General features: G+C 37.6%; 6 protein-coding genes across 6 annotated transcripts in view; 3 read left to right on the forward strand and 3 right to left on the reverse strand.

The window, feature by feature from the left end:
- Positions 1 to 19,265: 19,265 nt before the first annotated feature.
- Positions 19,266 to 20,987, reverse strand: LOC140155420 (uncharacterized). The gene has a single exon (XM_072178265.1). The coding sequence runs from the start codon at positions 20,920 to 20,922 to the stop codon at positions 19,852 to 19,854; it is 1,071 nt and encodes a 356-aa protein (XP_072034366.1). The 5' UTR covers positions 20,923 to 20,987; the 3' UTR covers positions 19,266 to 19,851.
- LOC140154536 (uncharacterized) lies at positions 20,966 to 24,052 on the reverse strand. Its single transcript, XM_072177105.1, has 2 exons — positions 23,872 to 24,052; positions 20,966 to 21,920 (listed from the first exon to the last, which is right to left on the reverse strand). The coding sequence occupies exon 2, from the start codon at positions 21,899 to 21,901 to the stop codon at positions 20,966 to 20,968; it is 936 nt and encodes a 311-aa protein (XP_072033206.1). The 5' UTR covers positions 21,902 to 21,920; positions 23,872 to 24,052.
- A 949-nt stretch (positions 24,053 to 25,001) lies between these two features.
- LOC140155421 (mitochondrial fission 1 protein-like) lies at positions 25,002 to 42,291 on the forward strand. Its single transcript, XM_072178266.1, has 4 exons — positions 25,002 to 25,141; positions 30,636 to 30,845; positions 35,054 to 35,159; positions 37,293 to 42,291. The coding sequence occupies exons 1-4, from the start codon at positions 25,097 to 25,099 to the stop codon at positions 37,379 to 37,381; spliced, it is 450 nt and encodes a 149-aa protein (XP_072034367.1). The 5' UTR covers positions 25,002 to 25,096; the 3' UTR covers positions 37,382 to 42,291.
- A 2,326-nt stretch (positions 42,292 to 44,617) lies between these two features.
- On the forward strand, positions 44,618 to 73,030 carry LOC140154537 (integrator complex subunit 6-like). The gene is given in 17 exon segments (XM_072177106.1): positions 44,618 to 44,873; positions 45,062 to 45,139; positions 50,081 to 50,230; positions 52,909 to 52,998; positions 54,653 to 54,845; positions 56,729 to 56,860; positions 57,529 to 57,666; positions 59,309 to 59,493; positions 60,396 to 60,548; positions 61,129 to 61,356; positions 61,950 to 62,143; positions 63,074 to 63,339; positions 67,736 to 67,884; positions 68,254 to 68,361; positions 68,364 to 68,490; positions 69,295 to 69,561; positions 69,991 to 73,030. Coding segments are annotated over 17 exon segments (2,808 nt in total). The 5' UTR covers positions 44,618 to 44,762; the 3' UTR covers positions 70,230 to 73,030.
- Positions 73,031 to 84,381: 11,351 nt separating this feature from the next.
- On the reverse strand, positions 84,382 to 120,638 carry LOC140155422 (elongation factor G, mitochondrial-like). Its single transcript, XM_072178267.1, has 22 exons — positions 120,518 to 120,638; positions 108,231 to 108,336; positions 107,710 to 107,775; positions 105,059 to 105,172; positions 104,170 to 104,302; positions 102,883 to 103,048; positions 101,831 to 101,986; positions 101,247 to 101,320; positions 100,736 to 100,812; positions 100,205 to 100,285; positions 98,006 to 98,073; positions 96,429 to 96,504; positions 95,543 to 95,818; positions 94,919 to 95,020; positions 94,479 to 94,535; positions 93,489 to 93,578; positions 92,286 to 92,416; positions 91,183 to 91,252; positions 90,260 to 90,352; positions 88,909 to 89,053; positions 88,307 to 88,467; positions 84,382 to 87,347 (listed from the first exon to the last, which is right to left on the reverse strand). Exons 2-22 carry the CDS (start codon positions 108,321 to 108,323, stop codon positions 87,165 to 87,167), a joined length of 2,412 nt encoding a protein of 803 aa, XP_072034368.1. The 5' UTR covers positions 108,324 to 108,336; positions 120,518 to 120,638; the 3' UTR covers positions 84,382 to 87,164.
- A 10,052-nt stretch (positions 120,639 to 130,690) lies between these two features.
- Positions 130,691 to 144,066, forward strand: part of LOC140154539 (uncharacterized) — a 24,749-nt gene continuing 11,373 nt past the window's right edge. Inside the window, exons 1-2 of the mRNA XM_072177107.1 lie at positions 130,691 to 130,722; positions 138,676 to 138,751. Of these exons, the coding sequence (XP_072033208.1) occupies positions 130,691 to 130,722; positions 138,676 to 138,751 (108 nt within the window). The remainder of the gene's footprint in view (positions 130,723 to 138,675; positions 138,752 to 144,066) is intronic.

The following is a 144,066-nucleotide window of genomic DNA, read 5'->3' on the forward strand; positions in this document are numbered from 1 at the left end:
TAAAATTTATGTGGGGGACATTTTGCCCCTCCCCCTCCCCCTGGCTACGCCCCTGCATTTGTTGTCCCGTATATAGTACCATAAGCAATGCCAAGGTTCTAGAAAGCAGGTGAAAAGCAGTGTGGACCGCTTTAGGTTTTACAAAACCCTTTTCTTGGCTACAGAATCATGTTCTTTTATATTCTACAAAGAACCATTAAAGGGTTCTTTATTTAGGGTTTCTTAACCTTATAGTGTTACAAAGAAGCATTTGTTTGTCTAAAGAACTTTTTTGGCTCTCCATGGAGTTCTTTGTACATAGAACCAAAAAGGTTCTATAGCCAAGAAAATGGCTCTTTGTAGAACAAAGCTTGAAGAACCTTTAAGGAACAGAAAAAAGATTCTTTAGCCAAGAAAATTATTTTTTAGAACCAAAAAGGGTTGGTTACACTCTTTTTCACTTTTCTTAACTTTGCGATGAGTCTCTGAATTATGATGAATTCGAATGTTCTTAGGTCTATCGAAATCATTAGGTTCTTTATAGAACAACCTAGAACTTTTTAAAGTTCTATAAAGAACCTTAGCATTAATAGACGTCTCCCGGGCCACTACCCCGGGGGTCACTACTTAAGGTGCTATATACAGGACGGAAAGGTTATTGCACCCTTTTTTCCTATGAGTATAGTAAGAGTGTTGTGCTCGTGATTAGTGATAGTACAACCACAAGTTGCATCAGTCACGAAAAAAACATGTCTATAGGCCATACATTTATTTGTCATTATTTCATTGTATTTACTCTGTCAAAATCAGCTGATCAATACAAATATAAATAGGAAGTATAGTACAAATTATACAATTAATCGCGCATCAAGTTAATCATAAATAAACATGATAAACAACTTTTAATCTTTTATTTTAAATATGCTGTCATAGCTTTAAAAAGCTGTGACTCGGTTTGAATCTGACGTTTCGTCGACCGTAAAAGGGACTTTCAGCTCGATAGTGGGTACCAGGTACTGCTCAAATCAAATCCGGCTTTCTTATAATTATTGTCAATCAATTGGGATATAAAGAAATGATTTTGAAATAGGAAGTTGTATTATCATAATTAAACAAAGAATTGTTTGCACAACTGGTATATTATGATGTATGTTATTGTGAAATTTAGTCATTCAGTGTTTGCCGAATTTGAAAAAAGTCAAAGCCTTGACGTATTTTGTGATGTTACACAGGTAACAATACACATGAGATATGGCAAACTATTCTTTGTTTAAACGAATTTGAGACCACTTTGATCAAAATCGGAGCATCTTGGATTTTACCCCTTTGGAGACCAAAAATATCCAAAATTTGACATTAGTGATTTTTATGCCTAAAACTCAAGAACTGTACCTTTGAGATAGGTCAAACTATATACTTTTTCTGAATCATAGTAATGAGAGGATTACATTGGAATGGGTTTTACACAAAATCGAACAATATTTTAATTTGAGCCGCCATTTTCGTTTTATAGTTTTTCCCCTATTTCCCCTTTTCCCCTTTTTTGATATGTTACATTGATGTTCCAATGTTGTCTTTACAGCCTCAAACGCAAATTGACTTGTCTGTAAGGGATCACTCCAGGAGAAGGAGTACCAGGATCCAACAAACACAAAATGTTTTCGACAATAGACAAAAGGTTAGAAAAGGTTGTCAGAAAACGTTTAAAGGGTATAATTATAAAGGTTATAAAACATTTTTATAACATTCAAAAACATTAATTTGTTGAAAACTTACTGCAAATATTCTAACAATAACATAATGTTGATGAAACATTTAGCAAAAATTGTTTGCAAAATATTATTGTAGTTTGTTTTAATATAAAACGTTTTAAAATGTGTGTCTGATTCGTGAGTCTGATGTGCTCTCATGGTGTGCAAAGGTGGGTGACCGACCCTTAAGGTGAGTAGCCAGCGTTTTTACTGCCTTGCTTTTTACAGAACCTTTTGTCAGACTGTTTCTGGGTTGTTGTTTTTTCGCTTCTTACAAAACTTTTGTGTTTTTTCACAGAATTTTCTTTCTGTTTAAAACGGATATAACGGGTTTTTAAATATTTTTTAACGTAAAGGGACCGTCGTTTTTAACAGTAGGCCTACCCTTAATTTATGCATAATTACCCGATTACTCCTTTTGTAAATAGCAGAATTGGAAACCAATTATTTTGAGAAAAACCTTACCAGGGGATCCGTTCATCATCAGGTTAAAGTTTGGGAAATTTCCCAGAGAAATTAATGAATGTCTGGTATGCACGGTAAATTGCACGTAAAGAATGACTGACCCAAATTTGTACCCTGCAAAAGAGGAATTTGTCGCATGAAAAATGGACCATTTTGGTCATGGGTGTGATTGTTGTCGCTATTGGTCATGGGCGTGATTTTGTCGCTATGCATGGGTAGGCCTACACATGGACAGATGATGAGCGAATAACTTTTCTTTGATCACGAGATAGACGTATAAAGGATATGTAAACCATTATGCCAAAGACCTTTTGCTTTCTTTAAAAAGGCTTTATTGAGCGTGTACAGCGGGCAAAAAAGATGGTTTTCACACTATTTATCTAAGTTCTAAATAGAATCCCTACTCATGTATTTTTGATCCCATAACTTTTCGTTTTGATCTGAGACGTTCGTCTCAGGTTTTGATGAGCTCATTTTGATTAGGTATATTATAACTTATTATCACTTTGGACCGAAAATCTTTTCAAATGATGAATAGGCCTAGCTTCCGTTATTTTAACAAGTAACTATTTAAATTTGAAAAGACCCCCAACTCATTACTTGACACGAGTATCCATTTCAATTTGAATAATAGGTTCTAGCCCCGCTTGATTAAATGCAAAATAAGTTTTCTTTCTGAAACCATGTTTTACTGGAAAAAAAACTTGAAAATGAAAAGTCAACTTAAGGGCTGTGGTATGAACGTTTGGACAGTATTTATTTTGGGACATTAGAGCACATCAGACATATCGAATTGCATTCTGAATACGAAGAATGTCATTCTGATATCAAATAATTTTGATTTTTGAAATTCGCAATTTAATACACATTTTATGGCAAATCATTAAAAATTGATATTTTTGATATTTAACAGTACTTGAAGTAAACTTTATAAATCTGATGATTTATACTTAAAGTGTATGTAGGTGGGATGAAAAGCCGACGATCAATTGAAAATTTTGACCTTTCGTATTGTAGATATGGATTTTTTTCCCAAAACACCCAAAAAAATTAGGTCTTTTTGGGAAAAAATCCATATCTTCAATATGAGAGGTCAAAATTTTCAATTGACCGTCGGCTTTTCCTCCCTGCTACATACACTTTAAGAATGTATCATTAGATTTATATAATTTACTTCGAGGACTGTTATATCAAAAATTTGAAAAATATCAAATTTTTATAATTTGTCATAAAATTTGTATTATATTGTGATTTTTAAAAATGAAAATTATTTGACTACAGGAAGACATGCTTCGTATTCAGAATGCAATTCGATAGGTCTGAGATGCTCTCATGTCCCACAAAAAATACTGTCGAAACGCAATAAACGCTCATTTTGGATCCCTTAATGAGCCTCCTAAATTGAGGATTTATGATTTTGAACTATTTTGGCTGGATTTTTTTCGCCTTAGGACACTTCAAAACAAAGGTTCTGCAAATCAGGCTCCTCTATAGTGGATATGCATCTATCATGTCTATTTTCTGGACTAGCCTAATGGCAAATTTAATTCTACCCTTACTGGATGGACCGGGGGATGGACGAGTTGGGGTTGCTTTTGGTCGTATCACTTGCTCAGTATATGTATTTTATGATATTTAGCTTTTCTGATTTGGCGAATCACTGACAGAGCCTTGAATAATAAACTTTGCACCAGCTCCATATAGTTGTCAAATAATCAAAGTTTAAAAAGAGCTGTTGCAAACTGCTTCACCACAAGAAAGGCCTGTTTAGTAGTTAAAATAAGTGCATTACTCATACAGTAGCCTGAGCTTTTTTTTCCAAAAGCAAAATCTCAGCCATTGATTAAAATTCTGTTGGGATCAAAAATCAAAATCTCAGGTCACTAAATAAAATAAAACTAAAATTACTGAGCAACAACGTGAGCATTTTCCATCCCTCCGCCCTGACAAATTGTTAATGAAATAATTACATATAACTACAGCTAGCCAACATCTGGGCTCCACCTTTATGGCATAGCACAGGGCCAGCTTTGTCAAAATTCAGCAGGGTTTCAAGTCAGGTTATAGAACTTCCCTATCTTAACATGTGATGTGGCATCATAATATCACTCTTAGTAATAAACATGATAAAGGATCGACTTAAAGCCCCTTTGTCATCTAGAAAAACGGTTTCTTCAACTTGATGCCAAAAAAAGGTTATTTCAGCCACACAGACCCTTGTAAGTATGAGAGTCTTGGATAAAAAAGTTTTCCAACTATTCTGAGGGGGTTCTAGGTTTATGTAAGTATTTAGGGGCTATCATTTTCTTCGGAAGGGGGGGGTCCCAAATATACTGGGGGTCATTAAAGTTTTGATGACACCAAAATATAGGGAGTCACAAGATGGGCACAGATAGTCATGATAGTGTGTTTATTTTATTTAAAAAGGCTGATTTCACTATAATTTTAGCCTTTTTAAGTGGTAAGGTGTATCGGTTGTGGGGGGGGGGGGTCATAAAATTTTATTGACGCTAACTTTTTGTAAATTTGGGACCCCCTTCCAAAGAAAATGCCAGTCCCCTTAAAATAACCCAAATGTTCTGTAGACATGAAATGGTTCTTAAGAAGGCCAAAAGGTTCTCAACTATTCTGAGTGGGTTCAGGGTTAATAGGGCCTATGAGTACTTAACATGCTTAAAAGAACCCATAGATTTTGTAAACATGAAATGGTTCTTCAGAGAGCCAAAAAGGTTTTAAACTATTCTAAGAGGGGCCTAGGTTAATATAAGTACTTAAAAGAACCCAAAATGTTTTGTAAACATGAACTTATGGTTCAGAGGACCAAAAGGTTCTAAACTATTCTGAGAAGGTTCTACATCAATCTAAGTACTTAAAAGAACCCTAAGTTTCTGTCAACATGAAATGGTTCTTAAGAGAACTAAAAAAGTTCTAAACTATTCGGAGAGGTTCTATGTTAATCTAAGTACTTAAAAGAATCTAAAGGTAAACATGAAATGGATCGCGAGAGGACCCAAAAGGTTCTCAACTATTCTGAGAGGGTTCTGAGTACCATAGACTCAAACATCTAATGGTTCTAAAATGGATCAAAAAGGTTCTTTGGAGCTGTTTTGGTTCTTAAATCATTGTTGACAGAACCACTTTGAATGAAGATTCCACATCTAGAGGACAAAAGTGTTCTTTCATGACTAGGCATGGTGGGGCATCAAAAGTTATGCACACAAATTACAACAAGCAGTTACTTCATAATCAGAGGTGTAACCAGGGGGTGGGGATGGCGGCACACCACCCCTCCCCCAAATTTCAAAGTGCAAAAGTGTACCAAAAAGTCCCAAAATTTAAGAATGTGCGAGCGTAGCGAGCCAAAAAATCAGATTTGTAAAGCTTTTTTTGGTCAAAAAAGGTCCAAATTTGGGGAAGAGAGTCTACTTTTCAAAAAATTACCACCCCTGGTCAAAATCAGCACCCCCCACACAAAAACTTACAGAACTGAGTCCTCTACTAATGAGGCTATGTTGATTGAACACATCCACCCTACATCTACACCCTACATCTACCAACCATCCTGCCTGCTACAAAAATAGTTGTAATAATATCAACGTATTTATCAATCTGGGTAATTACTACATATAATCAATCGCTCTTGAGTCATCAATTTCCTAATTGACAAAAACCTAATGCATCTATTCTTAATTGGCAAGATTCTATCATTCTTAATAGCTGCCTTGCACGTAAATTGATGTAATGTCCGCCTTCTTCAGATGGGTGTGGGCCTTGTATCACAAAGATTTCCGACATTTTCACAATTTGACACTTGCCACTTAAACTGATTTGCATGTATCTTATTTGAAACCCAGGTTTGAAACCCTGGATCTATGATTAAAAAAACCCAGAAACACGTATAAAAGAGTGAAAACCTCACTCTCCAAATGAGTAAGAAGAGTGAAAACCATCCCAAAAGAGTGAAAATCACTCCCAAAAGTGTGGAAACTATAATGTTCTCGTTTAAGGTATGATATATGGGACAATTATCAAACCTTGAAAGACATTTCCATTTTTTAGGAGTGATTTTCACCCTTCTCTCTCTTTTGGAGAGTCATTTTGTCACTCTTTTACATTGAGAGAGTATGCAATATGTTTTATTTTCATAAAGCTACACCAATCATCAGAACATTTCAATCCAAAGTTCCAAACCTGAAGCCTTTTTTTTTCATTTTTACACCACTTTGCCTAAATCACAGTAGGACTACATGAACATCAGGGTCTGATGAACATAAGCTATAGAATAGCATATGACATGATAATGAAATAACAATAAAAACCTGAAAATTGTCAGCATTTTTTGTAATTTGGGTTTATTTGTTGTCCTGTTTAATTGTAACACTTTGGCAGGTATGTAACCAGGGGGGCAGATGCCCCCTACCCCAAAAAGTCCCCTTTTTTGACCCAAAAGTCCCATTTGTGAGCACAGTGAGCAAATAAATTGGGGGTTTTTTTTATGCCTTTTTGGTCAAAAAGATCCAAATTTTGGGAAAAAAGTCCACTTTTTCAAAATCTGCCCCCTCCAAAAAGGTCCAAATTTTGGGGGAAACAATCCACTTTTTCAAAATCAGCCCCCCCCCCCAAATAAATCAATCCTGGTTACGGGCCTGCACTTTGTTCTGGTAAACTGTTCTTTCTTATGAAAAAATATAAAAATATAATAATCACCTATATGCAGCTATTGCTCAAGTAGTTGTTAAATTGATGCCTGTAGCTATTATTGTACACCACTGCAAGTACTGCAGGAAGATCAAGTAATGAATTGGGTGTTATTAGTTGTTCATTGGGTGGGTGTGGACCAAGTCTCCTCTCCGAGTCATGGTTTAATCCCTTCGGAAAAAAAAAAAGTGATTGAGGCTGGGAATAATTTCCAACTAATGAAACACTTCCCATTACGCACTTGTGTCATGAAATATTACCAGAAACACTCAAGTGATTTTTTAACAAGTGTGTCGCTGGGTGGTGGGTGGTTATTACTTAAATCGATTGTTGGAATTGGAATATTTTAAGTAATTAATTAAACCTATTAGGTTGTGTGATATTTCCTGTTTAAAGCAATTCAATTATAATAATGTCCGCTACTTTGGCACGGAAGTGTGCACCAAAATAGGACCTGGACTCATATGTACATAATGACCTACATGTATATTATACTTGAAAGTATGTACGTTTGTGTTGGTCATCATTTTCAAGAAAAGAAAAAAAAATTAAGAAGCAAAACCTTCTCAAACTTGTAATCCTACAACAAGAATGACAGAGATTGTCTAACTGCTCATAGGACAACTGAGCTGATGAAGGAAGTGGTACTGCAAAAGGCTTTTTAATTTGAATTCAGGTAATTCAGACTATATGAAAAAAGTTTGCTGATCCTGCATGGAGAAAGCCATGGCAAGACTAAACACAACAATTGTTTACACAAAACGACACATTTCCCATTGATTTTCTCAGCACATTGACCAATGACCATAAATCAGAAAAGTACATGGCAAAAAAATGCATAAAAAATAAAACACAAGTTTTTTTTAGAAGTTTGATTTTGAAATTGCATATCATAAGTTTCTGTAGCTTTGTTAAAGAAATTTAAACATTAATGTTGTATTTTGTAAAGTTACCAGTATTAGTGTTCAAGTTTAAGCACATTTTTTCTTCTTGAGTTTTTTACTCATGTGATTAGTCCATCAAACTGACTTTTAGTGCATTACCTACATGGACATTAAGAAATAGAGAGTTGTAGATTTTAAGAATTAAGGGCTCGGTAATTTGCTCAGGATACCTGGGAAATGAAACTAAATTAATTACTTTACACTGGGATACCCAACACTCAGTATGTGCATTCATTGCAAACATCCAGCCCTAGCCTGAGTCACTGATTATGGGTTGATTCAACCTAACTATAGCACACCTCCCTAATTACTAGTAATTAGCATCCCTTTGGACCTTTTATACCACTTTCCCTTTTGACCCTTTAGAAGACTTTTGTGTGGGAAGAACTTGCAAAGGGTCCCTTTGCAAGTTCTTCCCACACAAAAGTCTTCTGGCACGTTGCTAGAAAAGTGCAAGAAATAAAAATTTTTGTGCAGGCGTTGCCAGGGAGGACCTAATTTTGGAAGCAAGATGGGAGATCTGGACAAAGGGCGAATAGGTGGTGGAAGCAGGAAGGGGCAGTGGGGGTGGCAGGGGGAGACCTATGGGGGAAATCCAGGGCATCCCCTCTCAAATTTCTAATAGAAGAAAAAACAAGGCAATAACTACAGTGCATCTTCCTTTTTAGCCCCCAAAACACCATATTTTGAGCCACATTGTACCTGGGCAAAATACGTTAAAATTGCAACAAATTTTTGCACCTTGTGTGCATAAATACCAAAATTCACTTTAATTTTGGGCTAAAATAATCGGTTTCGGTTTAAGAAAAAGTGGGTAATGGTGAATCCAACGCCCGAGGACACAAAACACATCAAGTTTGTTTAAACTGTAGTTGTGTTACCCACATGATGAATACAAAAAAATGTATTACGGATGTCAAAATGCAAAACAATGCCATTATTCACCACAGATCCTGGAGTCTCTCCAGGATCTGTGCTTTCACAATAACAGAAATAACACCTTTAACAATGCTAGAAATTAGTTGAGCTTTCAGACCACAAGCCAGTGGATTTCACTTTGTGTCTCACTGATAAGCTATCATGTGGGCCTGTAGGCATGGTAGGATCAAGTGAAATTATTGTTCAAAGCAAAGACAACAAGATGGACTGCCAACATCAATCCTTCCTTGCCATTTAGCATTAGGGCTACCTGTTGTTAATTTACCAGTCTCATCAAGTCCGTGTAGAAAGTGTCACATAGATGTGGGACTGATCTAACATTAGAATATATTAAAATATGTTAAATATGTTAAACACCATGTCATGTCAATTAGGTTCAGGACTGTCATAATTGACAAAGGCCAGTGGTGGCACCAGGAATTTTTTTCAGGGGGCAACAGTGAATTTCAGGGGGGGGGGCAAAATCAAATTTGCTGTAAAGAGTGGACATTTTTGGGGGTTTAAGGGGGAAACTGAGGGAAAGAGTTCTGACAAGTGGGGCATTTCCCCTATGCCCCTCACTAACTGAAAACAACAGTCGCTGGGGCAATTTTGCAGCTATACATACCAAGTGGCACCAGAATTTTTTCAGGGGGATAATTCAAAGGGGAGTCAATTATTTTGTTCTGATGGTAGGGGAAAAGGGGAGGTAAGCCAGATATGGGGGGCTAATGTCCCATGTGGTACTGCCACTGTGGATACCAAATTAGCTTAGCATAGTGGATTCCCGAGTGGATTATTCCATTTAAAATCCATACACCCCCTGGAAGTCGGGACTTAATCTTCCACACGGAGAGTGTGAATTTTAAATGGAGCTAGTGGGTGACTCCATTTGAAATCTACACCCCCTGTGTGGAAGATAAAGGTCATGTCTTCCATACAGGGTGTATGGATTTTAACTGGATTTTAAATAGCCCATTTCAGATTAATGTTGCTTGTTTTCGACATTTAAAAGTATCAATTACAACTTTCTGAAACTTCGTAAAAAATCCCAACCCACACATTATTTTGATCATAACACAATTGTTGTTTGTTTTTTCAGCATAATGACTAATTTCTGTCCAACTATATGATTATGCGATCTTTTTATATACAAAGGGGAATTGTTCTGACCTTGTTGCATACACACCTTTAAAATACAATAGGAATGAAAGGTTACCCACAAAACCAGTCCAACTACTATAGGACCTATTGTTTTTTCTTAAATCAGTGTACAATGCACCACCAAACACCACAAAATGGCAAATACAAAATTCCTATACCCTGTACTCCAACCAGTGTTGGCTGTCCAGCAGGAAATGGGTGGGGGAGATTTTTTAATTAATTGTAAAAATTGGGCTAAAGGGATTTTTTGTGCATCCAAAGTGATAGCTTTTACTGATTTCTCATTTTGACTTGGTGGGATGGCAAGAGTGGCAACAAGATTGGAGGGACAAATACCCCTCATTTTGCCACCATTGAACCCTTTCTCATACACAGGCCTCCCCCCTTACATACTTTGCTAAACTGACTATAATGTGTGACCCATCAAATCAAAATATGCAGGGTTTGATTTACTTTTATTCCCCGCGGTTGTGCTCTTTATAGACAAGGCTCTTCACCCCATTGATATACAAGCTGAAATTTTGTGTAGTCCAAAATGGGAGCATTTTGCTCCGCGACACAAGTTAAATCGAACCCTGAAAATACGTCAGTTTTCAAAAATGTTCAATGTATGGTGGGACTATACAAAACAAAAAACTTGTAAACAGTATCTTTTTGGTGGTTATGGAGCTCCATCATATGATCATGATGATAATAAACCTAACAGTCACATGATGATCTTTTTAAAAATAACAACATTGTTTTGTTTCATTCAAGATTTAGGTAATATTGAAGTTTTCATGGGAGAATCAAATCGGTGTGAATTGGTTTTTGCTATGACAAGTTATGACTACGAGATGAAACATCAATAATACATATCAAAACATACTTGGGCTATCGTAACTTTATAAAAGACACATGACTGACATGAAACCATTTTGAGCTGTTGGTACATTGTATAGATAGACTACACATGATGGAAGCAAAATTTGGGCAATCATTTGTAATTGTCAGAACTTATGATAGCAAATGTCATTTATACAAGGTTCTCCCAAATAATAATAATAACAAAATGTTTCATTAAACAAAAGATTTTGCGATCTTTACCTTGCCTGGATTGCTAAAAAGCATCAAAAACATAATTCTTTTTTTCCATTGCATTAGTTTAACATTAACCCTAACACTGACCCAGGTTTTTGGTTATCGGAAGTCACAGAAGATCCGAAAAAGTCAAGAAGAATTTTTTACTTAGCACCCCGGGATTCGAACCTTTGACCCCTCGCATGCCAAGGGAACGATCGCGGACCGGTAGCTGCTCGGGTTATTGCTGCCCCGCCCGCAATTCCGTGAGCATTTGACACTTAGGGTGATTGCGTCGCATCGCAGACCCTGGGATGCATGCATGCGCAGAATTTTTCATTGTGGTATTCTGTGGTTTTTCTGGTGTAAGGGTTAACATAGGCTCTAATCTGGAAAAATACATCTTAACTAACCCTAACACTGACCCAGGTTTTTTGCTATCGGAAGTCACAGAAGATCCGAAAAAGTCAAGAAGAAGAAGAATTTTTGATTTGGCACCCCTGGGATTCGAACCTTTGACCCCCCGCATGCCAACCACACGATCGCGGACCGGGAGCTACATGTACACGGCTAATTGCTGCCCGACCCGCAATTCCGTGAGCATTTGACACTTAGGGTGATTGCGTCATTGCAGACCCTGGGATGCATGCATGCGCAGAATTTTTCATCGTGGTATTCTGTGGTTTTTTCTGGTGTAAGGGTTAATAAAACAATACAACACACACAGCCAATGTTCAATTACCAGCATTGAATTCAACTTTAATTCCAACTTGATTATAATAATATTGCTATAGTACTACACTGTTAATTAATAATTATATAAATTATGATAAAATCTCAGCTGGAAATTATAATATCTAATTATCAAATATATTAAAATAGATCTTTTCTTGTATCTAGATTATAAAATGACTGTAATTCCTGCTTACTCTGATTCTGTTATAAATAATTTGTACAAATTGATTTCGTAATCATGAGACCAGCATGATTGAGTCGTCTTGGCATAGGTTTAAGTGAATGGCTTGCATTTACACAGTGGCAACAGTAGAATTTTTTCCAGTTGAAAATCAAAGGCTGGGAGCCACAGTTTTTTTTTGGGGGGGTTGCCAAATTTGTCATATTTGGTTCCACAAAATTGACACATCTTCTAATTTCTTGTTTTGACTGGCAGGGGCAAAAGCCCATGATGGAATGTGTTTAATCTTTAACACACGAAATGTGGATTATTACCTGAATGGGTGACGTCATTTGAAATTCACACTCCCTCTGCGGGAGAATAAGGGGGGGGGGGGGTTAAGATTTCAACTGGAATATTCCCCTGCCACCACTTCTGAATTTACACAGTATAGTGCAGTTTATTGTGTTTGTGAATCCATTTGAAAAGAGAATTTGTGATAAAATAATTTGGAAAGGTGAAACACAATCTTAGTGAATTTTTATGAAAGCTTACTGTTATTTTAAAATAATCAAAATGTCGCTTTCTTGTCATTGGATCAAATGGGTTCACAATAACATTAATTAAATATATAATTTGTACAAGGCACAAGATGGTAATTTGGTGTAATTCAGTTATGATTTAGATTTAAATCATATCAAATTACTATTTGACCCACATCGAGATACAATAATATTCAATTACTACATATCGTTGTCTACATCACATAATGTTGTATCAAGGCTGCCTTTTGTGATTTTTATTTTATTATGGTCATCTAATTGCAATAAGATACACTGTAAAATTAACTTTATATATTATTATTAATTTTCAGATATACTATTATCACAACATTACAATCTCATGTCCATTCAAAAAGAAAGAAGCATGCTGAAATATAAAACAATATGCAATACAACAATGATAATACATGGAAAAATCACACAAGGCAGCCTTTTAAGACACAACAGAACGTGATGCAGACAACGACATGTTGTGTACAATTCTTAGACAAGTTTTCTTTGGTAAATGGAATGGAATAGTGCAACTCTCTATTAACAAAGAATGGCAATTTGTTACTGATATAATTATTTTACATATTTGGTGATCTTGTAATATGATCTCGGCAAGATGGATACATGTACGTTGGAAGCCAATTGAAAACAGGGCTGAATTTGGGTAAATTACAATAAAAAAACCCAGATGTATAACATTAAAAGTTTTAGTGGTGTAGCAATATATGGGCATGGGGGATGGGGGGCATGTGCCCCCTATCAATTTGAAAATTGAGCCAATCCCATAGGAAAATTGCTGATATATGGCTTGTGCCCCCCCCCCCTCCCATCAGACCTGTGCCCCTGCTCCCCCTATCATGGTCCGTGCCCTCCAATAGGATGACACACACTACACCACTGAAAAGTTTCAATGAAAAAAGGGCTTTTCAGTTCTGTAAATATATACGATTTGAATCTCTAGATATAAGTATGGAAATGTGTTATTGTTCTATTAGAATCATTTGTTTGTTTCTTGACATAATATTAATAATAAGAATTGGAGTAAAAACACCGGAATACTCTGGTTTACAAATTTAACTATTACTTTTTCATCCTGTGACATAAAAATAGATGATAAAAAAGATAAATTTTGCATAGTTGGACTCAATGTCATTTCATAAATTATATGTTTGTTTTTTGTTATGTGTTTTAAAAATATGCCAAAGCAAACTTAACAAATGTCAAAATTGGTTGGACTTGGATGGTTTCTCAGAATTGGTTGGACTTGGATGGTTTCTCAGAATTGGTTGGACTTGGATGGTTTCTCAGCCAGTGAGGCAGCTTACATACAGCATGTTTCTGGAAATGAATTGTTTACATATTACATTTTCAGTTGAATTTCACACATTTAATTCCCACCCAAACATTGAATGCTGAGATCATTATTGACAAAACTTGAATGTCACATTTTACTAATCTCTCCACACTGTTCATAGTAAACTTATATGATAGGCCGCATAAAATTAATGTTTTGGTTCTCATTTTCATGAATTGATGAGGGAGGGAGGTTTTTTGTTTTGTTTTTTAATGTAAAATTAGCATTTGTTAGTACTTAATAGTTTTCGGTCTTTTCCAACAGTGCTTGAGGAAAGGAAAGGAGGAGGCCCTTTTTGCTTTTCTTTTTTTCTTCTTCAAATATCTTTTTTTCCCTCCAAATACATGTACATTGTATGAGATTCTGAGAGATAAACCCCCTAAAGTACCACAAAAAGACTTCAAAGTGATCCTTGTTCTCTAATAAATTTATTATAAATTAAGTTTTCCTAAAGCATTCCAAAGTCTACTAAAGTCTACCAGAAAAATTGAGAAGGGAAGGGACAAGAACCAAAACATAAATTTTCTTTCGGCCTTTTGTATGTCCCATTTCAAAATACAATGGATTTTCTGGAAGCTCTGGACCATTTTACAGCTTTGCAAATTAATACAACTAGGCGGTTACCCATATTTGGCGGTTCTCGGCTGTCGCGATTACCTAGCTGATGGTGACTGTACTCACCAAGTGTTATGCCCATAGGACAGTTTTTACTAATTTGACCTCAGATGACCCCTTGTGACCTCGAAAATGACCTTCCAAAAGTTGGCTCTAAATATTGACTGTACCCACCACGTTTCATGCCCATACGACAGTTTTTAGTAAGTTGACCTTAGATGACCCCAAAATGACCGTCCAAAAATTTGATTCTAAAAGTTGACTGTACCCACCAAGTTTCATGCGCATACGACATTTTTTACTAATTTGACCTCAGATGTTCCCTTGTTGACCCCAGATGACCCCAAAATGACCGTCCAAAAATTTGACTCTAAAAGTTTACTGTACCCACCAAGTTTCATGCTCATACGATAGTTTTTACTAATTTGACCTCAGATGACCCCTGGATGACCTCGGGTGATCTTGGCCCACTAACTGAAACAAACCTGTTCTGTCTGAGGTCCAGATGCACCCATCCACCAAGTTTGAGGAACGTGCGAACCCTAGTTTCCGAGAAAATAGGCAGTTTTTACTAATTTGACCTCAGATGACCCCTGAGTGACCTTGACCCACTAATCAATACAAACTTGTTCTGTCCTAGGTCAAGATGCACCTACCCACCAAGTTTCATGCCCATATGACAGTTTTTACTCATTTGACCCCTAGATGACCTCTGGTGACCTTGACCCACTAACCAATATAAACTCGTTCTGTCCCGGGTCAAGACGCACCCACCAGTCAAGTTTGAGGAATGTGCGACCCCAGTCCCCGAGAAAAACAGTTTTACTAATTTGACCTCTGGATGACCTTGGGTGACCTTGACCCACTAACCAATATAAACTCGTTCTTCCTCATACCAAGCTGCACCCACCCACCAAGTTTGAGGAACGCGCGACCCCCAGTCTCCGAGAAAAGAGGCGGACAGACAAACAAACAAACACACAAACAAACAGATTCTGGTGAATTATAGTAGGATACCATACAATATACTGAACTTCACACATAATTACACATTGTGGTCAATAAGAGGGAAGTACAAGTAAATTAAAAAACACATTTGTCCTCTTTTTTTCTAAGTTTAGTTTAGTTTTGAATAACTTTCTATGATCCTTTGGTCTATGACTCAAAAGAAAAAGATTCCCATTGACGTCAAAAGTTTTGAGCAAAAATAAACATAGCAACAGGCGAGATGCGATCAAGCTATTGGGCACCCATGCTCTGGTATGATATTCTACCCTCCGCCTCATGCTGGGTGGGACTGAATTACACCCACTTCTTTTGTCTGGTTTGTTTGGTAAGACTAGACAGCATGTTTCACTTGGTCTAAATTTGACTCAACTAATGGCCTCTGAACTTGCTGCCTACAATTTTACAAAACAAGTTCAATGCAAAAAATATATTATACATTCCTCCCAATCAACCTTCACAAAAAGGGGGAAATGTGGTGGGTTTTTTTCTTCAATAATACATGCATAAACAATGGTGTGTTAAAACAGACCATCAAAACACTAAATGATTGACAAGAAATTGTTTTAAAAAGAAATGGTCACATAATGAATGATCTCAAAATGCCTCTTACAATCAATATACCTTCAACTTTTTTATAGAGTTCTGGTAAATATTGTAACATAATAACTTATAATAATAATAATTATTTGCAACTTGAAAAAAAGAAAAAAGAAAAGCGAAACTCACTATAGCATATAAAAACAGAATGGGAAAAAAAGCAAACATTTGTTGCCTCAAAACTGTTTAACCGTACACTGAATTCTGAGTGGAATTAATTTTCTGTTTCAATGTTTACAGGAGGTACAAATGAAAGTGACAATTGATGATGTCTTCTTAATACACCAACAAATTAATACAACACTGGCCAAATTACAAATGATTTCTTGGAATATAAAATATTATTTCATATCAAAGAAAACACATTGTTTCACTTTTACTATAGATTTGAAAGTGCATAATGCATATTTACAAAGTACACACTGTGATAGCTACATTGTACAGTTCAAAATCAAAATGAAATACATGTACACTGTAGCATCCAACATGCCAAATTATCAACAGACCAAAAATTTCAATAAAAAGGTTTTTCATCTCTGATACAAAATCTATAAATCTCTGAGTAGACATACATACAAGGGAACAACCCACAGTTCGCCGATGTCCTATAAATATAAAGAAAAGTGCTTTCATGAAGTTGATTTTCCCTACCTAGTACCTGAATCCTAAGTGTGAATTGTTGAAAATTCCAACCCGTAGGTCAACTTTGATTGACCAATGTTTTAACTAGTTTTTTTACAAACATATTGAGAACTTTTGACCCATTCATCCTGATAAAAAGGACTTTCATTCACAGCATGTCATCGAACTTTAGGGTTGTTCCCTAAATCAAAGTGGCATAATAATATTAATATTAAACTTCATTTAAGTTTTTTGCAACAAATTTCAACATTTTCGAATACAAACTTGATTTGCGTTATCCTGCACAAATTCAACTATATGGATATGGAATGTAATACATAGTATTTTTAGTATAAATTTGGAATTCAAAATGCACACATCATAGCTTACATTTTTGAGACATTTTAAAATGAAATCTGAAATTTTCACTTTTAGAAACACAACTTATTAAAAGCACTATCACACACTATTAGTGATCTTTGTGAATGTCCCAGGAATGTAAAAATGAAGAATAAATCTTTAATAGTCGGAGCTCTGAGTATGTATTTTTAAATGAAATATTGAAGGGAAGAAAACAAGAGTGCAGTGAAGATGTGAACCTCCACTCAATTGCATAATTAATGAGCATAAATGCTAATTATGCATATTAGAAGGTGGTTAGACTATATATAACATTGGAACATATTAGAAACACTTTGACCAAGTTTCAAGACAAAAGTATGCAAAATAAAAGTACCCTGAACATTTATGCATGGATTTGTGGCACATTATTGGCAAAAAATACATATTAATGAGCCTTTCTATTTATTTAGCTGATTACTTTATGGATTATTGATAAAAACAATAAAATACAAAGAAAATATAAATTGATATATTATGAAAACCGTATGTCCGATTTGCTTCAAAACAAAGGCATATTGATCAGTGTACTTTTGCTCTACTCAATTAATCTGTTTAAAACATGCTCAGAGCATTTCCTAATTTCCAGAAATAGCCTCATAATCCACCTTAAGTGTCTGTATATACATTACATTGTATCTCCAACATTGACTAAAACAAAATGTCAAATTGTAAATATTGCTTTCTGACACTTGCTGAGAATATTTACTGCAAAAATGCACAAATATGAGTTTGAATTTTCTTAGACTTTTGGATTTGGAGAATCACAGATAGCTACATTTTGTACAAGTAGTGTCTTTAATTTGGATTAAGGATATATGTCTGACTTAAAGTGAAAGAATACATGTATATGATGTATGAAAATGAGCTTGCATGAAATATGAACTACTGGTATTAAACAGGTAATAATTTACAAATTTACCGTACTGTGATAAACCATTATTTTCACCAACAGATATTTTTGCAATGTGCAAGGTTTGGAAATTGTTCTTTTTTTGTGTTTTGTTACGAAATGTAATGTAATTCTACATCATATATATAACATATATTTTACTCATCTTTATATAAATGTGTTTCCAACCAGATGTGTGAAATCTGGTTGAAAATAAAGCCACTGTGAAAATTACAGTAAACTGTATTACATGATAAAGCATATCTTGGAAGAACAAAGTATATTGCATAGATTTTATGTTTCAAACTACATACTGACTTTAGCTACAACTAGATGGACCGCGGTTCTCGGATGTCGCGGTTTTCGACGCAAAGCGTCGACCGTGATGCCTCCACCAAAGGGAGTGATGTGGCACGTACTCACAAGTTGATACAAAGCTGGGTGACCCCGGATGACCCCAAAATGACCTTCCAAATATTTGGCTCTAAATGTTGACTGTACCCACTAAGTTTCATGTACGTATGACAGTTTTTACTAATTTGACCTCAGATGACCCCTGGGTGACCCCAAAATGACCTCCCAAAAATGTGGCTCTAAATGTGACTGTACTCACCAAGTTTCATGCCCATATGATAGTTTTACTAATTTGACCTCAGATGACCCCTGGGTGACCCCAAAATGACCTCCAAAAATTCGTCTCTAAATGTGACTGTACTCACCAAGTTTCATGCCTATATGATAGTTCAAACTAATTTGACCTCAGATGACCCCTGGTGACCCCAAAATGACCTTCCAAAAATTTGGCTCTAAATGTTGACTGTACCCACCAAGTTTCATTCCCATACGACAGTTTTTACTAACTTGACCTCAGATGACCCTGGGTGACCCCAAAATGACCTTCTGAAAATTCGGCTCTAAATGTGGACTATACCTACCAAGTTTCATGGCCATATGACAGTTTTTGCTCATTTGACCTCAAATGACCCCTGCATGACCTCAGGTGACCTTGACCCACTAACCAATACAAACTTGTTCTGCCTGGGGTCAAGATGCACCCACCCACCAAGTTTGAGGAACATGCAACCCCTAGTCTCTGAGAAAAGAGGTAAATAAGGAACATGAGCCCCCTGACCTCAAATGACCTTTTACCTCAGTATATGACCTTGAACCTCACCAAAAAAAAAGTAGCCAGAGTTTTTGACCATGACCCACCTATCCTGAAAATCTGAAGTCAATCCGCCCATCCATGCCCGAGATATGGCATCCGGACGGAAGCATCCGGACGGAAGGACGGATGGACGGAAGGACGGACATTGCAAAAACAGTATGCCTCGCGGTGGAGGCATAAAAATATCAAAAAGAATTCCCTGTATATATATTTATATATAATTTACAGAGAAGATCTTTGATATTTACAATGATATAATTATGCTAGCACATACTTTTGATTTAAATATAAAAGAAATTGTGATATTTTTGTTTTAAAACTGAATTGTTTCAAATACCCATGGAACATGGTGGGGAATATTCACATTACAAACATTTTCACTTTTTGCTGTGCAATTTTGTTGATTTTTATCCCCCCCTCCCTTGAGATTCACTTCCCAACCCCCTGAAAAAATTCCTGGTGCCGCCACTGCTAACACCACATGGATTGTGTTTGATCAAGAGAACAATTCTACATGTATTTTCCATATATCTGTTCTTTATTTTATTTGTCCATGTTTTAAATACAATATTTTTGAATAAATCAATGTTACTTAAAAAGATGACTACTCACAAAGAATACCAATAATGAATTCATATTTTTATAAATTATCATAATTGTTTCTGAATATTAATCAATTTTTGGTCTGCTCTTTTTATAATATATATATATATACAAAATATAAATCTATCTTACAAAGACTGATTTTTATAAATACAATGTTATAAAGTTTAGTTTTTACTGGCAGGATCTTTAGCACCAAAACTGTTACTTACTTCAACGTTATTACTACAAGAACTTGGTTCTTCTGATTCACTTTTGCTTGTTTCTCCTATATCCCCTTGAATGTGCTCCTGGAGCTCTTGCTGACGATGTGGCACTTTGTCTTTGAAAGCATCTGCATGCATTTCTGCAGACGCAGAGGATGTTTTTGGAAACAAACTCGGAGACAAAATTGGCAACATGGTGGGCAATCCTTGCATATGATGTAAAGGAAGACCAGCAGGGAATTGTGGGTAATCGAGGGTATCAATTTTGACATGAGTCTTACGATGACGGTTAAGGTGATGCGAGCGTGCAAAAGCGGCCCCACATTGTCCACATCGGTAAGGTTTCTCTCCTGTATGGGTGCGTCTGTGTATCACCAGGTGATGCTTACGACTAAATGTATCGCCGCATTCCGTACAGATAAAAGGTTTCTCTCCAGTATGGGTTCTTTTGTGATTCGTCAAAATACATTTTCGCGCAAAAGTGGCGCCACATTCTTCACATCTGAAAGGTCTCTCTCCGCTGTGAGATCGCATGTGGCGCACTACATGGTGGCGGTGTTTGAAAACGGCACCGCATTCTTGACAGATGAACATTTTATCTGGTTTGCCATTTTTGCCTTTTGCTGAAGGGCTAGATGGTTGAGGGTGACACATGGTTGTGGTAAAACCTCCAAAATTGGCCATGGGCATTGCGTAAATACCGCCCTCTAATTTTGTTGCAAATTGCTGCATGTAATATTCATTTAATTGGGCAGGATCAAAACGTGGTATTATTGGCATCTGTTGAACGTCTCTGTCACCCATACTCAGTGGTGATGGCACCATATTGATGTTATCATGTAAGCTTGATACATGTAGCATTTCAGGGGTTGGTTTTATATCTTGTGTGACTAAGCTTTCTGGATCGGATCTCAGCTGTTCCACTGAACTGATAGCACTGCTTGAACTGTGATCCGAAGAACCACTTGGACTGCATGACGATGCTCTTGGCAGAAGGAAACTTGACATTCTAGGGGGTGTATAATGATCCATGTCTGATTTGAACCCGATGTGACGGGAGTCCGCATACTCCTTCCTAATAAAAAGTCTTGGTTCCGTTTAAGAGGCGGGCCACGCGTTCATATTTGCTTGTTGGATTCTGTAACGGGCATTGGACATCGCTCTCTTTATTTGTACTTTTCTTTGTGAGATCTATGGGAGTTGATTCTTCTTCTTCTTGACGACTGGGTTTATCACTCTGTGATGATGGACTTCGTTTGCATAAATTTAGTGGTGCATTTGAGTTTGATAAGTTTAAGGTCTTTTGATAGTCAAATTTCTTGTGGGTTATTACCGGAGAACCAGCACGCTCCTTGAATTGTGATTGGGATATGGATGATGACGATTGGGTGTTTGGGAATGATGCGCTTGATCGAGCTAAAGGTCCAAAAATGATGTGTTCTTGTCTAGGGAATCCATACCACTGGTTACCTATTACTGTGCTGTTTTTATGTTGATATGAGGTAGACGTGTTAGCAATTACATTCACTTGATTGGAAGACACTGGTGCTTTTACCAAATCTTTTCCCCCATGTTTGTGATCACTTTCATTCAGTAAATCTTTCAACCCTAAATTCATAATCCTGGAACTCACATTAGCCGCCTCTCTATGTTCATCGCCATCGACCATCATATCTTCGGGCATGTTCTGTTGTGATGTTGGGCAACTGGCAACAATCTGTGGTACAATTTGTTCTTCATCATCATTACATTCATTTTCAGACGTATCCATGGGCTGATTTTCACAAAATATATTTTGATTTGGAGGTTGATTCTCTGCTATTTCTGAATGTTTCTTGACTACGTGGCAAGACTTCTCTTCAGTTTGCGTAGCATTTATTGGTAATTCGGTGGACTTCTTTGGGGGAGATTCGGCGGCTGAGTTGTTGAACTGACTGGCAGGACTTGCTGGAAATTCCATGGCTAAAGAGGCCTCTTGCAACATAGTCTCTGATACCCAAGAATCCTTCATTGCTATACCATACTGTGGGCTGTTTAAAAAGAAGAAGAAAATAAGAAAATTGGAAACTAAATCAACTTGGCTGTACAAAATGAAATTGTGTTACTTCCTTTTTATACAATACATTGAACATGTTGAATAAATGCATGATACATACATGTACCCATACATGCACATTATAAACATCTCAAAAAAAAGCAAACCCCCCCCCATAAATAGTGGCCATTATTCAAAAAGCGGGCTATTGTATTACAAATCTGTAAAATGCGTTGGAAGCAGAATTTATTTCTGCACATTTTGACACCTCATTTTATACGATAGCCTAGAAAACAATAAAACACCGGTCAATGTAACGTAGTGAGGTCAAGATTTGAAAGTTGCACTTACATACAATACAAAAACATTCAGATTTCATTACACAGATTTCCTTCCATAACTGAATACAAATTTTCAAATCTTGGGTTACATTGATTTAAATGTACGCTGTGACGTCAATATTTAGACAAATGCTACAAATGAGGTGTCAAAATGCGCAGAAATAAATTCTGCTTCCAACGCATTTTACGGATTTGTAATACAATCACCCGTTTTTGAATAACGCATTTTACGGATTTGTAATACAATCACCCGTTTTTGAATAATGGCCATTATTTAAGGGGGGTTAGCTACTTTTTTTGAGATGTTTACTACCGTGTACTAATTTAGTACCGTAATACTAAATAAACAGACAGATACAGATTAAGAGACCAGTTGAACAGATTGCAGAGGGTAAGGCAGACTGCAATAACTTAGGCCTAAAAAAATAATTGTTTAATTGGCGTAACCCGACTGACCCTAAAAATAAGCCCGACCCTAGACTTTTTTTTCTTATTTTTTTTTGTGTAAAAAAATAAAAAATAAATAAATAAAATTAAAAAAAGAAACCAAAAAGTTCAAAGGTCTTTATCATATACAATTTACCAATAAAATGTGTGTAAAAAATTATATACTGGCTAAGGACATTGTTACACCCGGTCATCATGCATGATACAGAATGACACATATTGAATGCATTGTACTGTACATGTACATGTAGATAAAAAAAATATCAGAATGAGACATTTAGCCATTTTTGTTTCGAAACCAAATTGAGACACAATATCTCAGTCAAATGACAAGTTGTGAAACTGATAAGGATCATTAGGTAATTATTGATATTACAACAATTAATGTCTATATCAAATCTCTGACAGTTCATCAGAGTTCATTTACAATTCCACACGTACAAAGTGTAATCAGCGATATCAGGGCTCTTGAATACAAGTTGGCACTTGACCATTTATGGCAAATGTTAGGATCAACATAAAAAGTCCCAAGTTTTGAGAACCACTGAACTAGGCTTGTTTGTACTCATTTTAATGCATTTTTCATGAAGAAAGAAGAAGAGAAAAAGAGGGGAAAAAAAAGAAAATTTTAAACACTTTTGAAAATTTGGATGTAAGTATCCATAAATGTACATGCCAATAATTGTAATATGAAATGTGTACGATCTGGGGATGATTATGAATGATGAATGAAGCGGGCAAGAGGGGGCAAGACTTCTCATAAGGGGCTTCCTCCTTTTACCCCCAGGATTACTGAATCCTCACATCTTGACACCCAGACAAGGCCTGTTACATCACATAGTTCACATCTTGCGAATGGTAGTGAGCTTTGGCAAAAATTGCTGGCAGTGGCAAATAAATTCAGCACAAGTCACAAGTGGAAAACTCATCATGCAACTAAACAAAAAATGAATGACAAACTTTTTCAAAAGATTTTTTTTCTTAACAATTTTATTTTCAAGTATTTTAATAACAAAAATATTTCTAAAATTGAGGTTTCATATTTAAGCTTTAAAAAGCTTACATGAAACCTTTTTAGAAATATTTTTTTAAACTGAGACCATAAAAAAACATTGCCTTTACATTTATAAAATCATTGAAATTACATTTTGTACTTACATTTACATGTATATTACAGCCGAAAAGTCAGTGCTTTTGATATTTCAATGCTCCAACAACACAAGACTAGTTTGGAGTACACCAACACCACTAAAACTTTAATACTGAGTAGACCACAACAACCTCAGGATAGTTATATAGGTTTACAACTTGAACTTGGTATTAATATATTGGCAATAAACATGATGAACAATGACTTACCAAAAACGGGAATGACACTTGTTGTTGTTGTCGACGGAAATAGAGACAAGTCACAATTGGTTGTCCTTAAAAAAAAGTGGCCCACCAGTACCTTGTTTGCAGTAGGAGTCACTCATCCAATGACGGAACATATGGATCCGAGAAGGAGTGTGGTCACCGTGTACCGCCGCGCCGGTGTATTTTATTGCACAATTTCGTCATACCATCATTATCATCAGATACCAGTTCCAGTAAATCCAGTATTTTTATGGGGCTATTGCCGCGAGATGATGAGCCGATGTCACGCGCAGGACATGCCAGTTTGCGGCAGTAACTCGGGCAGTAAATTCAGCGCAGAAAAAAAGTTAAAAAAATCAGTGCACCACCGAACCGGAAATGGGTGGGGGATTGATGACTCGTTAGGAAATAACCCCACCTTTAGAAACACGACACACCTCCTAATGAACCCAGTCGCCTTCACATATTTTCAGCTTTTCTTAGCTCACAAAGTTGTTAGTCATCACTGTGGCGTGTAGCAGTCACACAGCGTGTCATTGTAAACTTTGGCTGAGTTACCCAATTCATTTCTGCTTGAGGTGAAGCAATGGAATTCAATATTTGGAGCCGGATCCTGAATGGGACCCAAAACAGCTGCTGATTCAAGAAAGTAAACAAATAAAAATGTAAAACAGCAGCTATTTTCATTGCTGCGCAGTTTGTATGGGTTGTAATCACAAATCAATAATAGCTCCTCTATGTAACTTGTTTCCAGTTTCTAGTACGTCTCGCGCTAATTGATTGATTTCCCTAAAGTAGTATGTAACCATGGTAACTCTTAGATTATTGTTTTCAAAACCTGCAATTACAGCGGTTTTAATAGAAAATATTGCATCACTATATCTGAGATAATTAATTTGATTTTAATCCGTTAAATTTATGATAAAATGTTATTTACACATACAAATTTAGGACAACCGTTTCTTAAAAGCTGGAAGTGCGATGACCTTTTTGTTTTTGATCTGCTTTGCTGAAGTTGCAGTGGGAAATGGAGTCGATAGTAGAAGAAACTATTCCTATTGAAGAGTTAAAGGTGATTTTTTAAACTAATTTCATTTATAAATTGAATCCTGGAATTCGTTAATTTCACACGAGTATAAAAATCTAGTAAAATCGGTTGATTTAAGTGTGAAATTTATGTGGAAACATTGGCACATCCCCGGAAGCATGACGAACATGACGAATTCGGCAGGGTTAACTTGTACTTCTGCTTAAGTACTGTACTCATCACCCTGTAGGGTTATCTCGGTACAGGTATCATTGATAAATGATTTAGTACAGGGATCTATACGATGGTTTTGTTTTTTGGGTGGATCACCGTATAGGCATTTTACACGTAAAATACAAGAAACCCATGCACCACGCAATAAGCCCAATCGGCATTGGAAGTTTGCAATGCATTGTAGGACAGTTTTTGCAGTTTTAGGACACTTTGTCCTTTGACCTTTCAGAAAATTCAGGAATATTGGGTTTTTGTATGTACAAAATATAATCCAAAATGTTTTACAATATTTAAAACAAATATAAAAAATATTAGTGTTTTATAAATTAATTATTTGGTATTTTTAATGATCACAATTGTGACAATAATAAGAAAATTAATAATAATTACGTAAATTTTCCCGATATGTCAAGAGGTCAAAGTGTCCTAAAACTGCTCTCAAAAACCGGAAGTTAGAATGGCGATTGGGCTTATTGAATAGCAGAGCGGTACTACACACTGCTATACTATAAGGCCTAAGTTATTGCAGTCTGCCTTACCCTCTGTCTATCTATCATAGATGTATAAATCGGCAATGCAATTGGAGCCTACAAAATGTGGTGCATATATCGTGACATTGGGAATTGACACAAATTTTACAGTAAAATCAGTCATACCTAGAAAGGATAATTTAATTCAAATTGAGAAAATATTCTAGGTATGACTTGTTGTACTAGTAATGCTGTACCTCAATTTGTATTGTCGCACAGGCTTTACGTGCACAGTTTACTCTCCGGGGGGGCTTTACGTGCACAGTTTACTCCCCGGGGTACTCAGTACAAATGACCATACGGGGCGTGCATAAACATGAGTAGCATTTTCAGCCTTCTGGTATATCAATGACCCCTTTTTCAAAGCCTATTTTGGTATATGAATGGGTTTTTTTTTCAAAATTTTCTCTATTTTTTTCGGAAAACAGCCCAATTTTTCCTTAATCTAGCTAATATTTCAAAATTTTCCCAAAATTTTGGGAAAATTTGTAAAAACTAAGACAATGTTGGGTAAATTCGGCCGAAAATTTTGACTTTTGGTATATCAATGGGTCCAAATTTCTTAAAAAATTGGTATATTTATGGGTCTACTTCCAAAATCTCAGTGGCACGTCCCTACCAAAACCAAACTTGAGTACCCCCCGGGGTTTACCCCCCCCCATTACTATGCTATGCGATGCACAATTCTGGAACCTACAACATCATGCCTATAGCGCTACATTGCTATGTTCATAAAATTTTGAAATTTAATAAATTCATCTAAAATTGCTTTCATTAAAAAGAGAATCATTTAACTTAAAAAATGAGGGGTCAATCATGTAGGCCTACAATTGGCAATGTTATGAGGAAAAGTATGCTCGCCTGAATGCCCCAAATTTTGTGTCCCAGCATTATCAATGGCTTCCTATGTCTTTAACATGCGTGATTGTGTGTATGTTTTTTAATTTTTATGGCTAAATTTTTGAGCACGAAGGGCCATTTTACAAAAATGCGCTAATGTTTCATGAAATGTGGCTTTCACTACTTGATAGAGTATAGTCTGGGACCCTCATACTGATCATCTTACCAAAAAAAAAAAAAAAAAAGATGGTCCAGCGACGTGCACTCGTGCAGCAAGATTCACATTAAACAAATATTAAACAAATATCATCGCACCGACAGCATAACTGCAATGCTCAAAACTCTATCATGGCCTACTCTGGCAGAAAGAAGATGGATTGCAAGACTCTCAATGTTCTACAAAATTCATCACAATCATGTTGCTGTTGACCTCAGTCAGTTTGTCACATCCACTGTCACCACACCAACGCGCTTTGAAAACACACTTGCCTACCACACACACCACACTCCCGTACTGATTATCACCGAACCAGCTTCTTTCCTCGCACTATCCGGGAGCAGGGTTTGAATTAACTTGTGACATGGAGCAAAATGCTCACTATTTTGGACAACCTGCTGCACAAATATCATATGCTAATATTATAAAAACATCACCTAAATAATATTTTCGCTAAAAATTGCTATGCAAGTTTTTCAAAGTAAATCGAACCCTGTCCGGGAGTGGAATCTTCTACCTGAAACAGTCATCAAAGCACCATCACCAGCAGCATTTAAAGAAGCCCTAAACAAATTAGACTAGTTAGCCCGCTGCACACACTGCGTGTCTGAGCCTTCGTCAATGGAGTTGACACTATTTCGGAAGAAGAAGAAGGGTACATTGTAGTATCAAATATTATTCAAATGCAGCTTTACTAAAATTCATGCAGATTAGAGTTTTCATTTTCCTATTGGATTACAGTTACACAGTTAAGACAGGATCTTGGTGCACAACAGCCGGCAACTTGTGAAACCGCCTGGCCGTATGGCATTTTCCATATCGGTTAGTTTTGTGGGGTTCATTATCGAACCCCAACGGTTTTAGCTTGTATTTATATTATTTATTAACATAGGCCTATTTGTTTGTGATATTTCAAGCATTTTAAAATTTCAAAATAATTCTATTCAATTACACGGTTGACGATGAAAATTTACTGAATTTAGAGAATGCACGGTGACCACCACCTGGTGCACAAGAAGCTTAATGAAGCCCGCTCTCACATGTTAAAAATGTGATCATGCCTAGCTAGGTCTAGGAGGATTTCTTGCAGATATATCAACGGAGCACATTTTTGTTTCAATATTAAATTTTGACAATGACAAGTTGACGGCCCTTAACTTATTGTTGGGGCAGTAATAGTGTCTTTTGCCGTACATTACATGTCCAAAGTTGTACTCCCTATTCCAATAAAATACAGCACTCACTATATTTTTGGAATTAAAAAAAATAATATCTTGTTTTGCCAAATTTTACAAATGAAACGGTTAAATCGTAATCCTTTAGTTTTTAAAAATTTACAAGTCTAATTATTCTAAATCTTGAGTCTAGACTAACAGAGTATGAAAAAGATCAGAATTTAAGTGTTTTCCAAAAATTAGAATGCATGACTTGAAATTAGTTTTTGTAAGTCTTTGGGCTTGTCATTGTCACAGTCTTAAATGGGAAAAATTGTCCTTTTTATTTTCCAGTTTGAATGGAGAATTAGCTTTGGCTGACAATAAAAAACACTCAAAAGTAGGACCAAAACACTCAAAAGTAAGACCAAAATAAGTTGACCCACTCTAAAATAAGCTCAAAGTAACTACAAAGCAGGTATGAAAGGGGAATTCAAATTTGTCATCAAACCACATCATTTTATATATCAAATTAAAGCCCTTGAGTAAAGAAAGCCAAAACTGAAAACCGTTTTGTCATAGCACTTTCCGTAGCAAAGTTACATCTTGTCAAAGGTTGACTTTCATCAAAAATCTTCAGCCAACTTTTAATGCATCAATTAAAAACCAAAACAGTATAGTCTCATGATAGAGCAGCTGTTTTATGTGGAACTGCTCTCAAAATCCCTCTAAAATTCCATGTGCGATTATCTCATCACAAAAATAAATCATATTTGAGACTCAAATCTATTTTAAATATTTGCCATTCATTGGCCAGGCTGTTAAACATGTTAAAGATTGCAAATTGCGAAGTAGGGGAAATGAGAGAGTGGGGATGATGAGACGAGGAGACGATCGGGTGGAGGGGAGGAGAGGAGAGGATATCGACAGAAGAGAGGAAGATTTTTCCACGTTGATCATAGGCCTACTGCTAAAACAGTGAGAGGGGGAGAAGGGTAAAGGAAATACAACATCCAATAAAATTCAGATATCCACGTAATTCAAAAGATGACACAGGCGAGTGTTGGGGAGGGGGAGAGACAGACAGACTAGAAAGAGAAGAAAGCGAGAGGAGAAGAGGGAGGGGTCCTTTTTTAAATGTCACACTAATATAGACCAGAATGACATCAAATTTGCGTTCGGACCTGATGTAGGCCTAGTTAAATGAGAGACATGAGTAAGATTGCCAACTTGAAGCACCAGTGTTGCATATAATTGACTTATCCAACCTTTATTGACAGACATAAGTGTGATTGACAGCACCTATTATTTCCTCTTGAAATGAGAAGCATGATGTGCCAAACGTAATAATGAAGTCTAATTACACACCACCTCACTTAATCCCTTGCGTTTTCGTTTCTGAACAATAGAGCTCCCGAAACAGAAAAGATAAAAAGACTAGCTCAAGCCTTGAAATAAGGATTTCGGAACCAGGAGCAATTGTACTATAATTTAACAATAAATTGCTCCTGGTCTATGTCTTTGTGTGTAATTTTCCAACAGAAGCAGGAGCATTTTGCCAATCACCAGGCGCAAATTTGCTCTTTTGCGCCCCTTATTTCAAGGCCTGGACTAGCTTCTTTTCTACTTCCAAAATCTGTTTGCTTTTATTATTATATGGGTGAATGGACATGTCACAAAAGGATTGGTTGTCTCCATAGGCCATGTAGTTAAGCAATTTTTGGAACTGGCCGGTAACTAAGTCTTTATTGGGCACACTATCGAGATGCTAAATACTTGAGTGTCGTCTCCAAAATCAAATAGCTCGTTCAATTTTCAAAGCGCCCAGGAATACACCAATTGAATGTTTACTGGGTGATCTTGTGAAATACTTTGATAGATTAAGATGTATGTCTTTGAATCTTTGGCCAAAATTGATGTTTATTGTCACAAGCACACTTTATACATGTAATTCAACAAAGCCAAAACAACTTCGTTGGTTAATGGTGGATTAAATATAAATACCCTTAAAGTGGACAGACCAGTTCTGGCTCTCAGTCCTCTTGATTTGTCATGTGGAAGTTCTTGGTTTTGCTTACTTGCTTGCTTATTTCAGGTGGTTTTCCTGAAATACAACAACTCTCCATATCCTCCTGTCCTGCATCACAGTTTCCAGGTCAGATGCTTCTAGTCCAGTGTAGAGTTCATCTACATATAAGTTTGGTATATCAGGTTTTCCTGTTTGGGTGTCTAATTGATCAGAGTGGTGACATGTTCACTCTTACTCCTGAAGCATTGTCCAGTAAAGCGGCGGCCTATTTACTGTTTCCAGTGGATGCTGTACACTGTCCTTATGATTTGGGTGTAACAGCCATCCAGCTCTTAAGATACCAGGTAGTTTGGTAGTCGTGATCCAGGCTTCACATCGGTATGTTAACACAGATTCCACTATTGCACTGAAGATGCAGACTGAAGGTTTACATTCTCCATGTAGTCCAAATTTGAATAAAAACATAAGTTCTTTGGTTTTGCAAGTTATACTAACTAAACAGTATGCATATTTATTCATTTCTTTTTAAACACAGAAATTTGAGCAGATTTACAATGCTGAGCTAGCCAGAGGGAAGGTCACCAGTCGTGCCCAATTCCAGTATGCATGGTGCTTAACAAGGAGTCGTTATCCCAATGACATCAAGAAAGGGACAGTGTTACTAGAGCAACAGTTACAAGGAGGTTCACAACAGATTCAGAGGGACTGTCTGTTTTATTTAGGGGTTGGTTATTATAGGTTAAAGGTGAGTCAAGGGTTTTGTGAGTATGGAGAATGTTAACCCCCTGAGCACTACCTGCCGATCTAACATTGCCTCTGATTGGTCAATTACATGATATTTTCATTTTTAATCACCAATCAGAATGGAGTTTTGCAAATAATTCACCCCAATTTTTTTGAATGGTGAAATTATTCAAACAATGTTGCTGATTGGTGCAATTGATAATGAAAGCTTCTTTTTGGCCAATCGGCAGGTAGTTCTCATGGGGTTAAGGTAGTTTAGCAGTGTAGGAAATTCGGAAGACAGGTTATTTTCTCTTCGAGTTTCAGATATCGAGGGGATAGCGTAAGAAGGCCCCATCATCAATAGCTGCCCGGTATCATATAGAATGCAAAAATTGTCCAATGTCTATAGGGCAGCTATTGGCAATAGGTCCTTCTTGTGCTAGCCCCTTGATATGTTACTTTTGCTGAATGAAGTCTCCCTGAAAATATTCCGCTTAACTTCTTGTTGAGTTTTTGACCCTCGAGCTTCCGTAGGCAGGCTGCTGGTTTTGAGCAATTTTTTCCCACCACATTTTCAGATTCTAAAAACATCCAAGAAAGTGATTTCCGGCATCAATTTTCATATGTGCTTTTGTGACCAAGGCAGTAAATAAATACTGTGATAAAGCATTCCTGAATCAGCCTGGAATACACATACTCACCCAAAGACTAACCCTAACCTCCAACCCATAACTGATTATGGTTTGGTCTCAAACAAACCCTGCCCCAAACCTTAACTGTAACACTAAAATATATTTGGTACAGAGGAATTTCACAAAGTGTTCTTTCCAAAAAGATGTAGGTACTTCACAAAGGCAGTGTTGTCAAAGGTTTTCAGTGCCATTGTGTGGCAATTTGGCTGTGGCAAGAGTGTTCAACAAGTAGCCCAAAATTTAATAAAAGGCAGCCAATTTCCAAATTGTTAATGCATTTCAAAACTGTGTCTCAAATTTCAGAATTGTAACAATTTCAATCTCTTTATGCATGGATAAATGTGTTGAGTATGTGCTTTATGATTAGATGTTGAGAAAACCATCCAGAAAACACTGCTATCACAAAAACGAGGCACATCAGCCTACTTTCCGAACTTTTTTTTTCATTCAGATCATTCGGGTGTGGTTGTGCAAATGAAACCACAGTAATTATTATTTTTTCAGTCAGATAGGGTTGGACTCAATTTTTTGGCGTGACAGCTGCCTGTAATTTTTGTTAACATGTTGAAATAATATTAATAAGTTGTTAATTGATACCATGTTTACTGACCAAACAAACAAACATCATAAGGATATGTTAAAATATGCTAATATTAACAAATTGTTCATTACCATGATTAACAACCAAACAAACAACAAAACCCAAGGATATGTCAAAGTAAGTCCCATTTTTCCTGGAAAAGAAAACATTTAATGACATCCTTTCCTGTAAGAGAAATGTGCACAGGTCAAGTTGAATCTAGGTAGGAAGTATTTTTTGTCATACTTTGGAACTACTGAACTTCCTTTAAAAAAAAGGAGAGTAATATAACATTGACTCAATTCAGTTGTGTTTACAAGATACTAGTGCTGTTGTATAAATGATGTTACCAGGGTCACTCAGATGTAAAAGTGGTACGGGTATGTGCAGTGGTCAAGGGTCCCTTTTTCAGGCTCTCCAGTAGTTCCTTAAGATCCCCATTTGCATCATGCTCCAGTTCATTGAGCCAAAGCCTATAAATTTTGCCCAATTTTAGTTCACAGAGCCCCACAAAAGTGTTGAAGTTCAGTTCATCAAGCCCCTATTTTGCCCCCGAATCAAGTTCTTAGTTCCCAAAGTTCGGTGCCCCTGCCAAAATTTAAGTTGAGTGCCCCCGGATGTTTGCAAGTCGACATATCAGAATAATTAAGAATAATTAAAATCCGGGTCATTAGTGCAACCGGGAGTCATTCAAACTGGTTCATATTTATCACAAATTGAAAGAAATCTGTTGTAATTTGGTTGAATATCTGGTGTATATAAAAAGCTATTGGCTTCAGGCGATCATATTAGTAGTAAACTCTGTAAAATAAAATGCAGCACTGCAACCTGAAGGTTTTTGGCACTTCCTAGTTATACCCAACTTTTTGTGGGGTCGACATTCTCTGATTTTTTGTCAACATGTCGGGATATTTGTTTTGTCGACATAATGTCAACAACAGCACTAAAATATACACAGATAAAGGAAATTCAAGGAAAGAACTTCTTCCTCCTCATACTTAGGGAACTTCGTACTTCCTTTCAGCAGTGAAAGTAATTTATCATCGACTCAATTCAATTATTTCCTGTATAGAATTGGTTGGTTTCTAACAAAATCTTGATTAATTGTGTTTACAATATATACGTAGGTAACTTAGGAGGATCACTGCTGCCACCAGGACTCAAAACACAGGGGGGCTCAGGACAATTAATCCCCAAATTTCACAAAACATCCCCTATGAAAAATATTTGCCAATATAGCAAATAGTACTGTACAGTACTGTACACAGGGCTACTTTTTGTAGATTCTGTTAAAAATAGCCCATGTAACCAAACTATTTTGAGCCCTGCCACCACCATATGAGGGTTAGAGGGTTTAGGATAAGGGTTAGAGGGTTAAGAATAAAGGTTACATGTAAAGTTAATGTTAAGATTATGGTTGGGGGTAGCGGCAGTGAGAACAAAGTTGCTGCAAATTCACCAATCACCATCCTCATACATCCGGAACCACTGTACTTCCTTTAACCAAGTAATTTTAGCATTGACTCTATTCATTTGAGTCACATAGAAAACATCCTCGTTGATTGGACATGGTGTGTTTCATGTTAATGTTTGGATGACAGTGCTTATTTTTGGTATGCTGGTGATTGGGATATTTTTACATGCCTGTGGGAAAGTCTCCCACGTGTGTCCTTTGACAGGAACATAAAGGTCGTCACAAATGTTTTGTTACCACCATTACCTTTTGTTATGGAAATGAAAGGCCACCATGTTTTGTCATGTTGTGATGACAACGTGTATTGTCTTTGTACTTTGTGTCAATGTGGTAAAAAGGTACAACATAGTCCTATATTTGGAATTGAATTTGAATTCAAAAAATTTGTTTGTGAAATGATGAACTGAGTGCTCAACTGAGATCATATCGTAATAATTAAATGTCTGTCTTTATAATCTTAGCAACATGTAGTTACTGAGTAGTGAGTAGCCTACTTTAGTAGACCCTATTTAATTTTTCATCACTGTTATCTGGCCTTCCCCCTCTGACCATGGAAACCAAGAAAGCGCCATCTATCCTGTTCTGATCCAAGAGCTAAATCTTCAATGTTAATGGCTCACTCCCGCTGAGAACCATGCTTGGGCGGGGTGGTTCTCAGGGGGAGAGCGGTTTTTGGAGTGAGCCATCAACATTGAAGATATATAGCTGTTGGATCAGAACAGGATAGATGGCGTTTCCATGGCCAGATAACAGGGATGATAAATTAAAAAGGTCTACTACAGTAGACTAGTCACCAAGTAACTCATATATAATTATCTCAACAAATAGTGCACCTTTATGTAAAAACATATGCATGGATCACAGTCACTCATGCAAGGATTGCCAATGTCAACAATGACCAATACCCAGCCATTTCTGTTTCACGGCAATGTAGTGAATTTACTTTTTAAACAATTGCGAAAGAGCTTTCTGTTTCCTACTTTATTCCCCCACATTATGTGGGCCATATGTTATCATCCTAGAAATGGTTGCCAGTTTGGCTGTCTGGGCGCAAGCAAATTCATGAATCCACTGTGCAGCTCCAACGCAATAACTGATCAACTTCAAACTTGGTTTGGTGGTAGGATATGGTGACCTGATGTGCTGTATGTTTTTATGTCATGGTATTTGCATATTTAATTTATGAGCATTAATGAGCAAATTTGCATATTTTGCCTACATTTTCATTAATTCACAATACTGCTTAAATGCAATTACTGATCAACTTCAAATTTGGTAATAAGATATAGTGACATGTGCTGTATAGTTTTGTGTCATGTTAAGCGTAGCCAGGATTTTAGTGTGAGGGGGCAAAGCCAAATATTCATCCGCAAGTTTTTGTCCCATTTTTAGTCATTTTAAGGACACTTAAGTCTTTTCCATCCCCATTTTATCCCTGAATATATGTAATAAAGAATTTTTTTTCTTGTGCTTCTTTTCAGGACTATAGCAGAGCTTTGAAATATGTGCGCGGATTGCTACAAATAGAACCAACTAATAGACAAGGGCTAGAACTAGAGAAACTCATCAAAAGCAAAATGCAAAAAGGTAAATGTGCACCAAATCTGAATCAACATAGAAGCTGGGTTTACATTCAGACCTTTGAAGGGATAGACATTATTTGCTGGTTCACCTCATGTTAGGTATAGTCTGTATGTCTACCTCGAGTCACCAACACTAGCTTTGAAGTTCAGCGTGTCCTGTGTTGGCTTAGCGTGGTTTCTTGCATGTACATATGCGGCACATGCGTAAAAATATATACATTCACCAATTAACGCTAACTAACGCAGAACAAGCTTAACTTCAAAGCTTGTGCCGGTGACTCGAGGTAAATATACAGACTATAGTGAGGTCAATCTGCATGTTTCCGCTGGGCACACCATATTTCTTACCAGGTAACACCCGCCAATAGATTAACCGTTTGATGGTCAACCACCACTGATTTTCTAACCAGCAAACTATTGTGTGATCTGGTTTAGAGCGTAAGTACTGTATTTTGTTTTCATGACCTTAGGTTGTCCTGTGTCACACGCTTATCATTCATTTACTGTCACTGGCAACCCTAGAAGAAATCTTCAAAAGATTGAACTAGATTGATAAAGGCATTAATGTAAATGGAAAGAAATTAAACCATCTAAGGTTTGCAAATGACATTGTAATCATATCTGGAGATGCAGCCGAGTTGGAAGAAATGTTAACTGATTTGAGCAATGAGAGTAAGAAAGTGGGGCTAAAAATGAACATGTCAAAAACAAAGGTCATGTTCAACATGTATGCAGATAATAAGGAAATCAAAATTGGAAATGAAACACTAGAACATGTATCCAAATACACTTACTTAGGACAAGAGATTTGGCCAGATGAGAATCAGTCGCAGGAAATAAAGAGAAAAACACAAGCAGGATGGGCAGCTTTCAGTAGACACAAAGATATATTAACAGACAAGCACATGCCAAATTGTCTGAAAAGGAAACTTTTTAATCAATGCATCTTACCTGCCATAACATATGGAAGTGAAACTTGGACATTTAAACAAAGACATGGAAAGGAAACTTCAGACTACACAACAAAGTATGGAAAGGATGATGCTGGAGTATACTAGGCTTGAAAAAGAACAGCTGGATTAGTGAACAAACAAGAGTAAAGGATGTATTAACAGTAAAAAGAATTAAATGGAGGTGGGCTGGACATCTGAGCAGGATAACAGATGGAAGATGGAGTCAGCTCACAACAGAGTGGCGACCGTTATATGGAATAAGGAAAAGAGGAAGACCTCGAGCTAGATGGAGAGCTGAGCTGGTCAGCTACCTGGGAACAACAGCCTGGACAGGAATTGCAGGAGACAGGAGAAATTGGCAGAATTTAGGAGAGGTTTTTACCCAGCAGTGGGATGATATGGGCTGATGATGATGATGATGATGATGACTGTCACTAACTTCACCTTGCTAGGATGACTTCCGGTAACCCATTAACTGTCACACTAGACTATGCCATAGTCGAATTTTGATGTAGTTCATGGTAATGGCACGTGCCCGGAGGATTTAAACCATAATGAGATCTGGGCAACCAATCACAAGCCAGATTCATTTAAAGATGCATTACATCATGGCCAATTTTAGTAGGCCAGAAATCGGACATCTCATCCATAAACAACCGTGTTAAGCAAGTTAACCACAATCGGAAGTAAGTAGTCCACTTGGGAAGCTAGCAAACAGAAGGAGTACGGTGACTGAAAAGATCAGATGTGAAAATCTATCAATTGCACACAAATTAATACAAATCAAGAGTTTTATGCTTAAATGTAATAGCCAGAGTATACTAGTATACAAAATGGGCAAGTGGACTACGGAGAAGTCTACTGTCACACCGAACGTGTTTCCAAATGTGGATCACAGTTGTCGGGTGTCCACACCGCATCACTCCAAAACGATCTGTTTCCACTGAGCACATTAATCGGTAACACTCTAAACTATGCTGCATTACTCGCCAACCTTTGCCCAGCAGAAACACACAGAATGCCTTTTCTCGGTTGGGCTGCAAGTGTGTTGACAAACGGCTCTTGTACGAATGTGTGTATGCTCTGGATTGGCCATCACTATTGATAATTTGAATGTTATCTCTATTAACCTGTGATGCAAACTAATAACCATTTGTTTTGCTTTTCTTTTTTTTTTGTTACAGAGGGTATTATGGGTATGGCTATAGTCGGTGGTGCTGTGCTTGGTCTTGCTGGATTAGTCACAGCAGGAATAGCTCTCTCAAAGAAATGATCCAAGATGCAACATCTACCAAGATTGTTAAGAGACTATGCTATTGGGAAATATACTCTGGAGACAAAACTGACTCGAGTTTATCTACACCCACCTCTGGGTCAGGGTAGTCTTGGACCAATAGTGACTTGAAATGGATTTGAAAGATGTTCTATGATGGATATGGATTACAATAGTGAGGTTGTAAACTCTCAACAGTTTTGTATTCTGCAATATGCATAGAACCAAATATATATAAACATTTGTATTTTGTGACCACCAGTCAATTATATGTATATCTACGATCGTACATCTATAGCTGCATTCTGTGAAATAATCTTTCCTAATATCGGCATTATACAATTGATCAGCTCGTAATCGGCGGGCCTTATAACATCACAGATTAATATCAGAATTTTTTATTTTGAGAATGTTGTTGTGACATCTCGCTAGAAGTATCACAAATTATTAATACAAGTCCTATCCTTCATCTACTTTCCTTTTAAAGAAACAAAATATAGACCAGACAGGTCAACTATTAGCACTCTTAACATGGGTCTACTTTTCGACGTAGTGGTAAAAGCCTAACATTTACCGCCTATTACGAGCTGATCAAACTATAGTTTATTTACCCAGTATTTAAATTCAGATACTTTTTGAAATTACAACAAATAATTAGTTGTGAGTTTATCTTCAGTATTTGGATATGAGTTTTAATATTTCTTGTAGGTTGGATGATTGAAGCAGTTTTTTCTCAGGTTTTAGCTAAAAAACTGTGGTGTACTTCTTAATATTAAAATATTGATCTTATAAGAAATAAGTCACGGAACAAGGAAGCCAATAATTGCATTTATATTTCCATAGTTGTTGCGACTCTTTAGTTAAGGCCAAAAAATACATCAAAGAAAAATTTTATCATTTCCCCCTCCCAAGAAAATGAAAAGAGAGAAAATGCAACAAAGTAACCATGCAATCTAAAAGGCCTTATTCAGTAATCCCATGAAAGTGTGAAAATTGTTTATAAATTGTCTAAAAGTGAAGGATAACGCTGGTCTCATACTTTCCTGCCACTCTGACAATGATGTTGCTTCATTGCTCAGGCGTAACAGAAATGCTAGCAGTGACTTGCGGCAAGTGAATATATTACAATCATTCCACCACTGTGGCAGATCACTACCAGTTGAATTCAAGTCACTCAGAGGTATGAAAACAGGAAACAATTTTTGGTGCTGAGCAGCAACATTTGCTTTCATAGTCATGCCGCTACCGCTCTGTAGCGTGTCACTCGGTTTGCAGAAATGTACAAGTAGCATGTTGAAGCGTCACGCCGCTCTGCGGCAAATGGCAGAAACTATGAAACTAGCAGTGGTCATTAAAATTGTCATTAAGGTATTTATAAAATGGGTAAAAAAATGAAAAAATGTTAAAATTTGACTTATTGCCAGTTGGAACTAACTACAGGGTGAGTCAAAAAAACTGCAATAGAGCAAAGAATCGATTTTTATGTAAGAAGCAAGTCGAACTTTCCCTATATTGAAATATTCTATAAATGCCACACTCAATGGCCACCGTCTGTGAAAATATGAAGTGAATCGCGACTACCGTTTAATTTTGACGAGTCCGCTTGCTGCGATACCCAATTTAAGTTATTTGTCCACGAGATACCATGTATTTTGAATGAGAGCACACAGTGCACGGTAAAGGCACTAGTTCTAAAATTGACTATAACTTAAATAAGGTTGATTTTTGTGTTATTCTAATTTCTTTTTTTCTGTTCAAACAAACTTTCTAACATTGCTTTAAGTCCTTCATACCTCACTCGACTCCAACTCCAGTGTTTTTAATCACAATATGTCCAACTTACTGGATATTTTGTAATTCACTCCACTTCAATTTGCGCGCATTTCATTTTGACATTTGAAAAACCCGCCTACAAATTTGTATGTTTTTGATAGAAAATAAACATCTTTAAAGTAAAGGTAAAATGAAAATAACAACAAATAATGTTTCTTCTCCTTAAACAAGACCAAGGGCAATAACACTTTGGGTGCTCCATTTTATTTTAATGCCCATGAGGTTAAGAAAATGGCAGTTGTTCCAAATCTACCTTACACAGAGTGGGCTGACATTCAAATTTTAGATGTCTCTTGGACAAACATTAAAATTGGGTATCGCTATAAAAATGTGTCATAAAAACAAAACGGTAAATGCTAATTCCTTAACTTTTTCACACAAGGTCACTGATGGATATACCATATATAAAATGTTTTACCTAAAAGGTTCAACTCGGTTCTTAAATAAAAATGGATTCTTTTCTCTATTGCACTTTTTTTGACTCACCCTGTAAATGATTACGATTTAGCTGTTTCATTTGTCAAAACAAGGGAATATTTTTAGCACTCTCTGCCAACCACCCTTGGCTGCCATATTGGGCTATTGCAGTTATAATTCCTATGGATGGCCTTCATCTCCCACAAATGGGGTTACCTGAGTGGGTGACTTCATTTGAAGTGTAATGGATATCAACTAGAATAGTTCCTATCGAATATGGAAAATACCCTGAAATGCTGTGGGAATAATACTGATGCTGTATTAACTTGGGCGTTGCTGAAACAATCTTCTACCTATACACCTGATTCTGGGATGCAAGGTGTTATTTGCTTCTCAGCATTAACTCAAGCAACTCGCATGCAACCATAAAGCTTGTAGGTTCTGATGTTTGTGTTTCATTTTCAATGCTGTAAATGCAGTTTTAGGTAATATAGGTCAAAAGTGGGGGATCTTCACATCTGCCTTATCCTCTAATAAATGCCCCTCCCGTCTTTAAAAAAATTTAATCAAATAAATGCCCCCTAGCTCCCCTGAAACAAACAATTTCCATGCTTTTAAGTAAACTTACCTTGGTCCTCACATTGGTGTTAAAGTTTGTTCGGTTTATATAAGGTTGAAAAATAAGACTCATAACACTGTGTATTGATATAGAATGGCATGCATGCAGTTGGGCGCAATGCTTACGCTACTTGTGTGTTGCGTAATGCGTGACTGATGCACGCGAGCATGAGTTGGGACTGTAATGACTCGCGCAGTAACAAAAGCCGATTAATTTTTGCCTTATGTAAGCAGAACAAACTATTGACGAAAATTACATCGTAAACTCAGAAGTGAACCAGAAGTCATTGATCCCAAATTCATAGTTTGTCATTTTTAAGCTCACCTGACTATTTTTCCGGATTTATCGGTGTAAAAATTACCCTGAATAAATGCCCCCCACCCCAATCATGGTTGTACCCTCCATAAAATGAATCATGCTATGTCACTGCTTGAGCTCTGAGGAGTCTCAACTTTGTTTTGGGTGGGGATCTGTGGCAGGGACTCCAAAAAACTACCCAACTTCACACAAAATTTGACAACAAACAGACAGGCAAATTTGGCTAAAAAGCAATGAAAAATTGGCACTTTTTTGTTGAAATTACAAAAAAAAAACCACTGTTCTTTGAATCTTAAAGCAAATTTTTATGAAATTATGGGCAATCAATAAACCAAAATGGCTGAAAATGCACCAGTCTAAACTAAATGGCTGAAAATGCACCGAATCTGCTGCACATCCCCATACCTTTATTTCCACAAAGAACCCCCTGGCTGGAGCTGTATTATTTCATTGTGAATTGTGATATAAGTGTATACTTTAACAGAAATTAAGAGTTCTACTGATGAATGTATTATACATAGTGTCAAAATGTAATATTTTGCTAGGTTTTATTTATTTTTACATGTTATTATAAATATAAAGTGGTTGAAAACAAATTTTATGACTTCTATTGTATATTAATGATAAGCTGTTTGTGGAGGGCACAAATTATTCAAAATTTGTTATTGTTAGAAAATAATGATAATTACAAAAAGAACATGCTTGAAAAGGGGATGTGTGATTGTTGTTGTTTTTTCAATTGAAGTGGTGTGAAATTATGAGGATGGAAGATGTGTTTCAATAGAAGGTTAATTATTAAAATCTTAGTTAATTAGTCCTTGGCTATACTTGCTATTGATGCCTTTGTTTCTTGGCCTTGAGGTAAAGGAGGACAAGCACTGATTGGAAAAGTGTAGATATGAATTACAGGTAAATTATAATTCACTCATCAGTGCCACAATACAGGGTGTATAAAATAAAGTATACAGTTTGGAAACTGCCACTATATTAAAAAGTACCGGTATATGAGGTATTTGGTAAAAATTATTTAGTTGATAGCTGAATCAGCATCTTGTCCTCCCACAACTGTAAAATCACTGGTGTGTGGCCATCGATAAGGACTTGATGACTATTTTTGTGATGCAGTTGTGCAAAGCAAGTAGCATTTGGAAAAAATACCTCATATTTTTTAATCTAGTGGCATTTTTTGAATTGTATACTTTTATTTTGATACACTCTTTAGTTAAAGAAAAGCCATCCGATTTTGTATTTTGGTCCAAATTTTCCCCCTTGAAAGTCACATATGGCCTCACCTGCCAATTTGTGCGCGCTTCGCACGACTTTATTTCACTTTTCCACCAGTTTAGCTTCAATATCGCAATATTTTCGTGCGTTTGTACATTTGTACCATAAACTTATTCGGTTGCCAAAAGGTGCTGGATTTACTATACGGTACTTCAAGAATTTTGTTCCCAATCCTATCCCCAAATGTCAAAAAGAAATCTACGTCACTGGTTGCGACTTAAACTTTGCATATTAATTAACTGGGACTTTGCAAATACACTCTAATAATTGTAATGCCCGATCCTTTGTGTAAGGATGACAATATGGAAGGAATGGGGGGTAAATGGGTAAACATGGTCAAAAGAAAGAAATGTTATCTCAAGAAAAGGTGAAAGCATGGAAAAAAGTAAGAAATGTAAAATTGAGTAGGTCCATGCCTAAAACCAGCGGGCGAAAATCGGCCCGTGAATGAAAATCCATAAAAATATGTGTTTGGAAAACAAATAAATAACCCAAAAAAGGGTGAAAATGGTGCATCAAATGGCTTCATTTGTGCTTTCATTTTGAAATTTTTTCCAAATTATCAGGGGGCACATCCCCTCAGACACCCCCCCCCCCCGCGTTGCGCGAGGATAAAAGGGGGGCGGTGGGGGGCGGGAGCGTTTAAAATTGTATTGCCCCCATCAAAATGGCCTGGCACCGCCTGCTGTATATTATGCCATTGTTACGAATACTAAACAGATATTTATTTTCAGGAATAAGAGAATTTGAAAGCTTTTTCATTATTTTATGGCATTTTGATGGTTAAATTCTACAAGAAAAAGTGGGTAATTGGATAGCCAAAAAAAAAAGGGGAAGCTCATCCACAAATTTGGATTGTAAATCCTTCATTCAAAGAACAATATCTCCAAAATGTAAAGGTCCAATTCCAACAAAATCAATCAAGTAGTACTTATATAATTTTAATAATTTGCATTCCAAATTAAATTGATTCCTGTTTTTCTTACCCAAATAGAGTGACAGGAATAAAATATTCTATTGAATTTCTGTTATTATTGGTAAGTAGATCCTACTCCTGATTCCAGAAAATACAGCTCTAATTTTTGTGGATAAACAAAATATTGTCCTGCTTGCCAAATGAAACCCAGCTAAATCCTAATCCTTTAGTTAGTTCTAACTGGCATTAAATCCAATTTTAATATTTGGCAAATGTTTGGAAATAAGTGCCAAAGGCATATGTTTTTTGGGTGTTTTTTGTATGCAGTGACAATCAAGTCCAAGACTTGCACTAAGACTTATTTCAGGATATGCATTCCAATTTTTGAAAAAGACATATTCTAATATCTTTCATTTTGAATGCTTAGATTTGTGCCAAGTCTTTGAATTGTAATTGTAAGAAATCATGCAGAATTGCACGTTTTTGCAGATCTCTCCTCAAATTGCAAAGCTATGAAAATTTGACTTATATTGCCAGTTATTATTAAATTTCTAAAAATTATTTAAAATTTTTTTTTTTAAAAACATGACAAATATGAGAAGGAAACAGAACTCTCAAAATATGTATGGCAACTTAAAAGAAAAGGAAGTAACTATTCTATCCACTGGGAAATCTTGAAAAAATCAAACACACACAGACGTGACTCAGGACAATGCAACCTATGCATTGAAGAGAAATTAGAAATACTGCGTGCGAAATTTGCGCACTTCATTACATGCGTATATGCTGCGCCTATTGCGTTTTTCGCTAAACATGCGTGCATTTGTTTTTCGCATTTCAAAATTGCGAGCATGCGTGTATGAAAAGAAATAATTACGCACTTCATTGCATGCGTAGTTGCTGCGCCCACCGCGTTTTTCACTAAAAATGTGTGCGTATATACTGTGTCATTCGCTTTTAAACATGCGCGATGTCATACTTTTCTAGTGAAGATGCGTATGCTTTCAACGCTGTGAATTTATTTGTTTTGTTTTGGAGTTACAGTTCAGTGTTCAGCTATTTATCTGATGATCGCCGTTTTAGGCGTGAAACTCCCGAGTAATAAATCATGCTGTTATAACATAATTACGCTGTTTTATGTATTTTATTACAAGCTCTACTATCTAATAGTATCGAGCACTATCTTCAGCTGTTTGTTTATTCATTTTATTTATTTATTTTAAAATTTATTAATTAATTAATTAATTAATTAATTAATTAATTAATTAATTAATTAATTAATTAATTTATTTATTTATTTATTTATTTATTTATTTATTTATTTATTTATTTATTTATTTATTTATTTATTTATTTATTTATTTACTTCTCTGATATGTATTTAAGGACGGTCTGTGCATGGACTTGTTAGTTTTTTATTTTATTTATACTTAGTTGTTTATTATTTAGTTATTTACTTCTTTATTTTTTATTTATGATAAAACTTTTTTGATTAATGTATGATTGTTTTATTCATTTGCTTATTTATAATATCAATTTATGTATTTATTTATTTACTTTTGTCATATTATTTCTAAAATCAATAGTTTTTGTCAAACGTGAAGCTGATAAACTCACTGCACTTCTCAATTCATAATTCATCCCCCCCCCCCCATTTGTTTTCAAAGTTTTTACTATTTTGTGCATGTACATTACTATTGTGTACATGCACATTATCATTATTGTGTACTGTACATATTCGTACTATTTATTGATTCCTGTTCCAAATAAGGATATGCAAATGAGATTCTATTTCGGTCAACCAATCACAGGCTTAATGGCGACTATATCACGTGACCTCATATGTGGCGTGCAAAATTTAGCTGCTTCGAGAGGCAGCTCGCGAGAGCTGCGAAGTGAAAAACAAGGGTGATATAAAGTCTTAATTTAGGCCCTAGCGGCCGAATTTTGGCCTAAATTTCTCAAATTTGGTAGACAAGATATTATATTTCACGATGCCAGTGTTAGTTTTTCTCGTGGACACCAGTGCGTCCATGAATCAGCGGACTTATTTAGGGACAACGTCTCTGGATATTGCTAAAGGAGCTGTGGAAACGTTCATGAAGGTATGCAGGGGTGGGCGCTTTGTGTGGGGGATCCATTCGGACGCAAAATCGGGGATGTTGGATCTTAAATTAGCTATATCGTATCAAAATAGTGAACAAATGTTATAAGTTTACACTAATTTGTAAATACATTTATATTCAACTGTCAGCAACGGTAACCAATCCGTAACATTTTGTCTCCCCTCCAGTTACGAGCTCGAGATCCGACAAGTCGATCAGACCGATACATGTTGGTGAGTTGCGACGAACCACCTGGAACAATCAAGGTAAATTTTCCTCGAAATTTGGGCATGAAAGCTTTTATTTCCATCACGGGGGGAATCTATATATCTTGAATTTCGTGATGTTATCATTCGATTTCACCTGGGATCGGGGTAAACGGGAATATTTAGCCATGAAGTTGGAGCGATAGTTCTCCTGTCAGGAAGGTGGACATTTTGGTTTGCAATGCATTATGGGAAAGGTCCTTGCATATAATTAATTTGCATAACGTGAACTCAAGGCCGGGTGAACTTTAGGACAGGTGTTTTGTTTGTAAACAATATTGGGCAACAAACAATGAATGGTGACAGGAAAAGTGTCCAGTAAAAATAATTGTTATTAAAAGTGGAATTTGTTTTTTTTGCCCATTCCTCAGTTTTATTTTTAGCCAATGGGCATTTTGAATTTATTTGTTTGAAAAGTGAATATTCAGCTATTTGTTTTATTTTGTATTTATTTATTTTTTCCATTCAAACCTCTTTTAGGGGGCTGTCATTTTCTTATTCGGAAGTGTTGGATACTGGGATCATAACCCAAAATAGGGGGGTGATAAAATTACAGGTAAAATTATCAAAGGCACAAAATTTTCGCGGACGTGCAATCTTTGCAGGGTTACAATCAAAATGTTTGCATATTTGTGCACCTTCTTTCCTAAAAGGGGACACATTTCCTTTAAAAAAAAAGAAAAAGAAAAGCGCAGTGATTTATAGTGCACTACGCACAGGCACAACGCCTAGACGTTGATCCACAAGCCTCAGCACACTTTAAGCATTTTTGAATTTGTGTTGAGTCTGTATGCAGAAGGTGCGTTATAAAAATACTCAACCTATTAAGGGATCTGGAATGAGTATTTCGACCTGAGACGAATATACTATATTCGTCTCAGGTTTTGACAGTATTTTTTGTGGGACATTTTTCACATTTTTGATATACATGTATAACAGTCCTCAAAGTAAATTTTATAAATCTAATGATATATTCTTAAAGTGTATGTAGCTGGGAGGAAAAGCAGGCGATCAATTGAAAATTTTGACCTTTCGTATTGAAGATATGGATTTTTTCCCCAAAAGACCTAATTTTTTTTTGTGTTTTTGGACAAAAATCCATATCTTCAATACGAAAGGTCAAAATGTTCAATTGATCATCGGCTTTTCATCCCACCTACATACACTTTAAGTATAAATCATCAGATGTATAAAGTTTACTTCGAGTACTGTTAAATATCAAAAATATCCATTTTTAATCATTTGCCATAAAATGTGTATTGCATTTCAATTTCAAAAAATCAAAATTATTTGATATCAGAAGGACATTCTTCAGATTCAGAATGCAATTCGATATGTCTGATGTGCTCTAATGTCCCACAATAAATACTGTCCAAACGTTCATACCCCATCGGGGGTCATAAAAAAATTTCAACCCACGATAGGGGGTCACTCATAATTGACTCATGGTATGTACCAATGATAATCATGACCCAACCCCTTCTGAAGAGAATAACATCCCCTTTATTGGGTTGAGTTTCATTTGTAAAAGGTTTGTGTATTATCTTACCGTATTTCGTCAAATAGTCGCCCCCCACAAATAACGCCCCCACCACTTTTTTTCAACCAAGATGTTTCAAAATTCCGATATTTCCATGCTATCTTGTGTAGTAAGCTTACCAAGTTGCTCATATGGTCAATAATAGCAGCAATAAATGGCGAAAATCTGCATCCGAAACCCGGAAGTGAACCAAAAGTCAGTGTCAAAAGGTCATAGTTCGTCATTTTAGCGTGACTTTTAAGCTTACCTAATGATTTTAACGGGAATTGTTGTGCTAAAAATGACCTCTAATAAACGCCCTCCCCCCCCTTGGGAAAATGAAACGCCCCCGGGGGCGTTTATTCGACGAAATACGGTATATATTTTATTGGCTTTTTTTTTACTCCATATTTTTGCCTTTATTTGAATTTCAAATTTGCTGCCCTTGTCCTTCATGGACCAGATCATTTAAAACCCTCTAAAAACAGCTTTAAGAAAGCAGTACAGAAAGTAAACATTCAATGCAAAATTTCCTGCTTGCTATGCTTCCAAGTGCAAAGGAGTGATGGGGAGGGGAAAGCAACTTGGCCATCCGGTGGTTGGGGGAGACCAAGAGGGGATTGGCTAGTCTGGCAGGCCATTAGGAGCTGTGCAAGCATTTTTTAGCTGAACCAAGGTGGGGGGAGGGCCAATTTTTGGCATACATTTTAACATTTACAGCCTTACAGGGCATGTTTTAAATAACATGCTCTTAAGGGAAGGGTATGAAACGTTTGGACAGTATTTATTGTGGGACATTAGAGCACATCAGACATATCAAATTGCATTCTGAATACGAAGAATGTCATTCTGATATCAAATAATTTTGATTTTTGAAATTGCAATGTAATACACATTTGATGGCAAATCATTAAAAATTGATATTTTTGATATTTAACAGTACTCGAAGTAAACTTTATAAATCTGATGATTTATACTTAAAAGTGTATGTAGGTGGGATGAAAAGCCGACGATCAATTGAAAATTTTGACCTTTCGTATTGAAGATATGGATTTTTTAAATCCAAAACACCAAAAAATTAGGGCTTTTTGGGAAAAAATCCATATCTTCAATATGAAAGGTCAAAATTTTCAATTGATCGTCGGCTTTTCCTCCCAGCTACATACACTTTAAGAATATATCATTAGATTTATAAAATTTACTTCGAGGACTGTTATATATCAAAAATTTGAAAAATATTAATTTTTATAATTTGTCATAAAATTTGTATTATATCGTGATTTTCAAAAATGAAAATTATTTGATATCAGATATACATGCTTCAGTATTCAGAATGCAATTCGATCGCCTGAGGTGCTCTCATGTCCCTAAAAATACTGTCAAAACGCTCATTCCAGATCCCTTAAAGGAAGATTTCGTGATCCTAGCATCCTCTTTTTATGACATTTTTCAGTAGGTATCCACAAAAAATGCTTAATCCCAAAATTTCAGTTGATTCCGATTTTGCGTATGCAAGTTATGCATGATTATGTGTATTACACTGCCCCATAGACAATGTGTTGTAATTTCGTTCTCAACTTTTTTGGAGAAAAGTGGGGGACGATGTTGTGGATCATGAAATGCCCTTTTAAAAGGCTTGGGAAAATAGTACAGAAACATTCAAACTTATGCAAAATTTCCTGCTCGCTATGCTCACACCAGACCATCTAAGGTTTGCAAATTGGGAACCAACAAATTTGACATGTGCAAAAAGGGGGGTAAAGATGTTTTGTTTTGGCAGGCTGAGATGGGGGTAAGCAATTTTTGGCAGGCTTGCTATTTGAAAATGTTACCCCCAGGGCTCATAATTATTGCACAGCCCTTTATTGAAATTTGCCCACCCCAGGGAGACAGATAATTATTACACAGGCCTATCACTGTAGATCATTAAATGCAGTTTATGAGTGCATACATTTTATCATTCATATAATCATATAAAAATAATGATGGTTGTTGATCCTTTAGAGACGAATCCAATGAGCCAAGTCATGGCCAGGATTTGGTCAGCCATGACTGGGTCCCCGCAGCACCAAACTGGTTTTGTGACTGCCCAATTGGGTAGATTAAAGCCGCTTAAAATTTGATGTTAGATTCTTTTGTGTTGTAAACTGTCATCATTCTTTTGTTTATGTGTGACACGGGTGATAGAATGCAGTTTAAAATACCCTCCAAGGCCGCATCATTTCACATTTTAGGTGAGATGGAGCCGACGGGGACCCAAATATGGCTGCCATTGAGGTGTAGGAATGCGTGAAACTGGATTCGTCTATAGGCAAATAATAATATGATAAAAATAATAAAGTACATGTACCATGGTTCTATAATTTACAACCCTATAACGCAACAATAACAACATGCAAATAAATTCCTTTTGTGCAAATGTATGGAAGCTGAGTTGGAATAAAGAATTTAAAAATAAACTTGTGTCAGTTCAGTCCACTGCTCGCACACTTATAGCCATGGTTTTCAAATTCAACATTTGTTTGGTTCATTTAATAGCACATAGTAGGCTACTGTATGTTAGTTACTAAAATCTGGATTTTTTTGTGTTCACGTCAAACAAATCACTAATAATCTCTTTGGTGGGGAAAAAATTAATACCCATGAGGGGTGGGGCACTTTGTTTTTATGAAGGTGGAAGTTGTCATTGATTTATTTTTCAAGGATCCAATGTGCTATGATATATTTGGTGTACTCGCTTGATCATGAAATGAAATGATCATTTCCTACCGGTAATGAAAATGAAGCATAATATCTAATATCTGTACAATATTCACAAGTCTATATGGTCTCATCTTCAGAACGACATGCATTGAGGGCATGGTGACTCATAAATCATGGGGTAGCTCGAGCCAGGAGCTCAAGGCATGGGTTTGAATCCCTGCAGCGCCAGCCGCCAATGTGGCACTGGCAAGGCACTTTACCTCACTTGCCTCACTCTACCCAGGTGTAATGGAGAGTTGTTCTAGTGTTTTATGAAAAGGTACATCACAGAATATTTTTTGCCCTGCCAAAATTGCTTTTCCCCCTCTTCTTGCCCACCTGGGGTAGAAATTATTATGCACCTAGCCCCTAATTCTTAGTCTTTGGTTCTTCAATAGCAGATCTGGACCAGGAGCCACACATTTGGAATAAAGCGGCTCATGTTCCTGTGCTTAGCTAGTGAACCAGGAGCCATTTTTAAAGAGTTATAAAGAGTCATATAAATTTTAATTGTACACTTTAAATACAAAACTCGATTTAACTACCAGAATGTAGAGCCTGATTCACATGATTTTGGTGTGGACCAGGAGCCAAAATGTTATGATCATTGGGTAAATGGCTCCTGGGTGCCTGCTTATTTTGAGGCTTGTATAACAATATCTACCTCTCATTCCTTACAGGCTGGTTGGAAAGAAAATCACATAATATTTATGAATGAACTGAAAAATCTCCAAGCATCTAGTCTGACAGGCATGGGTCATGCCCTCAAGATGACCTTTGACTTACTGAATGTCAACAGACTGTATTCTGGGATTGACAACTATGGCCAGGTAAGTAGAGAGGGTGGAATTGATGTGATTCATTGTAGTGTTTTAAAGAGTAAGAAAATACCACTTAAAACACCTGGAATTATTTTGAAAAAAATACTTAACTAGTAATACTATGTTCTGTCCTTGTACGTGGTCAAAGTATTTTGGTATGAAGTCGAGCACCTAGCTCTGTATATCTTGTTGAATTGGATTACCATGGACCATGTACCAGGGATGCATGGACCAAGTCCATCATATTGACAGTGAATTCATTGTTTATCCATTTTTTTGTGTGTATAAAAGTATGAATATAGGAAAAAAGATATAAAAACCCTTTCCCCAATTATTGGAATGGATGCGTGGTGCTTAGAACTGTTTCACATGTAAGTCGCCACTTATTGAGTACATCCAGCAGGATTGTATAAATAATTTGTAAGAATTGTTCAGGTATCTAGAAATACTGATGATAGCATTTGGAAAGGAAACCAGCAAATTAAGTTTTAAACTTCCCTAGTATATCCACCCACCCGCAGTCAATAAATGTAATGAATGAACGTGGTTATAAACACTTCTTTGTATCTACTTGAAGACACCAAAGAATCTTGTAAATGTGTAGGGTGTGGAATTTTCAGTGTCTAAAATTTCACAAGCTGTTAAGTACAATGTAGTATTGAGGTTCTTGTATTTTGCCAGGCAATTTTGGTTTGTTTTGTTCAAGTTTTATTTTCTTGTCATTTATGTGGCAAATAATTAATAAATTTTTGTTTGAAATTGATAAATTTTTGAAAGTAAATTTTTTTCAATTTTCATGCATACAAATATTTTTTAGTGTACATAGTAATCATGAACAATTCTATAAATTGTTTCTGGTTTTGTTTTTAAGCGTATCACAGACACGTCACAATCGGTTTCAACATAAATCTTGGCCAAAAAATAAAGTAATGAATAAAGTTATAACAAAGGAATAAATAAATATGATTAAACAAAGAAACATAAAAGTGTTATGTATTTGTACTCTTGATTAATGGTAGTGTGGTTCACTGGTTGATGTTCTATGCCACGATGGATATTCATGGAAGTTTAAATTGAGATTAATTTCAATACATTTTACAGAGGGCAACAAGTAAAGTGGTTGCTATTCTTGAAATGGATGCAAAGAATCCGTCCATGATTCACTGTGTTTATTTCCTGCAGTAAGGATGTCCGACCTGTGTGACATTGATTCCAATTATTTGACTGCTGTTTTTAACATTGTACTGCAGTATATCAAGCCAGTCGATGCATAGAGGGGGAGCGTGGCGTAATGGTTAGGTACTTGCCTTTAATGCATGAGGTCCTGGGTTCAATTCCCAGCGGTGGTGATTTGCTGGGATATTGACTTGGAAAAAAAAAGTCTGAAATTAATTGGCAACTTCTGTAGATTAAATTCAGACTTCCGCTCTCCCCATGGTTCATTTAGAATTGGGTAAAGAATCATGAAAGTACTCCATCCTTCGGAGGGGACGTTAAGCCGTCGGTCCCGTGTGCAGAGAGTCTTACCTATGTATCTCGCAGCCAGTTTCGAAAAGAGTAGGGTGTTACCCCTGACTGTTGCCAACCCGTCCCGGTGTTCAAATGGACCCCAATGGAGACTTTCTTGGGTTATCCAGGGTTGTCAAAACTCGAACAAATCAAATACTGATCATTTTAAGTTAACCCACCCAAAATATTGACATAAAATTGTGATGATGATTTTGGTAAATAGTGATAGCATGCATTATATTGTCTCTATTGAGATTTTGCGTGAAGTGTCTGCCGCCATTTTATTTAACCTGGATTTAACCTGAATTTAATCATTCAGTTCTGAGGCACTGCTTTCCCATGAGTGGCCATGTTAGGGTGTATAGGCAGCCAAGCGTTGATCGCAACTGGCTGTCAGATCTTGTCTTCACCTACATCTGCCCTGCAATGAAAATGCAGTAATGGGGAGAGCGTATTATTGAATTTGAAATTTGCCTCCACTGGGGATCAAACCAGGGACCTCTTGTACCAGAGTCAAATATGCTAACCACTGGACCATGCCACTCTCTCATAATTTGGTTATCAGTTACAAAATTTACTTGTTTCAAATGCATGTACTCAGAGCAGAGCAGGTATGCTCAGAGTATTATGAAGAGCAGCAAGAACAAATGCAAAACATGACACACTCCCACAAAATGAGGCTAAAGTCACCAGGGTACTTTAGAAGATCCAACATGGAAATCAAAAGAAAATGGGACATTCTGGAGAAAATCTTGATTTTTGAAGACCAAATCAAGAACAACCCTGATATATTTAGGATGCTTTTTTATTTAAATCTTGTAAAATAAGAAAATCAATCATCTGGATATCTCAGAAAGTTGTTCCTCCAAATAAATGCCATGTTGGGTTTATCAAGGTACTGGGTTCGTAAATATTAGTATCTGGTTATATCACCATTTTCACTCTGATGAATATTGCATGTTTGGACAATTTTTACTTAGAATTAATTTTGGTCTAGTATTTTGTATACAACTAGTAAATCTTGAATTGCTCAACATTTAATATGATGTTGTATACTTGTCCATCAATGCGATATGATGTTGTGTACTAGTCTATTTTGTTCTTATATTGGCCATGTGCAATGTATTCATTTAAAACATTATACCTGTATATTACTTTTGTATCTTCTCTTATTTCAGGGTCGCAACCCATTCTTCTTGGAGCCTGCTCTTATTATTGCAATTACAGATGGCCACAGACTAACAAACAACAATGGTGTGCAAGAGGAAGTAAGATTTTTTTTAAGGCATTATTTGGTTTATGACAAAAAACAACACACACACTCAAACAAATTTTAATTTTAATCTTAAAAGAAGGATACTAAGGAACAAATAGATAGAACAACAGCTCAACTGGGTTGGAGTAAAATATTTTGGGAGAACTACAGAAATGGATTAAAAATATGACTATAATACGTTTACGGGACCTTTTGATATCCAATAGGCATCTCTGGAGACCATAAATCAATATGACCTTCGTTCAGCAAGGATTAGCCAAGCACGGGAATTTTCTTGTTTAGCGCAACTAGCATCAAGTGTAGGCCTAATGTGCAAGTAGGATGATTTGTTTGGTATTATTCTTGATTTTGATTATTATTACAGGTGTACCTGTTTGTTTCCTTAACATCAGGTTATGATAAAATTATAATTTCCAGTTTGTAAGAGGCGTATAATGAATAAGTGCTATTACTTTCGGGATTTTTCAAATTTGTTACTGCACTTAACCTGGTCTCAGGTTTAATACAAGCCTGCTGTTGTGATGCTTATGCCGGGGAGTAACAGAATTTTCTGCGTGCGTGGCCTGAACCACTGGTCTGCAGTGCAAATCTGTCTCTTTATCTAGTGTTTACCCAACCATCAAAAGACTGTTGATTCTGGATTCTTGTGTCCAGTATTTAATGGCATTGTACCATATTATGCCTTCTGCGTGAACACTTACATACTAATTCTCCACTGACGTAGAGAACATCATTTATAAACTTTCACACTTCTTGGACCTAAAGATTATAAGGAATTATACACTTGAATGATGTTGTATTCATACATGAAAGGCTAAACATCGCTTCACTTCTGCCGATGTCCATTCTAAATACCATTATGAACCCAACTCATGCACCTCAAATCCAACCTTCTACCTCTTGTCCGGCAAACAGAGTCCAAGGGTCCCTTAAACGTACTATGAAATAAATGAATAGAAAGGTAATAAATGAATTAATTTCAATCAAATAAATGGGAACATAAGATTGGATCAACATCCAAATGAGGACAGTGGCAGCATCAGACAAAATTGTTTGTTGTCGGAAATTTTGTCATTTTTGTTCAAAATAGGGAAATTATTGTGATATTTGTTGTGACTGGGCACTGGGGGAATAGAAGGGGAAGCCCAATGGGGGTGGGGAGCAAATATTAGGCCTGCGCGACTAAGTCGCCAATAGTCAAGGTCGTGACTACAATGGGTTCTAAAAGTGCTAAAAATTGTCTAAGAACTAATTGTGCTACCACTTTGAAAATTTTTGTGAAAGTTAGTTATAACTTCACCTATTACTCCTATGTTTATTTAATGTCATGTTGTGCTTTTGCTTATACTACATGCTTAAGTGACGTTCGCCATTTGCATTCATTTGTTTTGTATGAACACTGATGAAGAACCATCATTTTGACAGTAGCACCAATGCACTGCAGCCAGGGCCTGACGTCCAGACTGACGTCAGCCTTCTTGGCTTTTGATAGTCACCAATAGTCGTAGTCGTGACTATTTGGGTGGCAATTAGTCGACTACTAAAAAAGCCTATATCGTGCAGCCCTAGCAAATATACTTGACACACTAGCATGATTTGCTGAATTCATAACAGAATTTCAAATTAGTTTTCTCTATATTTCACAGCTTCACCTTCCGATGAGTGCTTCTCTGCCTGGCAGTGAACTAACCAGAGAGCCATTCAGATGGGATCAGAGATTGTTTTCATTGGTGCTCAGAATACCTGGGGTTGCCAATGCCGACAATGACAGGGGACCTGGTAGCAGCCTAGTCAACACAGATGATTCGCCTATCAATGCTATGTGTGAAGTCACTGGGGGTAAATAATATTATCATGCTGACTCGAGTATAGTACCCCACCACGGCAAAACATGTTAAGGCAACGAAAAAAGAAAACCCTGTTTTACGGGCCCAACCGACCCAGAGTTTGAACAAATTGGGGGAAAAAAATTCCTGTACGAATGAATGCCGACCCAAATTTCTGAATTTTTTGTATTTTCTCAAATTACAAACTATTTCAGATTTCGGTTAATTTTTTTGGTTAATAAAAAAAAAAAAAAAAAAGCCGACCAACCGACCCTACTTGAAAGGTCCGTCCGCCCGTAGAACAGGGTTTCTTTTTTCATCGCCTAACTGCAATTTTGCTCTTGAGTTGAGACCAAAGTATAAATTGCCCAAGCATTGTTCAATAATCAGTAATAATCAATGAAGTGTTAAGTGTGTAAAACACCATAGGCCTTGTCAGTTAACTTGTTTTGTCGTGGGTTTATGAGGTAAATCATGTAGTTAACATATTTTGACATGCTGATATCTAGCTCTTGGGATCATATGTAATATGTTGCCCAGAATTCAAAAACATAAAAAAGTCATTTTCGCCAAAATGTCAGTTAACTCGTTTTGTCATTGTGGGGCAGTATAGTCCCACCCATTTTTATGCCTCCACCGTGAGGCATACTGTTTTTGCAATGTCCGTGCTTCCGTCCGGATGCGATATCTCGGGCATGGATGGGCGGATTGACTTCAGATTTTCAGGATAGGTGGGTCATGGTCAAAAACTCTGGCTACTTTTTTTTGGGTGAGGTTCAAGGTCATATACTGAGGTAAAAGGTCATTTGAGGTCAGAGGGCCCATTTTCCTTATTTACCTCTTTTCTAGGTCAAATTAGTAAAAACAATTGTATGGGCATGAAACTTGGTGGGTACAGTTAACATTTAGAGCCAAATTTGTGGAAGGTCATTTTGGGGTCACCAGGGGTCATCTGAGGTCAAATTAGTATAAACTACTATATGGGCATGAAACTTGGTGGGTACAGTCAACATTTAGAGCCAAATTTTTGGGGGTCATTTTGGGGTCATCCGGGGTCACCCAGGAGTCATTGACAGGTTGTTTTGGGGTCATCCAGGTGTCATCTAAGGTCAAATTCAGTCTCCTCTTTTAGGCTTGAAGCTTTGTATCAACTTGTGAATTCCACATCACTCCATTTGGTGGAGGCATCACGGTCGAGGCTGTGCGTCGAAAACCGCGACATCTGAGAACCGCGGTCCATCTAGTTTAGGTGAAAACCATCAATTGAAGTGTCTCTGGACCTAAAGCTAAATACTAGGATCATTCATGGTTGACCTGGGGGAAAAGTTTTTTGTGTTTTTGATATGCAAAGTTATAATTGTGTTCATATCAATATTGTTGATTATTGAAAGTTTATTTCTCATTAATGGAAATAGTGAAAATCACACCAGTGATGGGGGGAAAATGTTTTTCAAATGAAGACTTGAAAAACAAGTACAAAGTTAAGAATTTTCAGTGCTGAAAGTTATGCACTAAAAAAGAATCTTGGTTGCAGTTTCATCAAGTTATGTTGCCTGCTGAAATAAGACACAAGATGGATAGCAATATGCACACAGTTTATACGTCACTGATTCAATGCACAGTGGATTCAATGATAACACATGCACAAGACTTGTTAGCCATCACTCGATCGGTGAACTCAGAATGGAACCGGAGATCTCCAGATTTAATATAAAAATATAAATTCAGGCTTAGTCTTTCATGTGGTATTTTAGTACACCATTGAGCATTGCAATCATGCAAAAAGAAGAATTTCAAGGAAAAGTAAGGGTGTCACGGTGGAGCAAATCACATTACATATTATGGCTTTAACTCCCAAGTTGTACTTCTGTTCTCTGTTTCCTATCTTGATTGCAGGTCGTTCCTATTGTGTCAAATCCATGAAGATGCTGAACCAATGTCTGGAATCCCTGGTACAGAAGGTACAGAGTGGTGTGGTTCTCAATTTTGAGAAAGTTGGTCCAGAACCACCGTTGACTACTAATGAGGGTAAGCATTGGGGTCACCTGTTGTTTCTTGATAGTTGCATTGAAAATTAGGAAGCAATTTGAATTTGAGTTGAGAATAATTAAATCCTTTTTATGTTTTTTTTGCAACTATAGGTTTTGGTATTATGTTTTGAATCTTGAAATATGCAATTTATTTTAGAGATAAATAATTTACTGTACCTTTCATACTGGTATGTGGAAATGCATAAGAAGCACCGTCTTAAACATCCAATTTATATCACATATATTGCACCAACACAAGCCCATATTCACATGTATTAATGCAAACAACATTAATTAATCAGTGACAACCACCTGTCTACACATGCTGAAATAGATGCTGGTACACATGCATGCACACCCTGTATTATGTAATCACCGGCAAACTTGGTTGTGATACACATGATAAAGAGTTTTACTGTACGTGGGCACATACTACAAGTCACCCTTTAACAGTAACCGGTACCGGAAGCCATAACACTTTCTTTACATCTAGGAACCTTGGGATGCCCATGGTTTCTGTGCGTCAACTGTATTATGTACCGAGATTTCTCTTGTGTGTCCTCGTTTACCGGTGTTTACAAACAAACATACACACACACACTTTCATCTTCAACATCCAATCTGATTATTTGACCTGTTGATGTCATTCACCAATTTCTATCGCAGCCAAGTCTGCCATACAGACTGCTGACGGCCGCAAATCTCCTCGTCCGGTCCTGGACGGAGAAGCGACCAGCAACATGAATGGCTTCCTTCTTGCTTTAGGTATGGTGCCATGGGCTCTCCCTTGTAAAATGTTACATGGTTGATGCATATGTCCACTCACTTTGATGGGTGGGGTTATACTTGAGTGACATATGCAGAACTGCAAAATATGCCACAAGAAATTAGATCAGAATTTATGTTATGTGAGCTCAAATGCAATTCAGATAACTTTTTTTTAAATGGCTTTAAAATAATCCTCTCCGCATGAGCGTCGACTGCAAACAACAAGTTCCAAATTTTCTGAAAATTAAAAAATGTCAAAATTGTATGTTTTCATGCCCATATTTGGAATCAGAATGAAAAATGCATTCAAGCAAGTACAAACAAGCCCCGTATTGGTTCGGTTGTTCTTGAGATAGCTCTTGATATTTTGAGACTCTTTATGTTAAAGCCTATGGGCAGCACGTAAAATATTTGACCAAATCAGATACAACATAAGATATAGTAAAGCTTGCAAGCCAATAGAACTACTTGTGGCATGTCTTGTATGGAGCACTGTTGTAAGTCCAATATCCAGGGTACTCACTCTAAAAGTAGACATTTTTGTGCTGCATTTACCATATAGCCTCAAATAGTTGCCCCCCCCCTCAAATAAATGCCCCCCCCCCACCACTTCTTTCAACCAAGATGTTTCAAAAATGCTGATATTTCCATGCTATCTTGTGCAGTAAGCTTACCAAGTTGCCCACATGGTCGATAATAGCGTCAATAATCGGTGAAAATTCTGATTGGAAATTCTGAAGTCATGCCGGAAGTGAACCAGAAGTCAGTGTTTCTAGTTCATAGTTTGTCATTTTAGCACGAGTTGTAATTAATAAGCTTACCTAATGATTTTAATGGGAATTAGCGTTCTGAAAATGACCTTAAATAAACACCCCCTGTTTGGAAAATGCAACGCCCCCGGGGCGTTTATTTGAGGAAATACGATATTTTTGTACTTTTCGTGCTACATGGAGCAACACGCAAATATATTTCTGCACAAAAGAAATATATTTATGCGTGAAGAGCTTTACAATCACAGACGCAAAAAATGTCTACTTTTACAGTATATGAGTATGGTTCATCTTGCCATACAAGGTCAGTTTATTAAGTGTACAAGAGTTGGTGAACTATGACCTGTAGGGTAGGATAATGAAAGCAACATACATGTACACAAGCATTAAATGGGGAATTTGAACAGAATACTAGTTGTTACTGCCCCCTATGACGTATGTAGTACCAAGTTTTGATCTGTTTATTCCTCCTGAAATGTTTGTGCTTTACTGTGGTTGTTGAAGCCACACACAGAGTATAGGATATGATGTGGATATCACAAAATCAGAAATTCAGAAATGGAATGAACCTTGCACGGGGGAGTGTGTGCCAAATGCGTCAACAGATGTGTACTTTTAATTAAAGATTGAAGCAGAAAATGTTCACTTTCACTTAACTTACCCTGTACTACATACTCAGGTCAAGGAAAGTGTTCTTATTGCATGATTCTTATTTCACAATACATGTAATGTGAAAATTCAGGTGCTTGCATTTGGTCTCAATTTCAGAACTGAATAAGAATTCTAAAGTCAAAGGAAAGAAATAAAAACTCCATGATACTGATTTCATAATAAAGTGATAATTCAATTCTTGATCCATATTCTTAATCAAAACTTTCACTTTTTTGTTTGTTTTTTTTTTTTTTCATAATCCATCATTACTTTAACAGTTTCAGGTAATGGAAGGTTGAACACAGCATCACCTACACCAGATACGTCATGTCACAGCTGTAGGAGGTTTATATACGTCATACCCAACCCAAAGACTGGAGTACCGATTGGTCACTGGCCTATCCCAGAATCCTTTTGGCCAGATGCTAATGCTCCGTCGCTGGTAAGGAAACGCTATACATTGGTTTGCCCCAAGTAGGTGCATATAATGTTAATCATGCAGAGCGTACACGCATACAAGAGTGCATATATCAGTATGCTTGCAGCAAAACCTCAAAAAAGCATTGACGTCACTACCGAACTTGAGGTGAACTAAAGAATAGAAAGTTAAATTGATTATGACATTCACATTTGCTCCTATGGTAAGCATCATGATGTAAACCAAAAGATTGGAATGACTCGGTTCAACCTTTGATATTGTATAACAATAGATTTGTAAATTATTTTGTGACATGTATGCCTATATATTGTTAAGTTGAAAATTTTGATTAACCATTCTTAGTGATAAACTTTAAAGTGATTGACAGCTGTTTTTGAGAGATGAAATAAATTCCACAAACAATTTTAATTCTTAACACTTAAATTTAATTCAATTAAAGGAGTATTTCGTGATCCTAGCATCCTCTATTTATGTCATTTTTCATTAGATAACAAAAAAAAAAACATATTCCCAAAATTTCAGTTGATTCCGATTTTGCGTTCATGAGTTATGCATAATTATGTGTATTACACTGCTCCATAGACAATACGTTGTAATTTCGTTCTGGTGCACCAGAACGAAATTCAAATTGCACGATATCTTTGCTAAACGAATTAATCTGCAAGAAATATTTTGTACATAAACATTATGTAGCCAGAGGTTTCCAGTGATGTAAAAATCTCAGCGTTTTTTGAGAAAAGTGGGGGGATGAGGCTGTGGATCACGAAATGCCCTTTTAATATGCCCTATTGTTGAGCCAGCATTTGATTGACAGTTCTAATGTTGACCATAGAATAAATTACAACATCTTTTAATTTCTTCACCTAGTATAACTCAATTAATTACAATCCGTTCTCATCCAACAGCAAACCAGAGACTCCCAACCTGTCGTCAAGTTTGTGTGCACCAACAGTGAACCAATGGCATTAGACAATGTGCCCTTTGACAAGTATGAACTTGAACCTTCACCTTTGACCCAATACATCCTAGAGAGACGGAATCCAATTGCTGCGTGGCAAGTGAGTATACTGACTACATGAGATGAGTTAAAAAAACAGGTCATTACTACAAAAAGTTAAGCAGATGATTAAGGCTAAAAAAAACAAGTTATGTCTCAAGGTTTTTCTTAGCCCATCCATTTTTCTTAGCCCGTCCATTTCAGTTGAAATGGCAAATTCATTTTTAATTTCTTTTTTTTTCTTTTTAGTTTTTTGCTGTAAAATCATGAAATTTTGAGAAATATGAAGAAAATTGACTTGATTCAATTATAGGTATAAAACAATTGATATATTTGTACTTCAATTGTGTAATGAACCACAATTTTATGCTTTGTACTTCTGAACACTTTGCAAATGACATTATAATTCAAAGTCTTTAATAAAATCTTTAAAAAAACACCGCATTCCTCATTCGTTTTTGAAACTTTTCAAACTGCCAAGCGCTTTGAGACATAGCACTATTTTTTAAATATTGATAAAAAAAACTTCAAACAATTGTCTTACTTTGACAGTGCAAATGGAAAAAATATGACCGTGTACCAAGTAATGTTTTGCTAAATAAAGAGCACATCACAAAGCAGAAATCATGCATTTTTTGCAGGTATTTGTAAGCAACAGTGGCAAGAATACAGAGATAGGACATCCATTTGGTTACCTCAAGGCCAGTACTAATCTATCTTGTGTCAATCTATTCATCATGCCGTACAACTATCCCGTCCTACTCCCCCTGCTTGATGACCTGTTTAAGATACATAAGCTGAAACCAACGGTGAAATGGAGGCAGGCGTTTGAGAATTACCTGCGAGATGTTCCCAACTACTATGCTGTGGTATGTATGTAGTGTTACAATTGAATAACGTCTGTGCTACCAAATTATTTACTTATACGATAAAAAAAGCTTTTACAGGCAGTCGGACTTGCCAAGTAGGGTTAGTCGGTCAGGATTTTTTCAGCAAGAAGCCAAATGACCCTTAAATAATATTTTAATGAACAGAAGGAATGAAATTTAATATTAGATCAGTCCATTTTGGCAGACTGACCAGGGATTCAGATTTAAGGAGCACGAGTGCGACCGTACACCTTAAATCTCCTGTCCAAGTGCAATTTAATAGTACACCTGACAGCCCGCCCTAACATTTCCAGAATTGTGATTTGTAGCACTCCTGTTATTTTCAAAACTCAATCCCTGACTGACTAGGCTTTTACCCCATCCGCACAACTGGACCGGTTACCCGTCTGAGCTTGGTAGTCGCCTAAATAGTCATCAATCAACATCCTCCCAGCTTGACTTATGGCTCATTAACTGTGTGTCACTGGGGTGCTGATAATGCAGTGGTGTAAAAATAATTGGGCAATGGGTAGAAATTATTTAATTGTTTAATTAAAAGGTGCTAACAATCCGAAATTGTACATTTCACACAGCCATTAAAGATTGCCCTGCGTAGGATGGGTGCCCCCAACCTGATACCTGAAGGAATGGAGAACTGTCTCAACTACAGCGTCGTCACTTATCTGAAGAAACTCAAACAACAATCCAAGGTGGAGGCTGAGAGATTGTCAGCTGTCATCTGTAAACCTACAAAGCCACATGAATCGGGCATCAAAGTCAACCCAAGGTAAAGCGGGAAAGATGAAGTCGTTATGCTGACCTTCTGAGGAGCGTATGTGACACGATCGGATCCACTCGGACTAGTAGAAAAGTTTGACAATTTTAATTTTCAAAATTTAAGTCTCTGGCATACTTGTTTGCAAAGTTGTGAACTTTCATATGTTGATTTTCTTATTTTTTTATTTTTTAGTTTTTTGCTCCTTATTTTTTTCGATCTCAATTTGAATATTACCGAAATAATTCAGTGAACATTGAATTGGGTGCAGCTTCAAATTGCAAGTGTTCACTCAAAGCACTGACATACTCATGTACACATTCAAAGACGCTGGATAGATGTGCGTTCAAAATAGCTGCCTCAAGGTGATGATGTCACTCACTGCACTACAGACTAGCCTCTGGCAGAGAAGAACGGCACATGGTCACATTTTGAGAGTGTCGCAGCATAAACACTGAAGTGGGGTTCTGATTGGCTGATTCAATTATCTAACAGTCATAACAACAAACTGATCATCTGATTGGCCTGTTATACGTCAAAGTGTTTTTCGGCACAGAGCAGTGCTCCTGAAGCTATGTGAAACAGACTGCCAGACATCTCTGGAAGCTAGTTAAAAAGAAGAAATTAACAAGCTTAGGCCTTTGATGGTCATAGAAAGTTGCTTCCAAGTGACTGTCCAATTGGTTGGGTCAAGTTACAGGTGGTGTCCATGTCCAAGTTAGAAATGTGTGTAAATTGTTTGGCGCATTGAGAAATCAAGGAAGTATGTAAAAGATTTGATGATGATATTATAATTATTTTGATAAATTTGATCTTATTTGCTGGAAAATTGACCAGAATGACTAATATGCACTTGCTGTATGATTTACTGTGTAACACATCCAGACAAGAGAAATGGATAGATGTCTAGAAATATTTCACATGTTGATGTTGTTTATGCAGATCACAGATGCCATCTCTGGCAGCAAGGAAAGACTTCCAACAGTTGCTGCAAAGAATCACAGGGGAGACCATCACCATCAGGCCTGACAGTAATGTGACAGATTTCCAGGGATTTGTAGTACGTGTGCCAGACAAGGAGATCCGACCACAGATGTACCGTAATCCATTTGATATTCCTAGGAAGGAGTTGATTGACCAAGTGGTTAGAATGAGAGCCAACTTCTTGCAGGTGGCCATGTCAAAATCGGCAAGATTTATGAATGAAGGTAAGTATGGGGGACATTGTATGCATATAAGATTCTGTTAAACTTGTGGAACTGGGGAGTTATCATACACCCGATATGGAAGACATGGTCTTAACCCCTACTCCCTCTCTGCTTCTTGCCTGTGTGGAAGGAAGACATGATCTTAACCCCTACTTCCTCTCTGCTTCTTACCTGAGTGGAAGGAAGACATGATCTTAACCCCTACTTCCTCTCTGCTTCTTACCTGAGTGGAAGGAAGGCATGATCTTAACCCCTACTTCCTCTCTGCTTCTTACCTGAGTGGAAGGAAGACATGATCTTAACCCCTACTCCCTCTCTACTTCTTAACTGAGTGGAAGGAAGACATGATCTTAACCCCTACTTCCTCTCTGCTTCTTACCTGAGTGGAAGGAAGGCATGATCTTAACCCCTACTCCCTCTCTACTTCTTACCTGAGTGGAAGGAAGACACGATCTTAACCCCTACTTCCTCTCTGCTTCTTACCTGAGTGGAAGGAAGACATGATCTTAACCCCTACTTCCTCTCTGCTTCTTACCTGAGTGGAAGGAAGACACGATCTTAACCCCTACTTCCTCTCTGCTTCTTACCTGAGTGGAAGGAAGACATGATCTTAACCCCTACTTCCTCTCTGCTTCTTACCTGAGTGGAAGGAAGACATGATCTTAACCCCTACTTCCTCTCTGCTTCTTACCTGAGTGGAAGGAAGACATGATCTTAACCCCTACTCCCTCTCTGCTTCTTACCTGAGTGGAAGGAAGACATGATCTTAACCCCTACTCCCTCTCTGCTTCTTACCTGAGTGGAAGGAAGACATGATCTTAACCCCTACTTCCTCTCTGCTTCTTACCTGAGTGGAAGGAAGGCATGATCTTAACCCCTACTTCCTCTCTGCTTCTTACCTGAGTGGAAGGAAGACATGATCTTAACCCCTACTCCCTCTCTACTTCTTACCTGAGTGGAAGGAAGACATGATCTTAACCCCTACTTCCTCTCTGCTTCTTACCTGAGTGGAAGGAAGGCATGATCTTAACCCCTACTCCCTCTCTACTTCTTACCTGAGTGGAAGGAAGACACGATCTTAACCCCTACTTCCTCTCTGCTTCTTACCTGAGTGGAAGGAAGACATGATCTTAACCCCTACTTCCTCTCTGCTTCTTACCTGAGTGGAAGGAAGACACGATCTTAACCCCTACTTCCTCTCTGCTTCTTACCTGAGTGGAAGGAAGACATGATCTTAACCCCTACTTCCTCTCTGCTTCTTACCTGAGTGGAATGAAGACATGATCTTAACCCCTACTTCCTCTCTGCTTCTTACCTGAGTGGAAGGAAGACATGATCTTAACCCCTACTTCCTCTCTGCTTCTTACCTGAGTGGAAGGAAGACATGATCTTAACCCCTACTTCCTCTCTGCTTCTTACCTGAGTGGAAGGAAGACATGATCTTAACCCCTACTTCCTCTCTGCTTCTTACCTGAGTGGAAGGAAGACACGATCTTAACCCCTACTTCCTCTCTGCTTCTTACCTGAGTGGAAGGAAGACATGATCTTAACCCCTACTTCCTCTCTGCTTCTTACCTGAGTGGAAGGAAGGCATGATCTTAACCCCTACTCCCTCTCTGCTTCTTACCTGAGTGGAAGGAAGACACGATCTTAACCCCTACTCCCTCTCTGCTTCTTACCTGAGTGGAAGGAAGACATGATCTTAACCCCTACCACCTCTCTGCTTCTTACCTGAGTGGAAGGAAGACATGATCTTAACCCCTACTCCCTCTCTGCTTCTTACCTGAGTGGAAGGAAGACATGATCTTAACCCCTACTCCCTCTCTGCTTCTTACCTGAGTGGAAGGAAGACATGATCTTAACCCCTACTCCCTCTCTGCTTCTTACCTGAGTGGAAGGAAGACACGATCTTAACCCCTACTCCCTCTCTGCTTCTTACCTGAGTGGAAGGAAGACATGATCTTAACCCCTACTTCCTCTCTGCTTCTTACCTGAGTGGAAGGAAAACATGATCTTAACCCCTACTTCCTCTCTGCTTCTTACCTGAGTGGAAGGAAGACATGATCTTAACCCCTACTTCCTCTCTGCTTCTTACCTGAGTGGAAGGAAGACATGATCTTAACCCCTACTTCCTCTCTGCTTCTTACCTGAGTGGAAGGAAGACATGATCTTAACCCCTACTTCCTCTCTGCTTCTTACCTGAGTGGAAGGAAGACATGATCTTAACCCCTACTCCCTCTCTGCTTCTTACCTGAGTGGAAGGAAGACACGATCTTAACCCCTACTCCCTCTCTGCTTCTTACCTGAGTGGAAGGAAGACATGATCTTAACCCCTACTTCCTCTCTGCTTCTTACCTGAGTGGAAGGAAAACATGATCTTAACCCCTACTTCCTCTCTGCTTCTTACCTGAGTGGAAGGAAGACACGATCTTAACCCCTACTTCCTCTCTGCTTCTTACCTGAGTGGAAGGAAGACATGATCTTAACCCCTACTTCCTCTCTGCTTCTTACCTGAGTGGAAGGAAGACATGATCTTAACCCCTACTTCCTCTCTGCTTCTTACCTGAGTGGAAGGAAGACATGATCTTAACCCCTACTTCCTCTCTGCTTCTTACCTGAGTGGAAGGAAGACACGATCTTAACCCCTACTTCCTCTCTGCTTCTTACCTGAGTGGAAGGAAGACATGATCTTAACCCCTACTTCCTCTCTGCTTCTTACCTGAGTGGAAGGAAGGCATGATCTTAACCCCTACTTCCTCTCTGCTTCTTACCTGAGTGGAAGGAAGACATGATCTTAACCCCTACTCCCTCTCTACTTCTTACCTGAGTGGAAGGAAGACACGATCTTAACCCCTACTTCCTCTCTGCTTCTTACCTGAGTGGAAGGAAGACATGATCTAAACCCCTACTCCCTCTCTGCTTCTTACCTGAGTGGAAGGAAGGCATGATCTTAACCCCTACTCCCTCTCTGCTTCTTACCTGAGTGGAAGGAAGACACGATCTTAACCCCTACTTCCTCTCTGCTTCTTACCTGAGTGGAAGGAAGACATGATCTTAACCCCTACTTCCTCTCTGCTTCTTACCTGAGTGGAAGGAAGACACGATCTTAACCCCTACTTCCTCTCTGCTTCTTACCTGAGTGGAAGGAAGACATGATCTTAACCCCTACTTCCTCTCTGCTTCTTACCTGAGTAGAAGGAAGACATGATCTTAACCCCTACTTCCTCTCTGCTTCTTACCTGAGTGGAAGGAAGACATGATCTTAACCCCTACTCCCTCTCTGCTTCTTACCTGAGTGGAAGGAAGACATGATCTTAACCCCTACTTCCTCTCTGCTTCTTACCTGAGTGGAAGGAAGACATGATCTTAACCCCTACTCCCTCTCTGCTTCTTACCTGAGTGGAAGGGAAAAAAAAGATGAAGAGAAAAGTTGTTTTTCCCACCCGGGAATTGACCCATCGACCCCTCGGGTGGGAACCAGTAGAACAGGTATAGCAAGTTACATGTGTGACCATTGCCCGGCCAATGGTTTCATGCCTATATGAAGTTTGGCATGATTACGCAATCGGATCATGTGGCATGCATGGTCTTACATTTGCTTTGTGCCGGATTTTTTTGTATGGTCTAGTAGTGTTAGGTTAATCTCCCAATCAAGGGTGTAGATTTCAATTGGAGTCACCCATTCAGGTGTAACCTTCATTTATAATTCATGCCCTGTGTGGGAGATTATGGTCATGTCTTCCATAGAGTGTATGGATTTCAACTGAAATAGCACATTCCTTGGGGTGCTGCAGAGGATACAGGTCTTCAATTTAATCCTGTTGTAAAACAAACATGTTGAGAATCAAATCAACTATCTGAACCATTTCTTAATATCTTCAACCAAGTGAAAAATATATACAATAATGATGCCGACTTCCATTTATTAAATATGTAATAGGCAAGACTCATAACATCATGGATTGATAAAGAAAAGCATGCACATAGTTGGGCACGGCCTCTACGCTAAATGCATCTTCGTAATGCATGACTGGTGTGTGCTTTTGTGAATTTGCGCAAGGTGAAGGTTTTACCAATTACGAGATGAATAAATTGAAAACCATGACCGGGTGTGGCCGCTGCCTTTTAGCTTGATCTACAACAATGTTTTTTAAGGTTTTGCACAGTCTTGAAGGTGTTAAGCCCAGGTTATACTACATCCCGTTGTCAGTTCACTCGGTCTACTGCAACTGCCCCCAACTTAGGATGTACGGTGGTGGATAGTAGGATAAAATACAGTCACAGACAGTTGTACTTGTATCCCAATATTAAGGAAATGAATAAAGGAATCATTGTTTCTTATGTTGTTTGCTTCCTGGTACCAAAGTAAATGATTTTGATTTATTTCTTGTTTCAGATAAATTTCACCACATTCCTCAGGCTGATATGGGTAATTATCAAGAGTACTTAAAGCGTATGCCAACACCATTACGAGAGGCTGACCCTGCACCAGCAAGGTTACATACATTTGGCAATCCATTTAAGCTTGCCTCAGACAAAGATAAGGTGAGTTTGTTATTGGCCGAGATCTACACACTCAGGCACTCAAACTGTATCAATATGTACTTCCAAATCCAGGTCCTCAGTGTGGATTAATATTCTTTACCACAAATGTTTTAAAGACATGTACCAAGATCAGTTAATTTCAATGTGCCATAACTAGATCAAGTTTTGTTACAAATCCTAAAGATGAAACCCCAAACTTCAAATCCCAGATAAAATACATATGACCCATTCCGAATGAACAGGTGTTTATTTGACTAATGCTGATGTATTAGTGATAATTGTAATTCCTTGTAGCTTTATCATTTTATTATTAAACAAATAATTTGCTCCTAACGCTGATTAATTTGTTCCATTTGCCCATTTTCACAGCAAATGATGGTTGATGAAGCCGATGTAAATGAAGCAATGACGGGTCCTCAGCAGCGCAAACGCTCCTCGGACTCACCACCAGGATCACCAGCTGCCAAGAGGATACGCATGGCGGTGGGTCAAGTCCAGCGCCCCCTAGCAGGAGGCCCAACTCTCCAGGAATACCTGGAGGTCTACAAGGGGGTTTACTCAAGAAACCAATAGAACAGTTGATACAAAATAGACAGAAAACAGAAGGTAACAAACTCCTTGTGTGTGGCACATGGCCGACAAAATATCTGCACCTCCCAATTATTTTCCCATGCGCCCGGCAATTTCGATTGAAAGTATACCCCAAGTAGTTTGGTACCAGGACTCAAAATACACAGGGCTAACAGAAATGTCCCCACATTTCACAAAAAGAAAACAATTGCTATGGCAAAAAGTACACACAAGGGCTACTTATGATGGAATGTTAAAAGTATAGTTCTTTTAATGAAAAAGCATTTGGGCCCTTGCGCTTGATGAAGGAGACACTATATATCATTGAGATGGCAAATTTACAGTAAGTTCATTGAGTCCCAAATAGGGATATCTATCTAAATATTGATTTCTTTCTTTGTCCTCCAAAAGATGTGGGCTGTTCCAATTGAAAACCACACTCCCACTGGAAGATTTTGGAATTAGCAAATTCAACAGTTAAAATTATTCCAGATCCAATCATTTTCATCCATAAAGCATGGAAAAGCAAGCAAAATAGTCTCAATTTTAGGCCTAATTGTGCAAAATTCAACTAGATTTGATAAATTTCGACATAAAGGAAGCAAAAATGTCAAGCTGGATTGACCAACTAATTTTTTTTGATAAGTGTACGGATAGTTTTGTGTGCAGTATATATCATCTGATGCATATAAGAGAGACTTTTGTGTTTATTTGTCAAAGTCATATTTTAGCAGCATTTCTGAATTATTTCTCTTTTATTTTACAGTGCAATCCCCTGTCCAGCTGGAGCACAGACCGCCAGACATTAACATATTGGATGAGGATACAGAACTTCACCATAACAACAACGACGCCATCTCCATGAAGAATTAGCCATGGATGTTGACATGGAAATCCAAACAGCCTCTGCACTGAACAATCATGTTGAACCTAATAGGACAGATAAGCAAACGACCATTATTGGTCAGAATGCTAATAGAAGGACTCGTGTAAGAGTTGGTGGTGATGTAGGTACAGGGAATGGGAGAATTAGCAATGCTGATATACAGGAGTACAATGCAAACTTGAAGAAAGCTGTCATCAAGGAAGTTAGAAAGCCAGGCAAAGGTAACAGTACAGTTCATATAATTAGGCTAATGAAAATTGATTCCACGTTTCCTGTCACCCACCCACCTGCATCACTTCTTCATTTTCATAAAAAGTCAATTATATCTGGAAACTGAGATGGAAATAATGTTCCAGGTGATTACAAAAATTGCAATTTCTTTTTTCATTTTAAGAAGAGTAGCTATATAGCATGTACAGCATTTGTACAGGAGACAGGTTGTTATTATTATTATTTGTTTTGACACTTCATTAATTTCCTCAGGCCTTTGAATATATTGTATTAAATATATTAGTATTTTAATCAATATAACTCTGCTGTGATGCTAGGTACGATTAAAATCAACACATGACCCAAATTTTACACTTGCATTTTTAAGTTATCAAAAGCAATCCGTAAAATATGTTGTCATTTTTCTTTTGTCGCTCCAGACTTCAGCAAATTATTCAAACACCTGAATTCCATCCAAGGCAATCTCGATACCAAATATTTATTTGTGAATAGCATCATCCGTGAAGCCGGTCGCTTTAAGAGGAAACATCTGATTCAAATGCTGGAAGCATTTCAACAATCCATGGTACGGTATGAAGAGAGCCAACAAGCATCGGCAGCAAAAGCGCAAAGGATCATCAAGAAACCACAATGCACAGGGGTATCCTCACACAGGTAGTACAGTAATAGGTACCAGTATTTTTAAATTTTTGAAACTGTGTTTGGGATGGTTTTATTCTTGATGTCTGGAAAATTTGAACATAATACAAGTTAGGGGCAGTTTCAAAACTTGACTAGCGGTTGATGCGCATTCCATTGTTGTTTAGAACAATAGAAACAGGCTTTAACCGTATGGAACCGGTAGCGCCAAGTTTTGAACCCATCCCTTATGCAGTAAAACTATAGTAATAATTTCATTTGAATGAACACAACTGCCAACACCTGTACACAATTTTCAAAATACAATGCGAATGCAAGAACTTGCATACTTAATGAAAATACTAACCAATGATTCAAATGAAATTTTTACTGTAGACCTATGGTCTAAGAAAAAAAAATAGATACAGGTTTGGCTGGATCAAACCGTTGTATTTAAACGTTCATTAAAGTTCATCGGTTTTTGTAATTGATTGATTTGAAACTTTTGATCTAACCACAAGAAAGTTATTTCTACTTCTCGGAATTTCAGATGAAGGAAACACAGAGCTGCCAACCCTTCTTGATCCTGCAGAAGACTTCCTCATTTGCTCACAATCTTCTGTCTTCTGCAAAACATATTAAATCTTCTGCATTTGCAGCCATCTTGCTAAATCTTCTGCATTTACAGTCTTCTGGCTAAAAAATCAAAACAAATCAAATCAAAATCAATTATACGCACACTGTCCTGTCCTTTTGCAAATAAAAAGGTTGAGTAGCCTTGGAAAGGCATTTTTAAGGGTCTCAAAAAGCTAACATCCAGGAGCTTTGCCCTTAGCATGAGAGTGCCACCACCTAAGCTTTTTTTCCACTTGGCAGAAATCTTGTGCATTTACATATTCCAATGTTGGCAGCTCTGGAAACAGTGTAAATCAAAGTCAACTAGCCATCTGTTGACAAAGATGGGGGCAGATTCAAACTTCCAGGAGTCTATGACACTGTTATCATGTCTAAGGTCAAAAAGGCATCACAGTTTCAGTCACGCTGATCTAAGATGGAGTAACCATCTGAAAATCTGAGGTAAAAATATGACTTTATTGTATTTGGATCAATAGATTTAAACTTTAAAATCAAACCTTTGTATTGATGAAGTAAAAGTAGCTGTACAAGGTTCAGTTAATTTTTGTTTTAAACTGTTCAGTGTAAAACAGACTTTAAGAATTCAAGTATTAATGGCCAGAGTTTTAAAGCTGAAAATAATACCATCTTGAGGCATTTACCCTCATGGCAGAATATGTTTTTGTTTTCCATGTCATAATAATTGGAGCCCACAACTAATACATCCATTACATGAGTACTTAATATGCTGATGTTGGCATTGGACTATTCCAGTTTAAATCCATACACCTCCTATGGAAGACATGACCTTAATCTCCCACACAGGTGGTGTAAATTTCAAACGGGGTCACCAATTTGTCTAAACCCATTTGAAATTTGGATTCCATGTGTGGAAGATTAAGATCATGTCTTCCACAGGGGGGTAATGGTTTTCAACTGAAATAGCCTAATTGCATGGGTTTAGTAGGAATTTGGCACAAAACATGGAAAGTACACATTTGTCAAGGACATTGACAGTATGAGTCAACTTGTAACATCATCAGAAGGAATACACACCACGCTATAATCCAACAATGTCTGATAGTATGGATTGTTCATTTTGTTGTTGTCCTAATGAAATATTTTACATTGAAAAATATGTTTGTGAAGGTTGTCATTCATCCAGGTATAATAAATATTAAATTGGAATCATAAAACTCATCAACTAGACTCGCGTTTATCTTGAGAGGCTACAGTATCGCACCTTATCCTAGGTGCATCATCAGGTTATCTGTTGATCTGGCAGCAATTGGTCATCGACCTGTGACAAGGTGGTGTTGCCAGACCTACAGAAGTCATTGATTTTGAGGAAGCAATCTATGTAAAGAAAGAACAACTTTCACTAAACATGGGAGGTGGTCTGCAGCATAATTTGGCAGGTGTACAGTTCTATGATCAAAAACATTCCTAAGAAGTTTGATTCAAAATCATTTACCTCTGGCAACACCAGGGTTCGAATTCGTGAAAAAAAATTGTGTAGCAGGTTTTGGCCAATTCATCATAATCAGGATACTTCCATATACTAAAGCACTATAAAAAAGTGCTAAACAAATGCAAAATTGGGTAGCAGTTACTTCAAAATGTGGAGCAAACTGCTATGCGATACAGCCGAATTCGAACCCTGGGCAACACCACCAATTGCTGCCAGATCAACAGGTAACCTGATGACGCACCTAGGATAGGGTGCGATACTGTAACCTCTCAAGATAAAACGCGAGTCCAGTTGATTAGTTTCATAATTCCAATTAGATATACATTGGAAAATGTTAACCAATTCTGTGGTCCGGTTTATTCAAATCAACTGTGTGGATCAAATTGACCAAAATTGCTCCTTTGATTCTTCACAAATAATTTCATTTCCAATCAGTGGCCAAATTTACTTCATAATTGTAGCAAAAAATTATAAACCATCACCAACAGTGCTGGCTAACATTTTCCTGAAATTGCATAATGTTTTATTTTTGTTTTTTGATAATGATATGACGCCAGTACTTGTACATTTTTTCATTGATGTAATGATAGTACAATTGTTCACTTTCAAGGGCGTAGCCAGGATTTATTGGGGGAGGGGGGGCGTCAGATTTTGAAAAGGTGGACTTTTTCCCCCAAAGTGGACTGTTTTCCAAAATTTCAAGAAAGCATCAAGAACCCAATATTTTTTCTTCATAACAAATGGGCAGATTTGGACCTTTTGTGATCAAAAAGCATAAAAACCTGTATGGTTTTTTTCACCTGCAACAATTGGTAAAGTGGACCTTATTGGCATGCGGTGATTTTTATTGGGGGTGCCCCCTGGCTACGCCCCGTTCACTTTTGAACTTTTGTTTTGCTAATGTGATGTTTTCAATCATCAAGACAATATATTGATGTTTTTTAAAGAAACGATCTGAAATATCTCCCCTAGTATGCATTACTTCTGTATGTTTAAGAATTTGAATTGACAGTGTGTACTGTATGCAGTACAACTTAAATATGTGATTTGATGGCACAGCGGGCTTATTCCATTTAAAATCCACACACCCCCTGTGGCAAATTTCACTGCCAAATTAATTCCATTTGCACCATGTGGTCAATCCAGCTGGAAATTATTGCTAGTTTTTTATGTGAAATTTCAGCTGAAAATTGTTGAAATTTATATAAAAAAATTCCAGATGAATTTGGCCAAAAATTATACAATTTGTTTTTATTATGCCTCCACCGGAGGTATTATGTTTCCTGGTTGTCCGTCCGTCCATCTGTCCGTCCGAGCTTGCGGGTGCAATTTCTCGGAACTGGTAAGATGTACAGTGATGCAATTTGGTGGGGGATGGGCGTTGGCGGTCTTCAAATTCCAGTAGGTTTGATTAGTGGGTCAATGTCACCCAAGGTCATCTAGGGGTCATCTGAGGTCAAATTAGCAAAAACCGTCGTATGGGCATGAACCTTGGTGTACAGTGATGCAATTTGGTGGAGGGATGGTCGTTGGCAGTCTTCAAATTCCAGTAGGTTTGGTTAGTGGGTCAGGGTCACCAAAAGTCATCTAGGGGTCATCTGAGGTCAAACTAGCAAAAATCGTCGTATGGACATGAACCTTGGTGGGTACTGTCAACATTTAGAATCAAATTTTTTGAGGATCATTTTGGGGTCATCTGGGGTCACCCAGGGGTCATCTGAGGTCGAATAACTTAAAACTGTCATATGGGCATGAAACTTGGTGGGTACAGTCAACATTTAGAGTCAAATTCTTGGACGGTCATTTTGGGGTCATCCAGGGGTCATCTGAGGTCAAATAACTTAAAACTGTCGTATGGGCATGAAACTTGGTGGGTACAGTCAACATTTAGAGTCAAATTCTTGGACGGTCATTTTGGGGTCATCCAGGGGTCATCTGAGGTCAAATAACTTAAAACTGTCGTATGGGCATGAAACTTGGTGGGTACAGTCAACATTTAGAGTTAAATTGTTGGAAGGTCATTTTGGGGTCATCCGGGTCACCAGTAGGTTTGGTTAGTGGGTCAAGGTCACCCAAGGTCATCTAGGGGTCATCTGAGGTCAAATTAGCAAAAACCGTTGTATGGGCATGACCCTTGGTGGGTACTGTAAACATTTAGAACCAAATTTTTTGAAGGTCATCTGGGGTCACCCAGGGGCCATCTAAAGGTCAAATAACTTAAAACTGTCGTATGGGCATGAAACTTGGTGGGTACAGTCAACATTTAGAGTCAAGGTCATCTAGGGGTCATCTGAGGTCAAATTAGCAAAAACCGTCGTATGGGCATGGCCCTTGGTGGGTACTCTAAACATTTAGAACCAAATTTTTTGAAGGTCATTTTGGGGTCACCCAGGGGCCATCTGAGGTCAAATAACTTAAAACTGTCGTATGGGCATGAAACTTGGTGGGTACAGTCAACATTTAGAGTCAAGGTCACCCAAGGTCATCTAGGGGTCATCTGAGGTCAAATTAGCAAAAACCGTCGTATGGGCATGAACCTTGGTGTACAGTGATGCAATTTGGTGGAGGGATGGTCGTTGGCAGTCTTCAAATTCCAGTAGGTTTGGTTAGTGGGTCAAGGTCACCCAAGGTCATCTAGGGGTCATCTGAGGTCAAACTAGAAAAAACCGTCGTATGGGCATGAATCTTGGTGGGTACTGTCAACTACAGATGGCCAGCTGCTAGTTAAATTGCACCGGTTAAAATGATACGCATCGAGGTGGAGGCATTGCGGCCGACGCTTTGCGTCGAGAACCGCGCCAGTCGAGAACCGCTCTAGTTACAGATGAGAAAGAATGGTTGGACCTGAAATAATTTAAACTGATGAATTTGGTTGGAATTCCAAAATCTTCCACAGTGGGGTGTGGTTTTCTAATGGAACAGCCGATTTCAGTTAGAGGGCCCTGTGAATTCAAAGACTCCTCTGATTTCACGAACCGTCTGTGAATTCAAATACTCTTGCATTACGTCTTACTGCATTTTAGCTAGTTTTGTTTCAAGGTGCTTACATGCTGTTGTTTAAATATTTCCTATGTGCTACAACAGCATAATATCGTCAAAAAAACTGAACAAAGTTATGCTGCAAGTTTTTCCAATATTTCTGCTTTATTGCATCATCTGCTCTGCTTAAAAAAATTACAGAGATAGAATTTTAATTTGCACAGATGAATTTGAAGCAAAAAAGCTCATTAACTATCTAATGTACCAAACAGACTGCCTAAGTGTTTTAGTTGCTGCCAACATTGATACAAGTGAAAAGTAGGTGAAATCACAGTTCCTGAAAATGTGATTTCAAAGACCGGGTCTCTGAATTCAGAGGCGTCTGTGAATTCACAGCACCCGTACTGATTTGGCAACTTAGAAAGGTTAAGGCATACAGAGATGAGCAAGAATCCTATCATGATCCTTTCTTGCAACATTTTGTACAACTGTTTTTATGGGACATCTGATGTTGCACACTCTACCGGAGGCATTTTCAGCCAGTTTGGGCTCAAATCATTTAGGTAACCCCTTTCTGTATGAGCTCAATAATCATGAAGTGCGTGGTTCCCATCAAATGACCACATATTTGCATAATAAACATCTGCATCTCCTTCATCCTTACAATTTGTGAACTACTTGCTATTCCAGAAAAATACAGCACTAATTTGTTTGGCTTAAAAAATATCACGTTTACCAAATGAAACATTGCTAAATTCTAATCCTTTAATTAGTTCTAACTGGCAATGAAAGTCAAATTTTCATATTTGGTAAATTTCTGGAAATCAAAAACATGCGTTTTTAGAGCGTTTTTTGTATGCTGTGACAATCAAGCCCAAGACTTGTTCGAAGGCTAATTTCAAGTTTAATGCATTCTAATTTTGGAAAAACACATTTTCTGATCTTTTTCATAACCGATTATCAAAAACAATATGAAATATTAAAGTTATGAACAAACTCCTAGTATACTCATGATTTTGAATGCTTAGACTTGTGCAGTGTTCGAAATATGCCTCAAAAAGTTACAGGCCAGCCGGGCTTGACCTTAAAAAGTTACCGGCCAGCCAGGCCGGCAACTAGATGCCAGTCAGAAAAGTTACCGGCCAAGCCAAAAAGTTACAGGCCAATGGCCGGCTGACCGGCCCTATTTTAAACGCTGGACTTGTGCCAAGTCTTAGAATTTTGTAAGTACAATTTATCCCACATAATTTGATCCTGAAAACCAGACCTGTGCACCTTCTGTGTCAGTTCAAAAAGCTATTTCTTTATAGTTCAATCAGCTCGTAATAGGCGGGAAATGTTAGCCGAAAAGTAGACACACGTTAAGAGTGCTGTTAGTTAATGTGTCTGCTCTATATTTTTGTGTTAGAGAAAATAGAGAAAAGTATAGGACTTGATGCTTCTTGCGAGATGTCACGAGACAAAATATTTTCAAAATGAAATATTTTGATATCAATCCGCGATGTTATAAGGCCCGCCAATTACGAGTTGATAAAAGTATAGCCTTGATTTATTAGTCTGGTCTTGTTTTGAGGTCACAGAACTTATTCAAACATTATTTTTAGAAGTTAGAAAATGCCAGAGGCATTAATTTTGCCTGCCCCAGGAGCAAACTACGTACCTGTCCAAAATAATGGGTGGCTGGCTGGCTAATTAATACCTTGGTGCAAACCCCTTTCATACATATGGTTTCATGAGTGTCAAACCATTCCAATGTGTTGGGTAAAAGCATGCAAGAAAATTGCAAAACTGTGTTTGCATGGAGTAAAGCATTTTGGTAGCAAGATGACAAATCCATGTAAATGATCAATAGGGATACCTTCAACATCAATGAACATATCGAGGGGTCGGAGCCAAAAGGCCCGAAGTACAGGGTGAGTCAAAAAAAGTGCAATAGAGGAAAGAATCCATTTTTATATAAGAACCGAGTTGAACATTTAGGGCTTAAAATATTTTATATATGGTATATCCATCAGTGACCTTGTGTTAAAAAATTAAGGAATTAGCATTTACCGTTTTGTTTTTATGACACATTTTATAGCGCCACCCAATTTTAATGTTTGTCCAAGAGACATCTAAAATTTGAATGTCAGCCCACTCTGTGTAAGGTAGATTTGGAACAACTGCCATTTTCTTAACCTCATTGGCATTGAAATAAAATGGAGCACCCAAATTGTTATTGCCCTTGGTCTTGTTTAAGGAGAAGAAACATTATTTGTTGTTATTTTCATTTTACCTTTACTTTAAAGATGTTTATTCTCTATCAAAAACATACAAATTTGTAGGCGGGTTTTTCAAATGTCAAAATGAAATACGCGCGAATTGAAGTGGAGTGAATGTACAAAATATCCAGTAAGTTGGACCTATTGGGACTGGAGTTGGAGTCGAGTGAGGTATGCAGGACTTAAAGTGATGTTAGAAAGTTTGTTTGAACAGAAAAAGAAATTAAAATAACGCAAAAAATCAACCGTATTAAAGTTAAAGTCAGTTTCAGATCTGGTGCCTTTACCGTGCACTGTGTGCTCTCATTCAAAGTACATGGTATCTCGTGGACAAATAACAACATTGGGTATCGCAGCAAAAGGACTCATAAAAATTAAACGGTAGTCGCGATTCACTTCATATTTTCGCAGAAGGTGGCCATTGAGTGTGACATTTATTGAATTTTTCAATATTGGGAAAGTTCAACTTGGTTCTTGCATAAATATCGATTCTTTGCTCTATTGCAGTTTTTTTGACTCACCCTGTACAAAAATGACATGAAATGATACAGTTGTTTCATGCATAGTGTTGCACTTAGGACTTCACATTTTTGCTGATAACAGTTACTTTGGCCATAAATTGTTTATGGTATACAATCGTAAGGTGCTCAGTGTTGCAAGGATTATTTGGTACCAGACAGCCCTATATGTGCAAAAAACACCATTTTTGAGATATAGGTATTTTTGTACTTTGGGCCTTCTGGCTCTCACACATTTCATACATGGTGTTGCACATAACATTTTTGCTGATAACTGTTTCTATGGCTATAGCTTGATTATGGCTATACAATCATAAGGTGCACAGTGTTGTAATGTAAGGACAAGATTTTGGCCAAAACTGCACTTGGGGTCTTTTGGCTTCGACCCAACGATTTACCGTATGTAAAGAACAGTCCAGTATCATACAGGGCAGATACACAAACTGCGCTTGAGAATATTGTTGCCATTAATTTTGTGCAGTAAAATTCACATGCACAATGACCATCAATTCATTATTTCATGGTTTTCGACTTGTGTGCATTATTCAACGGTTTGAAAAAATATTTCGCCAATTCATTCAATGTTGTCTTTCAAATATCAAAATGCTGTTCAAAATCCTATTTAATGTGTATGTTCTTGTGTTGTTAATAAATGCCAAAATATAATACAATGAAATTTATACCAAAGGTGTTTTCCTACTTTATGAACAATTATGCAAATGAACTTGTGTCAAGTGGTCTATCTGTCCCCCTCAGTATACTTGACTGTTCTGGAGCAGTGCTCTGTGTTTATATGTAAAATATCATATGGAACTCTTTACAGAGTGCAATTTATGTACAAAAATGGTGTAAATATTTATTTATGTACACCTTGAAGAATTATTAAAGATTTTTCACAAAATTAACATTTTTATTGGGTTTGTTTTATTTATTGTGTTCATTATGTAGGCAAGTGTTGTTTCTGATAAATTTGAGGAGGAAAGCAAATCGTTAGAAGGTCATCAGCCTATATAAACTGCAACTTGTGCCTGGCATTGTGGAGTTTATTTCAAAAAAAGAACAAAAGTAATAGATTGAGCCAAAAACCATTGTTGTATTGGAGTAACCAGCCCTACCCGAAAAACAGACTTTTAAAAAAAGGCTATGCGGTGCTGCTCTCAGTGTCTGGTAGACTGTTGCCCTCATTCGTCAACCATCTGGATTGACGACTGCAAAAACTACATGGAAAAAAGTTACGGACTTTTACAACCACTTTCTGGTTGCACTGAGAGTGCAGTTGTGTCCAAATTGACCTTTTAACCGAGTTTGTTGTTTTTAGAACTTCAGAGTCAGTCGCACTACGGCGCACAACCAAAGTCGCAGCAAATATTTTCAAAAGTCTGTCACGATATATGAACGGTAAGTTACTCAGTTTTTGATCACTACCCAACATACAAATACATGCGCAGTGTAGACGAGTGGAGTTAATGTGCACAATGTCCACTCATTGCTTTTACTGGGCATTGCTTGGCTTCTAGTGTTTGTTGGTTTTTTAATAGAAAAGTCAATTACAAAAGTTGGGCCAGCTGATGTCCGCTACCTCTTATTAAAGACTACTCCCGATCAAGGATTGGCACCCATCAACCATCTTGGCTAAAATCATCAATATTCATTTTTAGATGGCGACATCTCATTATTTTCTCTATTTGGTAGTCTTCATGCATTATGACCTACTTTGTGTATAAAACCTCTTTCCTTTCACTGACGTAGTGCATATTAGTATCCATTGGTTACTGGTTCAAGCCTAGGCTCATACACCTATTCCGAATTATGATATGCCATATAGGCTTTGTTTTGTGATCATTTCGATCAGTTGTCCGTAACAAAGAAAGCATGTGCCAGTTGACCTAGCAATGGTCATATTCTAACATGAATAAAAGAAAGCATGAAGAATACTAGCCTTGATTGAAGTTGTCCTTTCCTTTGACTCTAAACATACCAAAATAGTGAATTTTTTTAAGTCAGGTAAATCCTTTCCATTGACCCTAAATAGTGCATTTTTTAAGAGAGAAATAGAGTTGGAGGTAATCTAAAGCCTTTCGGCGAAATGCCAGAAATGACTGAAATCAGAAAAATACAGCCCTGAAGGAGGGACGATCGGTGAGTGGTAGTAGTATCTGTCATGTGCAGTGGTCTGCTTTGACTTTATAAGCATTTCCTGAGGAGCTTAGTGTTGATTATATACCAGCTATTACAGCAATGTACTGTATACTGCATGCTTTGCACTGATGCTGTATGTTAGTTACTAGGCACAGCTGTTATAATATTATACAGCATCCCTGCATAGCATGTAGTGTGCAGTGCACTGATGCTGTGTAATATTATACAGCATCCCTGCATAGCATGCAGTGTGTAGTGCATTGATGCTGTGTAATATTATACAGCATCCCTGCATAGCATGTAGTGTGCAGTGCACTGATGCTGTGTAATATTATACAGCATCCCTGCATAGCATGTAGTGTGCAGTGCACTGATGCTGTGTAATATTATACAGCAGTCCTGCATAGCATGTAGTGTGCAGTGCACTGATGCTGTGTAATATTATACAGCATCCCTGTATAGCATGTATTGTGCAGTGCACTGATGCTGTGTAATATTATTCAGCATCCCTGCATAGCATGTAGTGTGCGGTGCACTGATGCTGTGTAATATTATACAGCATCCCTGTATAGCATGTAGCGTGCAGTGCACTGATGCTGTGTAATATTATACAGCATCCCTGCATAGCATGTAGTGTGCAGTGCACTGATGCTGTGTAATATTATACAGCATCCCTGCATAGCATGTAGTGTGCAGTGCACTGATGCTGTGTAATATTATACAGCATCCCTGTATATATAGCATGTAGTGTACAGTGCACTGATGCTGTGTAATATTATACAGCATCCCTGCATAGCATGTAGTGTGCAGTGCACTGATGCTGTGTAATATTATACAGCATCCCTGCATAGCATGTAGTGTGCAGTGCACTGATGCTGTGTAATATTATACAGCATCCCTGCATAGCATGTAGTGTGCAGTGCACTGATGCTGTGTAATATTATACAGCATCCCTGCATAGCATGTAGTGTGCAGTGCACTGATGCTGTGTAATATTATACAGCATCCCTGCATAGCATGTAGTGTGTAGTGCATTGATGCTGTGTAATATTATACAGCATCCCTGCATAGCATGTAGTGTGCAGTGCATTGATGCTGTGTAATATTATACAGCATCCCTGCATAGCATGTAGTGTGCAGTGCACCGATGCTGTGTAATTTTATACAGCATCCCTGCATAGCATGTAGTGTGCAGTGCACTGATGCTGTGTAATATTATACAGCATCCCTGCATAGCATGTAGTGCACTGATGCTGTGTAATATTATACAGCATCCCTGCATAGCATGTAGTGTGCAGTGCATTGATGCTGTGTAATATTATACAGCATCCCTGTATAGCATGTAGTGTGCAGTGCACTGATGCTGTGTAATATCATACAGCATCCCTGTATAGCATGTAGTGTGCAGTGCACTGATGCTGTGTAATATTATACAGCATCCCTGCATAGCATGTAGTGTGCAGTGCACTGATGCTGTGTAATATTATACAGCATCCCTGTATATTATACAGCATCCCTGCATAGCATGTAGTATGCAGTGCACTGATGCTGTGTAATATTATACAGCATCCCTGCATAGCATGTAGTGTGCAGTGCACTGATGCTGTGTAATATTATACAGCATCCCTGCATAGCATGTAGTGTGCAGTGCACTGATGCTGTGTAATATTATACAGCATCCCTGCATAGCATGTAGTGTGCGGTGCACTGACGCTGTGTAATATTATACAGCATCCCTGCATAGCATGTAGTGTGCAGTGCACTGATGCTGTGTAATATTATACAGCATCCCTGCATAGCATGTAGTGTGTAGTGCATTGATGCTGTGTAATATTATACAGCATCCCTGCATAGCATGTAGTTTGCAGTGCACTGATGCTGTGTAATATTATACAGCAGTCCTGCATAGCATGTAGTGTGCAGTGCACTGATGCTGTGTAATATTATACAGCATCCATGCATAGCATGTAGTATGCAGTGCATTGATGCTGTGTAATATTATACAGCATCCCTGTATAGCATGTAGTGTGCAGTGCACTGATGCTGTGTAATATTATACAGCATCCCTGCATAGCATGTAGTGTGCAGTGCATTGATGCTGTGTAATATTATACAGCATCCCTGCATAGCATGTAGTGTGCAGTGCACTGATGCTGTGTAATATTATACAGCATCCCTGTATAGCATGTAGTGTGCAGTACACTGATGCTGTGTAATATTATACAGCATCCCTGCATAGCATGTAGTGTGCAGTGCACTGACGCTGTGTAATATTATACAGCATCCCTGCATAGCATGTAGTGTGCAGTGCACTGACGCTGTGTAATATTATACAGCATCCCTGCATAGCATGTAGTGTGCAGTGCATTGATGCTGTGTAATATTATACAGCATAGCATGTAGTGTGCAGTGCACTGATGCTGTGTAATATTATACAGCATCCCTGTATAGCATGTAGTGTGCAGTGCACTGATGCTGTGTAATATTATACAGCATCCCTGCATAGCATGTAGTGTGCGGTGCACTGACGCTGTGTAATATTATACAGCATCCCTGCATAGCATGTAGTGTGCAGTGCATTGATGCTGTGTAATATTTACAGCATCCCTGCATAGCATGTAGTGTGCAGTGCACTGATGCTGTGTAATATACAGCATCCCTGTATAGCATGTAGTGTGCAGTGCACTGATGCTGTGTAATATTATGCAGCATCCCTGCATAGCATGTAGTGTGCAGTGCACTGATGCTGTGTAATATTATACAGCATCCCTGCATAGCATGTAGTGTGTAGTGCATTGATGCTGTGTAATATTATACAGCATCCCTGCATAGCATGTAGCGTGCAGTGCACTGATGCTGTGTAATATTATACAGCATCCCTGTATAGCATGTAGTGTGCAGTGCACTGATGCTGTGTAATATTATACAGCATCCCTGCATAGCATGTAGTGTGCGGTGCACTGATGCTGTGTAATATTATACAGCATCCCTGCATAGCATGTAGTGTGCAGTGCATTGATGCTGTGTAATATTTACAGCATCCCTGTATAGCATGTAGTGTGCGGTGCACTGATGCTGTGTAATATTATACAGCATCCCTGCATAGCATGTAGTGTGCAGTGCATTAATGCTGTGTAATATTATACAGCATCCCTGCATAGCATGTAGTGTGTAGTGCACTGACGCTGTGTAATATTATACAGCATCCCTGCATAGAATGTAGTGCATTGATGCTGTATACTATTATAACATGTTTCTAGGCACAGCTGCACAGCGTCATCATCCTATATATTTGTGTCACAAATTGCTGTGATAGTACGGCGAGTCCACTTTCATCAAAAGCTGCGCATGGCGATTTTGTTCTTGATAGGCCGAGCGACTCAGGCTACGCATATCAATTACACTATATGAGATACCACAGCGTTTCCATTCATACATGTTTATGCAGGATTTGTTTCCAATACACTAACTGGAAATGCAATACACTAATAAGCGGGGATTGCTGTTTGCTGTGGATATATTTTACTGTATTTTCACCATAAAGATTTTAAATTGTGCATCAAAATTGTGATATATTAAACTGTTTGAGAATATTATTTATGAAAAGAACAAAATGAAAGCCCATTCAGCTAAGACCACGGTGCTGTACACTGGCTATAGAATATTAAATCACAAATCTATAATACAATACAGCACAGTGAATAGCTATAAAACTTTCTTTATCTGCATCAATAACAGAATATTGATTTAAATAGAATTGAATACATGAGTTTGTACACTCGTCACTGAGCGATCTAGCGATCGATTTCTAGCCAATCAGATAGGACTCCTTTTCTTGCGTTCGGAAAGGCAAGGTCTCTTATTAGTGAAATACCAATCGCCCGTCGCTCACCAACGGAGTATTAGGACGTGATTCATTTCAGGGAAAAAGTATTTATTTAGACGCTATATCGATGATATTATACAGCATCAGTGCATCGCATGTAGTATGCAGCAACTGTGTAGTAGCTGGTATAACATTATACTTTTTCCTGAGGAGCTGTTTATAATATTATACCAGCTACTCTGCACTGTGCTGCATACTGCATGCTTTGCACTGATGCTGTATAATATTATAACATAGCATGTAGTGTGCAGCAGCTGTGTATAGTAACTGGTATAACATTATACATTATAGTTAATGGATACTAAGGACTAGCAGCAAGTTTAGACAAATACAGACAGACTACAATTGTAGGACATTCCAGATTTATTGTTCAAATTGCACACTGCCAAAATATTCTACACATTAATACAAGCTGAATCAAAATCACTAGCATCTATCAGGTTCCAGAACAAAGACTGTCAATCAAAATGCAACATAAGAAATGCCTAACAAATACATTTTGTTACAATGGGTCACAAAACTATATTGTGGTCATTTCAAAAGGATACTGCAGTGATTTGGAAGAATCAGACTTTAAAATAAGGGAGTGTTCATAAATACTTTGGTGGGGGTTGGAAAAGTTGAAACCTTGGACATCACAATATTTTTGATCCCCCTAAAAAAGGGTGGGGATATCAAAATGAAATATCCCATATCGAGAAAGTACATATTTAACAAAGTTCTCACGACTTACATTGTGGAGGTTGGTGGCCTGCGACCAGCATCCACTGGTCTTCAATGCCAACTGATGTTTTGGTTGGTAGCGGGAGATTGGGTCATCTGACCGTAAGTAGCAACTGATGTTGACCTCCGACGGTCAGATGAATGGATGACCGCGAGTCATAGGTGGAATATCCCAATTTGGGAATTAATGAGACTGATGTCAGCAAATTGTGTGATGTATTTTTTTGTATTGAATTTTGAAAAGCATGATTGTTTAAAGCCACATTATAAGATTGCTGAGGAGGACACCTTCAAAATTCTGTTTTACAAAAATCAAGACCATAGGTGCTGTAGTTTTGTCAAAATCCGAGATTTTGAATAAAACGCAGAAACCATCATTTTATTATTACGATGGAAATATTATTCGAATGCATACTTGATATTCATAACACAGTTTAATGGCGTGCAGGACGGTGATCTACACAACAAATCGTACCGTAACATAACCGAATGAGAGATACGTATAGGCGACATCAGCGCTGGTAGTAAATTCCAATTTTCTTTGCTTTGCCTCGAAATAGTTGTTTGGCTCAAAATTAAAAGGGGATATATCTGACAGTAATAGCTGACATTTTATGGCAAAGAAATACTAATCTATTTCATATGAAAATGATATAATATGGCTTTAATTCATAATTTGCTGGTTTTCATTATTTTTATGTTTACTTTTAAAAGGGGTTTTCATGTCAAAACATGGGTCATTATTGGGAAAAAGGACCTTAACAATGTGATAGTAACCAAAACTTGCAAACAATTGATGAGAATTTACTGATGACCTTTCAAATCAACATCGGAAACATTCGGTAAAGATCATGTGTATCAGGTGTGTACACAACATATTAAATAATCATACGCAAGGGTGCTTAAAGTAAAGTCGCATAAAGTCATGTAAGTGCTTGATAGTGACACCCACACAACGTCCACACCTGGGAAAGAATTATTTCTATAGGCATCAAAGCACTTTATAAACTCCCCACCGGCTGCCGAGAGTAACCTCTATTACAAAGTTAGTTTATACTTGCACTCCACGCTCGGTGAACGATTGGTTTAAATCAATCATTGGCTAAAAACCAATCATGTGAATCGCTAATAGCTCAGCGATTCCGCAATGAGTTTTCTTTCTAAATAAACAACCTAAATCTATTTAAATGTGTTGTTGAAGGTCAAGTCTCAATAGAATAGTAAACTCAGGGACAAAGAGATCACGCTCCTTGGTTGTTTATAATTAGATGAATTGATTTTATTCCTATAATGAAAATAGACTACAGGTCGTGCTATGATGGTGCACATGGTGTATGATTCTTTTAATGTGATCATATCTCAAACCCTGTAATATATACCATTACTTTTTCTTTTGGAACCAACGATTTCAAGACTTGCAGTTGAATATATGTGTTGTAACAATGTGATAAGCGTTACTGTGCAAATTGAGCGCAACTAGTGTAAGTGCTGTGCCCAACAGCTGCATGATGACCTAGGAATTATAAACTTAGGTCATCATAACCAAACGGCTGTCTAGTCTATGGAAAACTTCCATTTGAAAAGAAGTGGCACAATTTCAGAAGTATCCCAATCATGCAACATAATATAACCTCAGTATGATAATACAATAAACAGAATTTATATACGCTGGCGTAGTTATGTAATAATCGGATTAACTACCATAGCAATAGGTACAAACAATTTTTGATTATTTCGCGCTGCACTACTACGTTCATGTGGTACCTCTGCATTGAACCATAGATGTCAAAGAAATGCTAATCACTTGCACCTGTAAGATTAGTCTCTTTGAAAAGAGCGGTATTGTATTCAATCTATTATATAATTGATGACAGGTGACGAGTGAAACCTGCTTGTAGTGCAGCGCGGTATATTCAAAATTGTTTGTACCTATTGCTATGGTAGTTAATCCGAATAATTACGTAACTTCGCCAGCGTATAGCGCCTTAGCATAAGTATGAACAAAGCGCTTGACTAATCCCAATATTGGGTCAGTGGACCCAATTGTGTGACAAATCCGTAAGTTCCGTGAAAAGCACAGCTTTCCATTTCCTATCCTTCCATATTTTGTCGGCCGCATGTTGCATCTCAAAAGGCTGCCCTGTGTGACTTTTCATTATTGTCATCTAATTGTATAGAGATACACTGTAAAATTAACTGCGTATATTAATTTTTTAAGGTATTATCACAATATCAAAATCCTGTGTGCATTCATAAACGACATGATATGCGACAAAGATAATAAAAATCGCACAAGGCAGCCTTTTGAGACCCATACTTCTCTTCTCTTCTCTATTCAATTGATTTAAATATTTGCACTATATATTTGTATTTGCACCAGTCATCACCTCCTTGATTTAGCAGCTTTCTTCTGTGGATTTTGTTGTTGTTGATAGTCACTAGCTAATTTCTCTTGTACATCATATCTACATGGGCTATATTTGCAGTATTCCATTGTGAATTCTCCTTTGCCTTGCGTGCTTGATCTCAGCTCCGTGGAATAACCAAACATGTCATTAAGGGATACCTGCCAACAGATAGAGATATATATGGATAAGACAGATAAAGTTATGCTACCTCCTTCCCCGAAACCTCTCCATTCATTAACATACAGAAATAATACTTTGAGAGAAAAGTCTAAAATTACTATGATCAATCACATGCATCATGATTAACACATACAAAAACAGTAGACTGGCCTAGTACAAAGCTGCTAAATCAAGTCAAATTCATTCAGGCAACTTGCGACCTGATTCATTATCATCCGTCAGCTGTGGAGCAGGTGACCACTAGATTTCTCTATGCAGAACCATCTTGAATCAGGCCTTCATCGTACCCTAGCACATGTCTCTTGTTTCCATGAGGTGGCATGTAGAGAGCATGAAGAATGTGCCCTAGGAATGTCAGCTAGTGATTCCTTACACAGTTGATATGAGTTCATGTCATAATATGATGGTGTTTGATACATTATCTGTCCATTTCATATTTAGTATAACCCTGTATCAGGAGGTAGCAAAACCATTGTTTTTGCTTTCCAGGTCTTGTGTCTTGTGATAGTTTGACCTCATATAAATCTGCTTAAAAACTAGCATCCTACAACAGCACATTAATCGTAATAGTCAGGAATTACTCTGAGACAAATGTAAAGGTGGCCACGCCCACAACACTACACTACACTTAATTAACAAGCAACTGATTCTTATCCATCCCACCCTTTATTGTAACTTTAGTATCATCAGTTTGCATGTGTCTGCAACTGCCTCCATTTCCCATCTCTTTTCTTTATCCATTCCTTACCTCAGCATCAACAGTAAAGTACCCATTCCCTCCACCCGTGCCTAGTATGATTCCATTGCTTACCTCAGCATCAACAGTAAAGTACCCATTCCCTCCACCCGTGCCTAGTATGATTCCATTGCTTACCTCGGCATCAACAGTAAAGTACCCATCCCCTCCGCCCATGCCTACTATGATTCCATTCCTTACCTCGGCATCAACAGTAAAGTACCCATCCCCTCCGCCCGTGCCTAGTATGATTCCACTGCGTTTGTTAATACTGCCCATCACTACAGCCTGGAATTCGTCTGGTGCTGTCACTTCAACTGTCATAATGGGTTCCAGTAGTTGCAGCTTAGCTACTTGCATTGCTGCAATAAGGAACAAAACATGATGATAACATGGCAGGAGAAGTTGCAAGACTTAAATAAATCCTCTCCAAAGTGTCCTAAATCAAATAATGATATTAAAGGCAATTCAGAGATTTTCTCTATTAAATATTTTGTCTAACTGCACTAAACGATCAATAATTATATATATAAGCCAAACAATATACCATGTCTATTGCATTTCAAAATGTTGCAAGATATTTACTGATTTTGGTAATGTTTAAGGTCTTTTGCCACAAAAAAAAAGGGCCCGACCAACCACCCTACTTGAAAGGTCTGTCCACCTGTAGAACAGGGTTTTTTCTGTCAGCTAATATTCTTTTCATGAGGTGAATCTAGTGTACATTCAGCTTAAAAACATGTCGGTTGAATACAATGTCATATGTGTATCATAATAACAACTTGGACACTTCTGATACCAACCTTCTTTATATGCTCCCATAGCAGCAAGTCTAAAGGCCAAGTCACTTGAATCAACCAGATGATGCATACCGTCCTGTACACGGATGACAATGCCAGTCATTCGTTGCCCTATCATTGGTCCCTTTTCACATGCTTCACGGAATCCCTGCATTAATTAACAACCAACCAATGGTGCGTTTATGTTAAGCAAGTTCAAAACACTACAAATTGCACTGGCTAATTTAACTCTGGATTGTACTCTGGAAAATAAGTATATACATTCTACAACTTCCTGAAAGTACACATAGTAACACTTAGCATGACAATGTTGTGCGTACTGCTTTAATAGTGAAACAGACTTATCCTGCATTTGATTGACAGTTGCTGAGCATTTGATTACACCAAATGTCTCCAAGATGGCGGACACCGAGTGCCATTAATTTGAACCCATTCCGGCAAAAAATACAGTTTATTTAGCCAATGTCAACATGGGGTCATCGGGAAAAATATTTTTTCTAACATATTGATCGAGCTTACATCTCAGCTACTTGGGTTTTCAGAATATGATAATAATGGAAAGAAACAACAAAATGTTCATCATTTTTCGTCGCTTGGATTTTTTTTATAGAACAACAAAATGTGCATCACCTACAATTCATACCACCACATGCTTGATTGCGCAATGCGCATTGAGTTTGTGACTGACTTCATTTGCGCAAACGAGATGCTTATCCTAGAGTATATTATTGCACGAGAATCTTTGTGTGTATTAATTGAGTTTCCATTTCATATCCACACATGATTAATGTCTTCAATACAATGTGTGCACCAAATCACACTGATCTTCGACTTGTGAGTCATGAGCTCTAAACTTTAGGTCTTGAACCTTTCCTCAAACAATAGAAATAGGGATGGCATTCCCAGATATATCGTCCGTAGATATAAGACCCATTTTTTCCCCTTTTCAGCCTACTTTACAAGTTGACGTCAAATGACCTTTTTTGACCTTTGTATGTGACCTTGGATACCACCAATACATGAATGCACCCATAATGCAGTGCAGCTATGACTCAAGTTAGGTTGCAATAGGATTAACACTCTTAAAATTTTAACCAAAAGCAATTACAACACATGGACGGACACACTGACGGACGGACACACAACTCGTGATGCCATCGGTCTTTTTCTTCGGACGACCTAAAATTGACACCATTTTGACATGTAGTTGGCTTTCTAAAAACAAAAAGCTTAAGAACATCAGACTTGAACCAATACTGTTTTGTGTTAGATATGGTGACTACCAATGGGTGTGGAGAATAACGAATCAGTGAGGAATTGGCCCAGTCACCTGCTACATGTGAGGTGCACTAACCTTTTCAATGGATGGAATATACTGTTTTGGTACATTTGTTCCCATTGTTTCATCTTCAAACTCTAGTTTTGTATAGGAATCGGCTCCTATTGGCTGAAAAGAAAATTAATTAACACACCAGAATAAGACAAAATGGTTATCTGTTTCAAACACATGAAAGAACTTGTACAATTTTGAAGATTCAGTGCTAGGAAGAACGTTGATACCAGTCATTCACAAATCTAGAACTAATCAAAGACTAGGAGAACCACTTCTTGCCAGAAATGTACAGGGTTTGAATCGAGAGTTACATCTCATGGTTCAGGATCACATATTATATCTGTGATTTGTGACTTGGTCAACATTGGCCATGTCCAATTAGAGAATAAAGGTATTGTTTTAAGCCACTGTTTTGCATCTATCTTCTCATATAACACAGGCGACATCATTATTTTAAGTAAAACGAAAAGCCAAGCTGAGTTGTTTTATGCTAAAAATAGTGATGTCGCCCGTGTTATGAGATGATAGATGTATGACAGCAGCTAAAAACAATACCTTTATTTTCATTTTTAACCGCTTTGATTCAATTTAAAATATTAATAATAAGTATACCAAATTTCAATCAAATTAAATCCTACGTTTTACAAGGAATTACCTACATTGTAGGGCTTAGAATTGATGTTGCTATGCGCCTCTGCTTGGTTCAAATAGCACGTACACATATCACGTCAACATGCACACGCTGAACCATATTACATTGTGTCATATACATAACATTGCTAAGAACCAATAAGATTGCAGGAACTTATTATGTTAACAGATTCATTGCTGGGTGGACACAAAAAGTGGTACATATTGTTGCATGCAAATATTTTCCTAAATGTTGCTTGCATGGAAACATTTATGATGAACCATGGCCACCATTCCATGTTTGGTCCTCTTACCTCCATTATGCCTGTTACTCTTCCATACTGTCCATGTCCACCTGTTTGCTTCTTGTGTAGGTAATCAAATCTAAACAAACATACAAACTTCAAGATTATTTTTTGGATGTACTTGCAACAATGTAGAACTGCATGGACCCTTATCATTTTTGTCTTGACCGACTGAAAACTGTTGACAGCCTCTTCTCAAAACACCTGGGGATTGGGCCCGGGGCCACTCAAATTTGGTTTGGGTAGGGGTGTGCCAATGAGAATTTGAAAGTGGACCCATCAATATACCAATTTGTCATGAAATTTGAACCCATCAATATACCAAAACTCAAAATTTTTAGCCAAATTAAAAACAAATTGTCTTAATTTTTACAACTTTTCCCAAAAATTTTTTGGAAACTGGAACAATTTTGACTACAGTGAGGCAAAATTGAGCTATTTTCCAAAACAATTAAGAAAAAAAGGACCCATCCATATACCAAAATTGGCCTAGAAATAGGGGGCATTGATATACCAAAATTCCAAAATGCTACCCATGTTTTCAGCACATCTCCATTTAGTCATTTCTACTGAGTACCTCCCCCCCTCCCGGATTGTGGTACTCAAGTCAAAATCCATATAATCCCTGTGGAAGACATAACCTTCATCTCCAACACAGAGGTTGTAGATGGAGTCACCCATTCAGGTTGTCCCATTTTAAATTCACACTCCCTTTGTTGAAAATAAAAGTCATGTCTTCACATTTTTTCATGTGTCCCTCAATTTTGGAGTGATACGTTTTTCAGTCTTTATTAACAAAAGTAACCCAACATCATATGACAAAGGTCTATTGGGCTATTCCAGTTAAAACCACACCCCCTTCCTCTGGAAGACAAGTCCTTAATCAACCACACAGGGAGTGTGAATATTTGAAATCTACACTACCTGTGTGGGAGTTTAAGTCATGTCTTCCATAGGAAGTGTATGGATTTCAACTGGAATAGCCCAATTTGGGAACTCCTGGGTGCTCTTCCTGAATATACAAGGTGACAACCATGACCCTTGTCAACCTAAACTAATTATCACAGCCTCAACTGCCTAATGTCAAAAGAAGTGTCAGCATTTATACTTACGCCACAGGTTCCGTCAGAGTCTCCCTGAATGCCACTTTAGGCTTGCCTGTGATGACAGGGCAGGCATATTCATTCTTCATTCTCTGGGCATAGATTTCCAAATGCAGCTCACCCATACCTGACACAATGGACTAGATACATGATACAATATTAAAAGCTGACATTAGTAAAAAGTTATATACCCACTGCAAAAGCAATTTATGCATATATCTTGCCATCAATAAAGCTTGGAATCTAAAACATATCCAATGTGTTGTGTATGACCATACTGTGAACAGTAAGTATAGCTATGTAAAGCTGAATCCACATTAATTTAAAGCTGATTAAAAGTCCTCTATCATGATGCGAAAATCTGAAATTGACTTTGCATGACTTATTTCTCATTGTGATTGATTCAACAAAAAATGCCTGAGGTAACTGTTAAGAACTTGTCAATTGTGGAAGTCATTTTGTGACAACAACTTTCTGATTTGCAGTGACTATGATGGAGGCAAGTATTTTAACTAATCAGTTGGGTCAAAGGTCATACTAACAATGCTAAGAAAAGCGGTGGCACTGTTTCTATTTTACATTTTCATGGATTCTGTATTGTCTGACAAGTTATTATTTGAATTCAAATCATATTTTATAATATATCAACAAATTTGCCTGTTTAGGTGTTTGTTAAAAATGCCTAAACATAGCAAATAAGACAGATCTGAAAAACATAAAGGTAAATTTATTAAAAGAGATAATATTTCCTGTGGTTAAGCTCTACATTTTTCATTCACCTCCCCACAACCTTTCCAAACCTTTCCTTTATACAACCTCTTCTAAACCAGGTTATTTCCCATAGCATTTCCAAAACCAGGTTATTTTATCCTTACGTTAATCAAACTTGCTTCAAACCTCTTTGTTGTCATTATGTACAACCTCTCCTAAACCAGGTTATTTCCTATAACTTTTCCTAAACCAGGTTATTTCATCCTTACGTTAATCAAACTTGCTTCATACCTCTTTGTTGTCATTATATACGACCTCTCCTAAACCAGGTTATTTCCCATAACTTTTCCTAAACCAGGTTATTTCATCCTTATGTTAATCAAACTTGCTTCATACCTCTTTGTTGTCATTATATACGACCTCTCCTAAACCAGGTTATTTCCCATAACTTTTCCTAAACCAGGTTATTTCATCCTTATGTTAATCAAACTTGGATCATACCTCTTTGCTGTCATCATCAAACTTTATTGTGAACGTTGGATCTTCTCTAGTGAACCGATGAATCCCTTTGGAAAATTTCTCTAAATCCGTCTGCAAAGAAATAAAAGTATCAGCTTGGATAAAAACTTCAGAAGTAGACATTTTCATGCTATATTTATTTGTGCGTTCAAAGCAGCTACCGCAAAAATAACAATGTGCAAATATATTCTTTTTATGTAATGAAACTTGCAGTTAATAAATTGCAGATTCAAAAACAAGGGAAACCGTTCCAAATTGCCAAAGCGCAAAAAATTAATTGCACAAAAATTTATAATTTTTACAGAACTTTGAAGCAACCTGTGTGGTTCTTTGAGGATCTATTAAATTTCAAGTATCATTGGAGTACAAACAGATGGCCTGACAATATTACGCGCAAGTGCAGAAAATATGCCACACATAGCTGCAACTAGAGTTAGCCTGTCCAGGTGTGGATTTGGGCTCCATATAAGCATGTAATAGATGTTTCTCATGTTTTTCCTTTATTATTATTTCATATATTCTAGCTTTACAGAAGCTACTACAATTATTTGCAGAGAAGTACAATAATTGTTTACCATTTAGCCCTTAATTACACAGCATAAAATATGGTTCTGATTTGCTGATTGAATTACGTTGTGGAAAAGCTTCATCGAACTCTCATCGACGCATAACTGCTGTGCTCAATGGCATGACTCTGTTCTCATGGCGGCATGGCATTATTATGTGGTAGCAACTAGAGCTTATATATCTAATGTCAAATGAATGCTACAATTAGCCATCTCTTAACTTGTAAAACCAGATATACTAATAAATGTACCACTCGGTAGGCAGTTCTATAAGACATGTTAATGCCTATTGCTGTAACTGCACTTCATAATTTTCAAGGTTTCCTTTTCATTTATTTCTATTAATGATATATTTCTGAGATTTAGAGTGTTTCAAGTTAATAAGTCTTTTCTGTACATAACTTACATTTTTCTCTGGTTTTATTGCAAGTGATATGACTGGCTCTGGTATATGGATGGACTCCTGTGAACAAATGATGACAAAAGTGTAAATAAAATATTAAACTCTTCTGTGACTATGGATGATCATTTACAAATTATAAAACTATTTCTTCAGCTGTCCAAACAGGGTTAAGGAGACAACCCAGTGCCCATCTCTCTTTCAAAACAATAGGGCCAGACTCCTCTTTGCAATGTTACTGCAGGGATCCCTATACCTCCTTCACAGGGAGTCTGTTACCTTCCTGGCATTAAATAAAGCAGATACTCGTTAATGATATTACACTAGATTTGAGTAAAATATTGTTAATATCTCAATTTTGTCCAACTTCATCAAGAGCTTGTGTCCAAGCTCATCTTCAAACAAAATGCTGCAAACTATTCATTTCACACCATTTCATATCTTACCATAGAGAGCTGTAATTTAGGTTGTGATACAAAGGTATCACCACTGGCGCAGTCAATTCCAAACAAAGCACAGATGTCACCAGCATACACATCTTCAACGTCCTGAAAAATTTAAAAGTAGAATAGTGTGAATATCATGAGCAATATTCCATTTGTATTGCAATCATCAATTAAGTGGATGTGGGCCTGTTGTTCCTAACTCGGTCAGTATCTCTCTTTGCGTGTCTATGAATGCATGTATCATATCTGTATTTTGCTTATTTTAATTCCTTAAATTCATTTAACCAGTTGTGTCACAAGTCATATTATCTTTAACATACAACAATTTTTACAAATCACCTTTAACAATGTTTCACATTAGGCGTAATATTCAAAACACATTGGTTAACATTTTGAAGTGCATATTTAGAATTAAATTAAACTCACTTTATGGGATTCAACATACTCTGATTAGCTTGTAATAGGCGGGATTCATTTAGGGTCGGTCGCTGAGGGCAACAACAATTTTTTTGCCTTATCAGCATGCATTCTGACAAGCACAAAACTTCTTTCCTGTCCTTGTGTTGTCGATCCCAGTATACCGGTTTTTACCCTGATATAAGTTAATTGATATCTTTCACCTACCTCCATCTTATCAGCATGCATTCTGACAAGCCTAGAGACCTTAACTCTCTTTCCTGTCCTTGTGTTATGGATATATTCTCCTTTAGATAAGCGACCCTGGTACACCCTTATATAAGTCAACTGACATCTTTCACCTACCTCCATCTTATCAGCATGCATTCTGACAAGCCTAGAGACCTTAACTCTCTTTCCTGTCCTTGTGTTATGGATATATTCTCCTTTAGATAAGCGACCCTGGTACACCCTTATATAGGTCAACTGACCAAAGCGTCCAGCCTGTGAAAAATAGAGCAACATGAAATATTTAGGGACATTCTACATCTACAAATTAGAAACTTGGACTTGGGAGATGAAAATCAGCATATCTTAATCACACAAATTTAGTTACCGTATTTAAATCGAATAAACGCCCCCGGGGCGTTACATTTTCCCAAGGGGGGGCGTTTATTAGAGGTCATTTTTAGCACGAAAATTCCCGTTAAAATCATTAGGTAAGCTTAAAAGTCACGCTAAAATGACGAACTATGACCTTTTGACACTGACTTTTGGTTCACTTCCGGGATCGGATGCAGATTTTCGCCATTTATTGCTGCTACTCATGACCATGTGAGCAACTTGGTAAGCTTACTACACAAGATAGCATGGAAATATCGAATTTTTGAAACATCTTGGTTGAAAAAAAAAAGTGGTGGGGGCGTTTATTTGAGGGGGGGGGCGACTATTTGACTTAAATACGGTATTGGAATATAAAAATTATAAGGGCAATGTTAATGTTCTATTGAATGTGTGTTTGGAAGGCTTCATGATTCAAAATATGAATACTTAGTTACTGTAAATAATCTCAGACAGATTTCTATTGCTACAAAGTATACAATGCAATACCTACCTCCAATTTGAAAGCAAGAGACACAAACGGGTGACTCTCATCTCGCAATGGACTCATCTGTGTCTTATCTTCATTTCTGACAAAAAAAACAGCCTAACGTTTTTGTAAAAACCTTAAAAAGTGCATAATAACTTACTTTCAAAAGAAAGAGATACATTTCTTCAATCATGACTATGACTACAATGCTTTATTTTGACACCAAACATCCATTGTGTAAACACCTATTTGTTTGTCATCATTTAGTAAAGGTTAAGGGCTGGGGTATGAGCGTTTGGACAGTATTTATTGTGGGACATTAGAGCACATCAGACATATCAATTGCATTCTGAATACGAAGAATGTCATTCTGATATCAAATAATTTTGATTTTTGAAATTTGCAATTTAATACACATTTTATGGCAAATCATTAAAATTGATATTTTTGATATTTAACAGTACTTGAAGTAAACTTTATATATCTGATGATTTATACTTAAAGTGTATGTAGGTGGGATGAAAAGTTTACGATCAATTGAAAATTTTGGCCTTTCAGATTGAAGATATGGATTTTTTTCCCAAAACACCAAAAAAATTAGGTCTTTTTGGGAAAAAATCCATATCTTCAATATGAAAGGTCAAAATTTTCAATTGACCGTCGGCTTTTCCTCCTGCTACATACACTTTAAGAATATGTCATTAGATTTATATAATTTACTTTGAGGACTGTTATATATCAAAATTTGAAAAATATCAAATTTTATAATTTGTCATAAAATTTGTATTATATTGTGATTTTCAAAAATGAAAATTATTTGATATCAGAAAGACATGCTTCTTATTCAGAATGCAATTCGATAGGTCTGAGGTGCTCTCATGTCCCACAAAAAATACTGTCGAAATGCAATAAATGCTCATTTTAGATCCCTTAACAAAGCAAATGTGAAATACACAAAGGGGTAAATTACTATGAACAGACAAATGCTTATGCTACCACTTTTTAATCAAATCAAAACATGGGTAAGAGTAAGGCTGGATTTATACTTGATCGCTGAGTGATTGCGATGTACCGCTTTTGGAAGGTAATCGCACAATTTTGCGATGCATCGCTTGTCGCTTTTGTATTTATACTAATCATGGCGATCGTGATTGCATATATTGAATATAAAATATTGAAAACGTCCCAAATACATTTTAGAACACCCATTGCTATTGTTTTTAATTAATTCATCTACGAAAGTTTTAACTTAATCGAGGAAGGTAAATCAATTGGCAAAAAAATAGATTCAACTGATAGGAAATGATTGGTTGATGCATTACACGTGTCCCTCGACATCACTCGGAACTTTTTCCTCATATTTACCTTAGCGATTTGTACCAATTGATCGGCTTGATGCTCTGAAACGGAACTGAACACTGAGCATGCCTGAGAATTGCTTTTCTGCAAAAGCAATCGAGTATAAATTCAGCTTTACGCTGCCACTTATTAATCAGATCAAAACATGTGCATGAGTAAGTGAAGTGTGGTTAAAACATTGACAGCACACATTTGGCCTAATGCTTGTAACTAACAATGCGAGTTTGATCCAATGTACTCACTCATCTAATGCAAAGTTGTCCACCTCTGATGGGGTAGGTAGGTAATCTAGTACACCATCAAGAAGAGGCTGAAAGTAAAAACCCAAAAACAGAAGCATTATGTAAAATACGGAGAGAGAACACAGAATTCGCTGTTACCTGTTCAATTTCAACTTAAGAAAAACAGCAGCTTTTCAAAAAGAAGCCTCTGTACCTATAAACACCAAAAAGCCGTATCAGAACTGTAACTTAGAGTTTATGCTGAGCAGATTTTGGACACTTTGAAGTCTGACAGGGAAATTGGTTTAATTATTATTCACTCATTTATTGCTGTACTAATTTTATCATTTTTAAATAACTACTTTATGAAATAAACATGTTTTTTATGGCCGTGTGTCCTGAACTCGCCACCCTTAGCGTTACATGACAAATATTATGAATTTTTACACCAACCGGGTTTCTAATTAGATTATCTCGACAATTATCAACCCTAAACAAGCAAAGGTATACATTTTTGGAAAGCTGAAGGCATAAGCAATTCAAATATATACATTTCAACTCATTATACAGGGTGACCTGCAAGTTATACAGGGTGGAATAAAAAGGATTTTGATAAAAATGGGTCACTCAATGCATTGCTTATTACCAACTTACAGTAATAAACTGGAAGTAAACAACATTCATTTGGTTAGAGGATATGGAGTGCCAACTGACTTTGGAAGAAACCAAAATCACAGCTGTTTGGTAATCTTGGAATATAGGGTGTCCCAAAGTATGTTAGATTTTTTTATAATTCAACATATTTTTAACCTAAACATTTTCCCCCTAACCCATACAGAAAAACTATGTCCATATTTAGATTCCTCGTCAAATTTCCCTTCAGAAAATCTATACTTTGACTATGATAGGATAAGTAATTAAAATTTTACAGTAACTTTTGGATTTTGAAGACATCTGCATTACTTACTACAGTGTTTAATATGACAACGGTCAACGGATAGTTTTGTATGGAAAAGTTTGTATTTTCTAGACTAAACCAATCATAAATTATTAAAAACAATTAGTAGAATTGTTTAGCTGTAAGGCCATGAGTCTTTAGATGCTAAATAGAGTCCAAATCCAATTTTCAGCCTTTACAGAAGCAGATTACGCACTAAAAACCACCACCACATCCCCCACCACCGCCACCCTGCACATTCTGAATTCTATGAAGCACAGTGTCAGTATTACAAAGGCTGAAGAACTTCTTTTTACAGTGTTGAAAGTGCATTTTATTTAGCAATAAAATGATACCACAAGCATGACAATAACTTCTTGTTTGACAGAGATATCATCATTTGTTTTGAGTCGACTTTGGCAAAATGTAACGTCACCACCTTTTTTTGGTGGCGAGCTCAAGACACGCGACCTTATAGCTTTTTTTATTCTAATAAAACATTTTAAATAATATTTTGTATACACAAAAAATAGGTCACAGAGTAAAGTATCCCAAAACTGAAAAAATAAACATGTCCCACAAATGCATTGCAAATTTTAATGCAGTTATGGCTTATTACCATGAATATGAACTTATACATCTACATTTTCAACAACTCTTCCTATACCTTTGTACAGGAGTCTACCGTTGTTAATCTGTGATGAATCCACACTTGTACAGTAGCGTATATGCGAACGCAAACGCAAACACGCGTTACGCGTGAGCACATAAATTCATCATGCCTGGAACCAGTGTGCGCATACACGCTTACAAGTTGAATTTTTGGAGGTAGCTGCTAAAAATTGAAGTTTTATTCTGTAGTTTTATTGCTGATATCAACAGAGAAATTAGTAAGGCTGAGTGGCAATAATTAACAAACATTACTCATGAAATAATCCTGTGACTAATACGATACTTAGCTTCTTTTCGCTGTTGAAGGGATTCAATCATTTTTCACCGTTGTTCATCACCGTTTAACAACTCGCGTCCAGCGCGTCTGCGTGGTTTACTTCGCTCAGGACGCATCGTTGTTAAACGGTGATGAACAACGGTGAAACATGATTGAATCCCTAATTCAATAACCAGTTATAAAGCTTGAGTAGCTTCAAGCAATTTGTACTACAACTCTCTGTCATATTTTTTAATATTCATAATACTCTTGAGAATACTAAAGCCCTATTGTATTTCTCTCAAGTAGTTCTGATATTATTGTTTTAATCATTCTTGTTGCATTGTCTACTTACCTGTACACCTTTGTTCTTGAGTGCAGTGCCAACAAACACCGGGGTAAATGCTCTCTTTAAGGTACTCCGCCTAATGCCAGCCTACAAGTGCAAATTTACATCAATTCAAGCCGTGCCAAGAACACAATTACACATATTTCATATCTTATTACCATTACACATTTTTAAGCAACTAAAGATCCAATGACTACAATAGTGTATTACAGAGGAGGCAAATCTACCAGACACAAATTTGACCCAAATTGCCTGGTGTGTCTTCCTTTTAGCCTGTTAAAATCCCAAATTCACTTTATGGACCAAAATTGGGTAAAATTGCAACTTAACAGACAGTCTGTCTGAATATATTGCCCTGTATACATATTTCACCACCAAGAATACTGGGCTAAAATGATGCCCACATCTGGAAACTGTTCATCCTTGCCACCCTCTCACGACCAGATTATTACTGACACTTGATATACCACCAAATGACTGACTCATGAGTCAGCAGCTTGAAAACACAACTTTATTGCACTACAAGACACCATGTACCTTGAGTTGTTCAGTTGTTGGTTCTACTTCCTCTAGAAACAACTCCCCGAGTTCATCATCTGCATTGGACACACACTCTGTAAGTAAACATACACACCTACTGATTAAAGCCATTATGTACAATCTTTTTTAATGAGTTTGGTGAATCCTCAACAAACTTCATTTTTCATCAGACATTTACCATCTAGTATAGATGCTCACCAGGCTAATCTAAGCCTTAAACAACCTAGCTCCTGTTTACATCAGTAACAATTACCCCTCTATGTAATTGGTCGTCTGCATCACATACTGTTATATCTCAAAAGGCTGCCTTTATTACTCGTCTAATACAATTTGTACACAATGACCTGAGAGTCCCAGGCTCAAGTCATGCAGGATGATTTGTCTTCACAGCTGAACTTGAAAGACAGAACTATGAAATCATTAACATTGAGTACAAAGAACCTTTTAATATTTTGTTCATACAACATACTTGAATGGATATTAAAACCGTGTACAAATACATAAATACCTATTAGTTCCTTCCGCCTGCTGTCTACTTCCTCTTGTAAATGATCTGGTATTGTGTCATAGCGTACCGTTTCTCTGAGAAGGAAAAGACAAATCTTGTATGAGCCAATTAACTCAATAAGCTGGTATACTTTCTTACACAACTGGGCAGTTAAAGCATTGGAAATGTCAACACAAAACACTACTCAAATAAATGCAAGTTGAGGTTATAATTTAAATATAGGCATGAAAATGCTTTTTGTAAGTTTGAGTTGTATTTGCTGTAATGTTTTGAGATTCAAAAGGAGAAAATTCAACTGTTCCTTTCACATTACTGTTTTTTCTATTTTTCATGACTAGTTACTCAGGTCATATCAATTATGAAAAAATAGTTTGGATATTTTGATAATCTGAGGTGTGTTCCATTTAGTTAAACAGATTATGCAACAGAAACCTTCCAAGAAGTCAGTTTCATTTTCTTCTACAAATGTCATGATTTCAACCACCGCATTCAAGCTTGTCCTCTGTGATGCAAGTGGGGGTACACTGGAATACATGTAGTACATAATAAGGTATATGGGAAAAAGGTCTATTGAATGTACTCACCCATAGTCACCATCAAAATAGACAGCTCTCTTCTCAATTAGATCAATTAGTCCTTTTGTTTCCTTCTCCAGGCCAATAGGTATCTGTACAAATGCGGCATTGTGTTTCAGCTTGGCACGTAACTGATTCATCACTCGTGTTGGATTGGCATTTCCCCTGCCAAGAATAAAACAAAAGATATGTCAGTAACTTACAAAGAAATAAAACACCCTGTTCTACAGGCGGAAAAAACTTTTTAGTCGAGTCACTCAGGATTTTTTTTTTGAACAGGCTTATAATGATCTAAATATCATCTGGAATTTTAAAGAAAAAAAAGAATATGTGTTTTTTTTTATTTTTTTGTTAAATTTAATCCAGCTCTGCAAAAAAATGGCTATTTTTAATTTAATACAGCTACAAAAAAAATCCCCAAAATGCAAAATTATCCAGAGGTACACTAGTTCAAACATTCAAAATGTCGTCTGCTCATCATTTGTGCCACTGCTGTTTCATCCCTTTCTTTTTCTTTGGATTCTTCATGTTTGTCACTTAATACTTTGGTTTCTAACGCTGCTAGACGCTTGTGTACATCCATCAAAAGATTAATGAGTATTTTGACATATTTTGATGATTTAATGGCCGACAGTTGGATCGAGTGGCGATATATTGCAAGAAGAAACACAAGAAAAGTTCATGTTGTGTCAAAGGTCATGACACGACATCCCCAAAAAGGGGGCGTTAGTCTGTTGTAACTACTCTGCCCTCCATGAGCACCACACAAACATGGCAGAGTCTGTACTCGTTGACTTTTGCTGAGATTTGAGTGTTTTTGAGATATGATATATTGTAGTCTGCTAAATAGGTAAGAATAAAAAATGGAGGGAGGTAGCAAATTTGTTTTATGCAAAAAAATGAGTCAATTTGTATGATCTTTTTTGACACTTCACTTACCAACAAAAGTGACTGGCATGCAAGATATCAATCATTGCTCAATTGTCTCGTAATATCCATCACCAGCGTAAACCCCAATTTATCTTCCCATTTACCCCTTTCCATTCCATTTACCCCCTTACCTATCCAGTTTGTTGATGAATGCTAGACACGGTACCCTATATCTCTGCATCTGTCGATTTACTGTAAATGTTTGGCTTTGTACACCACCCACTGCACATAACACCAATACTGCACCATCAAGCACTCGAAGTGCTCTCTCTACCTCTATGGTGAAATCAACATGACCTGTGCAGAAAAATAACATAGATTGGTGTCACTACACAAACAAGCCAAAAGTTCAATGATGTCCTATAAACAAACATCCTTTCTTTAGGGGGAGGAGTCAAAAATATATTAGTTCCAAACTCGATGATTGCGTTATATTACCTTAAGAAATCAATATGAAGAAAAAAAATCAAAGAATTACTTAAAGTGAAATAGAAGTGCTAATTGACCTTTTTGGTAAATCCCATAAGCGCCTTTGCGAGTAGACCTGAGATGTTGTCATTTGACGTCACGCCAATGCACACATCGTTACTGCACACTTCACGGCTTTGAAATGAGCAGTAGGCATGATGTCAAATGACGACATCTCAGGTCTACTCACAAAGACTTATGGGATTTACGGAAAAGGTCAATTATCTAAGCAACTTCATTAGATTTATACTTATTACAACAATTTATTTTGAATATAGAATGCACATAGATCTTTGTGATGTCCATTAAAAGTGAAAAGAATGTATATATTTAAAAATCTGTGTCACATACAGATCAATTCAAAATAACACCACATCATTGCATTCTTATACACACTGATCTGTATGGGTACTGATCTAAAGTCTGCACAAAAAGTAACTCAGCTGTTATAAATACGCCTATAGATTCAGAACTAATAATTGTTTTCACAATATTTCAACATAGAGAGAAGGTTGATTTATTTACACGCATTTTGATACCCCATTCGTCAAATGTCATTCAAAATTAACAACACAGTAGTGCTTTTAAAGAAAAATACCCGAATTTAAAAGTTGCAGTTTACAGCGATCAATGGTTATAATGCCAGCACTGTAACACGTAAAGCCCGCCATTATCTTCGCGCTTACTTCAAATCAATACAAATAACTGCAACTTTTAAATTGGGGTATTTTTCTTTCAAAACACTGCTGTATTGTCAATATTGAACAAAATTGGACAAATGGGGTATCAAAATGCGAGTAAATAAATCATCCTTCTTTTCATGTTGAAATATTGTGAAAACAATTATTAGTTCTGAATCTATAGGCGTATTTATAACAGCTGAGTTACTTTTTGTGCAGATTTTATATGGAATAGTATTATATGTTAAATTTGATGACACACACTCTTACCTGGTGTATCTATAATATTAATATTAGTATCTTTCCATGAGAGATAAGTAGCTGCAGATTGAATGGTAATACCACGCTGTCTCTCCAACTCCATCGAGTCCATTGTTGCACCTACATTGTCTTTGCCTTTCACCTAAATGAGTAGAGAAATATAACAAGCACTAATTAGTAAAACAAGAACAATCAATCATTTGTTCATTCATTTTATTTGGCTGCAAATCAGGCAACTACAAACTTTCTCCATGTACTACGATTTGAAGCCAAAGCAGGCAATAAAAAGTCCCCCAACAGTTTTTGTATAAGACATGTAGGATGTTTTTTGCCCTCCAGGTTTTTTTTACAATGCAATAGGGTGTAGAGAGCATATCTTCTGCAGAAGCATATGGAGTGGGGCAGAATTCATCTTCCTGCATTCTTGGGATCCCAGAAATCATTGTTGTCAAAGTACAATCCATGGGTTCTTTATACATGACAATCTTTGTCCACCGATTGTTATCCAAACAACTCTGGCAGCCTTCAAACAAGCAGTCTCCCTGATCATCAATGGGATGCATCCACAACCAGGAAGCAAAATCTTTAACATTTCTCCCAGTTCCTGTGTTTACATTATTTGCACCTTGAAACAATGTTTGTTGATAGGTTGTACTTGGTTCATCTGGATTGTCAATTATAACTGTTTGGTGGGAATTCATACTATCAAATCTATTTTTGGCGACTTACCTTGTTACATTTTCATTTTGCTACGCAGCAAGGTTGCCAGTCTGATGAAGTGCTGCATAGCAGCATGAAACTGTAACAAGGTATGTCACTAACAAATTGATTTGATAGTATGAATTCCCATCAAACAATGTTTGATGATATTTTTAAGGAGTTTATCCCAGAGTCTTACCTCATGCATTGCTTTAATCTTGCCAGTGTAGAATAGAATTCTCTCTGTGAGTGTGGTCTTACCAGAGTCTATATGAGCTGAGATACCAATATTACGTATCCTTTCTACTGGAGTCTGCATCAACACAAATACATTCAATGTTAATTAATACATAGCGCCTATAAGTTTCATGTGATTTGGACTACTCTCCCTATATTTCATAGCTGTGTGTGTCTGCGAAGTTCTAAATAACATTGACAGCATATATGATTATATGATTATTTATTGATTGGCCCATGCTACTGGCGAGTCAGTTGCCTATCAGGCTGATTTGCCTTAAGGCCAGTGTGCATTGTACAGTCCTGTGGGTGCTTTTCCAGTTACAGGTCGTAGTCTGAAGGGTCATTAGTCCAAAAAAACAATAATTTAGGTACAACCCCTTACAATTACCCTGTTATTAGTTATAAACCCTTACCTTCACCCTAACCCTAACCTAAGACCAAATCCAAACCTTAAACATAACTGGCCTAACCCAAACCCTCACCATAACACTAACCCCTAAATTAACCTAAAACTAACACTAACTTTAATGCTAGCCCTAATCCTAACATAAAATGCCCTAAATCCTAACTTTAACCCTTTGGGGTAATGACCCTTCAGACAAGCCCTCAAATTAAAAAAATTGAAAGGGCAGCCAATCCAAGGCAATTTGAAAATTTTGAAAAGGACACCAAGGCAATTACATGCTTTCCAATGGCTTGAAAACAGACAAAAATGCAGGGCACCAAGGTAACACTATAGGGCATCAGGAACAGAAATTTGCAGCCAAGAACTCAAGATGTAATTGATGACTGCAGAGTACAAATCCTACTGTATAGCAAGACATTTTCACATTGATGACTGCAGAGTACAAATCCTACTGTATAGCAAGACATTTTCACATTGATGACTGCAGAGTACAAATCCTACTGTATAGCAAGACATTTTCACATTGATGACTGCAGAGTACAAATCCTACTGTATAGCAAGACATTTTCACATTGATGACTGCAGAGTACAAATCCTACTGTATAGCAAGACATTTTCACATTGATGACTGCAGAGTACAAATCCTACTGTATAGCAAGACATTTTCACATTGATGACTGCAGAGTACAAATCCTACTGTATAGCAAGACATTTTCACATTGATGACTGCAGAGTACAAATCCTACTGTATAGCAAGACATTTTCACATTGATGACTGCAGAGTACAAATCCTACTGTATAGCAAGACATTTTCACATTGATGACTGCAGAGTACAAATCCTACTGTATAGCAAGACATTTTCACATTGATGACTGCAGAGTACAAATCCTACTGTATAGCAAGACATTTTCACATTGATGACTGCAGAGTACAAATCCTACTGTATAGCAAGACATTTTCACATTGATGACTGCAGAGTACAAATCCTACTGTATAGCAAGACATTTTCACATTGATGACTGCAGAGTACAAATCCTACTGTATAGCAAGACATTTTCACATTGATGACTGCAGAGTACAAATCCTACTGTATAGCAAGACATTTTCACATTGATGACTGCAGAGTACAAATCCTACTGTATAGCAAGACATTTTCACATTGATGACTGCAGAGTACAAATCCTACTGTATAGCAAGACATTTTCACATTGATGACTGCAGAGTACAAATCCTACTGTATAGCAAGACATTTTCACATTGATGACTGCAGAGTACATATCCTACTGTATAGCAAGACATTTTCACATTGATGACTGCAGAGTACAAATCCTACTGTATAGCAAGACATTTTCACATTGATGACTGCAGAGTACAAATCCTACTGTATAGCAAGACATTTTCACATTGATGACTGCAGAGTACAAATCCTACTGTATAGCAAGACATTTTCACATTGATGACTGCAGAGTACAAATCCTACTGTATAGCAAGACATTTTCACATTGATGACTGCAGAGTACAAATCCTACTGTATAGCAAGACATTTTCACATTGATGACTGCAGAGTACAAATCCTACTGTATAGCAAGACATTTTCACATTGATGACTGCAGAGTACAAATCCTACTGTATAGCAAGACATTTTCACATTGATGACTGCAGAGTACAAATCCTACTGTATAGCAAGACATTTTCACATTGATGACTGCAGAGTACAAATCCTACTGTATAGCAAGACATTTTCACATTGATGACTGCAGAGTACAAATCCTACTGTATAGCAAGACATTTTCACATTGATGACTGCAGAGTACAAATCCTACTGTATAGCAAGACATTTTCACATTGATGACTGCAGAGTACAAATCCTACTGTATAGCAAGACATTTTCACATTGATGACTGCAGAGTACAAATCCTACTGTATAGCAAGACATTTTTGCCAGGGGTTAATTTTCACGCTTTTCGTGGTCAAACAGACAGCCGCAGCCGTGAATTTTTAACCCTGCAAAAATATTTATTACACATAGTACTTATTGTGAATATATTTGGACACACAAATTAAACAACAACTAAACTGTTCAGAATTGATAAAATCACACAAAAATTAACCCAGTGAAAATATCCTACTATACAGTATACAATTATTATATTGTAATATAAGGGAAATGATGGTACAGAGATGATTCTGATTCACAACTTACTAATTCTCCATCTTCTCCATTTGTTGACGTTGTGGAATACTGGCATACCCTGGGCAACTGCCCCATCTGAAAAATATTGAGACCAGAAAAGTTAAATTGCATAAAAATAAACATAATTTACAAAGAAAACTAACAAAAATGAATTGGGTAAAATTTGATCACTGATAAGACTTAAGCCTTAGGTTAAAATACCTGTAAAAACCCATAGACATGTCTTGAGTTATTGTTGATGAACAAAATTGATTTCTATGTTGATATCAGCAATAAAACTACAGAATAAAATGCCTTCAACTTAAGCCTACTACTGCTTATTCAGCAGATTAATGTAGTAGGAATGATGCTTTCGGCAAATCTGCTTAATTAATGACCCTTTACAAAATATCACACACAAAAAATAATACAAAAATACACAGGGTAACCTTTACATATATTGTTTTGCATCTGAACTCTTATGTGGAGGAGAGGGTTGCTACACCACCCATTAGCACTTGATACATTGGTTTGCTTCGGTATACACTTACCCTGTAAGAGTTTATCACTCCAATGGTTTGAAGTTGTGTACATCTCACTACATGCTGACCTGCCCCACTCCATATGCTTCTAAGAAGCCTCATTCTGATGAAGAACCTGGTGGCAAAAAAAAAAGGAAAATATGATACCAAATTCCTTGAGGTGTGCTGTAGTCTAATTAGAGGTTAATTAAAGGTTTTTGTGACTATAGCATAGACGCCAACATTCAGGAATTTATAATAGTAATTAGCATTAAAACGTTTTGCAACATGCAAGTCAAGACATCTATTTGATGGTATCTTTTCAGCACAAACATCGCAGCCCGGCATTGGACAATCTTATTCTCAACGCAATTGCCAGATCTCCACTTCAGTAAAATTACTCATTGAATGGATCCCAACTTCAGGAAACATCTTGCCATAGCTACTTGGATGTCGACATCTCCAACGATCACAAATGGAGTTACTGCTAAAGCAAACTGTACACTTGGCTTTGTTCATCGATATCTGAAATCATATAGCAGGTGTATCAAACTGCTTGCGTACATATCTCTCTCCTAAGACCATATTAGAGTACAGTGCTGTCATATGGGATCCTTATACACAAATCCTCATAGACAAATTGGATTGGAAGTTGTTCAAAGAAGATTTATATGGTCGCTACAATAGCGTGTCAGATATGATGTCTGAACTGGGTATCGAACCCCTCGCTACTCGTAGGAAAACAACAGGCTCACAAACTTCCATAGGGCATGCGAGGGTATCCTAGGAATCCTGATACAAAACCTGCTGTTCCCAGTCAAATGTCTCTCTCGACATTCAAATAAAAACTGCTCTATCCTAATCCAAACTAGCAAAGACAACTACAAGAACTCATTCATTCCTCTCACTACCAGAGATTGGAAATCACTACCGGGAAATCACTACCGGAAGAGATCACTAACATAACCAGTACTAAGTCATTCAAAGAAGCAACTACAAAGTACTACCTCATGCGCACCCACCAATTATGTCCATTTAGCTCCAACTATCCTACAAGACAAGACAAGATAAAAATATCCTTTTGCTGTATGGATACCAAATAATATTACAGTACTCCTTCAAATCCAGAAGCAGGTAAAATTACTATCTTTTTCCGAACATCCACCAACAAGAGAGGAACTCAAGAAGAAACCCAACGCTTTATAATTTCTTAGTCCCTGGAGCGACATTGCAAGCATATAAACCAAAGGGCAGCACTTACACAAACAGTGACAGAGTGTTTAATATAAGTTTAGACCATCAAAGTCCCAAGGCCTTCTGTTATTTGAAGATAATATTCTATTTGCCTTCCAAGATGACAGTAAGTAAGTGGTTGGAGAGTATGAGGTTTGAGAGTGGATTCAACACCAATTTTTTTGGGGGAACATTACAGCAAAGAGCTCAAAAGATGAACATGCAACAGAAATTATGTGTTCTACTCATAGACAAAGTTAGCCTCAAAGATGGTTTGCGGCATAATGATAAGGGAGATATCGTGGAGGGGTTTGAAGATTTTGGAAATGTTCATATGGTACAGGGTTAAGTACTAATTGGTAACAACCATATGCTTATATTTTTGCTAGAAATTTGACACCTGATACACAACTTACTAGCCTCATTAAAGAATGTATAGAAAACTACATGATATTGGATTGACAGTCAAGGTTTCTATTTGGGATCAGGGGGTAAAGGAATTATAGAAAATGAACCAAGTTTAAGGAGAAGATTAAGATATATTTCATGTTTGATCCACCTCATTTGGTAAAAGTGTTAGAAATAATTTGCAGAAATAAGATTTTGCTATCGGAGGTCATAAGATAAAATGGCGATATATTGAGGAGTGTTATAATATTGAAGAAAGTAGAGGTAATGTGGGACTGTAGGCCAGCCATAAATTGACAGATAACATATAACACTGTCACCATTTTCAAAAATGTGTGTTGCAACAGCTGCACAAGTATTTTTGCATTCAGTTGCCTTGGGCCTGCACACAATCGTGTCTCTAAATGATCTCCCTCTAGAAGCTGCTTTCACTGCAGACTTTTGCGAGTGAATAGATCAAGTGTTTGACTGTGTAAATAGCAGAAGAAGAAAAGGTTACAACTGCTTAAGTTTGCACTGCACTGACATGCATCCAACCATTTAAGCTTCTGGATGGCAGTAGCGGTGAAGCATAACAATTTGGGGGTGGTTTTGTTCCTGTTTTACTGGGACTTTTTTTTGTGTGTGAAAATTCAGTTTCAAATCATTTCAGTCCTACATGTATAATTTTGTATATGAGGTGTGTTCTGCTATTTTGTGGGCCTATGCTGAGAGAGACCACTTCTTGGATCAAATCATGGAAAGTTCCATGGTAAAATTGGTATGAACAACCTCACGCCTGCTTACCTGTCCAAATTCCTCATTCACTACAAACCAAGCAGAGAAAATTTGCATTCTGGTAGTGATTTCCTTCTTCAAGTTTCTTGTACTCTACTGTCTATAGGTGACTACGCTTTCAATGTTGCTGGCCCACGCCTTTGGAACTTGCTCCCTCTTCGTATCCACCTTTCACCCTCAGTCAATGTGTTCAAGAAATTGCTCAAGACTCGTCTTCTTCCATCTCATTAATGTTTTGTTTCATATATACATCCTTGGTATTATATTTATTGCAAAAATTGTACATCATGTATTTTAATCATGTTAATAAGGTTTAATTAATAGATGGTTTATCATATTGCTTTTTAATACTTTTAATTGTTGTAAGTTATACTTCCTTCTTTTGTATAATTTTATATTAATGTGTATTTTAAAAAAATGCTATTGTACAGCGCTGTGGTAATATTTTGTAATACTAATAGCGCTCAGTAATGCTGCGATATATAACTCCTATCCAAGGTATCAATGGCTGGATTTTAAGTTTAAATGTCGTAATTTTATTGTAGGAGTAACTGAGGGATGTATGGGGTTCTGTCTACTTTTTAGTTGCCAGATGCAATCAAGACTGTTTGGAAAATTTGTTTTCAGTTTTACACCAGAAAGAGGGGTCCAATGATACACCACAAGTGGATCAATTTAGGAACTACCTCAAAGCAACAATAGGTTCATACATCTTAAAGGCTGAAATTGTCGACATGTTACCAATGACGACAACGACAGCGACTTTGTGAATTTCCTTCTTGGTCTTACATGCGGTCACTCCCAATCCACATCTAGCCCTGCATGTACATTTGAAGATAATATTTTATTTGCCTTCCAAGAGGACAATAAGCAAGTGGTTGGAGAGTATGAGGTTTGAGAGCAGATTCAGCACCGATTTTTATTTAAATATTAGAGCAAAGAGCTCAAAAGATGAACATGCAACAGAAATTATGTGTTTTTTTAAAGAACACGTCCAACAAAGTACAACAATCCAGCAGGCATCACTTGGCCTCTGTTCCATCTTTGTTTGAATGAGAATTCATCATATCATAAAACATTATAATCAGCCATTGCGAGCCACCAAAAGCAAAAACAGAAAGTACCATATAACACATTTGTATACAGTAAAGAGGCATTCAAAAACATGTTATTTTTATTCAAACTTCAAAAGATGAATTCCATCGTAAAAGCAAAGAACTCAAAAGTAAAGCCACTAAAAAAATAACAAGGTTTGTCTCAGGAACAAATTGAATCGACTATAAGCGGTCTGTGGTGTGTTTTTTTTGGCGGGCGGTGAAACTGTGTTGCTTTTATTTACTTGTATTATGTACTGTAAGGTACATGTTAATTTTTTATTTTTAATCAATTCTGTTGTTATATCACATAGCTTTCAGATGTAATCAAGACTGTTTGGAATATTTGTTTTCAGTTTTATGCCAGAAAGAGGGGTCCAATGATACACCACAGGTGAATCAATTTAGGAACTTCCTCCAAGCAGATGTCATAGGTTCATACATCTTGAAGGCCGAAATTGTCGATTTGTTACCGATGGCGACAACGACAGCGACTTTGTGAATTTCCTTCTTGATCTTACCTGTGGTAAATCCAAATCCACATCTAACTCTGCATGTACATCACAGCAACAGTACACAGTCCCTTCACAAACAGACACTTCTACAGGCAGAAGCATGGAAGAAGATAATGTTTTAACGTTTGTTGCTGGTTACTTATGTTTCAAGGTTCTTCGTAAGCACAACTGTACTGTCTGTAGATCAGCAATGGTAAATCCATCAGCCACTCTCTAGATGAGTCCAAATTGCTGCTATGCCACTTCAAGGCAATGGAAGTAGAAGGCATGGCAGAAGATAATGTGTTAACATTTGTTGCAGGCTACTTATGTTTTAAGGTTTGCAGACGATTGTCTGTTGTACACTGCCACAACTGCTGATGAAGTATCTCAGTCACTCCAAGAAGATCTTGTAAAATTAAAGAAATGGCAAAATGACTGGCTCATGTCATTTAACCCCAGCAAATGTGTCACAATGACAATAGGTACCAGAAATCCACCTAAGCACATTTACAGTTTGTGTGGTGAGCAGCTACAATCTGTTGATTCACACCGTTACCTGGGGGTATGTTTCAATAACGCCTTATATCACAATATCACCTGGAATGATCATGTCAGGGAAGTATGCAAGAATGCACAAAGAGTGCTAGGCTTGGTTCGCCGCAACTTGTGGGGATGTAACGTCCATGTCAAATCTACGGCATATTCCACCCTCATCGGACCATTGCTGGAGTACGCAGCTAGTGTGTGGGATACTCCAATCCAATCAAACAACAACCAGCTTAATAGAGTACAACGGCAAGCAGCACATTCCTGTAAAAATAACTAACTACAGCAGAGAGGAGGGTACTGTTACAAAAATCTTGGCTGAATTGGAGTGGCAACCATTAGAGATTCGACGAAAGATCAAGAAAGTATCCATGCTTTACAAGATCCAGCATGGGCTGGTCGACATTTCACTGGGAAGTCACATTGTTCACCAAACCAGAGAAACCAGGGGGCACAACAAAAAGTTTCGCCAGGATCCGTTATAAAACCAGACGCTATGGGGATACATTTTTTCCATCTACCATCCCTATATGGAACAACTTGTCTGCACTGCAGCAACTGTAAATGCCACTACCATTGTTGTTGAATCCTTCAACTTTAGTTCAAGAATCAAGTCAACCAAGAATTAAGGAAAGCAACTAAAAATTTTCAAATTAAACTGCACGTCCATCCAAGTCATGCTCTTTAGTCAAGGTTGGCGATGTTGCCTCTAGAAGAGGAGATTCTGCTGACGATGACAGATACAGATACAGAAGATCTGAGCCCGGATCTGAGCTAGTCATTGTTATCGGTTTTCCCTATTACATTGGCATGGCCGTGAATCCTCTGCGTAGTCCCTAGAGTCCTAGTGAGTAGATTTTCTTGCAATATTTGGCCTATTTACCTTCAAATTTGATTCTTACATGTACTTTGATTTCAGCACAATATCCAGCGTAGTAAAAAATTGATTTTTGGCGTTTCTGATTGTCACAACGAAGCATTTTTCAGGACAAAAATGGTTGTTCAGTTCTTCGTCTCATTTGTGTTTATCGTAGGCAGGTGGTAGGTTAGTCTCTGCCCACACTGTATGTGTCTATAGGAACGACGAGCGTTAGGACCGACGCAAATTGGCTGTGCAAAAGACTATCGTTGATGCTGATATATCATATTTTTACGCTAGGCTTGATCAACCAGTCCTTTAACTGCTTACGCACGGTCATCGGGTTGTGCTTGTTCTGCCATGTTTATTGTTTCGAGATCGGGGCCTAGGGATTTAGGCTATTTTCACGCGTGACCTGGGAACCAAACCAACAGCAGGAATCATGTGTTAAATCAACATTGAAAAGATTAGGGGGGGGATCAGCGAAAGTTAAGGTCACACCTCTGTGCGCACGCGTAGTGAAATTTGTTATTTTTCATTCGTGATCATTTTTGTGACGCGGGGAGAGAGGCGGCTTCTTAAATCATCTTTATTCGCCGAAATTCCAAATGATATTGCGTTTCAAGAAGTTGGTTAAGAATCCTCGCACGGTTTTGATCATAATAATATGACTCTCCATTATGAGTACAGTTTTATATGCATAGTCCACATTTCAAAGAAATTTGTTAAAATGGAAAAGCGGCGCAAAGTCTTAAGCGTGTAAATAAATTTACACACAAAATGGGAAACACGAGTCTGATGGACATAGGAACGGCGTCCATGAGACTCAGCGAGTCTCATTTGTGTTTGTCGTAGGCAGGTGGTAGCGAGATCTTATGACACTGGGGTTCTTCCAAATTCATGGTTGCAGGCAAATATTGCCCCTATCTTTAAAAAAGGAGATGGTGGTGTCAAATTATCGCCCTGTTTCATTAACGCCAATATGCTGCAAAACCTTAGAGCATAATACATTCTAATATTATGAGACATTTTGACCAGTTTCCACAATTCCAGTTTTAACTGAAAAACAACATGGATTTAGGACTAAACACTCAACAGAATCTCAGGTAATTCTCACGACTCATGATCTAGCTCATTCATTGAATAATAAATCCCAAGTGGATATACAATGTAGTAATCATGGACTTTTCAAAGGCCTTTGATGTAGTCCCCCATAATAGGCTTTTATTTTTAAACAAATTAAACAGATATGGTATTCACAACAAAACACATACATGGATCAGCAGCTTTCTCAAGCATCGTGTCCACAGGGTCGTAGTCGGTGGTGAACACTCGACATGGACGAACGTTGCTTCGGGTGTCCCTCAGGGCACGGTGCTTGGTCCGCTGCTGTTCCTTGTATACATAAATGACCTTCCAGACAACATAAATTCCACAGTCCGTCTATTTGCAGACGATTGTGTACTATACAGACAAATACAGAACCAGTTTGATGCAGACGCTTTACAACAAGATCTAAACACACTCATAAAATGGGAAAAAGACTGGCAAATGCATTTTATTATGAGACTCACACATAAAAGATCTGTGTTCCATTCTGATTACACCCTGGGAAATTCCTAGTCCGAATAATCAGACCCAGAACAAAATATTAATTTCTGACATGATCCTGTTCTGGGTCTGAACTGTTTCCATATGAAATCTTGATGGCAAATTGGACAATAGAAGCACATGGTTCTACGTGACAGCTTTTTAATCCCTATTCATGTAATACGTGAATCACGCTATTGTGGACCATCCTTCTGATACTTGAGTGTTTGGACAAGCGGAACGGTCTTTTGTCTACCTCTCTGTTTGTAAACAAACCAGGAGGTCGAAATCGTCCTCCTCGCCGAATACGAAAATCAGCGTAATAGTACGGCACTAGGAAATTCCATCTTGCAAGCAACAAACAGTCACCCATATCTTGGCGTTATGATCACTGATAAGCTCACCTGGAACAAACATATTGATATAATATAACAGCATCTGCTAACCGCACCTTAGGATTAAAAAGAAAAAATTTATATTCTTGCCCTCAACATGTTAAAGAGTCAGCCTACAAGACATTGGTTCGACCTTAAGGCTTTGGTTGAATACTCATCTCCCACATGGGATCCATATACACAAGTGTTAAATAATAAGATAGAAATGGTACAAAGGAGAGCAGCCCACTTTGTAAGCCGAGATTACAAGTCAAAATCACAAGGTTGTATGACAGAGTTGCTCCAGAAGCTGGATTGGGAGTCACTTCAGATTAGAAGGAAGTGTAAGCGGCGCCGACTGACCACATTGCAGAAAGCCATCACCGGTCACCTATCCCTACCTGTCGGAAACCTCCTTCAGCCCGCCCCACGTACGTCACGGCATACCAATACTCAAGCATTTGCAACAACAACGGCTACAAAAGACTGTTATAAGAACTCATATTTTCTGAGAACAATTCGAGATTGGAACTCGATACCAGAAAGTAGGTATAATACAAAAAAAATTGAACTTTTTTTGATTCTCATCAAATTAATCTCATATTAAAGAGCTAAATGAAAGAAAACGGATGAGGCATAAATGAATGTCATACGACATGCGGTTGCGGAGATATGCTAATTTGAATGTCTAAAATTTTCAGCCAATTTCCTGTATAAACTTTTTGTGCATGCACATATTAAAATGCTTATAGGCCTATACTGTGCATTGTGAGTACACAATTTTAAGAAACAAGCACTTGCTATTTACCAGTACTGAACTGTAAATGTAATCCTAGAATGTGAACATAAGGACCTATCATTTTCTTTGGAAGGGGGGGGGCCCAAATATACGGGGGGGGTCGTAATATTTTGGAAAGAAAAATAGGGGGGGTCATAACATTTTGATGACCAAAATGTAGGGAGTTGCAAGATGACCACAGATAGTGTGTTAAATTCAAAAGACTGAATACAATTTTAGCCTCTTCAGGGGTACATGTAAGGTGTATCAGTGGGTGGTGGGGAGAGGGTCATAAAATTTTGTGGCGAAATAGGGGGTTGCAATTTTATTGATGCTGACTTTTTGTAAATTTGGGAGCCCCCTTCCGCAGAAAATGATAGCCCCCTAATATACAAATGAACATGTATGAGTAACATCAGGCCCGTAGCCAGGGGGGGTTCGAGGGGTTCGATAGAACCCCCTAAAATTTTGACACAAAAAAGGAGAACATGGGAAATGTGGTTGAAATGGCCATTTTAGCACAAAAATTGTTATTTTTCTCGCGCTTCGCGCGCACTTTTCCTATTAATTTTAGGCTCAGATTAGCGTGACGATTTGAAAAATCCCCGACGCCCAGTTTATGTAGGCCTATGACTTAATTTAATGCTATAAATACAGCAGAGTCATTATTTGCCTCTTTATCTCATCTAGATTTGAAGATTTAAAAAAAAAAATTTGGTGTGCAAAAAAACGATAACCCTAGAAAGCTTAGTTCAGAGATGAAGGGAGTGATATAACATAGGAAAATAAGATAATTGATAATATTTGTGATGAAATAACGCACCTGATTAACAATTTTTTCTTGTTTTTATCGAGCTAATTTGCCTCTTTGCTATAATATATCCATATATATTCCTGATAATAATGTAAAAATAATGCACCAAATGCCTTCAATTGGGACTTCATTTTTCAAAATTCTTCCCATTCTGAGGGGGCACATCCCCCTCAAACACCCCCTGCGCCTGATTTGCAACTTTTTCTTGTTTTAACCGCACTAATTTGCGTCTTTGCTGTAATATATTGAACCAATATGTTGATAATAATGTAAAAATGGTGCACCATGCATGCCTTCAATTGGGACTTCATTTTTCAGCTCAGACACCCCTATGCCTGATTTGCAACTTTTTCTTGTTTTAACCGTGCTAATTTGCCTCTTTGCAGTAATAAATTGAAACCATATATTTCTGATAATAATGTAAAAATTGTGCACCAAATGCGATCAATTGGGACTTCATTTTTCAAAATTCTGCCATTTCTGAGGGGGGAACATCCCCTCAGACACCCCTCACGTCATGGTTCAGCGCCGATGCCCTTCTGCTGACCATTACTCATCAGAAATCTGCAAAAACGAACCCCCTAACTCGGAGGGCTGGCTACGGGCCTGAACATTTTGTTTTATTTCTGTTTTCTGATGCAGATTCCAGCTTTTACAGAGGATGGAAACCAGGGAATGTCTTTTAGAATTTGCAGGAGAGCATTAAATAGCTCTTCAAGAGCTGTTTAGAACATTTACAATAAAATGTAATGAGAGAATGGTCAACTAAATCACTCTCCTATATCCGATTTAAGGAGAGCAGTGGAGAGCGATTGCTCTCGCTCTCCTCAAAAGGCAGTCCCTGGGAAACCGCAGTGAGGGCCAACACCAAATGCAAAAATAAAGAAAAACTTATTCAAAACGATGAAATTTGTGTTAAAGTGTCTTATTTTTATTTTTTTGTCATTGAAAAACTCACGGTTTTGATACTACCCACCCGAGTATACCTTTTCACTGATACAAGGGGGGGGGGTAATTTGTTTGAGGGGGGCACCCTTTAAAATATTATAAGCACTAGCTGATGCATTGACACCCCTCCCCCAGGAAAATGTTTTTGAGCAGGCACCCTTTGGAGCACTGGCTGGCGCATGCTCCCTATTCCAAAGATCATTGCGGAAACTCGAGGGCCAGTTCACTTGATCATCAGAATGGGGTCACTCCTGCTCAAGTATGAACCCCCCCTTCCACCCCTTCCCCCCCAGCATAAGTTTTGTCTTGAGCAGGCACCCTTTGGAGCACTGGCTGGCGCATGCTCCCTATTCCGAAGATCATTGCGGAAACTCGAGGGCCAGTTCACTTGATCATCAGAATGGGGCCACTCCTGCTCAAGCCCCCCATGACGTAGTGTCATAGGAGTACCCCCCCCCCATCAATTTGAACTTAGGAAATCAAATAGGAAAATGGCCAAAAACGGCCTGTTCCCCCGCCATCATACCCGATGTGCCCACCCCAGTCATTTACCCGGTACTAGCCATTCAGCATCTATCATAGCAAGAATCTGCGAGCGCTATGCATAATGGGATAGGAATAGGAAAGGTCAAAATTTGCTTCTTCCTTCGACTCATAGTCGGCGCAGAATGAGAATCTATCCCAGCATCCACAGCATGAGCCCATTCAATTAGTACCGTATACGCAAACCATGCCGGGTTAAACATGTTCACTCACTGGCAAAAGTCGCCGAATTCGTACTACACAAAGTCCCCAGGTTATTCACTTTTTGCGTAAGCCATCCATCCAATCTCATCAAACCAAACATTTTTATGTACAAAAAACTACCTTTATATACCGCGTGCTCATTTAACTTACCGCTCAACTCCGTTAATTAGATATTTGGAGAGTAATTTCCGAAAAAAAATAGATCGAGATCATCACTTTCAAACCTACTAGAAAGTCGCCAAAATTTGCAGCGACCACGTGCGAATCATCTGACCTCTTCCGGGTTATGACCAAGTTTAACCTTTTGACTTGACCTTGTAAGCTTTGGAATTGTTTCTAACTCGATCTAACTCCCACCAGATTTTTTTTTCAAAAACATCGCCGTAAAATTTACTACCAGGTAATGAATTTTCAAAATGGCGCCGGGTGCGCGATTTCCCTATGCTGAGAGCGGCTGAATATTGCGCATGCTCAGGTAAGGAATGTAGGTATGCCAGGTGAATTCAAATTTGCCATCAAACTGCATCATTTTATATAAGCCCTTGAGTAAAGAAAGCCAACACTGAAAACCTTTTTTTTCATAGCACTTTCCGTAGCAAAGTTACATCTTGTCAAAGATTGACTTTCATCAAAAAGATTCTGCTAGCAAAATTCCCCAAAACAGCATTACGTGGGGTGTTTCTAGATCTTAGTCTCATGACGATAGCACCTTATTTTAATGGAACTGCTATCAAAATCTCTCTGAAATTCCATGCGAGTCTCTCATCACCAAAAAAAAATCATATATTTGGGTCAAGTGAAGTATAGACAACATATTTATGAAGGTTTCCTTCTTAAAAAGCTTCTTTTTAATTTCAATGTAAATTTGTATTGCCGGTTTAGGCCATTTTGACTGACTAACAAATGTGTTAACTGAGGTTTCCCTGTGATACCTAAGGAATGCTAGACGTTCGCCTTTTGTATCTCTTTCCTTGTTGGAAAGGTATAACGTTGTGGAGATAGGAACATGTACGACCATCCGGGACCTACTCTGCCATGTTTGGCTGAGTAACGCTTCACGCTGAACACGGTCTTTTGTGCCTATGTAAATTATCCTCTGACAGGTATTGTGTTGAGAAATGACCTCACGACTTTCACGTGCTTGGAATTGTACCATTGACATTTATCAAATTTTACAGCTCTTGCGGTGACCCACGAACACAATGAAAAGGTCAATTTTCATCATTTATTTGTTCTGTTGCATTCAACCATCTCCAACAATTTTTTCAATGTAAGTGCCTCTGGCCCTAGTGGAAGTAAAAACGGATACTATGGCCAGAGTTCTAGGGCTAACATACCTACAGAAAGCATAGCCATAGCCAACATTAAAGAACCTCAACTCAAGCATTTAAAACAGCAATTACAAGTCATCTATAAAAGCAAGACTAAGTAACCAACAACAGGCGCACACTATTCCTGGCCGCTTGATTCCCGCAGGGAACGTTGGACAGTATTTCGTCAAAGTCAAACTCAAAGTCAAAGTCTAGATCTGAGCGTAAGTAAGCTTATTGGGTGCCGAATTCGGAAGGGTTGACGAAAAAAATCGTACGTGATTTGTTTGCTTTGGCAATCAACAGAATAATAACTGATCACAATCTGAATAAGCTACTTACCTGTAGATAATGTTATAATGTCAGCTGGCTCATTAAGGTACAATATTAATACCAATTAGTTAGGAAATCTGCGATTTTTTCGGATGCATGTGTTACGAGACCACATTACGTCACTACCTATTACCGCCCAGCACTACAAAACTTTAAATTTAGTGTTGGGTGGTAACCATCGATCAAAACACGCTGGGCCCCCTGGGCTGGGGGGGGGGGGAGTATAAGCCAAATCGCTATTGTAACTTCCGGTTTTTTTAGGACACTTTGCCCTTTGACCTATCTGGAAAATTCAGAAAAATTCGGGTTTTGTGCGTACAAAATATAATTTAAAACGTGTTACTAGAATAAAAACAAACTTAAAAACATTATTATTAAATGAATTAATTATTTAAATATTTTTAATGATAACATTATGACAATAATAAATAAATTATTAATAATTACAGCAATTTTCCCGATAGGTCAAAGGACAAAGTGTCCTAAAACTGCAAAAACTGTCCCACAATGCATTGCAAACTTCCAATGCCGATTGGGCTTATTGGCGGTGTGGTGGGGAGTGGGAAAGAAAATTCTCCCTAAAACCAACCCAAAGGACAATTTCAACCCTTGCCCCCTGCCCGGGCCCTCTGCCAAAACCGGTACCACTTTGTCAGAGGGTGGGCCGGGCGCCTAGGCCTATATTAATTTACTAGTCAACATTTGCATAGGAACCGCATAGTCGGAGGCAAGGTTCATTATTGATTGGAGATTATATACGTTACTAATAGACAAGTAATATATATATATCGTGTGTTTGCGATTTATTCCGTAATCAATAAGTATGATGAACAAACGCATTTCTGGCAGAAGCACTCACAGGGTAGTGGTATTCGATCTCGACTGTTAAATAAAAGGTTGTGGGTTCGAACCCTGGTAGAATTTTAATTGGAATAAATTTGTTTTTCTTTTGTAAGAGGTAATAATTATGGCAATAAATCTGAACACAGCTCAATCCAGCTTCATATAGGCCTATATCATGTATGTAAATGTATTATGTGATGCAAATGTTGACTAGGAAAAAAAATATCGCGGGCCGGGCGGGGGAGGGCAAGGCAACTTTCAAGGGGGGTAAATTTGACGAAAATGGGCTAAAAAGTACAAAAATGCCATCCCATAGTGAGGCAAGACTTCGACTACTCGGGCGGGAAGCTGTCCCCCCGTCCCTCGAGACCGGGCTCGAGACGGTCCTTGGCTCACCGGTAGGCCTACCGTACAAAAATGTAACAAATTTATGCTTAACCTCTAGGCCTATTTTGGGCAAAAATTGATTGGTCTTAACGCTAAGGGGATATAAAATTTCAAAATGTGAATGCCCTCCACCCGTCTCGGCCCCCGGATTGCTTGCATTCGGGCTCCCCTCCCGGGCTTCTCGGCCGGCTGCCAAAAAATGCCAAATTTTTGGGATCCCAAGTGCGCCGAGCATATTGAAATCTACACTGAAGCGTTTCAATACTGTTTTGCTAGGCCTTAGAGCGCTTTAAGGCCGTGCCCTTCATAAGTGTGCTGCAAAATGCCCCCCCCCATTGGCTTGCCAAGAAGTGCTTGGCCACCCCCCCCCCTCTTTCGGCTCGCCAAAATCACTCTCCCTAGTAATAGGCCTATTATAGGCTACCGTAAGTTTACGCAGAGTAGAGCAATATGGAATTTTGATTAGTTGAAACATTTTGAGCGTATTTTCAGCACCTTCAGGCAATTTTGAAAAAATGTTAGGCAACTTCGTAAAACTTTTGTAACTTTATGAAATTTGGACAAAATGTTATTGTTAAGCAACTTTGTGAAACTTTGAATAAATATACGCGATTTTGAAAAAGTTTTAAGCAAGTTTGTGAAACTTTGAGTAACTTTATACTATTTTGACAATTTTTTGACAACTTTGGGCAATTTCCCCAGTGACATGGAGCCTAACTTTAGAACTTTTGCATCAAATAATGAAGTTAGCCAACCCCCCTTTTTTTTTTTTGGAGAAGAGAATCATACTTTCCGTATTCAACAAAATATTTTAAACAAAAATCCATTGCTGAGTGCGTGCTTTACCCACTTTTCGAGAAAAACGTGATTTTATGAAACATTACCCCATACCCAGCAAACACAAAACGTTTTCGACATCATTCGCAAAAAGGTTATAAAAGGTTGTCAGAAAACGTTTAAATGTCGGGTTATATAAAGGGTATATTAAGAGTATAAAACGTTTTCATAACCTTAAAAACAATTTTGATAATCTACTGCTCAGCACACAAAAAAAATGTTTTACAGAAAATGTTTAAATGTCGGGTTATATAAAGGGTATAAAAACGTTTTAATAACATTCCAAAAACATTCTTGAAAACTTGATACAAAATATTCTAAACAAAATGTTATTGAAAAATATTTTGCGAAAAATGTTTCCCAAAATATTTTCAATAACGTTTTAAAAACGTTTTCATGACCTTTATATAGCCCGACATTTAATGTTATTAATTAAAAGGTTTTGAAAAAAAAAAAACATTTTAAGGACATTTCTGTGTTTGCTGGGTTCATAATGTTATTTAAGTCGTATTGACACAATATTTGGCAACAATGTTTGCAAAAATAGTTTACAATAACATTTTTGAAAACATTTAAAAATATTGTTGTAGTGTGTTTTCATACAAAACGTTTTAAAACGTTATCATGACCTTTATATAACCCGACATTTTAATGTTATTAAAACGTTTTACCTAAACCAAAAGCCAAAATATAACTTATTTAACGTTTTTGTGTTTGCTGGGTAGATGCCCGTGTTTTAGAAAAGTTTGTAATTGACATTTTATTTAGTATGTTGATGATCTGTCACGAAATCCCCGTGGGAATCGGCTTGAAGAAATATCACATGTCACTCTTGAAATTCCCATTCAAATTGGTATAATTTTAGGGAATAAAGTGGCATCGGCGCCACATTATAAGCAGAAATTATTCATCTAGTGATTACTTTATCAACATGATCAAGTAAATCATAGGTTTCGTGTTTTTTAAGATACTAAAGTAAGTTGCTTTCGTTTTACATGTTTTAAGTGTATTATATATGATTTATGTCCAGGGCTATGCCCGAGACCATAGACGTAGATCCCGGTTAGGATGGGTGGATACACCCCCCCCCCATATTTTGCTAGGGGATGGTACATGCAATCACCCCCCATATGGAAAGGTTTCCATACAAAACGATTCTCTTGTAACGATTCACAGTTTCAACCTCGATACACCTGAGCACACATTTTCGTCCAACAGCTCTCAAGCAACTTCAGCAGACGGTGAATTGTCCCCGCACTGGGCCGCACATGTCTTTGATTACACTGCACGGTTGAGTGCATAGCAATGTAAGAGCTGTGCTTCTAGCTGAAAATGGGCCTCTTTGATTGTTTTTTGTCGAAACCTCAAGAGTTCTCTTCATCCAATCAGAATTTGTTTTTGTGTCAGTTCCTGCAGAACTGACACCTTCTAGTACAGGTTTGACGATCACGTGACAAATCGAATCTGTGACGTCAATATTGATATCGATATCAATTTCCCGGGATCAATTTAAGGCTGTTCTAGTTAAATTACATACCCATTGGCATTTTGGCTGTTCCATTTAATTTACATGCCGGGTACTCAACATTTCCCTGTGCACTTTAATAGTCCATGAATTGATCTTGATTTGCATTGTCGTATAGAGTTAATTTTTGTACACAACAGGGATGTTACTATTGTTTAACTAAATGAAGCATACTTATCTATGCCCGTGGAACGGTGGCATAGATATTGTATTTGTTGTGTTTAGTCTTCGACTTCTTATCTATGCCCGTGTTAACGGGGCATAGATATTGTATTTGTTGTGTTTAGTCTTCGGCTTCTCCTTCTCCTCCTTCTCCTTATCTATGCCCGTGCAACGGGGCATAGATATTGTATTTGTTCTGTTTAGTCTTCGGATTCTCCTTATCTATGCCCGTGTAACGGGGCATAGATATTGTATTTGTTGTGTTTAGTCTTCGGCTTCTCCTTCTCCTTCTCCTTCTCCTTCTCCTTCTTCTCAAGATCAGTCCTTTGCAGCCCTCTAGCTCAGGAACTAAAGTAGCCCCTGGGCCCATACTTGGTACAATGATGGCCCATGACCCCTAGATACATCCTAGGGTACCCCCGACCCCAAAGGTCAAAGGTCATGGGCTACAGGGGGCAATATGTGTAAAATTTCAAACAGCTCTAGCTCAACTACTATAGCGCCCTCAGGGTTCATACTTGGAACAATGATGGCCTATGACCCTAGAAGTATGCTATGCTAGCCGCAACCCCAGAGGTCAAAGTTCATATGCTTTAAAAAGCAAAATAGGTACGGCCGGTTAACACAGTGTATCGCAATAGGTAGCATTTTGGTAGCTACCTGTAGGGTACCTGCAGGTAATATGGGACCATTAAGGACGTTTAGCTTATTTGCATAAAAACTAAAGAAGATATGCCCACAAGAGATTGTTATGATGAACAACCTGTCCTTTAAGATTAATAAAACAGGCAATGTTACCTTGTTTTTATGTTTGTTTGGACGCTATGACGTCAAAATGACGTCATCGTCAAGTGTCCCATATTACCTGCATGTGCAGGTAATATGGGACACTGTGTTATCTCTATGGTGAAAATCAAAAGTTCAGAAAATCACTCTTTTGTTCTAAAAACATTTTTGTTACATGATTTTGAATGTTAAATGCAAATTTCTACAAGAAAATTCAATTTTCTAAATAGTTTTGCTTTTCGCATTGACAATGCACACAATTTCCTATGTGTCCCATATTACCTGCACCCATTCAGTTGAAAATCAGAGAAAATAATCATTTATAAAGGAAAGTGCCACTTGTCAGTGGAATTTTACCTGCTGATAAGCTTAACCCATCACCTAAAGATCATAAAAATGACAAATGCCCCTCAGTACCAGAGTTTTGGATACACAATCATAAAATGTGACGTCATTGATTTTATATCAGGCCAAAAAAACGACATAATTTTTTGGGCAATTTCACTCTTTTTGGCATTGATTTCCAAGAGTTTGATACACAGACTCCAAAACTGCATTTCTAGAAGCACAATTGATGTTTCTAAACACTTAACAAATCAACTTAAAGTGTTTACCTTCTCTAAGCTACTTTTTGTTAAAATGAAAACAGGTGTCCCATATTACCTGCTGTCCCATATTACCTGCACCTACCCTATTTGCAATGATGAAGGCTTCAAATATACGTCAAGACGTACAATGGGGTTAAGAGGTTAACCACTTAAAGGGACACAATGTTTTGGGATTAAAGGGGTATTCTCCAGTCTGGTGGTGTTTCAGAGAGTGAGGGTCTGATGGAGTATAAGAGAGAGTGGTGGCTTGGTGGGGTATTAGAGAGAGTTTGGGCCAGCCTGGGGGTGTTTTAGAGCGAGTGAGTGTCTGGTGGATTATAAGAGAGAGTGAGGTTCTGGTGAGGTATTAGAGAGAGTGTGCGCCAGTCTGGTGGTGTTTTAGAGCTAGTGAGTGTCTGGTGGAGTATAAGAGAGAGTGAGGGTCTGGTGGGGTATTAGAGAGAGTGTGGTCCAGTCTGGTGGTGTTTTAGAGCTAGTGAGTGTCTGGTGGAGTATAAGAGAGAGTGATGGCTGGGTGGGGTATTAGAGAGAGTATGGGTCAGCCTGTTGGTGTTTTAGAGCGAGTGAGTGTCTGGTGGAGTATAAGAGAGAGTGAAGGCTTGGTGGAGTATTAGGGTCAGCCTGTTGGTGTTTTAGAGCGAGTGAGTGTCTGGTGGAGTATAAGAGAGAGTGAAGGCTTGGTGGGGTATTAGAGAGAGTATGGGTCAGCCTGTTGGTGTTTTAGAGCGAGTGAGTGTCTGGTGGAGTATAAGAGAGAGTGAGGGTCTGGTGGGGTATTAGAGAGAGTTTGGATCAGCCTGGTGGTGTTTTAGAGCGAGTGAGTGTCTGGTGGAGTATAAGAGAGAGTGAGGGTCTGGTGGGGTATTAGAGAGAGTGAGGTCCAGTCTGGTGGCGTTTTAGAGAGAGTGATGGTCTGGTGGAGTTTAAGAGAGAGTAAGGGTCTGATGGGGTATTAGAGAGAGTGTGGGCCAGTCTGGTGGTGTTTTAGAGCGAGTGAGTGTCTGGTGGAGTATAAGAGAGCGTGAGGGTCTGGTGGGGTATTAGAGAGAGTGTGGTCCAGTCTGGTGGTGTTTTAGAGATTGATGGTCTGATGGGATATAAGAGAGAGTGAAGGCTTGGTAGGGTATAAGAGAGAGTATGTGCCAGTCTGGTGGTGTTTTAGAGAGAGTGAGTGTATAGTGGAGTATAAGTGAGAGTGAAGGCTTGGTGGGGTATTAGAGAGAGTATGGGTCAGCCTGGTGGTGTTTTAGAGCGAGTGAGTTTCTGGTGGAGTATAAGAGAGAGTGAGGGTCTGGTGGGGTATCAGAGAGAGTGTGGTCCAGTCTGGTGGTGTTTTAGAGAGAGTGAGGGTCTGGTGGAGTATAAATGAGAGTGAAGGCTTGGTAGGGTATTAGAGAGAGTATGAGCCAGTCTAGTGTTATGAGCAATACATGTATATCAAAATGAAAGTTTAAAACAAGGGGTTTCACATGGTGCTCACCAAGTTTTTGTTTGTGAATAGGGGAAGGGGGTTAGGTGTGGTCATCACGGGCATAGATATTCGTGTTTGGTCAAACACAACTGTGGTTTCTAGTTCTCCTTCTTCTCCTTCTCCTTCTCAAGATCAGTCCTTTGCCCTCCTCTAGCTCAAGAACTAAAGTAGCCTCGGGGCCCATACTTGGTACAATGATGGCCCATGACCCCTAGATACATCCTAGGGTACCACCGACCCCAAAGGTCAAAGGTCATGGGCTACAGGGGGCAATATGTGTAAAATTTCAAACAGCTCTAGCACAACTACTATAGCGCCCTCAGGGTTCATACTTGGTACAATGATGGCCTATGACCCTAGAAGTATGCTATGCTAGCCGCAACCCCAGAGGTCAAAGTTCATATGGTTTAAAAAGCAAAATAGGTACGACCGGTTAACACAGTGTATCGCAATAGGTAGCATTTTGGTAGCTACCTGTATTTGCAATGATGAAGGCTTCAAATATACGTCAAGACGTACAATGGGGTTAACCGCTTAAAGGGACACAATGTTTTGGGATTAAAGGGGTATTCTCAAGTCTGGTGGTGTTTCAGAGAGAGTGAGGGTCTGATGGAGTATAAGAGAGAGTGATGGCTTGGTGGGGTATTAGAGAGAGTGCGTGCCAATCTCCTTCTCCTTCTTCTCCTTCTCCTTCTTCTCACGCTTCCTTTGCACTCCTCTAGCTCAGGAACTAAAGTAGCCTCGGGGCCCATACTTGGTACAATGATAGCCCATGACCCTTAAATGTTTCCTAGGGTACCCTCGACCCCAGAGGTCAAAGGTCATGGGCTACAGGGGACAATATGTGTAAAATTTGAAGCATCTCTAGCCCAGGAACTATAGCGCCCTCAGGGTTTATACTTAGTACAATGATGGCCCATGACCCCTAAAAGTAACCTATGGTAGCCTCGACCCCAGAGGTCAAAGTTCACAGGCTACAGGGGGCAATATGTGTAAATTTTAAAAACCACTTTAGCTCAACAACTATAGCGCCCTCAGGGTTCATGCTTGGTACAATGATGGCCCTGAAGGTCTGATGTGGTATAAGAGAGAGTGAAGGCTTGGTAGGGTATTAGAGAGAGTGTGTGCCAGTCTGGTGATGTTTTAGAGAGAGTGAGTGTCTGGTGGAGTATAAGAGAGAGTGAGGGTCTGATGGGGTATTAGAGAGAGTGTGGTCCAGCTCCAGTCTGGTGGTGTTTTAGAGAGAGTGATGGTCTGGTGGAGTATAAGAGAGTGAGGGTCTAGTGGGGTACAGTATTGGAGAGAGTGTGGTCCAGTCTGGTGGTGTTTTAGAGAGATTGAAGGTCTGGTGGGGTATAAGAGAGAATGAAGGCTTGGTAGGGTATTAGAGAGAGTGTGGGCCAGTCTGGTGGTGTTTTAGAGAGAGTGAGTGTATAGTGGAGTATAAGAGAGAGTGAAGGCTTGGTGGGGTATTAGAGAGAGTATGGGTCAGCCTGGTGGTGTTTTAGAGCGAGTCAGTGTCTGGTGGTGTATAAGAGAGAGTGAGGGTCTGGTGGGGTATTAGAGAGTGTGGTCCAGTCTGGTGGTGTTTTAGAGAGAGTGATGGTCTGGTGGAGTATAAGAGAGAGAGAGAGAGAGAGAGGAGGGTCTGGTGGGGTATTAGAGAGAGAGTGTGGTCCAGTCTGGTGGTGTTTTAGAGAGTGATGATCTGATGGGGTATAAAAGAGAGTGAAGGCTTGGTAGGGTATTAGAGAGAGTTTGCGCCAGTCTAGTGTTATGAGCATTACATGTATATCAAATGAAAGCCTAATAGGCCTAGGCTTATTTAGAACATTTAAAGTTTGCAAATTGGGAACCCAAAAATGGCACGTGCAAAGGAATTGGGGGGATTTGTTGTCTTGATTGTAGCTTTCTTGTGGTCCTGTGTGAACAAAGAGTAAAAGCATTTTGGCCCATTGAGAATTGTGCACTATAGGGGGCCTAAGTTTTAGGCCTACTCTCTTTCGACCGAAAAAGGGGCTAAAGGAAGATACACACACACTTTTTCGTAGGCCTACTAGGCCTATTCATTTCTTAAATAGAATCCCCACTCATTCATGTCATTATACTATTCGTATTGACGAGACGTAGGGGAAGGTGGGGCATAACGGACCCCCGGGGCAAAACGGAACCACCTGGAAAAATAGGCCTTCGCAATACTGCCGTCTATGCAAATTATATTGAGGAACACAAGTATGGCTACGAGGATTTACAACAAAAATTTTATCTGAAACAATCCACTGACATTCGAGCAAGATCGAGTCAAAAAATTACTACCCGTCTGGTGTAAGATATGTAGATGTTTAATGCGCTGAAATTTTACTTCATTAATATCGGATTCCCAAATAATTGTGTATGTTGTAAACACGAAGGTACTAGCCATGAGCTGTATTAAGTGCATGGCCTATATGCTACGATGTATTATGCATGCAACCTATTTCTAAAAAATCGGGTATGGGGCAAAACGGAACCCTAGGTGTGGGGCATAACGGAACAGGGTTCCGTTTTGCCCCAACGTTTTGTCCCACAGATGGGTTCCGTTTTGCCCCAATTGGACATAACTTGTCTTCACTCAAGGAAATGTAGGCGTTATCTAGGGGCCTACTCGAACATGGTAAACACTTCGCTGAAACATAGACATATAACTAGACCTACAGATAGAATTAATGATTAAAAGTTAACCACTTACTCCACAGAGATGGTAGGCCTACTGAATATTTCTTTCTGATCAAATATTGGTCATACATATTATAGGCCTACTAGGCCTATAAGAAGTTAACCACTGACTCCACAGAGATGGTAGGCCCACTTAATATTGTAACTGAATATAGGCCTACATATAACTAGGCCTAGGGCCTACCGATGGAACAACTGATATAAGTTTACACCCAGGGTGCCGTTTTGCCCCATAGGGGTTCCGTTTGCCCCGATAGTGGGGCAAAACGGTTTTTTTTGAAAATATTTCTTCATTTTTATAAAAATTGTAAGATTCAAGTTATATTGGTTAATGGTATATTAAAGGTAAATACAAACTTCAACTGAACATATAATTTTTACAGTCATATTACTTATGGTGACGTCACAGAGCATCCTCAAAGTTAAGTGTTCCGTTATGCCCCACCTTCCCCTACCGGTACGTAGGCCTACGTAGGCCTACTATTATTATTGTGTTGTTGTTGTTGTTGTTGTTGTTGTTGTTGTTGTTGTTGTTGTTGTTGTTGTTGTTGTTGTACGTAGGCCTACGTAGGCCTACTATTATTATTGTGTGTTGTTGTTGTTGTTGTTGTTGTTGTTGTTTTTGTTGTTGTTGTTATTATTAAATTATTATTATTATTATTATTATTATTATTATTATTATTATTATTATTATTATTATTATTATTATTATTATTATTATTGTAGCCTACTGAAGGCCTATTTGTTTTGATATTCGTTTACATTGCATTGGGAGCTATGCCAAAAGACGGTTGCTTGTTTATAGTAGGCCTATCATGTTTATTCGCACCAACTACGCACCACCTAGCATGGCACCAGTACCTAGTCTTGCGGCCAGACTGTAAGTGGCTATCACGAACATGTTTGTTAGGAGGATCGACGAGTGTCAGACCGACGCAAACTGGCTGTGTAGGAGACTAGGCACCACCCTGAAGCGACCTTTATGGCAAGCCAAGGGGTCCAAAAGCGTGGAACTGCTACGCGTAGCTTCTTTCTCGTTACGTGCAGCTTATTAACCAATTCGCGGTTTTAAACACGTGGAGCTGATGTAAACATCCTCTCTCACAAATAGTACGTTGTTAATTTTTGTAAATGAAAATATCTGTAGTATATCAGCAAAAATGGTATAGGTGCTATTAAAGTAATATCTGAACAGAATGATGATTGTTCTATATTTAGGGGCTATCATTTTCTTCGGAAGGGATCCCAAATATAGGGGTCATACTTTTTGGAAAGAAAAATAAGGGGAGGGGGTCATAAATTTATAATGACAAAATGTAGGGAGTCACAAGATGACTACAGATAGTGTGTTTATTGTATTCAAAAAGACTGACTTCAATACAATTTTAGCCTGTCTAGGGGGTAAGGTGTATCGGTGGTGGGAGTCGGGGGTCATAACATTTTGATGCCGAAATAGTGAGGGCCGCAATTTTATTGACGCCGACTTTTGTAAATTTAGAACCCCCCCTGTTCCGAAAAAAATGATGACCCATTTTACTCTCTCCATATTTACACAGTGGCATGTGATACCGGTATCGCTTTCCCTGCAATATCTTTACACAGCGCTTTACATCAGTAGTAGTTGTTGTTTGACCTTCATATCCCCTGCACCGCTAATACAGCCCGAGTATAAAGTTACTTGCTATTAAATGGGCATTTCGTGATCCACAGCCTCATCCCCCACTTTTCTCAAAAAAAGTTGAGATTTTTATATCACTGGAAACCTCTGGCTACATAATGTTTATGTACAAAATATTTCTTGCAGATCATTCGTTTAGCAAAGATATCGTGAAATTGAATTTCGTTCTGGTGCACCAGAACGAAATTACAACGTATTGTCTATGGAGCAGTGTAATACACATAATCATGCATAACTCGCAAACACAATATCGGAATCAACTGAAATTTTGGGAATATGCTTTTTTCGTGGATATGTACTGAAAAATGTCATAAAACGTGGATGCTAGGATCACGAAATACTCCTTTAAACACGGTGTAAACTTGGAAACACTAAATAAATATGCTTTGTGTCATTTTAGCCAGGCATTAGCAACATGTTTTCTTGACAAGTGCTGTGATTTGGCCTCCTTGCCCGCTCGTTATCTATGCTAATTCCGTAAATTAATTACAAGATAATAATTGTGAAAGAGGATAGCTAGCACTATAATACTACGCGCAGCTAACGACCCAACCACGTGATTAAATTTGACTATTTTGATTGGTCAAACAGCTGCTCGTAACGAGAAAGAAGCTACGCGTAGCAGTTCCACGCTTTTGGACCCCATGGCTTGCCATAGACTTTACCTCATATGGGATGGGATATTCCCACGTGAGTGAATCGGGTACCGGTAATCAACGAAGCATCTCGTACATGCAGGTAAGCAAGTCTGGCCACCGACCGGACCAAAAAAATCATGTAATATTGTTCCAAATACACAGCAAAGACATTATTTTGCATTGGCATCCATAAGAATATGTATTATAGAATATACAGGAAGTTCAACGTTTGAGAGTTTTGACTATTTCCATTATAATTTTGATGAAATGTTTCAATGCATTGCCATAAGCCCTTTCGCAAATTCAGATCATGGTGCATCATGGGTAATATTTGCCGATAAAATTGGAGATAAACACGATGAGGCTATTGTACATTTTCAATGGGGTGAACTTTGCCGTTTGCATAAAAATGTTTTGTCCTGGAATTTCGCTGACAGTTTGGTCTTCATTCCTTCACAATATTTGTATTTCACAGGAAATATTAACATATTTAGGAAAGAATAAAATATGTTTTACAAAAATATGTTTTTGAAGGAAGTGCAAAGTTCGCCACCATTGCAAATGCACTGCAGCCTCCTCGTGTTTATCTCTTGTTGAAGAATGTGTGACGATGTCTGAGCATGCGCATGTGCAACTTTCCGAATTTGCGAAAGGGCTTATTGGAGGCCTCCATAAAATTACAACTTCGCGAGGATGTGTATAAATTATATGTATGTTATGTATATAAATGTACATGTACCGGGACATGTACATGTATCCAATCTGTCCGTCGGGGCTGTCGAATTTTTATGCGCACTCACCATAAAAGGGGTGGTGCAATAATTATGTGTACCCCGGTCTTGTGAATTATAGGGGGTGCAAATATTTTTGGCAGACCAAAAAAAAAAAAGGGGGGGGTGGTCAAGCGATTTTTGCCATTTTTGGCAGTTCGAAAGGGGGGGAGGGCAAGCGATTTTTGGCAGTGATATTTTGGTCACCATTTCTGTATAAAAAAGGTGTTGGAAAACGTTAGAAACGCATGTAGGCCTAGATGCAAACTTATGCTTGCATTATAGGCGGATTAGGCCTACATGTATGATAAGACAATTTAAGGTTATAAATTTGGCGGGTTCCCCAAAATCTTGCATATTAAAGTGTAAGTTGGGGGGGGGGCAAAGATTTTTTTCGTACGGCCAAAGAGGGGGTGAAGCAATTTTGGCAGCCCATTTTGGCAGCCCATTCACCACCCTGGGGGAAGTGGGGCAAATTGGTCCACATAAGGGCCAAAATTTTACTTGGCTATAATACTAATACCTGACAAGTGACCAAGAACCAAAATGTACATGTATAGATCTCACCAAGAGTCGACTCTGGATAGACTTACATTTCACCAAAAAATGGTACCTGTCGGCCTCCAGATTGATTATTTTTATTAGGCTAAAATAAATGAAATGAAATGATTAGTTTCCGTGTCACAATTTTTATCAGTGAATATGAGGTCATGATTTTATTTAGGGAGTGTTCATTAAATACTTTGGTGGGGGTTGGAAAAGTTGGAACCTCGGATGTCAAATTTTTTTTTGATCCCCCCTAAAAAAGGGTGGATTTTTTTTTTGATCTTCCCTTTTTATGGTCTAAATTTTTTTTGATCCCCCCCTATGTATGTCCTAAAAAAGAAACCAAAAATATAGGCCTACATCATTATTAACACTGGCATATATTTATTTTTGACATTGGAGTTGGAGAAAAGTTCAGTCCACTGAATCCAGCACCTTTTGCCGACAAAATAAGTTTATGGTACAAATGTGCAAAACTGGAAGTAATTTGGGCGAAGCGCAAAAAATTGGCACTTTTTATTTTAAAATGACCAAATATGGGGTTAATTTTGGTTAGAAACCCATATACAGGCGTCAACATTGGGGGATGATTGTATGGACCATCCCCCTATCAAAATATTGGGGGGATTTATCCCCATCCCCGGGATGTACCCCTATAGTCATTAACTCATTAGCTAAAATTACCGTTTGGAGTTATACTCATTGGAGTTATAGTGTTACACCCAAATTGTAAAGTGCACACATTTTGTTGATTTGTAGCTTGAGATTACAAAATTGAACACTTTACAGTCATGCGCACACAAATTGTGGAATGTAGATGCCTTCTCGTACATTTTACCCCGGAATTTTACCCTAAATTTTTTTAGATCCCCCCTATTAAGAACTGAATTTTTTTTATTCCCCCTTTTAGGACCCAAAATTTTTTTGATCCCCCAATGTTTTCCAACCCCCCACCAAAGTATTTATGAACACTTATTCAGACATTTTCATTATTGTCAAAACGTTCATTTACATGGCTTTTATTTATATTGTTGATGGAAGACCATCTTAAAACAGGTATTAATGCTTAGATCATCATTACAGACATTTTGCAACAGATTGAGAAAAGATTTGAATTTGTTTTTATTTTAAGATGCAACGAAATTTGCAGTTTTTGTAATCACTAGAAATATGATGAAGTAATCTTTAAATTTCCATTATTTACCACATCCTCTATACCCCTACAAATAAGAAAAACTGCTGATCAGCAGGGGATGTCAGACATTTTGAGATATTCAATTTTGATTATTTTCAGATAATTGACTTTTTTATGAAAATAATGAAAGTTTTGGTCATATTGAAAAGGTGATGCGGGCGGGTGACGGGAACAATTTCATTATATAGGCCTTAAGGCATCCCATTTTACCCCATGCAAAATTGTGCACTGTAAAGAAGCAGGGTAAGATGGGACAGAGTGGGTAAAATGAGACACCATTGATTTACTATGGGATTTTTTTGTTGGGGCGAGAGGGGACAGTGCAAGTTAGCACATCACAGTAAATCAATGGCATCCTATTTTACCCCAATTTGGCACATTTCTAAAAGAAAACTTTTCTTATAATTTTCGAAGAAAACATTAACAATTTTAGTCACATTTAATTGAAAAAGGTGTTTTAGAAGTTATTTTTTTAATTTTCGAAGTACACTAATCCTGGCCATTGATTCAGATATTTAGCCTCAAATCATGACCTCTGCTTACACATGAAAAAAAAATGGAATATTTATTTTGATGTTTAAGGCTTACGGCCCTCAGAAGTTCCTGTTTAATGAAGAATGGTACTTTTAAGGTGGTACTACACCCCTTGTTAAATTTGTGACTTTTTTTGCATTTTTCTCAAAAACTAATAAAACACTGGTAACAAAAGTTACGTATATTATTGGGTCAAGGAATTCAGTCACTACACTGAAATTTCAGTGACTCAAGACTAGTAGTTATTGATTTATTGATCAAATATTGGTTTTCCCTCATTTTTGACTGTAACTCCACAACTGTCGTCTGTGCTGAAATAAAATTTTCAGTGCCGTAGTTGTGATGCGCTTTGATTTTTGAGAAAAATGCTAAAATAAGCACAAAATTGGCCAGTGGTGTAGTACCACCTTAATTGGTCATGGAAATATAAATAGACATTATATCAAAGTTCTTTTGTTGTAAAAATGAGCAAAAGGTGACTATTTTAAGGTATAAAAATATTTCCGAAAATCACTGTCCCATTTTACCATGTGTCTCATTTTACCCTACACATAATTATTGCACAGCCCCTAAAACTTTTCATGGGTTGTCTGTGCAGGTCCTGAAATTTTAAATGTTTTGGACTTGATAACTGTGTGAAATTTTCTTTAAGTATGGTACATTTGTAGGACAGTTTATATTGTTGACGATATCTAAGACACAACTCCAAATGCGAAAGCCTGAGTAAAAAATCCCAACTGTGTACATTGGATTTTAAGCAGCACTTTACCACAGGACTTTGGTCTCTAAAACACTCTGTCAATCAAACTTATTTATCAATCCAATTTAACTGCAAGTACTAAGCATGGTAGTAAATGAAGCGCTAAACTTAATGAGTTTAACTTGCGCGCCACCATAAATGTGCCGCAAATTCCATAGATTGTTGTGTACGATACATGTAGTTAATGGCAATGGCACATGCCCGGAGCATTTAAACAATAGCGAGATCTGGGCGACCAATCACAAGCCAGATGGCCAATTTCAGTTAGGCCAGAACTCGCCATGTCACAGCCCATTTGATGTGTGTGTATAAAAGCAGTTGTAATGGCAATGTGTACTTTCCTGTCTCAGGATTACCTCATTAAATAACACTCGTACCCAATTCAACAAACATAAATACACCCCGACAAAGGCAAACAAGGATACACACGCCCTGTGTGCCCTGGGCCATAACCAGCTTTCTTGGTCAGGGGGGGAAAAATTTCAGGGGCACAGCTGAAAAAAAATTGCAGTTGAAACATGCAATTTTTGTTTTTAGAGAGACTGTACATGTCTTTGAGCTTCCAAAGAAGGGTTTATTGGGACAATGTGTGCACATAGCGTGGAAAAATTTAGAATTTGACACTATTTTTGCCCATGATTGAGATGAAAATAGGTTTGTTGTGACAATGTGCGCGCAACGCTCAAAAAATTTATATTTCACACTATTTTGGCCCATGATCGGGGTGAATTTTGATGGAAAAGGGGCTCCTTGCCCTTTTTCTTTTCCTTCGCCCTTTGGTCAGAGGGGCACTTTTTACTTTTATATTTTGTCATATACCCCCCGCTGGTTACGCTTACTGCATGTGCCCAACACTCTCTCACAAATACCTTCAATAATTTTGACTTTTTTGTGTGCCTTAAAATCTATGTTGCCGAAATTTGTGATATGTGATACAGGAGGCAGTTCTATTCCAATTGCTATTTACCTATTTTCAGTTGTGTGTAATTTTGGTTCATTGTGATGGACAGATTTCATATAACCATATGAAAAAGTTTCTTTTTGAGCACAGTTTATTTAAATTGCAAATGCGGTACCAGATTTAACTTAAACTGATAAATGTTGTGAATAGTTCTGATACATGTAGTAAAACTTGAAGTGTATCCTGGATGTAAACAAATCAAATTGCTCAAATGTTGTTAGTGTTTATTTTTAGAGCTAATTACTGCAGCAGATATATTGTTTACTTTTTTTTAAAGTCTTGACAGCTATTGCCCAATCGGAATTGCCCATATTGCACATGAGTTACAGATAGGGGTCTTAAAGACCAGTAACGTAAATCCTCCATGAAATCAGAAGAGCTTATTATATATGGAACACACATTACCAAAGAATGACCCTAAAATCATTCCACGATATGCCAACTTGTTACTTTATTTATTTATTTATTAGACTTCATCATAAAAAATTATTGCACATAAAAAAATTTAAAAATATAAAAATAGAAGTTTTTTAAAAAACATGTTAAAAGACCAGTGAATAGGTGTAAATTCACCTCTAGAACCATTCCACCTAAGAAAGACCTAAGTAATTTGGAAAAAAATGAGTGGAATTCCAGGAGCTGAACCTAAAACGGGCCTTCAATTTGGGCATTTTCCAGACCTGGTTTCCAGAGCCTTGATATTTGGAAGCAGAAATGAAATTGGATGATCTGGTTTCCAGAGGCAATTATTTCTACAAGCCTTTGCATTGCGGCTTGAGATTGGAATTCCAGTTTTGTTTCTCACGAAGTAAGGGCTAAGAGTAAAATTGTATAATTGAATACATGAATTAGGATTAGGATACATGGATTTCCCATGGATTAGCCTGTGTCCCTCACAGACCAACCTGGCTAAACAAACAAACAAACAAGGGAACAATTCGGTTGAAGTAAGATTGTTTGCAGGTTTCAGTCTTACACATCTGAAAAGATAACGTAAGAGGATCTGCAGAGAGCCTGGTGGTGGGACGATTCTGGTAGTTATCACTATTAAAAACAACATCATTTTATTTACATCAAGATCATATTGCCCCAACTTCCATCTATGAAAAACGCCAAGATCACCAAGTTCCCTTCTGGATGATAGTGGAAGAAGATCAAGACTGGTTAACCACTCTCCATGTCAGGATAGTGCGTAATTAATTTGGTAGCCCGTCTTTGGACACCTTCAATAAGCTGGATATTTTGTTTTGAAGTCCCGCTCTAAAGACAGCTACCATACTCAATGTCACTCCTGACAAGGGCAGTATAAAGAGTCTTAGTCACTTAAACTGGTGCATATCATCCCCATCTGTCTGATGCTCTCTTTAACCACTTGCTGTACATGATTCCTCCAGTCAAGCCTATCTGAAACATTAACACCAAGATCTTTAATGGCTTCAATTTCTCAAGGGTAATACCATTAATTTTTTTAAGCAATTATGCACCTGGACATGGTAATAACCTGACATTTTAAGGGGTGGAGTCGAGGTCCCACATCAAATTCCAATTATACAAGGCGTCCAAGTCTGTTTGCAGTAGCTTACAATCAAGAAGTATTACCAAAGTTTTTGTAACACTTGGAATCATCTGCAAAAAGAGCAACATTTGTAATTTGTGATGTTACTTATGAAACTTGATGGAAAAATTATTTTCAGTTCCATCCATATTGTGGAATGCAAAGTTGTAATAATTCTAATAATTTCTTGTTACAGAATGCCATCGAAAGACTGGAAGAAGAAACAAGCGAGAAAGAGGAGGTATGAGGCTGAGAAGGCTGAGAAGCAGCAGGTAAGTCACCGAGGGCTCATCTCAGTTTTGTAGTCCCCTTTGCGGGACAACATGAAAACTTAATAATAATGAAAATCAAGATGAAATGTTACCACTATCCACATTAAGGTTGGTCTGAACCATGGAATTATGGAAAATATTTTAGCCTTTTAACTTCTAAATTGTTGATCTAAAGTGTATAAAAGTATACATATTTCGAAATTAAATTACCTTACAAATCCAGTGGTGACGTCAGATTAATTTAAAAATGCTCAATTTTGGAGAAAATCATCAAAACAGTGATTTTGACCTACAAATTTACCGTAACTAATTATTTTTTCAGTAAAAATATTTTCCTTATTAATTTCAAAAACTAGGTATGAAAATCTAGGATCCGTTTTTTTAATTTTTTTTAATTTTGACCATCTTTAACAAATATTCTATAAAAATAGTTGAAATTTGACAGTTTCAGCCTAATTTAGGCTATACTGTGTATTTTTTTTAACGGAAATTTTAAAAATGAAAAAACGGCTCCCAGAGGAAAAGGAGCTGTACACGATAAGACCAAAATCTTACCTTTATTTTCTATAATGAATATGTTAGCTTTCACGAAAATTGAAAACATGCATGAAATAGGAACACGTTTTAAATCGCTGTTTTGTATCAAAAGTGGCAGTAGTTTTAAAACATGCCAGGGTTCAGACCAACCTTAAAGAGTGCACATTTCAATCCAAAGTTTCACCCCAAAACAATTATTTGCATTCCATTATTTGCCATCATTTTTTTATCACCATACTGTAGTTTTTATATTTAGTGGTAACAAACTCAACATTCAAGACTCTTGACCTAATGGTACTGTATTGAAATATGTGATGGATTCAGCACTTTTCTGCTATTTAGCTAGTCCTGGAGCAAATAGGCCTATTGGAATTCTTAATAATTTTAAACCTACGCAATATAATGCAGAAGAAATGCATTAACTGCATAGCTTCTGCCATTCTCTGACTAATTAGGAGTAATTACTTAAAAGTGACTCCTGTAATTCTGTCCCTGATTAATGGAAATGGTTGTGATTCTACTGAAGAAATTAATATTCTTTCACGTAAGGTTTTGTTTGAATTCCTGAAATGTCTTTAACATATTTTGCAAAGAAAAACTTGAAACACACACAGTCACCAAAAGGAAATGTACTTGCCCTCACACCCTCCACACCGACCCCTGACTAATTAGAGTTACCGGTAATTAACTGGTGTAATTAATTGTATGCATGATTTATTTTTTTGTTTGTGGTACTTTTAGACAAATAAATAGTCTCTCATTTAAGCCCAAAAATGTGCATCCCTGCTATACTTATAACATATTTTATGAGGGAAACATTCAACACATGTCACTGAAAATGTGACAAATCCACCTTTTGGGGGTACCAACTTAAAAAATGTGACCAAATGCTGTCACTTGCAAATGAAATGAAATGAAATGAAATGAAAAATTATCAATTTCAGGCATAATGTTACTATACATCCTGGACACCCTGACTTGAAAACCAACAACTGCATTTATCATTTAGGTTTTCATGGCAGCCTATACAGTTAAACAATTTTTTTTGTCCACGTCAAATGCCGGGAGATGGGGGGGGCAGGCGACTTGCAAGGTGACGGGATGTGCGGACAGCAGTTCAAAATTAGGGATCTCTCGGTGAGCGCCTCAATACTGAAAAAGGGGGGTCTTTCAGTGAGAAGGCTCACAAAAAGGGTATCTTTCTGTGAGACTGGGAGAATCTGACCAAAAAAAGGGGTCATTCAGTGAGATTGCAAAAAAAATTGGGTCAAGATATAAATGTTGTTAAAAAAATTCATCAAAATTCGAAAAACATTCCGAAAAATTTGAAAATTGTTGAAAATTGTTGAAAAATTTGAAAATTCTTGAAAAATTTCGCGAATAATAATAAAAACATGGGGTCATTCAGTGAGATATTATTAGAAGTTTCTCCCAAATTTTAGAAAAAGGGTCTTTTGGTGAAGAAAAAACAAAAAGGGTCATTGGGTGAGAGGGAGTTAAAATAAAAAAGGGGGTCATTGGGGGAGAGGCAGTTGAAAAATGGAATTCAATGTGATCGTACATCCCCATCACCCGTGGGGTCAAATGCACAACACAGTTTTTGTCCACATCAAACACAACTCAAGTTTGGAAGGTTTATTTTAATAAAAATGAGCTCTAATGTGTTTACAATGGAATCAGTGGCTTGGTGTAACAAAATGCTACTCAATTTTATACATCTGCTACACAATGAAATGCCAATTTTTTCTGCTATTTTGGCTATTCTGGCTATTTTGCTGGCAGTGCCCTTTTCCTTAAATCCATCACTGTACCGAGATACGTGAGTTCTTAGTGCTCAGCAAATTCCAATTGATACTAATTATGTGCAATTTCTCTTTGCTATTTTTTTTCATATGCCAACCTTCAACTGGATATCTGCATATAACCAAACTTGCCTTTGTAACCTACTGGATGTTGAACATGCAACTTCTACTCATGCTGAATGTGTGTCTGCATGTAACCAACCCTGCGTGTAACCAACCCAATCTACCTGTAACCAACCCAACATACGATGCTGATTGTGTATCTGCGTGTAACCAACCCTGCGTGTAACCAACCCAATCTACCTGTAATCAACCCAACCTACGATGCTGAATGTGTGTAACCAACCATGTGTGTAATCAACCCAACCTCCGATGCTGAATGTGTGTAACCAACCCTGCGTGTAACCAACCGTAACCAACCCAACCTACGATGCTGAATGTATGTAACCAACCCTGCGTGTAACCAACCGTAACCAACCCAACCTACGATGCTGAATGTGTGTAACCAACCCTGCGTGTAACCAACCGTAACCAACCCAACCTACGATTCTGAATGTGTGTAATCAACCCCTCGTGTAAACCAACCGTAACCAACCCAACCCACGATGCTGAATGTGTGTAACCAACCCTGCGTGTAACCAACCGTAACCAACCCAACCTACGATTCTGAATGTGTGTAATCAACCCTGCGTGTAACCAACCGTAACCAACCCAACCTACGATGCTGAATGTGTGTAACCAACCCTGCGTGTAACCAACCCAATCTACCTGTAACCAACCCAACCTACGATGCTGAATGTGTGTCTGTGACCATTCTCTTCTCTCTCCCTCTCCTCTCCTCTCCTCTCCTCTCTTCTCCTTTCCTCTCTTCTCCTTGCTCTTCCATTCTATCCTATCCTCTTCCATTCTATCCTATCCTCTTCCATTCTATCCTATCCTCTTCCATTCTATCCTATCCTCTTCCATTCTATCCTATCCTCTTCCATTCTATCCTATCCTTTTCCATTCTATCCTATCCTCTTCCATCCTCCCCTCCCCTCTCTCTTCTCCTCTCCTCTCCTCTTCTCTTCTCTTCTCTTCTCTTCTCTTCTCTTCTCTTCTCTTCTCTTCTCTTCTCTTCTCTTCTCTTTCCTCCTCTTCCTCTTCTCTTCTCTTTCCTCCTCCTCCTCTTCTCTGCTCTTCCCTTCTCTTTTTTCTTCCCCTCTTGCTCACCTTGCCTCTCCTGTCCTCTATGCTAATCTATTCTACTGTATTCTATTCTGGCATTTCTACTTTTGCCACCTTTTCATTCCACCTGCTGCTTATGCAACAGGGTCTTCTTACATGTCTTGAACGGGTCCTAATCCCCGGACAAGGCATGTGTATGCCAAAATCCATGCCAACATCCATGCCTTGAAACAAACAAAGAACATACAAATGAGAAGAAACGTGCAGACCAAGAACCAGATACTGAGACATTACACCAAGCAACTCGTATGACCAGTGCAGAACCGTTTCAACTTGTGCCTGATAGTGCAGTTATTGTAAGTCAAAATACAGAATCTCAACATGAATCTAATCAAACTGTGATACGTGACTTGTAGCAATCAGAATTCAGCAATCATTCCACAGACTCAATCTACATCTGCTTTATATAATTCAAATAGCTGTAATGATAATGATCAGCCATGGTGTTCTTTTTGGTCCGATAAAACTTGCAAAGAAAAAGCTCAAGCTAGAAGTAGAAAATACTATGCTAAAACAAAGAAAGAATATGTACTAAGAGGAAAACTACATATGCTGTAGCTAAACCCAACATATTGAACAAAAGAAGAGATCACTATGTAAGGAATAGGAACATTGTATTGAGTCAAAAATCAGAACACTATGTAAGGAATAGGAATGATGTCTTGAGCCAAAGATCAGAACACTATGTATGGAATAGGAACATTGTATTGAGTCAGAAATCGAAACACTATGTAAGGAATAGGAATGATGTTTTGAAGCAAAGATCAGAACACTATGTAAGGAATAGGAATGTTGTCTTAAACCAAAAATCGGAACACTATGTAAGGAATAGAAATATTGTCTTGAAGCAAAGATCAGAACACTATGCAAGGAATAGGAATGTTATCTTGAACAAAAGATCAGAAGACTATGCAAAGAATAGGAATGTTGTCAAAAAAAAAAAAAGAGACCACTATGCAAAGAATAGGGCGGAACTTTTGATGAAACAAAGCAAAAGGTATCTTGAAAATAAACCGTCAATATTGATGAGAAAGAAACTGGAATATAAAAGACACAGAGCTTTGCTACTGATTAAAAAGAAGTATGAATTACATGAGACGAAAAAGACAGATTTTGAACAGAAAGAAAGCAACCTATCAAGATCCCCAAAGAAGAGCTAGACAAATCCAACAGGTAACCTCTTCCCGTAAATCTTCTAAAAGTGACATCAATAAAGTGATCACAAAATTCAAGACAGAAATACAGAAAGAGAAACCCATACACAACTGCATTATATGCAATCGATTATTCTTCCGAGACCAAGTTGTTCAGTTCAAGAAATTGAAGTACAGTAAGCCTAGTCTCTTAGCATCTATGCCAGAAGACACTGATTATGATAATTTGCCAACTATTGCATGGATTTGCAAAACATGTCATAACAACATAAAAGGTCCATAAAGTACCAACATTGTCACAAGCCAACAAGCTAGAACTGTACCCACAGCCTCCAGAACTGTCAGAATTAAACATTCTTGAAAGACACTTGATAGCTCCTGTCATTCCTTTCATGAAACTAGTTCCTCTCTACAAAGGTTGTCAGAAAGGTATTCATGGCCAAGTCGTGTGTGTAAAAGCAGATGTTCAAAGTACAGCTGAAGCATTGCCACGCCTTCCTACTGATGATAGCATTGTTCGAGTGAAATTGAAACGTGCATTGAAGTACAAAGGTCATGTCATGTACAAACAAGTGTGTCCTAGCAAGATAAGAAG

Source organism: Amphiura filiformis, chromosome 6 (genome assembly GCF_039555335.1).
Source record: "Amphiura filiformis chromosome 6, Afil_fr2py, whole genome shotgun sequence".
NCBI lineage: Eukaryota > Metazoa > Echinodermata > Ophiuroidea > Amphilepidida > Amphiuridae > Amphiura > Amphiura filiformis.

Bases quoted from the DNA above. Each gene is read 5' to 3' on its own strand.
- LOC140155420 (XM_072178265.1), bottom strand. From the start codon at position 20,922: ATGGATCATTATACACCCCCTAGAATGTCAAGTTTCCTTCTGCCAAGA.
- LOC140154536 (XM_072177105.1), bottom strand. From the start codon at position 21,901: ATGAAGGATTCTTGGGTATCAGAGACTATGTTGCAAGAGGCCTCTTTA.
- LOC140155422 (XM_072178267.1), bottom strand. From the start codon at position 108,323: ATGAGGCTTCTTAGAAGCATATGGAGTGGGGCAGGTCAGCATGTAGTG. The intron at 100,813-101,246 runs GTATTTATGTAT...GTTTACTTACAG, and splicing joins CAGGCGGAAGGAACTAATAG to AGTGTGTGTCCAATGCAGAT. The intron at 87,348-88,306 runs GTAAGGAATGGA...ATCTGTTGGCAG, and splicing joins ACTTTACTGTTGATGCCGAG to GTATCCCTTAATGACATGTT.
- LOC140155421 (XM_072178266.1), top strand. From the start codon at position 25,097: ATGGAGTCGATAGTAGAAGAAACTATTCCTATTGAAGAGTTAAAG. The intron at 25,142-30,635 runs GTGATTTTTTAA...TTTTAAACACAG, and splicing joins TTCCTATTGAAGAGTTAAAG to AAATTTGAGCAGATTTACAA. The intron at 35,160-37,292 runs GTAAATGTGCAC...TTTTTGTTACAG, and splicing joins CAAAAGCAAAATGCAAAAAG to AGGGTATTATGGGTATGGCT.